Source organism: Dermacentor andersoni, chromosome 8 (genome assembly GCF_023375885.2).
Source record: "Dermacentor andersoni chromosome 8, qqDerAnde1_hic_scaffold, whole genome shotgun sequence".
Lineage (NCBI taxonomy): Eukaryota > Metazoa > Arthropoda > Arachnida > Ixodida > Ixodidae > Dermacentor > Dermacentor andersoni.
In genome coordinates this window covers 102,833,732-102,977,910 of record NC_092821.1, presented here as the reverse complement: position 1 = coordinate 102,977,910, position 144,179 = coordinate 102,833,732, and the positions used below count along the sequence as shown (strand labels likewise).

The 144,179-nt window shown below is 45.0% G+C and overlaps 1 protein-coding gene across 1 annotated transcript; it reads right to left on the bottom strand.

The window, feature by feature from the left end:
- Nucleotides 1-94,459: 94,459 nt before the first annotated feature.
- Nucleotides 94,460-143,771, bottom strand: LOC129384353 (uncharacterized). Its single transcript, XM_055069725.1, has 8 exons — nucleotides 143,642-143,771; nucleotides 135,831-135,919; nucleotides 115,619-115,710; nucleotides 114,363-114,514; nucleotides 109,473-109,496; nucleotides 101,700-101,773; nucleotides 98,764-98,865; nucleotides 94,460-95,519 (listed from the first exon to the last, which is right to left on the bottom strand). Exons 2-8 carry the CDS (start codon nucleotides 135,886-135,888, stop codon nucleotides 95,335-95,337), a joined length of 687 nt encoding a protein of 228 aa, XP_054925700.1. The 5' UTR covers nucleotides 135,889-135,919; nucleotides 143,642-143,771; the 3' UTR covers nucleotides 94,460-95,334.
- Between the last annotated feature and the right edge of the window lie 408 nt (nucleotides 143,772-144,179).

The window sequence follows — 144,179 nt, the reverse complement described above, 5'->3', positions numbered from 1 at the left end:
GGTGGCATCAACGAATATGGCGTGAACGCAGCTCGAAATTTTCATGCTGCATTGTGAAAACAAAATTTGCACAGGGCCCCAAAAACAATAATGGAGGAAGGAAGAAGCTGTTGCTAATGGCACCTAGGAGAAGGAGGAGACAAAGGAGAGGAAAGACAGGGAGGTTAGCCAGTGTAAGTACCGGCTGGCTACCCTGTGCCGGGGAAAGGGGTAAAGGGAATAAAAGGAGAAAGAAGAAGAAGAGGAAGAAAATGGAAAAAAAGAAAATTCACACAGTAACGCGAAACTACGCGCTACAACGTTCAAAGGCGGTCGCACAATTCGTGTGTCCTTAAAAACTTCAACAAAGCCCTTAAGGCCTTGAGTGCCGAAGGCCGTCTGGACCAATGTCCCAGAGCTTTTTCCTCTGTAAAGGGGCGATTGTCCAGTTTTGCGAGAGCAGTAACGAGCACCTTTCTTCGCACTTTGTAACGGGGACAGTTACAAAGGAGCTGTTCAATCGTCTCCTCGCAGCCGCAGGTGTCACAAGTAGGGCTGTCGGCCATTCCAATGTGGAATGAATAGGAGTTCGCGAATGCCACACCGAACCACAGGCCCAGAAGTGTTGCTTCCGCTCGTGGCAACCCTGGTGGTAGGCGGAGTTGCAGACGTGGATCCAATCTGTGGAGACGTGCGCCCACCACCTACGTCCCACGTCAAAATGCTTCAAGGGTAACCGCTGACACACAAACTGGAGACGGCACCCAAACATCATCGATGGCTTCCGGGAGCGAAAGCGCTCATGAGAACGTCCAGCACCCCTCTGCACTGGCACACCAGCTCTATGATGCTTCCAGCTTCATTGCTTCAGTCGTTGAAAACGCCATGCTCCGTCGCCCACTGGGCCGGAGTTTCACGGCCAAGAGGATGGCTGTGTTACGTGCGCATGTACCATGGACATCAGTGCTTTTTGTGACGCTCGGTAAGAACACATGAAACATTCCATTACAGAAAAGCATTTTGATGGGGCTGCTAGGGCATGACTTTTTTTATGAGATAGCAATTCTACTTGTACAAGCAGGAGTACAGGATCTTTTAGAACGCTAAACGATATATTGACCGCACGAACACCTAAAATGTTCATTACATGCTCATGAGTGCACGCCAGTGAGGCCCGAATGTAGGAATGGCTGTGTATATATAGGAGCAGCTACGATATTTTGGTGCTTGTATCCTGAACTGTCTCTCGTCGGTAGCCAGGCAGTACGTCAGCGACAAAGGCTACAACCTCATTTATGCTGTTGTCTGAGATATCACTGGAAACTGCATCGCAAACTTTTGTCGACGCGGCATTGCAAGTGGCAGATATGAAAGCGCGCTGTCTGAAAGCAGCTTTCTTTGATCCGAATGCTCCCAAACTTTCCGGGCGGCGACGTGCAATTTTGTCCCCCCGAGTGACTTAGTCACTGCTCCAATGATTTTTCGAAAGCTCCAGGAGAATACACACCATACCACATTCGCCCGCTTCGAATCCCTAGTCAACCACATCAATAGCACCGGATGCTTGGGTGCGCCGGTGGACACAGGAGCTTAACATACGTAGCTACGTCAACGGCACGCATCTCACATCACTGAACCTTTGACTTATCCTGCTCTGCGTTGCCTTGGGGAAAGTGTGCTATCTGGAGGCGTCATTTGCATGCAAATTCATATTCCTAGACAGTTTGCCAATGAAGTTGTGGTCCTCGAGAAATAGACAGTGGCGAATATTCTGTGCGCTTGCTGCTTGTTCTTAGGAGGAGTGCAGCAGACTTTTGAAGATGGTCAAGCTGCGCGCACCTATAATATTATTCATCATGGTCATAATTTATTTTCCCTCAAAGACCCCTTTCCGCGTATGAGGGGGGGAAATGTCATCAATAAACACCATGGTTATTATTTTACAATCGTTAAGATATATTATTAGCGTCATTATCATCACGCCTGGTTACGCCCACTGCAGGGCGAAGGCCTCTCCCATACTTCTCCAACAACCCCAGTCATGTACTAATTGTGGCCATGTCGTCCCTGTAAACTTCTTAATCTCATCCACCCCCCTAACTTTCTGCCACCTCCTGCTGCGCTTCCCTTCCCTTGGAATCCAGTCCGTAACCCTTAATGACAATCGGTTATCTTCCCTCCTCATTACATGTCCTGCCCATGCCCATTTCTTTTTCTTGATTTCAACTAAGTTGTCATTAACTCGCATTGATTCCCTCACCCAATCTGCTTCTTTCTTATCCCTTAACGTTGCACCCATCATTCTTCTTTCCATAGCTCGTTGCGTCTTCCTCAGTTTGAGTAGAACTCTTTTCGTAAGCCTCCAGGTTTCTGCCCCGTACGTGAGTACTGGTAAAACACAGCTGCTATACACTTTTCTCTTGAGCAATAATGGCAACCTTCTGTTCATGCTCTGAAAATGCCGGCCAATCGCACCCCAGTCCATTCATATTCTTCTGATTATTTTAGTCTCATGATCTGGATCCGCGGTCACTACCTGTCCTAAGTAGATGTATTCCCTTACCACTTCCAGTGCCTCGCTACCTATCTTAAACTGCTGTTCTCTTCCGAGACTGTTAAACATTACTTTAGTTTTCTGCAGAGTAATTTTTAGACCAGCCCTTCTGCTTTGCCTCTCTAAGTCATTGACCATGCATTGCAATTGGTCTACTGAGTTACTAAGCAAGGCAATATAATCAGCTAATCGCACGTTACTAAAGTATTCTTCAATAACTCTTATCGCTAATTCTTTCCGATCCAGGTCTCAGAATACCTCCTGTAAACATGCTGTGAATAGCATTCGAAAGATCGTATCTCCCTGCCTGACGCCTTTCTTTATTCGAATTTTGTTTCTTTCTTTATGCAGGACTACGGTGGCTGTGGAGCCGCTATAGATATATTTCAGTATTTTTACATACGGCTCGTCTATACCGTGATTCTGTAATGCCTACATGACTGCTGAGGTTTCGACTGAATCAAACGCTTTCTCGTAATCAATGAAAGATATATTGTAAGGGTTGGCTATATTCCGCACATTTCTCTATCGCCTGATTGGTAGTGTGAATATGATCTATTGTTGAGTAGCCTCATATATACAACGGTAAAAAAAAATTTGTATACATGATAGAAGACGATGGTCGAGAAAAAAACACACAAACAAAACAATTAGAAGGTACAAACTGCCAGAAGAACTGGCAGCAAAACCAGCCGTATAGCTTAGCGGTAAAAAAGCTAGAAGTTAGAATAACAGCGCTGTAGTGGAAGGTCAGGAGTTTAAAAACATGACAAAAAGTGCCTAAATTTATCTGCATCAATTTAATTTATTATATCGTTGGTTAGCACGTTCCATAGTACAATAACAGTAGGTAAGAAAAATTTGTAAAAGGCATTAGATGTACCATGCAAACGTTGTAGACTCAGGTTGTTAAACAGATAGTGAGAAGTGCGGTTGGGTGGATGTAGAATAGTGTTTCTGAGGTGTGAAAAATTAGACTAGTAATAATAATATGAAAATCATTATATTTATATTATAATGTATAAGAGGGAAAGTTGTGAAATACTCCTACGAAGTGTTAGACTACGTATGCTGAGGGATGATTTGATTCCACTTATAAGCTAGTCATACTTTGAAGATATAAAACGTGCCGCGTGATTCTGCAGTGCTTCAAGCGAGTTAATAAGGTAAGCATGGTGAGGATTCCAAATTGAAGACGCCTACTCAAGTTTAGTTCTCAAGTTCATCGCTTGGGGTTCTTTACTGTGCATTAATGCAAGGTACAAGGATGTTTTTACACAAATGAAGTGTTCCCCCAATACACGTGCGTATCCGTGAGAATAACTCAATATTTGCAACTTGGTGGCATCAAATGAAATCGAGAGCAATTGTACCCTGTACAATAACTCTCACCAAAGGGGTGGTTTCCGCAACAACAATAATCGAAATACAGTGCGAGAAATCCGATGCTCTATTCTTGCACAATAAAATGCCTGTTAAGTGTGATAAAAGCGAAAAGCTTCGCACGCTGAAAATTCCCCAGGTTTGAATGAAATATTTTGGATTTGTAATTTTTCTATGCCCTATTAACGCGCGGAATTCTTTGTATTTTGTAGTGAATGAATTTCACCATCCGAAAACTCTTAAAGTTTTCGCTTAGCGCGAGACGCGGTTTTCTGTATCGCAAGTTTCGTGAAATTTATTCAAGGTTCTATATATTGTCTGTTGTCACCGAACCTTGCGTAGAGATTGTATGCGTAACATAAGTTGCAGCCGCAGATCCTATTTCGACGATCGTTGCTGTACTAAACTCTATTGTTGTGGTTGAGCGTTAGCTGTTTCTTGGGCAGAGGTTCGTTCAAAAAAAGGTTAGTTTCACGACCTGCAGCTGTGCGACCGCCTCTATCTTTCTCTTAACAACAACATGGCAATATGCACACCCAGTTACAATCTAATATCTGTTGAAATCATTCAGAGCAGTAGTAATGCATCAAATAAAGCAGTATTTCTCCTGCTAGGTGCTTTTTGCGTCTACTTACCCGAACCCCAGTTTCCATAATTGAGCAGTAAGCACTGGCTTGTAACATCGAAAACGGTAAATCTTTCCCGTAGGTCAGGCTCGTTTGCTTTGTACACAGAATTATCTGCAACATTGAACACAGAAACTTTATGACTGATGAACGTCGCAATTTTTTAGTTGCGCACGACCATCAAATGGATGATAGCGGTATTCTTAAAGCTGCGCGAGCAATAGGGCTCATAATTTAATAGTTTATATTCTTCGTAATCTTCTGCATCGTAAAGCTACAATTGTTCACGAAGTTGAAACAGTTACACTTGCTACAAAGCCGAAAACATACCTTTGGCACCTCCACTCAAGCGTGTTGATCACGCACATTTTCCCCTTTAAAATGCAGTCTGCCTTATCCAAGTACGCAAAGTGTTCTAAGTGAACGAATAATTACTTCGCAGCAAGAAGAATAACCGGGATTTATGGCTTGCACTGATTACCTGAATATCTTCAGCGCTACAAAAGTAAGAAAGATCCTGAAAGCGCATATTCTATAATTTTGGAAGGAACGTGGTCGATACCGTAGGCATAGTTGAATTGGACACTGTTGGACTATTGGGCTAGAAATCAGACGCTAAGCTTTATTAAAAAGTAGGAATGTATTATTGAAATAAGATTTTCAGTACAAATTAAATATTTCCTGCGACACGAGGATTTACTTTCGAAAATACACATGCATACTTATATACATACATTATTTATTTAAATAAATTTGGGGTTTTCTGGTGCCAAAAACACTTACTGATTCTGAGGCACGCTGTAGTGGAGGACTCTGAAAATTTCGACCACCCGGGGTTCTGTAACTTGCACCTAAATCTAAGAACACGTGTGTTTTCGCATTTCGCCCCCATCGAAATGCGGACGCCGTGGCCGGGATTCCATCCCGCGACCTCGTGCTCAGCAGCCCAACACCATAGCCACTGAGCAACCACGACGGGCGCCACACACACACACACACACACACACACGCACACACACACACACACACACACACACACACACACACACACACACGCACACGCACACGCACGCACGCACGCACGCACGCGCACACACACACACACACACACACACACACACACACACACACACACACACACACACACACCCGAGATGTACAAATGCTTTGTGTGGAATCACGCTATCATGCGCGATTTAACAATGGATGTGGCTACGGTTCCTTATCTGACTACGGCGCCCACACCACCGTTGTAGCTGTGGTGTAGGGATCCGTTATGCATTTATTTATTTATTTATTTATTTAAGATACCTCACAGGCCCTTTGACAGGGCATTCAGTAAGGCGGTAACACAAGTGCAAAGTGTGTCGATAGAATACAAACATACGGCTCAAATTTGCAATTAGCACAAAGAAACGGAGGAATCGATGATAACGTGGTGTGACGGCAATGTAAGGTTGGGCAGGAAGGAGGATATCATGAAGAAAAATATTTGCTGGCATTATACACATGGAAAAGTGCACACACGAACCGCAAAGTACACAATTGTAATTACGACAGTCAAAAGAAAAGAAACTGCAACCAAAGGTAGACAAATAGGCGGATTCTTTGCGCCGAAACATGGCATTGTTTGAGAGATGCACAAGGGTAGAGCATGATAAAAATTGCAGTCCGTATTTGCGTGCAGAGTAAAACATTTTGCCATATAATAAACGCAGTCGGGGAGAAAGTGGGATAATGATAAAAAAAAGCTGCAATACAGGTGCAGTGGTACAAAAATGAAATGGTAATCCTTAAGCGGTAAAAATAACAAATAAATACATGGGTGGGCAACAGGACATGGCACTGAGCGTGCCTGCTCAGTGCTCAATATGCTCAATAGTTTCGAGTAAGTCAGTAGGATTGGAATGTGTGTAAGCTGCATATACGCGAAATTGTAGCGATCTCTTAGTTGGAAAGTCTAACCATATCTGTATCTCTATAAAAACATGTGTGCTATTTAGCACTTCTCTCGAGCAAACACAGGGCGCATGAATCTGGTAATATATTATGTGGAGACGGTGCTTGATGCGTCTTAATGGTTCCGTGCTCACATGCCCACTAAGCTGACCACAGCAAGCAAATATGCGTGCATAATTAAATTAACAGACGTTGTCGCGCTGTGGTTACCGTGTGACATGGTATTTCAGTAGTCGCAAGTAATGGGGCACGCTTCTCCGTGGAACATTTTCAATTTTTACTTACTGAGTGCAGGCGCTCTGTATCTTTATTTTTGGCATAAATGCCAGTTTCTCTTCTTAAGGACACGCACAACGGACAAGTACCTCACTTTTTTTATAGCTTATGGAAAAATTTAGATCTTGGGACACGTGCTAGTGATTTCAAATCTACATTTATGTTGACGAAGGTGCGTCTTCTCCATTCCGGAAGTGTAACTTGGTGACCTCAATTTTTGCGTTAGATGGATTTGTATGATTGAAAGTAATGCAACAAAAATTATGAAAACTGGGACAAAAAAACACGAAAACCAAGACAAGAAGGAGCGTCGACCTTGTCTGACTTATTTGGTTTAGCCTTCTTTCTAGAAGTCATACGAGTATACTTTGACTCACTTCAGGAGATCAAAATTTATCATTCAATTTTTTTGAGGGTGACTTCTTGCTCCTTCTAATTTAATTACAGTCAACACTGAAGAAATTATTTCGGTAAAATGTTCCAGTTTCCCGCTTTCCATTGGTGAGCGCGTGGCCTTCTGAGAAGCATTTTACAGAACGCACGACACACACTTATTGTAAAAACAAGGGCACGGCGCACGGATAGGGTGATGATGAAAATCATTGTATATTGCCGCATTCTGACACCGTGTATTGAGCAGACAAATATATTGCTACGGAACAGCCGCCACAGTGCGGCTGCACTAAGGAGGACGAAGACGACGTGTGTGCCGGTTTTGATATAGCGTCGCCATTTTGGCCTCCGTGAGCTTACCTGTAAATAAATTGTAAATAGTATTCGGCTTCAGCTTCACGTAACATTAATTTGGTGGAGGTGGACGTTCCCCGTACCCGTCATGGAGCTTCGCAGCGGTCGCAACGGCGACAATGCAACTTCGGCTCCTGCTGGCGGCACTCCATCTGCGCAAGCGTCTCCGCCTGCAGCCCCGACCTACGTCGCCATTTCCCCACCTTGGGATCCTGGTGTTTTCAACGGAATCGGCAGTCCTGATGTTGACGACTGGCTCCGCTTATACGAACGTGTCAGCACCAGTCACAGGTGGGATCCGACTGTTATGCTTGCCAACGTACTTTTCTACCTCGACGGAGCTCCATTGGCGTGGTTCCAGACTCATGAAGAGGAGATCTCGAGCTGGGATCTCTTCAAAGACAAGCTACGCGACCTTTTTGGCAATCCGTTTGGTCGACAAGTCAACGCCAAGAAAGCCCTTGCCACACGTGTGCAGACGTCGACCGAGTCCTACGTGTCGTACATTCTCGACGTGTTGGCCCTTTGTGCCAAGGCTGACCCGAACATGACTGAGGAGGATAAGGTTAATCACGTCCTGAAAGGCATTGCTGACGACGCCTTCAATTTACTGGTGTTTACGAACGTCACCAGCATTGTTACCATCCTCAAGGAGTGCCGCCGTCTCGAGCATGCTAAAAGTCGCCGGGTATCCCAGCACATCACGCGACTTCCCAACACAGCTGCTACGTCATCCTGTGACGACCTCTTCCACCAGCCGTCGCGATGTGACAACTTGACTCGTATCATTCGTCGTGAGGTCGAAGCAGCACAACCGGCGGACCCTTCATTCCCGCTACCTGAACATTCTCCGGTGACAATCTCCTTGATCCAGGCCGTCGTTCGTCAAGAGTCGTCCAACGTCGGCGTGCAATCCATTCGTCCCGTACGCTCGGAACCTTTGTCTCCACGCACGTCGCCACCGCGCTCTTCTTACTCCTCTTATGGACAGCGCAACCCCTCGGAATGGCGAACCGTAGACGACAAGCCGATTTGTTTTAACTGCCGACGCATTGGACATGTCGCTCGCCACTGCCGCAGCCGCTGGACTTCTCCGACGCGCTATTATCCTGATTACCCCCCTCGCCCCTTTAGCGCATCCTTTTCCTTCGCCCCTTCTATGCGCGCTCCATCATCTGACCCTGCGACACCTTTGCCACGTCCCCGCTACTCCCGCTCGCCTTCTCCCTCCCGCCGCCAATCTCGTTCGCCCCCGTCACGCCGTGCTCCTTCTCCGACCTACTCGCCGCACCCCCGACCGGAAAACTAGACAGTGCAGCTTCTGGAGGTGAAGCTGCATTGACGACATTGGCACAAAATCCTCGCTGCACCTTACCCACGCACAAGAATCTTTTGGACGTTCTCGTCGACAATGTTCCTGTGTGCGCGTTGATTGACACCGGGGCGCATGTGTTCATTATGAGTGATGCTCTTCGCCGTCGGCTCAAGAAAATTCTGACGCCTGTCCCGAACCGAGTTGTACAAGTCGCCGACGGAGGGACTGTCGCTATTGTTGGCATGTGTTCTGCCCGACTCACCATTGCTGAGAGACACACCGTCGTTCTCTTCACCGTCATCGAGCATTGCCCTCACGAACTCATTTTCGGTCTGGATTTTCTTGCCCATCATTCTGCCCTCATTGACTGCTCCGCCGGCTCACTTGGCCTTGACTTGCCTCTCCTTGCCGACCCTGTGGACCCGCCTCCAAGCCATCTGAGCTGCATAGATTTTATTCGCCTACCACCTCACTCTGTGACCCACGTCGACTTGTTGTCCTCTCCAGCTGTACCTGACGGCAATTACGTGGCCGCACCAATTCCGGCCGTTATGCTAACACATGGTGTTACCGTGCCGCACACTGTGCTGAAAATTACTGGCAACCGCACCTGCCTTCCACTTGTCAATTTCGCGCTAACCGCTCAAGTTCTGCCTCAGGGGATCTCCTTGGCTATAATTTGCGTTTTGCAGGATGATGAGGTTGAGTCATTCACAGTGGAAGATCGTTACAGCTCAGCCCATACCGTGACGTCATCGCACAGTACTGATGTCGACATTAAGAAGATGGTCTCCTCTGACCTTACACCTGCTCAAGCTGAAGCTCTTTGCCGCGTTCTTGAAGGCTATCGCGACATTTTTGACTTTGACAACAGACCCTTAGGTCAAACGTCCGTCGTGACCCATCGCATAAATACTGGCGATGCGAACCCTATTCACCGACGTCCATACCGTGTTTCTGCGTCAGAACGAGCTGTTATCCAACAGGAAGTCACAAAGATGCTTGCAAAGGACCTTATCGAGCCTTCCTGTAGTCCCTGGGCATCTCCCGTCATACTTGTCAAAAAGAAGGATGGAACGTGGCGCTTTTGTGTAGATTATCGCCACATGAACAAGATCACAAAAAAGGACGTGTAGCCTTTGCCACGTATTGATGACGCTCTAGACTGCCTGTACGGTGCCACCTATTTTTCTTCTATCGACTTACGGTCCGGCTACTGGCAGATATCCGTCGATGACATGGACCGAGAGAAGACTGCATTTGTTTGATGCCTTTCGGTCTCTGTAACGCGCCCGCCACCTTCGAACGAATGATGGACTCTTTGCTTCAGGGGTTCAAGTGGTCCACCTGTTTGTGCTATCTGGACGACGTCATAGTTTATTCGCCCACATTCGACACGCATCTAGACCGTCTTTCGGCGATTCTTGACGTGTTCCGCCGAGCCGGCCTCCAGTTGAACTCGTCAAAATGTCATTCCGCTCGCCGCCAAATCGCCGTCCTTGGACACCTCGTAGACGCCAGATGCGTGCGACCCGATCCGGACAAAATTCCCGCGGTTACGAATTTTCCTGTTCCAAAGTCTACCAAGGACGTTCGTAGTTTCGTAGGGCTGTGCTCTTATTTCCGACGCTTTGTGAAGGATTTTGCGACCATCGCACGTCCCCTTACCGACCTCTTGAAGAAAGACGCCCATTTTTCTTGGGGTCCTGACCATGCCTCACCTTTCTCGCAGCTGACTACTCTCCTTACCACGCCTCCGATTCTGGCCAACTTTGACCCGTCTGCCTCAACGGAAGTTCGAACTGATGCCAGTGGTCACGGCATAGGAGGAGTGTTAGCACAGCGCCAGCGTGGGCATTGATCGCCTTATAGCCTACGCCAGCGGACTTCTATCACCCGCCGAGCGCAATTATATCACAGAGCACGAGTGCCTCGCTCTTGTGTGGGCTGTTGCGAAATTTCGTCCATACTTGTACGGACGCCCCTTCTGTGTCATCACTGATCACCACGCGCTCTGCTGGCTATCCTTGCTCAAGGACCCCACGGGACGACTCGCTCGCTGGGCGTTACGCCTGCAAGAATATACCTTCTCCGTGGTATATAAGACGGGGCGCTTGCACCAGGATGCCGATTGTTTGTCCCGCTACCCCGTCAACAAACCGGCTGATGCGGATGCCATCGCTTGCGTTTTCTCTGTGTCCCAGTTGCTTCAAATCGGCAACGAGCAACGACGCGATCCTTCATTACGCGTCCTCATCGACCGTCTGGAGTCAACTCCTGGCGACGCCTCTCTCCGGATGTTTCTCCTTAACGAGGGGACATTATACCGCCGTAATCTCGATCCACGGGGCCTTGACCTTCTGCTCGTCATTCCATCGCACCTGCGTTCGACTGTCCTCCAGCAACTTCACGATGCTCCCTTAGCTGGACACTTGGGCGTCTCACGCACATACGACCGTGTACGCCGTCGATTCTTTTGGCCGGGTCTCGCCCGCTCCGTGCGGCGCTACGTTGCCGCTTGTGAGCTCTGTCAGCGCCGGAAGAAGCCCTCCACACCTCCAGCTGGATATCTCCAGCCGATTGACATCCCACCCGAATCCTTTTTCCGTGTTCGCCTAGACCTTCTTGGACCATTTCCTCTCTCGGGCTCCGGAAATAAATGGGTCGCCGTCGCTACCGATTATGCTACGCGGTACGCAATCACCAGAGCCCTCCCGACAAGTTGCGCTACTGACGTTGCTGACTTTCTGCTCTATGACATCATTTTAGTGCACGGTGCTCCGCGCCAATTACTCACTGACCGTGGCCGCAGCTTTCTGTCGGCAGTCGTCGAGGACATACTCCGCTCCTGCTCGACAAAGCACAAGTTCAGCACGTATTACCACCCCCAGACCAACGGCCTCACGGAGCGCCTCAATCGAACCATCACCGACATGCTTTCCAAGTACGTTGCGACCGACCACCACGACTGGGATCTTCACTTACCATATGTGACGTTCGCGTATATTTCATCGCGTCACGACACCACCGGCTATTCACCGTTCTATCTCCTATATGGCCGAGAACCCGTGTTGCCCTTGGACACTTTGCTGCCCTCGGCCACACGTTCCGCCACTGAATACGCCCGCGACGCGATCGCACACGCCGACCACGCGCGCCAGCTCGCCCGCACCCGTCTAGAGGCCTCACAGGAGCATCAGAGATGCCTCTATGATTGCCATCATAGGGACGTGCACTTTTCTCCGGGTTCTCTGGTGCTTCTCTGGTCACCCGTTCGCCGTGTGGGCCTTGCCGAAAAGCTGCTGTCGCGTTACACAGGCCCTTACCGTGTGGTACGCCAAGTGACCGATGTCACGTATGAAATCATCCCCGCCGATCTCTCAGCGTCATCATCAGCTGCAAGTGACATCGTTCACGTGGCAAGACTAAAACCCTACCACACATCTTTCACCGCGGATGTGTAGATTAAGCACCGGGACGGTGCTGCTACAGCCGGGGGTGATGCTACGGAACAGCCGCCACAGTGCGGCTGCACTGAGGAGGACGAAGACGACGTGTGTGCCGGTTTTGATATAGCGTCGCCATTGTGGCCTCCGTGAGCTTACCTGTAAATAAATTGTAAATAGTATTCGGCTTCAGCTTCACGTAACAATATTATTCAAAGCAGCTCTAATATCAGGCGGGACGGCCAAAAAAATACAAAGGGCTGCCTTCGATCAAGCCTTGTGTAAATTAACATAGGCTGACTGATTGGTCGATTTCAAGTTAACAGTACGGTTACGTTTCCCACCCCGTTTTCACCCTGAGCTGTTAAGGAAGACGCTGCAATGATTGGCAGCAACTAGAGGTTGACTCGCCTTCCATGTTTTACTAGTCTCGAATGACACGTGTGGGGCTTAGTATAAAAAAACAAAAGATATTTCGTCCCGCTCATTCCATGTTTTCAGATTACTTCAACGTTTATTCAAAATAAGGGAAGGATAACGTAATTAACCACCCCACCGAGAGGAACTTTTTTCCTGAGGTTTATATATCAGCCGCATAGATGGGTGCAATGATCGCTACAGATATACCTTACCCGTCTCTGTAAAATTATTAATTTATAATGCCTTATTCGTGTCTCACATACATTATGGGCACCTTGTATGGGGCACCACAACTGAATGTAACTTGAGTAAATTATTTCGTATGCAGAAGAAAATAATACGTGTCATTGCTAATGTACCATTTGCCGCCCATACTGAAAACCTGTTCAAGAAATACAACATTGCGACAGCCCATAAGATCTATGACTGCAGATTATTACGCGAGTATTACTTTAATACCAAACGTAACAATACTTTACTTGTAGAACTTGCAAATCTATCCGTCAATTCATACCGTTATTCAACTCGTACACCTGAAGTCTGGAAGGTTCCGCGCTCTAGAACTAACTATGGTTGTCAAACGTTGTGTAACAACCTTCCAAGATTACTGAATTTATACGACAGAGCAGGCTTCAATTTACAGGATTTATCACTGTCAGAATTTAAAACTCTATTGCTTTCACTTCTTCAGAGCACGTTTGTTAATGATTAATAATGTGTGTTATGTTCCTCTTTTTTGTCTATGTTACCAAGTGTATATCATTTATTTATTTCAATGCCGCAGTGTGTTTTGCATTGTTATTGTGGAAATATTTCACTGTTCTTTCATATATTGTATAACTGCAATGTTTTATGGCCACTAGATAAATGCAATTTATATGGTGCTTGATGTGTTACCCCATGCAGCCATATTGTACCTAAGGGGGTGAGGTTACCTCAAGCCGCGTCTGTGCGGCTTTTTTCCCTCATCCACCTCCATTTACCACTCCTCTGTACATGTGTGTGTGTAAATGGAAATCAATAAATCAAATCAAATCAAATCAAATCAATGTTCGGGCTTGTAACTTTGTGATGCCATCTGGACACGTACGTAAAAAATGGCGGTGTATCCATCCTTCACAGATGCTCGGCGACTTTATTGCTATTAGCGATGCATGTTGTGCTTCCTGAAGAATTATTTGTTGGATTAGTTGGTTTTCCATAGCAGAACAGGCAATTTTTTTCTTGCTGCAATATGCTCTCTCTTGTTTTCGTTATTTAAAGAACTGGCATGGAAACCGGGCACCTCGTCTTTCTCGCTCAAGAGCCATTTTTTTTCGCAGGAATTCCCAGTGCCTTCCACTGTGCCGCGCCAGTTCAGCAAGCCACACTGGTCTCATAAACCAGCGTGGCACTGGACATTGGGCACTGGCTTTATCAGTAGGGTAGGGAAGCGTGAACGAGTGATCCGTTGCAGTACTCGCCTCATATATAACTCGTTTCGGTGGCGGCAGTATCTTGTATCGCCATATTCATTCAATTTTAAACGCACTACCGCTGTGACTAAGCCTGGGATGGTTTCTGCTCATATTTATTTTGTGCTCCATTGCTTTCAGCAGCCATGTGCAGCAACCAGTGTGCGTAATAGTCCTAAAGCAGTGATTGCGGTAGAACAGGTGCTCTCCAAGTAAATGGTAGCATAAAACATTGGGGATGTGTTTTTAGCGACTCCGCTTCTGTCCGATATATTGAGAGGTCGTTGATGCAGAAACAAAGTTAGGCTCGTATTCGCTCGCAGTCATAAGATCACGCAGCAAACATGGGTAAATAAATAACTGTTACGCGACATATTACCACCTATACAGGTCTGTATTCGCCACGTGTCCACTCAAGTATTAGATCGCCACGCCAACCCCTCTTCGTGCAGAAGGCTTGAGCTTACCCACCATGGTTGCTCAGTGGCTATGGTGTTGGGTTGCTGAGCACGAGGTCGCGGGATCGTATCCCGGCCACGGCGGCCGCATTTCGATGGGGGCGAAATGCGAAAACACCCGTGTACTTAGATTTAAGTGCGCGTTAAAGAACCCCAGGTGGTCGAAATTCCCGGAGTCCTCCACTACGGCGTGCCTCATAATCAGAAAGTGATTTTGGTACGTAAAACCCCGCAATTTAATTTAATTAAGGCTTGAGCTGCATGGAAGATTTCAGCCGAAGGCTATAGCCGAAAAGGCACACTTTCTGTGTTAGTACTAATTATGTTTCTTTGTTCGGAACTCCTATATCTAACTTGAATGTGCAACTGATCTCTATCACGCTGTATATAATGCGGTATTTTAAATTTGTAACCATGTTGCGCCTAACGCGACAGCATTAAACACTCCAGCTAAACTTTGGCGGCCGCAACAAATTTTGAGCGGCCTGATCATGCGCAACTTCTTACAGGGCTTATGTGTTCACTCTTGGACTTGCTTCGCATGCATTGCCGTCGCAATGTGCTTGAAATTCACCTATTTATTATGTTAACTATATAAATTAGCGCGTTACGCAGTATTCGTTGTAGTTGTGTTTATACACATATTTATTTTGTGTGCAAGCTCATTTATTCTCAGCTTTTTTTATCATAGTTTCCTACTTGACTACGTATGTGTGCACCGGAAAAAAAAACAACTCTGTCTTCGGTGCTTTCCCTTTCAGTGTCTATAACCAAATGTCAAGCATATAAATAACCTCTATTGATGATGCTTCACACAGGCTACTTCTTGAAGCCTTTCTTTTTTTAAAATTATAACTTCAATGATTGCTGTCATTTTAGGTACAACTTAAATTTTCTAGACAGCCAAACAAGGCATCACTAACTGTTACCTACAATCTGGTGTTTAGAAAGAAAATATTAATTATTTTATAGTGGGATATTATAGCAGTTCTGCTGTCCTGCAAGAGAGGGTCATAATACAAGCGACTATTACATTGGCTGGCGTGATTTGCATGGTGGTTTGTAGATTTTAGGTGGTAAATACTTACCGTCTGATTGAAGGTTGAGAACAATGACCACATGTCCGTATTCAGCAAGCACCTCAAACTCAACATCACCTTGTCTTTGAGGTTCCAAAGTTCTGCCAGTAAATACACATATAACATTGTTGTACAATGATTGCAACGAATATGTCTTGGTGAAAAATTGCACGTATTAAATTTGTCATGCAACAAAGGGTCTGTCGAATGGCTTTTCTAGCAACTAAAACGACCGCCTGGACACTGAGAGTATTCTTGAAGGGTTTCTTTATCACGTATTTTTTGTGTCAGCGACCTCAGACGAAAGAGATGCAAGTGGACAAATATATCCGTATTCTAATATCACTACGTTCCCACTGAACTTTTCTAACGTGTGGTCAAAGTTATGTCCCGCCTCCTTGAACATAACGTCAAACAGTGACACAATCAGTCTTTACTTTTGATTTGAATGGAGCGTATTGTCGCCTATCTTTCCAACGAAGCTTTCCTCGTTAGCCTAAGCTACATGGAGGGAATGTTCACAACGAACGCTATAGATGGGCGGAGACTCGTTGGCATGTCGCCTGGCCATCTTCACGCTGGTGTCAAGTAATGTGCGTGGTATATTCAGAGAGTCTGAATCTGGTGTATTGGGTTACGTACATTTATGATTGTCCCTATATTACCTTCATAACATTATTGGTCGTTGTCAGCGAAATACACAACGGGGGCTAAGCTAGAATGGGCTCCCTGCTTACTTGCAAATGGAGTGAAATGAGGTTATTATATTTTTCTACCTCCCGAATAAACAAAGGATAATTTACGAATGCAGTACATACATATCAGAAATCGGGCCCAAAATTCTTGTTTCGGAGTCGGAGACGGTACCACACGGCTACCGCCGCATACAAGGTGGTGGCATTTTGACGGGCTATTTCATACGTTCTAAGATAGGTTCAAGTACCTTACCAGAGTTTTCTTTTAAGAGTGAACAGAATGACAAGACGAATATTTTTTCATTCTTCTAGGAAAGTACAGCACATCTATTTCTCAGAAACGCGGAGCCTCTTGTTACCAGCTAACACGCACTTCTTTTGAAAAGTGTTGGTGCACGTAGCGTAGCTGCAATTTACTAACGGCATGTATCTTCCGTGCTAGCAGAATGCAACGCAAGGCCGGTATAGTTGCTGTTGGTGCCGGCAATAAAGTGATCGCAGCACCTCTTTTCAGGTGAGCATTCGCACAATCCTATCGGTGATACCATAGGGCGTAGTGCCGTAGGAAGTGAACCTGCACCCTTTTACTATCTGATTACCAAAATGCGCCGCTGTTCCCACCTGCAAGCAGCGCGAAGTGAGTGTCATGTTTTGCTCTTGCATCATGGTAGAAATCTTATGCCCGCGTCACCAACTATTTCGATCTACTTTGTTTGCGTCGATGTCTTAAAACAGTACGCAAGAGAAAAACGAGCACGCACGCCTCAGGCCGCTTGGGTCCCACCGGCTCGACGCGCGTCGGCGTCACATACCACATGGATTCGTGTGAAGTGGGCACATCAGAACTTCCTTCCGTAATTCCCCGCTCGAAGAATCTTCTCACACAGTTCGTATAACAACAGCCCAAGCATAAGTTTGCCGAACCCACAAAAACGACAACGCGCCTCTCAGGCCGCTGAGGCCCCACAAGCTCTGCGCGTGTCGGCCTCTCCTGTGAAGTGATGTTAAAGAGAATGGAACAGATAAGTGCAGTTCCATACCTCTCTCTCACAGGAGGACACCTCAACAGCACTGCACAGGGAAAGGGGTGTGGGGAGGAAAAGATGAAGGGAAAGGAAAGGAGAAGGTGGCAAAAAAATGCGCGGCTCAAAGACGTGCTCTTACTTGCGTCGCATTGCAAAAGTGAAGTAGCGTCTAAAGCGCAGTGTTGACGATAGATGAGTGGGCTACAGGAAAAATAGCGCGTTGTTTGTGTCGCAAGGCAGTCACAAATGTGCACTCCATACTCAAAGCACACAAGTCTGTGCACTCCATACTGAAAGCAAAATGTTCAGCCATGATTCGCATAACCCTTCGGATTACGCAGACACCGACTACACTTGAGTCTACCAAGTTTGACAGCGAAGCTGTATACGTCTACTGTCCAAGCAAATTTTCGTGGCGTTGTAAGCAAAAAACTCCCCATACGTTGGCCAATTCTGAAGCTAGAGCAATGCCGGGCCGACCCGCGGCTTAGGTGAAACAGGCGTTAAGCACTCTTCATACGTGGGCCGATTCCGAAGATTGTGCAATGCCGGGCCGACATGCGGCGGGGGCGAAGCAGGCGTTAAGCACTTGCCATAAGTAGGCCGATCCCGTAGCTTGTTCAATGCCGAGCCGACCCCCGGCGCAGGTGAAGCAGGCCTTAAGAACTCAACATATGCGGGTTAATCCAGAAGATAGTGCGATACCGGCCCCACCCGTGGTGGAGGTGATTCAGGCGTTAAGCACTCCCCATACGTTGGCCGATACCGAAGATAGTGCAATGCCGAGCCGATACACGGAGGAAGTGAAGCAGGTGTTAGCACTCTGCATACGTGCGCCGATACCGAAGATGTTGCAATACCGGCCTGACTCACGGCGGAGTTGAAGCAGATGTTAAGCAGTCCCCATACGTGGGCCGATTCCGAAGATATGCAATGCCGGGCCGACCCGCGGCGGAGGTGAAGCCACGATCAAACACTCCCCAAACTTGGACCGATCCGGAAGATCGTGCGACGCTGGGCCGACCCGCCGCGGAGGTGCTGTTCGCCGTTAAGAGACCCACATTCCCAGCTTTGCTAGTCATCGTTCTTCAAAAAATGGAAGGGCACTGAGTTTCTGATTTTGGATTGTTACTATGGTTTTTCGCATCTTGATCTATCGGAAGCGTAAGAACGAGGATATTCTGAATTTCTTAGTTTAGCAATTGTCTAAAACTATCAAAAATTTTTTTTCCTACTCTTCATGTGTACCCAGTGGCAGGAAAAACGTGCATGAACTTGCGGCATGCTCTTTGCCTCAACATGAATTTGCTTATACCTGTAACCTGTGGACGTGGAATGATTAGCAGGAGAATTACAACATCATAGCTTCCGCTCATGAAAAGATTTAAGCTTGTTTATCACAAAAACAAATGCGGTAATAGTATCAGATAGACTTAGCGCATGAAATTCAGAAATCAAAGTTGAATATGCCCTGATATTGCACAAGCCACTAATTATCTCTATGATTATCGGAAAACCTGTAAATCGTCCTTATGTGTAGATAACCCTAACTTTTGGTTCTCTGAAGGGTCCACACATTACATTTTTGCAGGTGCCTAGCTTTAGGCCTTCGACGAGGAGTAATCGGTGCCCCAAGAAATCTATGTCAAACTAATAAGTCATGATTAGGTGGTGCTGATTAAAATGAGATTCGGTTCAGTTCAGCTATCCGATTCAAAGCAAGGTCTCTACGTGTATTTTGTAGGAACACTGCAATACAATAACAATTTTTAAACGACCAAAACACTTATAAATAATTCTTCACAAGTTTACTTTATGGCTTACTTTAGCGTCAGTCACCTTTATATGCAGATGATTCCAAGTATTTTGTATAAAAATACTGTAGTGTAACAAGACACGACAAAAAAGTGAGCATCGCTGACGCGTATATATCAATTTGCTTTGACTTGTCCTAGAAAGGAAATGAGCCTACAACAACAAGAAGGTGACTAAAATTTACTCACTCATCTGTGGCTGAGGAACGAGACCCTCTGAAAATAAAAAAAAAATAGCGGTCAATACCAATTTTTTCGATATTCTGCTTAAATTCCTGACAAATTCAACTATTTTTATTACATATACCCTCTCTTTGGTAAAAGTTCTATTGATAAAAACTACCATGCATGATAAAATACCATGCACAATATCACCCCATAAAAAAGGGCTGCGTAGTGCAGCAACAGGAACGAAGCATGCTTGTTTTTATTGGTCATTACATCCGCCAACGTAGATTATTATTGGTGTGGAAACATTACCAATGCAAATGAGACCAAGATCAATAAAATAAACAATAAATATTCAAATAACAACAATTTTATAGATGTTCTTTATCACAGTAAAAAACATATAGAAACTCGTCTGGGAGTTGTCTAAGTATACGCAACATTGTGCCACTTGCTCATCTCCATGCAGCCAGGCGTCTTTAGCAGTGTTATGAAACTGCGCGACAAGTACAAACATTTATCCACCTTGAAAAGGCGTTTATTAGTCACTGGCGTTCGGGACTAACCGTTAGCGCAGGGCACAGACTCTCAGTACGAGCGGCATTCACGAGCGAAAGCGCTGAAGAGGTTGACCCACTAGAAAGCGTTGAAGACAACGACCCAATATATCTTTCCAATTTTTCTCTTCAATTACCCCCGGGAATGAAAAGGGAGCCACCCGGCGACCTAAGAGCTTGTCACTATGAGTGGGCCATAGTAGGTCTTCAGGCGGTCGACGTTGACATTGTCTCGTCCACGACAGCTTAGGTCGTAAGCCGGTTGAACGGGCTCGATTATGTAGTTCACCGGAGATGTGCGTTTGACGACGTGGTAGGAGCCTTCATACTTGGGCTGTAGTTTCGATGGGAGCGCTGGTGCAGTGGAAGGAACCGAGAGCTACACAAGCGCTCCGGGGGTCGGAACGTGGGCCCAGAAATAGTGTCACTTCGAACGCTCTTCTGGCACTCTTTGTCATTTCAAGTAAAGACCCGCACGAGATCGTGACACTCTTTGGCATGTCTGGCTGTGTCATAAATAGGCGCCCACTCAGATGAATCTAGATTGTACGGAATAATTGCATCTAATGTGTGCGACGGATGCCGGCTGTACAATAAAAAAATCGAAAAGCCAGTGGTGCTGTGAGTGGAGGTACCGTAGGCGTAGGTTGCGAAGGGCAGAACAACATCCCAATTTGTTTGGTCGGAAGCTACGTACAGCGAGAGCATGCCGCTAAGCTTACGGTTAAAGCGTTCTGTGAGACCGTTGGTCTGCGGATGGTAGACAGTAGTTGTGCAGTGCATAAAGTGACACTCTTTGAAGATGGCGTCGACGACTTCCGTCAAGAAGATGCTTCCAAGATCCCTCAGCAACTCCTGTGGTGGACCATGATGCAATATGAATCGGCAAAGCAGAAATGAGGCAACATCACGCGCTGTAGCCGCTGGTAGAGTGGCAGTTTCGGCGCATCGCGTGACGTGGTCAACAGCCACGATAACCCGGCGGTTACGAGCAGATGTCAGGGGAAGTGGCCCATAAAAGCGATGCCGACGGGCAGGAACGGCTAGGAAAGGCAATTAAATGGTTTCACGCTGGCTGGCGAGAGACGCGGTGAACGGCGGGTAGTTGCGTTCGGGTATAGTGCCTAGAATATACTGGCTAGTGTGCCGTCCGCGGCCTCCCTGGTGGCACCGGATGCAATGAATGCCGGCGGGTGCCGCTAGAGGCGCTGCAGTGCACGTGGGTGCCGCGGCACCATCTTCGCACCGTCTTCGCAACCCGCTATTTCCACCGCATCGGCAAGCGGGCTGCTGCGCTTTTTTTTTAGAGCGCAGCTCTTTGGCGTCCGTTCCTGGGTTTCGCGTCGTCGTCGGCGTTGTCGTCGGCCTCGTAACCAGCTCCACCCCCCTTTCATCCCCCCAGCGCTAGCAGCGACCGACTGATACCGCTGGATGCCGCTGACGCCGCTAGAGAGTCAAGATAACGTGACTGCATAGAACACCGTCGCCGCCATGCAGAAAGAGGAGGAAAGGGTCCCCCCCCCCTGTTCTTGTGTGGCGGATAGGGTGCTCTTCAGTTGCCGACGCGCCGGTTATTTCACGTAGGCCCCGGCACGTCGACGAATACGTGACCACCTTCCCACGGCTAGACCTGGTTCTTAGCGCTGCGGAAGCGAGGGTATCATATTGTTTGTGTCGGCATCGGCGGCGTTGTCCCTGAAACCAACTCCGCAGCTGGGGTTGACTCACTATCGGCGTCAGCGGCATCAGTCAGTCGCTGCTATCTCTTCCCTCCTCCCTTTATCGTGTTGTCCGCTTGCTGCGCGCGCTTCTGCCCCCATCGTTTGCCGCTGGGTGTACACGCCGCCCCCCTCCCCCCTCTTCCTGCGAGTCTCCGGTTGTCAAAGCGCCGGCTCGAACTTAATTCCTTTCTTCGCTCCTCCTCCAATGCAACCCCTGTGCGGTGGCAATCAGAGAGCCAGATCGGTGGCGGCGGATGTGTATATGTGCACCGCCCGAGCCGAAATTGCCGCTGCCGTTCGCCCTGTGCGGTGGCAATCAGAGAGCCAGATCGGTGACGGCGGATCTGTATATGTGCACCGCCCGAGCCGAAATTGCCGCTGCCGTTCGCCACTGCGAAATTATCTGCCAGTTCTTTCTGAGCCATGAGCGAGACGACCGATGGGACTTTAATGTTGACATAAAGACAAACAGCAATTTCCTAACACTTATGCGGGAGAACATCCCGTTCCTCTCGCTCGTAACGCGTCCCACGGCTGTGACAACCTCGCGAGGCACTTGTATAGATCTCGTCTTTGAGAATCAAGCATTGGTGTACCAAGTCGAACATATATCAGTCTATTTCTCCGACCACAAAGCTTCCTTCATGACTGTCAAGAACTGTTAGTGGAGTCTTTGTTAAAGGAATACGTGTGAAAAATAAAAAAAAAAATTCTGTGATAGCGCATACATGTGTTGCTCGATTTCTTTGCCTCAATCTATCGAAAAGGTGAAACAGCTTATTTGCTGCGCTCAACTTTCGCATTAGGAAGTAACGTAATCGTCGGTAATTTTTTATTAAGCCGTAGCAGCAGCACGGTTTAAATGTGGGCAGCTGATTACTGATTAGGGTTTGTTTTGATTACAGCAGGCTTCTTTAACGCTTTTTGCTTGCGTGAAAAGCTTGTGCTACCTCAGCTCGGCTTCGAGCGGGGAACCTCAAGTGTTTCTATGCTGGCGAAGAGAAAACGTAATTTTTAAGGCAGAAGCCTTAAATCTCCATGTTTCAAGGTCGTGTTGTGAGGTACAGAACATATCACACGATCCAAGGAAGGCCAGGAGCGAACCAAAGCTTGTCCAGCCGTGTATAAGAGATGAATAATGATTAGCAAATTTAATTATGATTAATGATTAGATAAAGGAGGATTTTTTAGAGCGGATAAAGGAGGATCAGGGTGGATTACACTAGGCTTCACAAGTCGTTCACCTTCGTGTCTCTTAGGCTATAGGTAAGGACACTTGTTTTTTATTCTAGCGATGATGGCAGCGTAATTTTTTTAAGGGTAAGCTTTGGATTGCATTTTTTTATTCTAATAAAGCAAAAGAATTTTAAGGTTACGTTACCGTTCTAATAATGTTATATTAATGCATGACCATTAAAGGCCGTTGTAACCAATCATATTTTGAAATGACTCGAATTTGGCTGTTCCTTCTTTTTATTTTATTTGCTGCTGTTTCTGCCTGTTTATCTTAATGTTGTCCTCATAGGTTTGAATGTTTTTGATTGTTTGTAAACCATGTACCCATATCCCCTCATAACGCCCATTTGGCCCCGAGGGTATGATAATGAGTAAATAAATTAGCCTGTAAAATGAACTGTAGTGTTCTGTGTACTATACATTTTTTTATACTAGGTAAATACGTGCAGATTTATTTTTATTTCTCATATACATGAACAAAAATAATAAACAGATCTTTTATTTGAGCGTAACAAATATTTTGTAATTCAAGCGTAACAACAGTCAAACGCAGGCACAAGGCAGCACTAGATATGAGATAATATGCACATATATCAAAAAGATAGATCTAGCGGCAGTGACGCCGTTAAGGAGCTTATGCCGTTGCCTTTGCGCGTCCCTCTCTTTGTTGATGCCTTTTACAAAAACCGAAACCTCAAGAAAACAGAACTTTACAACTGCTGTCAAAGCCTACTTTTCATGCTCTTGGTACCCTAGTTGTGGAAAGGCCAGTTTCTGGAGCTGACCTGAAAAAACAGCTAGACTCGCTACATGTAACTTGTTTTTGCTAAATAAGGCAGTAAAAGCATCTTCCATGACCTTCACAGCGTGAAGGTTATGGAAGGGAAGGTCATGGTCATGAATCTCGTGGACAACGCCGTTCACGGTGATAGAGAACGCACGCTGGACTAAACTGTTTTTAAATGTTTTTCACAAACCACAGCAGTTGGTGCCAGCCTTCTGTCCGTTCTCCTGGTCATTCCTGCCCATTCTGCTACCCCGTCGTATCAGATGGTGGAGTGAACAAGGATACGCGCCCTTTGTTCGAGCGGTAACCGCTTCTATACAACGCCACAAAGCAGGTCCTCTCCTTGCACTCTAACTTCGGCATTTTTTCACCGGCGCCGCATAGTTCTCGTAATGACAAGCACACAAACACAGCAGCCACGCACTCACTCTTTGACAACACCAAGAACAAACACGGAACGCTGTAATAAGACAGAAAACGCAAACATAGAAACCGACGCAACCACTGCGAAACTGATGTGCGAAGCAGACGAGACGCGCAGTCTGCACCCACCCGTATGGCAGCGACCTCTGCCGGCCACCGTGGACATTCATTGCAGGCGGCGCTACGCTCCTCCATTGAAAAGAGCGGGTGCACGGTACACTAGCCAGTATATTCTAGGCACTATAGTTCGGGCGCAATGTCGGCGACAGAGCCGACGGCTGGTCGCAATATGGACGGTTGGACTGGCTTTTCACGGATGGTGCAGCGCTAGGCGGCTGCACACGATTACAAAAACGTGCGATGTAACCGGTGTAGCCGCACGCAAAGCATATTGGCCGGTTCTCGGGAGTACGCCAGCGGCCGCCGGGGCAACTCCCATCCGTGTCGAAGGTCGCGTAGTACTGGGCGGCTGCTGACATGACTGCAGGGCGCGCGGCAGTCGGGGTCTAGGCACGAAGTCCGCAGAATGGAGAGGTATACTTGAAGAGAGTGGCTGGGTTCGGGCGACAACTTCAGTTTAGCTAAATGGTGCAGCCGCAAGAAGACGTTGACTCTGGTCTGACAAGGTCGGCGATTTCGCACTCGATCGCCCGACGGAGCAAAGGCATAAAATTCGATGCCGGCTGTTATAGATGCGGTGGCTGAGCAGAGGATATCTAGGAGAACTGGATTGCAACTTCCTCGCGAACGAATGTTTTCATTTGAGCAAGCAACGCCGACTGGTCGGAGATGGTAGCTAAACCAGCAAGGAGGTCTTCGCGCGAGGAAGAGTGACGTTTCAACGAGCGCTGCCGCATAACGCCTCGTACCTTTGGCATAGAGCGATGATGTCTGTCACGCACTTAGGGTTCTTGACTAGTAACATGTTGCAAGCATCGCCCTCTATCTGTTTTAAGACAGTTGTGGTTTTCTTGGGCTCCGACGTCGCCGCATTGACTTTCTCACAGATGTCCAGTATATCACTTACCTGTATATAGCGGGTAAATGATTCACCCGGCTGCTGTACACGTTATCGCAAACGCTATTCCGCTCGCATCTTGCGCACAGCAGGGGAACCAAACGCAGCTAATAAATATGTCTTGAATGATGACCATGTCAGAAAGTCGGTCTCATGCTTGTTGTACCACAGACTGACGACAGCCACCAGATATAAGATCACGAGTTGCTCAGTTTGGCGGAATCGTCCCGTTTGCTGTGGGCACGTACCCTTTGATATGTCGTCAGCCAGTCCTCAATATGGGTGTCGTCCACGCCGCTGAAATTGGCAGGGTCTCTGTGGCAAAGCACACCAGAGCACAGCACCGACGGAAGGTGCCTGCTGGGATGAAGTAGGAGCCGTTTGCTGGGATGCGTCTTCGGCACGCTTGACCGTAGGGTACGGGATCGAAGTTCCACGCTTGACGTTCTAGGCCGAAGCAACCTACCTACACCACTTGCAAAAGCGCTGATTGGTCACCGGCGTTTGGGACCGAACGTTTGCGCAGGGCAACACCTTAATACGTGCGGCATTCACGTGCAAAAGCCCTAAAAAGGACGACCCACTAGAAAGCGCTGGAGAGGACGACCCATTATATCGTGCCATTCGTTCTCTACAATCCTATTGGAAGTTATCAACCTTATAGGATTAGATCCCACCCTTATCAACCCTTATCGGTTTTTATTAACCTCACCAGATCCGACCTGAGCCTTATCGACCCTTATCGGTCGGCGTCAACCTTACCGCAATTGATCAGATGCTTATGAACCTTACTATGCATGATCTCACCCTTCTCAACTCTTATAGGTCTTTATCAATCTTGTCAGACCTAGTCTGCTCCTTACTAATCCTTATCGGTACGTTAAGCTCCTCAGAATAGCTCCGACCATTATAAACCATTATTGGTTTTGTCACCGTATTCATCCCTGATCACTCCTTATCCTTATGAAGTCATATCACAAGAAGCCAACAAACATTGACACCAAGGACAACATAGGGGAAATTACTTGTGCCTAATAAATATATGAAGAAATGATAAATTGATGGAAATTAAAGTGGATGAAAAAACAACTTGTCGCAGGTGGGAACCGAACCCACAACCTTCGCATTTCGCGTGCGATGCTCTACCAATTGGGCTACCGCGGCGCTGTTTACCCATCCACTTTCTTGGGTATTTATGTGTGCTAGTAGAACCCTGGGAGTGTTAGCCAGCGCCACCACTCACTGACTTTGGCGGCAGACGTGGAACGTCTTTTTTTGCCGCAGGCGTCACGAGACCGTGATCTTTTGGGTGAAGGCAACTGGTCAATGAACCCACATATGCTAGCTGAAGGCATCAATGTTGCCGGATTTGAGACCCTCGTTATGTAATTAATGAGAAGAGAGGGGGTTAAGCGAGGGGCCCGATTTTGATTAGTCATATCATAAGAAGCCAACAAACATGGACACCAAAGACAACATAGGGGAAATTACTTGTGCTTAATAAATGGAATGTAGAAACGATAAGTTAATGGAAATTAAAGTGGATGAAAAAACAACTTGCCGCAGGTGGGAACCGAACCCACAACCTTCGCATTTCGCGTGCGATGCTCTACCAATTGAGCTACCGGAGCGCTGTTTCCCCATCCACTTTCTTGGGTATTTATGTGTCCTAGTAGAACCTTGGGAGTGTTAGCCAGCGCCACCACTCACTGACCTTGGCGGCATACGTGGAACGTCTTTTTTTTGCCGCAGGCGTCACGAGACCGTGATCTTTTGGGTGAAGGCAACTGGTCAATGAACCCACATATGCTAGCTGAAGGCATCAATGTTGCAGGATTCGAGACGCTCGGAAACAGCGCCGCGGTAGCTCAATTGCTAGAGCATCGCACGCGAAATACGAAGGTTGTGGGTTCGGTTCCCACCTGCGGCAAGTTGTTTTTTCATCCACTTTAATTTCCATTATTTTATCATTTCTTCATTTCATTTATTAAACACAAGTAATTTCCCCTATGTTGTCCTTGGTGTCAATGTTTGTTTGTTTCTTATGATATGACTAATAAAAATCGGGCACCTCGGTTAACCCCCTTTCTTCTCATTAATTACATAACGAGGGTCTCGAATCCGGCAACATTGATGCCTTCAGCTAGCATATGTGGGTTTATTGACCAGTTGCCTTCACCCAAAAGATCACGGTCTCGTGACGCCTGCGGCAAAAAAGACGTTCCACGTCTGCCGCCAAGGTCAGTGAGTGGTGGCGCTGGCTAACACTCCCAGGGTTCTACTAGGACACATAAATACCGAAGAAAGTGGATGGCGAAACAGCGCCGCGGTAGCTCAATTGGTAGAGCATCGCACGCGAAATGCGTAGGTTGTGGGTTCGGTTCCCACCTGCGGCAAGTTGTTTTTTCATCCACTTTAATTTCCAATAATTTATCATTTCTTCATTTCATTTATTAAGCACAAGTAATTTCCCCTATGTTTTTCTTGGTGTCAATGTTTGTTAGCTTCTTATGATATGACTAATAAAAATCGGGCCCCTCGGTTAACCCCCTTTCTTCTCAATACTTATCCTTATGAACTCATTCACTTCTTATCTGTGTTGCACGACATGATTCGCATTAGCCCTCAGAGACTGGTGGTATATCAGTCGTATAATTGTATAACTATAATTGTATAATTGTATAAAGCATTTATTATTCAGCAGCGTTCGTCCTTGCGTAATGGAACCAGCGCAGCACAAACACAACCAGCAAAGTTTCCAGTGCGAACCAGCGAACTACAGCGAGAACCAGCGCCTGTACAGCACAAACCAGTGCGCCCCAGCGTCATGGCAGTGGAACCAGCGTCTCTTCCAGTGTGACCCAGCTCTTATCCAGCGTTCTTACTGGTGTCCCAGTGAGTGCCAGCGTACCCAGTGTGACCCAGCGCCAAAGAGCGCGCTGGTTTCAAACTGGAAGACGCTGGTTTTTGCAATAGGGTAATTATGCAAAAAAAGTGAGGACTGCAGACAGGACAGAAGAAAAGACAAGTTTACAGCACGAACGTTGACTACCATCTTTTTTGCGTTATACATGAGATAATTTCCCCAATATCGGTCCTATGTACATGTCCCAAAGAATATTTTGTGTGAAAATAACTCGAAGTATTTTAAAACATTCTACAATTTTTATGTTTACATCGTCATAAACGAGGACCCGCCGCGGTTGCTCAGTGGCTATGGTGTTGGGCTGCTGAGCACGAGGTCGCGGGATCGAATCCCGGCCACGGCGGCCGCATTTCGATGGGGGCGAAATGCGAAAACACCCGTGTACTTAGATTTAGGTGCACGTTAAAGAACCCCAGGTGGTCGAAATTTCCGGAGTCCTCCACTACGGCGTGCCTCATAATCAGAAAGTGGTTTTGGCACGTAAAACCCCATATATTATTATTATAAACGAGGTTGATGGAACTGATTATTTGCTTACATTTGGGCCTAGAGGTTACTGCTTTTGTTTTGTTTATGTTGATTTGTAGACAGTTTTGTTTCCACCATACATGAAGAATAATATACTGAGCAGTGTTAGCTTTATTCTGAAGGCTACTAGAGTCAGGTAATGAAAAAAATATACTAGCATCGTCTGCGTACATTACGTATTTCGCATCTTTATATATATTTACTAAGTCATTTATACAAATACAATAAACAGGAATGGGCCAAGAATACTACCCTCAGGAACGCCTCTGGTAATATGTTTCAAATTTGAGCGGCTCTTGTTTATTTCAGCATATTGATAGCGATTATCAAGATAAGATTTTAGAAGGCTTACACAGTGTCCTCGACTACCGTAGATTTCAAGTTTATCAACAAAAACAGAGTGAAGGATGCGATCAAATGCTTCAGTAAAGTCAATATAGATACCAAGGACAATGTTCTTAATTTGAAATTGTGATAAAATAAATTCCTTTTGAAAGGGTAGTGCTAATTTCGTAGAGCGTCGTTTCCTAAATCCAAACTGGGATGGAGAAATTAGGCTTTGCTTGTCAAAAAACTTTGAAACCTGCATTAGTATTTGTTTTTCTAGCCCTTTCGAAAAAACAGGTAATACAGAAATGGGTCGGTTTTTTAGTATCATTAACGTCACCTTTTTTAAACAATACCGACACTTTGGCTATTCAACTCTGTTGAGGAAAGATAGCGCTTGACAAAGAAAAAATAAAAATATAAGTAATGTACGGGGATATGATATGAAGCACGTGCTTGAAAGGACGAAGCTGCATGCCTTCTGCATCGCAACTTGAACTATTATTTAGTGAAAGGAAACCTGATGTCACCTCGTGCTCAGAAAAGGGGTTAAGAAAGAGTGAAGATGAATTTCATGTTTGGCGAAAATTCACTAATTTCAGACGACGCACTATTACCAGAAAAGTTTGCAAGGTAATCATCAAAAACATTTGCAAGAGCACTTTCCGATACTTCGTTTCCACGAAGATATAGAGTTTGTATTGTCGGAGCGACTTTCGACGATTTAAGATATCATTTGGCTTTTTCCGTAAGATATCAGGTATGTTCAAACAACCCTCAAATTCTGCATGGAAATAGGACGCCCTATGAAATTCTAGTTCCTTATTTAGCTTATTTCTATATGAATTGCATTGCATTCATGCACATGGATCCTTAGTCTTGAGGAACTTGCGACAGAGCACATTTTCATAATGAATTCGTTTTAGCAATTCGGCGGTTATCCACGGCTTCCGCAATTTTTTACCAAACCTGAGCTTTTTTACAGGAAAATGGTTCTTATATATTCGAGATAATATATAAGAGGCTTGCACGTTGATTTCTCGTGTACTAGAGTACGAAGATTATTTTAGTTACGTAGAGTTACTCAGTCTCATCGTACTCTGCATTACACTGGTACTAACTTCTTACAGAGATTCCCCTGTTTGAGAATCCTACACTATTTTCACTTGCTTGTTGTGTTTCGTTTTATGATTCTTTTAACTCTCCCACCCTTACTATATTTGATGTATGATGAAGGCAATATTTTCAATGCTGACATATTTCTATTGTTTGGTTTTTATCGAAGCATTGATTTTCGATGGTATGTGTCGTAATTTCTTGTCGTGTTCCTTTCAGGCTTCCAGATCTTCGTAACGTGGCTTGGAGGCAGCTATCGTGCGATTCAGTGTCATGTTCTTGCTCCCCGTATTCGATGCTCGTCATTGTATGCGTACTTAGAATTTCGTTTATGTAGGTTCTAGTGATTGCTGATCAATCTTTAGTTCATTAGGAATTGTTCCAAGGGTTTGGGTCATTCTTTATGTGCTTTTAATTCAAGTTGCTTTGTATTTATAATATATTTTGCTCTAACTTTGTTTAAGCATTACTTTAAGTGTTGCTTTGGGATATTTTCATTTCATGTGCACTTGGCACAAAAGCCCGGCCTGGCCGATTGTCAAGACGCACCCGTCTCTTAGCGGGACGTCATTCCCATTTTGGCTGCAAACATTGGTGCTGTGTACAAAGGCTGTATTCCGAATTCCTTCTCGTGAACATGTTCCTTGTCATGTGATTTGATCGAGGATGTGTGTCAGCGGCTATAGGCAAGAGTACTTGGTACTCTTGCCCTGAGTCGCACTACACATCGACGCTTAGACTAATCTGGAACCTGCGAAACTGAGTCCTAGATTATCGTAAACTTTTTCCAACTACTTTGATACCAGCTTTCTGATAACGTATCAAAAGCATTTAAAAATTAGATGCACTCGCAAATCGATTATTTGTGTATTTCCTAATCATGTTGCGCGACTAGCTTTTCGAACACGTTTTGAAGAGCTGTTCTTGATCATCTGACAGAAGTATTTAAGCCGGACATTAGCAGACATATACGACGTTTCAACAACGAAGCTTTTTGCGCGCATTTGTAAGCCGCTTTTATCCTCTCGGATAAACGCAATAAAAACGTTGCGTAACCTTTTTGTTCTACCTGCCTATTGAAGTATGCTATGTTTTGGAATTTAATGTGTGAACTTGAGTCTAAAACCGTTTTGTTTAAAAATATCATGAGCATGTGGCATAGGGCGCTATAACGTAAAACTATTCCAAACTTTTCTATTCCAGTTCTGCAATCAGCCCACCGCGATTGATCAAAAACTTTTTTTGACCACCCCCTGTTCCCCTGTCGGTCACGCGACGTCACGAAAACCGCGATAGCTCCCCATCTAATATGACGTGTACACACTGTTATGCATAGTTTGACCAAAAAAAGAAAAATGGATATTTCTGATTCGACGCCTTTTTCCCATTAGCCCTCGATTAGTGGTCAAAAGCTTTCTCGCTGAAACCACTTCACCTGCCTCTCACGCGACGTCACAAAACCGCAAAAACTTACCACGTCAAAGTGACGCGTACGCGTCAAAGATGCATTAATATTCCGAACAAAACTGCATTTTCTTCTGAATAGCCGCAGGCTGCCCCGTTCCGAAAGGAATAAAAGATGGCTGCCGCTGATCGCTCCGGCACTGGCTACACGCCCCTACTGGAGAGCATGGCTTTATTTGTATGTTATAAAACCTTTTGCGTGGCCGTGCAACGTTTTTGTGAACTTTCGGCATGTTTACGACCTCATTCTGTCAACTTTTCTTTGCTGAGGATCCGTTTAAGCGTCATTCTTAAGCTTCCGTTGCATGCCGCCGCGATTGTTGTCGAGCCACCGCAAGCTAAGTAAAAGAAAGCGGACCAATCGCAGACGACGGCACCACCCCCTTCATCCGGTTATCGATATTCAATGCAGTGGTTCTGCCCCATCGAATCCCTCGCCACTTGAGCATGCTCCTCGCCTCTTGTGAGCCAATTAGATAAGACAAGCCGCTCAGTGCAGGCAATGTTATTCGTGTTTCAAGCAAACAGAAGTGACCTCCTATGAACGAGGGAAGCATTTGATTGGTTTTTTTAGACAACCCTGCGGGTGACCGCCCGATGCTTGAGTCGGCGGTTACGCAAATTTGACGCCAGGAGATTGGAATAAAAACAACTTGGAATAGTTTTACGTTATACGGCCCAGACATTCAGGCTCGAAGGGTTCGACAAGCACACAAAAATCATCTACGCACCTAAAAAGGCGTATGGAATCACCGGCCAAATCATTCTCCCCTTTATAGCTAACGCAACGAAGAAAAATGTTACATAGAACTGGGGCTACTTTTTCCACCCATACACTCTTTTGAATGAATGTTTGGTTTTCCCAAACAACGTATGTATGGTTAGGTTAGAAAGACAGGAGCTCTACAAAATATCCTGTGTTGATTCCCGATTAACTTTGAAATACACACTCATTATTTTCCTCCTCCATACATTCCTGAACGTACTGCAGGAACGTGTTGCAGGAACGTGTTGCAGGAACGTGTTGCAGGAACGTGTTATGTGGGAGGGCCAAGAACTAATCTTCTAGGTCCAAGTTGAAACAGGGACACACTCTTGGGTTATGCTTCACTAGGAACTTAGCCATCTCCCCCAGATAATGAAGCAGGAACGGGTCTGCCGCTTTAAGCTTAGGCAGATTTTTGTTAATGTACGTAGTGGTACGAGTACCAAGTGCGTAGGAGTTTACGTACGTAGGTACGAGTACCAAGTGTGGTACTCGTACACAATAGCACTGAATGGGACTTCGGGTTTGTACGTCTTCTCTACGAAGGAAATTCGAATAAAAGGTAGCTCAGCGTATTTTACCGTACTTGCTGGCCCTTCTAAATTGAACTTCAACAGCAAAGCCAATACCTTCTGTTTTCAATGAGTGGGGTTGTTTTTAGCCGGCCAAAAATTCTTGGTGAAAATATTGCGGGCCTTTCAGCATTACGTTCTTCAGACAAAACTACAAAGAACCTCTCTTTTTAAGGAGGCGTTCTTTGCAGTTTTAACTTATCTGTATCTTAGCCGCGTTGACAAAAAAGTGAGGGACGACTTGACAGGAGATTTTGCACGCATTTTTAGGTACGTACTTGATTTTCTTGGGCTTGTCGAATCCCTCGAGCCTGAAAGGATGCCACATGTTTCTGACGTTTTTGAACAAAACGGTTCCGTACTCAAATTGACGCATGAAGTTCCAAATTCTAGCATACTGCAACACTTAGATTTAAAGTTGACCTTTGAACAAGACCAACGTTGTTGGAAGTACTCCCCTAACAGCGAGAAGCCCCTGTTGAAGTCTTCCAGGTTATGTCACTCAAAACTTCTGAAAAATGAGATAATTGCCAGTTACATACGTATGGCAGTCACGAAGTCTTTTCGTCATCAGATGAGTAGTTGTCTCGAAGGTACATCGATGCAGGAGGGCCGGTTTCAACGAATCGGTCCTCGTTTCATGCAAAGGTAAAATCCTGAGGAAATTAAAGCCCTCCAAACGCTAGTTGGATCAGCATAGTAGTCCGGTTTAAAGGAGTTAAAAAGTAGCGGTGATGCCCTACGTTCATTGTCTCTAATACAAATTAAAAAATAGAGGCCTTATATGGTGTCAAGGTTTTGTTTGCCGCTCCTAGTAAATGTGGTAAGGTGGGAGCAGCTGTCCAAAGAAAGGAGAAGGAATAGAAAAGGGGCTGTAAAATAAACCATAGAAAGAAGCCCGTCCCCTGTAAGATTGCAGTTGGCTACCGTATCGCTTTGTCCTGCGACCTTACGTACATTACCCAAACAGGTCGATGCAGTAATGCGATGCTATCTGAGCCGCAGACTTGTTTAGACAAGAAATATACAAACCTGGCGTAGCACTGTTTCAAATCCGACTGTAAATTTGTTCTTTGACGACATAAAAATCTTGGTTCTGCGCGTTATTAGCAGTGAAATAGAAGTGGCGGAAGCATTTCACATAATGAGAAAAGGTAGTGGCTCTGTTAGCCTTCCGTAGCCTTATCTTCGAAGAAAATGGGCTTGTTGAACAGGGGTGAACAACATGCTTAATCTCACTCGCAAGCAAGAGGCAAATGTTGGGAATGACAAGTGCTTTTATTGACATTAAGCATACCCACACCCTTAACGTATAGTTTCAAAAAGCAACCGTGTTTTTTCCATAAACGCAGCTCTCTCTCAGCGCCTTGTGTGAACCATCCTCTTTTATGTATTTGTGTCGTTAGCGCTGTTTTTAAACAAATATAGAGTTCTAAAGGCAATGCATGCAATTCCTATAGTAGTCGGAATAATTTTCAAAGAAAGGAGTCACACTTACATTCTTGGCTGCTCCTTGTAACATTGTAATGAACGCATAGCTCCGCTCTCGGTATCTTTAATGTATTTTGACTTCAAGCATGTGCATATAGATTTAAAGGTATAAGGCAGCGCATCTTTAATTAGCATTAGTGCGTAAACCGTTTTGTTTTGTCGAACAAACTGCCAAGAAAGATGAAAAAACTTTAGAACAGGTACACAGGTGCGAATGATTTGGCACCTAGTACTACAGCTCTAGCCCCATTCACGTGCTAGCCTCTGTACTTTGTCATCCTGGCCCTAGCGCGAGCCTCGTGCTGTCCCCGTTCCTATGACTCATAGTATACCAATCTTCACTGCTGCAGTGTCCTAGTAATAAAGGTCGAAGAAGATGCCGTTTAATGTTAGAGCACTCCAGAACCATGAACATGGGTTTCTTTGGCAGCAATGAAGACGACTTCCGTATTGAATAAAGCGCTAAATTTCGTGGTGGAGTATTCAGAGCTTAAGATAATTATTTCCACAAGCGGGCAATAACCTCTTGCCAAAAATATTACAGTACAACAAAATATACTTAGCATAAAACAAACCACTGGCCTCAAGATACTTTTGCTTACCTGTATCTACTTTTCATTCTGGGGTGATGGCGCGTAAATAATAATTTCTACTCGTTACAAATGCCGTGACCTGAACGGACCATTGATTTATACTGATATGAACCATGTGTTCTACATTACGGCAACCACGACTACTTTGACATGACATGACTTTCGCAATGAAGACGGCCTCACTAGATGGCAATGATCTAATTTTCAACCAATGGCAAGAAAAAGTCTGAAGCAGAGGTTGGAAGCAGATGTATATTGTGCATGACTCAGTTGTAGCTGAAAGAGCCATATTCACGCGCAGGAATCGCCGAGAATAATCTATCATTCACTTTTGTTGGAATTAGGTCTCTATTTTCTTCCCGACTCCGCTTCTAGTGTAGACTAATATTTTAAGGTTGCATTTTTTCTTAACAATATACGCGAAATTCCGCTTACAAAACGTCTTTATTCAGTACCTTGCCTCCTTGCTTTTTAAGCAAAAAGTTTCGGGATCAAATTGAGTAGTAGTGGCATATATAACTGACTTGGACAAAAGTATCTATGTTAAGTGGCATTTACTTCTTTAAAGGCGGAAGGTGCATTTCTTGTGAGTTGGACCTACAGCACTAAAATGAGCGGCTATAAGTGTACCACAACTACATAGATACGCCGCTAAATGCTTGCGCATTGTAAGCGCAGTGGTGGGTCATTACTGCATCAGCATTACCGGCTGTTCACTCGATAAATTTTCGTCCAGCACTGAACATTTGTCCAGCACTGGTGCAGCACTGGATATAGCAAATGGTACAACACGCCAGCACGTGAGTTGGACATTCCTTACACGTCATTCCCGGAAAGGGGTTAGCACCAGAATTTAGGAACAATGGTTGTAGGTAAAAACAAGTCGCATTTTCTTCCTGTAGCAATCTGTTCGCTGCGCCTAAAATAAATTTACCATAGCCTACGATAATGTGGGGCAATCTCACCCCTGCTGCTGATTATAGGGTGTGCCCGAAGAACTTCGCAAAACGAGAGTTTGCTTCAGCTTGTCTATCAGAACAGCGGCATGTGCCTCACGCTTTCAGAGTTCTTCATGACAGGCGGTGGCCACCGCGAGCCGTGCTTAGACAACTCACTCTCAGAGCACACAACTGGAGTGCCAGTTGCGTCTAAGTCAGATTTGAGCTATACAAATTGGTCACAAATTTCATTCTAAGAAATAAATGCTGTAGTATGGTCATTATAATGTACGTCGTTTTGACTTTCCTTGCTACGGTCACTTTGTGGCAAGAATGTTTACCTTGAGTGATGTACAAGAGTGTGCTCTTCGATTTCTAGAAGCTCTTCAAGTAAACTAGCGACATATCGAAGTAAACTTTCAGCTAAAAGGAAATTCAGCTTACAACTTTCCCGCACAATTAGGGTCATGCAATTCGCGACCACGAATAGCTCAATATCAAATTTTGCATCAGCCATTTTGTAAAAGAAATGCTGTGCATGGCTGGTGCAACTGGCTTTAGTAGAACGGCCACCTAAAGAGTAGGGGCTTTTACGTTTTTAAGGTAACTGCAGCCGCGCTGTGTACCAGTGTGGCGCATGCGTTTTTTGTTGTCTCGAAGCAATAAAACAAGTATTGCTGCTGATGTTGGTGCGCACTGTGCTGGAGAACCAAACTGATAGCTCGCACAAGAGCTCATTGTCATCGTCACTATGGGATTAACTTGGCGTTTGTCTAGTTTTCCTGATTTGTGGTGTTTATAATTTCCAAGTGCTCAGTGGTGTCTGTGCTCTCATTTAAACAGGCAGATGACTGGACTGGTCCAATAAATAGGTTACCTGCAAAACATCGTTGAAATGTGCTGGTTTTTCTTGAGGTTCTTCTACTTCAGGTGGCTTTGGCTGCTCTGGTTCCTTTTTATCACCTGCTGTAGAAAATACATGTGTTCAAAAAATGCATGCTTGACTGGTAATTAAACAAGGCAAATTATTTACACGAAACGAGGAGCGAATGTGATAATGAATAGACGTGAGAAATATGAAGCTGGAGCCAATGGTTTGCTAAGGTTATTTGACTTGCGTCCTTTGGTTAGATTATGGTATTGTGAAGAGGTTTAGTGGCTGCGAACTGAGAGCGGCTAACACGGATGTTATGCAGAAGCAAGAGTCCCAGCACGAGCGGCGAACCACGTGCTAGTTAAATAAGTGATGATGATTGGCTAACGTTCATCGTCTTCACTACAATTATCGCGGGAACAAAGAGGAATCGTCTTGTAGACAGGTGTTAAGAGTTTACCACGGTGAACGGGTCGTAGTAGGTCTTCAGGCGCAGTCCATGGACAATATCGTCACCGGCAACGCAAGTCCGAAGACATGAGTGGTACGATGACGTAATTAGCAGGAGGTGTGAGCCCGATAATGCGGTAGGGCCTCCTCACTTGGGCAGAAGTTCCGAAAAGAATCCACGCGTACTGGCAGGAACAGACAGCCACACAAGCGTACCAGTAAAGGAAGTGGGCGCGCCTGAGTGGTCGGTGAGGCTGATCTTCTGGCGTTCCTAGTCGCATGAAGTTAACACCCGTGCGAGTTTGTGCCACTTCTGAACACGTCTCAGCGCGGCAGAAGCGGACGTACGCTCGGATGCATCAGGCCTGTACGGGAGTATTGTGTCCAAAGTGTGCGACGGATGGTGGCCGTGCAATAGGAAAAATGGCTAAAAACCAGTGGTGCTTTGCGTCGCGATGTTGCATGCGTAGGTGACAAAGGGTAGAATCACGTCCCAATATGCGTGGTGAAACGCGACATACATTGCAAGCATGCCGCTAACCTTACGGTTGAAGCGTTCAGTCAGCCGGTTGGTTTCACAGTGAAAGGTGGTAGTTATCCGATGAACAACGCGACAGGGATTGAGGATGGAGGATGGCCTCAACGATTTCTGACAAAAGGGCGCAACCGTTCCTGGAGTTGACCGTGGTAGAGGATGAAAAACTTAAAGAGAACGACGTAACGTCGCACGTTGCAGCTGCCTGGAGGGTAGTGATTTTGGCATATGGCGTGAGATAATTAACTACACGATGGCCTAGCTGTTACCGGTGGTTATTAGGCAAGAGGCCCATACAAATCAATTCTCATGCCCACAAATGGCCGCGCAGGGCAAAGTACAAGCTGTGGAGCACAACTGGGTTGCACAAAATTTTCGGCATTGGCAGTCGGGGCAAGAGCGAACAAACTTTAGGACGTAGCTGGACATCCCTCGCCAGTAGTGCCACTGTCGAAGACATTGGCGAGTTTTGAGTATTGCTGAGTTCCCCCACTGCGGATCAGCATTGAACGTTGCGCAAATATTGGAGTGCACGCTTTGAGGTGTTACCAATGTCCACTGGCGGCCGTCTGAGAAATAATTACATCGGCGAAGCAGGTCATCGCGAATGGCCAAATGGTGAGCTTGACGACGCTACGTGCGAGTTGTCAGTTTATTTGACGAATAGGAGTGAAATTCTATAAAGGAGACGATTCAGTGGTCCCTGCGGTGCTCAGAATCGATTGTTCTAATGTTAATAGATGAAACGGTAGACTGAAACACTGAGGAATATGAAATGTTGTAGGGCAAGGGAGAGCGTGACAGGGCGTCGGCGTCAGAATGCTAGAGTCCATGTGGGTACACGACGCGGATTTCAAACTCTTGTAGCCGAAGTTACAAGTGAGCAAAACTGCCTGAGGTAGCTCTCAATAATGAGAGCCAACAGAGTGCATGATGATCTTTCACATCTAATCAGCGCTCATAAATATATGGACGGAACTTAGTAATGACCTAGATGATGGTAAAATATTCTTTCTTCGTCGCTGTATTTAGTCTCGGCTTTTCACGGTGTTCGACTTAAGTATGCAAAGACGTATTCACCAAATGCGGCGCTGCGTTGCACAAGGATTGCGCCGAGGCCGAAACCACTGGCGCCCGTGCGTACTTTGTAGGCGCCTTTCGGTCGTAGTGACGCAATATTGGGGGTGAAGTAAGAAGATGGGCGCAGAGTCATGAAAGTGTCCTCGTACTGCGATGACCATGACGAGAGAGTACCATTGCTTCCGAGGACCTTCGTCAGAGGTTATATGATGGCGGCTCTATTTTGGACGAAACATCTGAAGTAGGTGCAGATTCCAACGAAACTACGTAATTCTTTTATCGACGTTGATTTAAGCAATTCCGTAACGGTGCGACGTCTGATCGGATCGGGGAGGATGTCGTCCTCGGATATAACATGACCGACTATTCTAAGGTGTCTTGCTAGAAAGCGGCATTTTCTTAAGTGTAGCTTTAGGCCGGCATTCGTTAAGCATGCAAGTTGTAAGCCGTTGAAGGTGCATGGTGAAGTCCGAGATAGCGCAGGCACGTCTGCCACTTCAAGCCAAGCAGAACTGTGTCCATGATGCGCTCAAATTTTGCCGGCCCAATACAAATTGCCAATGCCATTACATTAAGTTCGTTTAAAGCATCAGGCGTAACAAATTTTCTCTTGCGCCAGTCGATTTTTGCAGCTGGCACTGGCCAATATGCGACCGAAAACCTAAGGAAGACAAAAATCGCGCATCTTGCCGACAGTCGATGGCGTCATCTATTGGCTGTAGGGCATCGACATCATTGCGAGTGATCTTATGAAGGCGTCATTATTCTGCACAGAAGCTAGCAGAGTTTCGAGGATTGCAACAGCAGAACTTATAGAACACGGATACAGAAGGAACGACTAGATTAGGGCACAACTTCACTAGTAAAGATCGACGGCCAATATCTCAGCAACCTTCGATTTGTCGATGACATCGTTTTATTCAGAAACAATGCATACGAGTTACAACAAATGATTGAGGACCTAAACAAAGAGCGCATAAGAATGGGCTTCAAGATTATTACGCTGAAGACAATGATGAATAGCCGTGCAAGGGAACAAGAGTTCAGGATAGCCAGTCAGACTCTAGAGCCTGTGAAGGAGTACGTTTACTTAGGTCAACTAGTCGTAGGGAACCCTGATTATGAGAAGCAAATTCATAGAAGAATAAGACTGGGTGGCATCGCATACGGCAGAAATTGTCAGCTCCTCACTGGAAGCTTACCATTATCACTGAAAAGGCAGGTGTACAATATGTGTATTTTACCAGTGCTTACATATGGGGCAGAGACTTGGAGACTGACAAAGAAGCTTGAGAACAAATAAAGCACCTCGCAAGGAGTGATGGAACGGAGATTGCTAGGCACACATTTAAAAGACAGAAAGAGAGCGGTTTGGACCAGAGTGCAATCGGGTATAGACGATATTGTGATTGACATCAAGAGAAAAAAAATGGAGCTTGGCAGGTCATGTAATGCACCGGCTAGATAACCGTTGGACCATTACAGAATGGGTTACAGAATGGGTTCCAAAAGAAGGGAAGCGCCGTCGAGGACGGCAGAAGACTAGTTGGAGTGATGAAATTAGGAAATTCGCTGGCGCTAGTTGGAAACAGTTGGCGCGGACAGGGGTAATTGGAAATCGCAGAGAGAAATCTTCGTCCTGCAGTGGACATAAAACAGGCTGATGATGATGATGATGATGATGATGATGATGATGATGATGATGAATTCTCGACTGCGGGACGTCATGGTAGAGAAACCATTAAATTTCTGAAAGAGATTGTCACTTGTAAACCCCGTACCTTCCAGTGAGCATAAGTTTCAGTTTGACGGATTATTCCTACTGTAGATGAGTGAACAATACCAAGCGCGAGAGCTTTAATTCAGATCGACAAACCTGTCGCCGAGCTCTACGTCTCTCTGAACACCGAGCAAGAGGCTACACTTAGCTCCGATCGCGTCATATGTGGAGCGACAACGGTGCCCTCCGCAATCGCCACAGATGCATTATTGAGTCAAATAGTTTTTAGTCGACACAATCATACCGCAGCGAGGCGTGCTGCTATTAAGGTTGGAAGAAATAAGACCAATGATATTAGGGCAAAACTGACTAACTGATTAAAGGACTCGTACCCCCGATGGCCTTGTAAGAAAACGCGTCGCCCGGTTCAATGGTACAAAGACTATCATTAGCAACATTAGTTTGTGCCCCGCTAAGCAAGAAAAAATGAAATGGCTTATCTCTGTCGCAATGCAGATGCTACAAGCACTCAGACAAGTAAAGTGTACAGTGTATACATTCATGGGAATCACGCATACAACGTACAGAAACGCGGCATCTAGTCTAGTGATTCAAAAAAGAAACCGCGTGGCCTTCTGAATGACTTATACCCGGTAAGCAATGGCTCATACTCCCCGCAAGCAAGTGAGAATTGCAGTGGCTCATACTCCCTTAGGGCTGAGAGTACAATTGTTCACCAAAGCGACGCGAACAGTGCATAAATTCATTTAAATCACCCATGCGACACAAAAACAGCATACGTATCAATCGCCTGCTCAAAGGATTCAATGAAAGCCGAACAGAAACGCCATTGGCGGGAGTCTGACCCCGCTATACCAGCGCGCGAAGCCATAGCTAAGCGTCGAAAACAAGCCGAAGACGAACAGCGAAATCAGCAAGACGACGATGTGAAACGGCACATTACCAGGGGGGCTATAACGTAAAACTATTCGAAAGTTTTCTATCCCAATTCTGCAATGAGGCCTCCGCGAATGGTCAAAAGCTTTTCTGGACCACCCCCACTTCACTGTGTGTCACGCGCCGTCACGAAAACCGCGATAGCTCCGCATCTGATATGACATGCACACATTGATTACGCATGGTTTACCGAACTAAAGAAGATAGTTATTTCCGATTCGACGCCTTTTCGTCATTAGCCCTTGGCTATTGGTCATAATTTTCTGGCTGCGCCCACTTCAAGTGACTATCACGCGACGTCACAAAACCACAAAAACTGACCGCGTCTGAGTGACGTGTACGCGGTAAAGATGCATTAATATTCTGAAGAAAACCATTTTTTTTTTCTGAATAGCCACTGGCTGCTCCGTTCCGAAAGGTTAAAATATGGCTGCCGCCGATCGCTCAGGCACTGGCTACTCGCACTTACCGGAGGGCATGGGTTTCTTTGCGTCGAATAAAACTTTTTGCGTGGCGTAACGTTTCCGAGCGCTTTCGGCACGCTTACGTCCTCGTTCTGCCAACTCTTCTGTGCTGAGGATCCGTTTTAGCGTCATACTTAAGCATCCGATGCATGCCACCGCGATTGTCGACGAGTCCCGGGTCCCTGCAAGCTATGTAAGGGAAAGCGGACCAATCGCGGACGCCGGCACCACCTTCTTCATCCGGTTATTGGTTTTCAGTGCAGTGGCTCAGTACCATCAAATCCCTCTCCACATGAGCATGCTCTCGCCTCTTGTGAGCCAATTAGATCAGAGAAGCCGCTTAGCGTGGACAATGTCATTCGTTTTTCAAGCAAACAAAGGGACCTCTTATGAACGAGGAGATCGTTTGATTGGTCTGTTGAGAAACCCCTGCGGGTGACCGCCCAATGGTTGCGTCGGCGGTTGCGCAAATTTGACGTCAAGAGATTGGAATAAAAACATATTGGAATAGTTTTACAATATAGGGCCCCAGGTGTGCCTGAGGCTTCCGCCTTCGCGTGTTAGAGGAGTTTAACATGCTTACGAACTTTTTTATTACTTGTTTTCGTTACATATTGATACAAGTGGCCTTACATGTCGCGGTTACGCATGTCACGCTATATGCAGTGCTACAAGCCACCCCAATTATGGCAGAAATGAAATACATCTGACGTGAAAAATGTTGGTGCATTTATACTTTGGAGATGATTGGCGAAATTATAGTGACTAGCAATCAGTGAGGTGGTGTAATATGTGAGAATGCGGTTTATATGTTCACAGAACATCTAAGAAGAGTGGCGCATGCCAAGTCGTTCATGTCAGGTGAGCAAAGTAGGCATCGGAGAGGTTCATTGAAGAGTGACACAGACCCAGCGACACACGTCAAGTACCCTAAAAATTTAATCGCAAGAAACACGTAAGGCAAATAACTGGATACGGGTGGAGCAAATGTTTAGGTGTTGTATTGATGTCTCGGAAAGGCAACCATGGTAAACAAGTAAACCAGGTGCGTCCACAAGTTCATGAACAGTTGATAAATTAGGACCAATTAGAGGCGGCTTAGCTAGCACTCATAATAAACGAAATATCTATTAATGTAGTTTTACGTAGAATCACACCGAGACTTGAGTTCAATAGCCCCAAAGAGAAAGCTAGCTTCAAGAAGACATGTTGTATAATGGAACATACCTGTTTCATCAATAGTGTAATTAGGCAATTAGCAGAATGTTGCCAACCATTCTACGTAGCTTTCGTATATAACAAAACCTACGTAGCTTACGTTATAACAAAACGGCGTTTGATTTGGAGAAGATTGTGGAGGGGCGTGGCAATGGTGCGGATTGTGTGCTGGACGCAGAAAGCAAGAGTCAGTATGCTAAACAATTGTTTTGTCTGAACTGAGTCAGGTTCACCTGGTTTTCTGGTTGGATGCCATTTTGAAAACCAAGATAACCGAGCATTTATTCTGTTCAAGCTAAGCTGTATTTCGAGATAATTTAAACGCCACCTTAAGAAAGGGCGCACGAGAACATTGTCAGGCATTGCAAATAATCGTATAGAATCAAAGAATACGCGGCGGAGCTATATAGATTAGATTGTCAGGTTTTACGAATTAAGCCTCCAAGAACAGGGTCAATCACTCCATCTTTTGTGGCGGGGTTGCTTCATAGACAGAAAGGTATAGCACTGAATCCGCAAAAGGCATTCAGGGTAGTCATGATGCCCTTTCCTTTGTTGGCTACAGGCACTAAAGTTTCGTCGTAAGCGATAAGTTGGCGAAGTCTGGAGGATCATTACTCTCATTTAAAGAACAACGAGCTACGTTGATGCCAAACAGCATACATTAACATTCGCGGGTGATGTCATTTATTGCTTGGTGAAGCACGCCAAATTGCACTTACTCATTTTTTCTTGTGCGCTAAAATGACGAGTGGTGACCACTAAGGGGCGGAGCGACATACGACGTCCCTTTTTAGAATGTTGGCCCCGCGTTTATCGGTTACCCTTTTCTCAGTTAAGGAGGAGAGGTTGGCATGGTGTTGCGCGAGTAATTTGCCAGACATGCTGACAGTAAAGAGCAAAACGAAAGCTCGTTTAATATTGGATAAATGACCCCAAGAAGGACTACGCGCTCCATGAGAGAGTGTACCAGCTCTTGAGGCTGTGACACATGAAATCTGAAGCTTATTCTAGCTGCAAGAGCGTCTAGATTGACAATGGCATCAGTCCATGTAAAAGATTGTTCTAATCCCCATGGTCATCGTGCAAGTCCGCCAGTGTTAAAGCAAATACATCTACATAGAAAATATAGCACCCGTAATGAGTGCTAAGTACATCACAGTTGAGAATGCAAGCTCATATGAGAGCAAGCAAAACTCAGAGCCAGGGAGCTACACGCTGACGTTGTAGGATCCAAGCAGCATTATTGGTGTTCCGCAGCCAGATCTAGTAAGTAGGTGTAATGAAATGCGTCAATGACTTCTATCCTGTGACAGATTCTGTAATTACAAGGTCATAAAGGATGGGGTTTTACGTGCCAAAACCACTTTCTGATTATGAGGCACGCCGTAATGGAGGACTCAAGACATTCGGACCACCTGATGTTTTTTACCGTGCACTTAAATCTATGTACACGGGTGTTTCCGCGTTTCGCCCCCATCAAAATGTGGCCGCCGTGTCTTCGCAAGCTCTATTGCAGCGGTTCATTTCCTGCTTCCTGGATTCCGTCGAAATTACCTGCACAGAAATTTTCCCTTTTAAACTTCTATTCCGCACGTTTATTTCCTACATAAGTATTTCTGGTTTTCCGGCTCATATGAAGTGTATTTCTTGTAATAAAAAAAAACAATAATTGTCAATTTGTTCTAGCAGTTACACTTTTTTGATCTTGTAAAGTTTTTTTTCTTTATCACTTGACCGCTCTCATAAACGTAGCGCTAAGTGATTGAAACGCGATACTCTGAGCGCGTGGCGGCTAGCCCTTCTTGCGCCGCTGGTCACCGCTGGGCTGGATTACAAACGCACTTACTGTCATTTGGTACAAAAAGAAGTATACAATGTAACTCCAACATGACTGTCGCAATAAATTTGACTTGAAGAAAAAATACGTCAGATCGGTGCCCCCAGCGCCCACCGTTGCCACAAAAAGATCCAACAGCCACGTGGTCCCAGCATCTCGTTTCATTACGATTTCTGCGACAACGTTCTAATAGATTGCAACGCCGGCACTACCCGCCGCAGTGCAGAGTGCCCCCGAGAGTCAATGAAGAAGAATGGTGTTACATGCTGAAACAAAAGCTAGCTAGTTGGCGGCGAGTGACAAATTGTCCGCTGAGCCATATCACCACGATGTACTACAAAATAATGTACGAAATGTCGCGTTCAGTGGTGAGGTTCATATATTCTTGATACGAACGTTAACCACAGCTATATGCTGGGCTCCGAATGAACACAACCTTATACATGCGCTTCCACTGTCTTTTTACGAAAGGTCCCTGGCAGTCTGTGGGTCTTGCAGCAGGAGGACCATTTATTCCACTGCTGGGTCCACTTACAGCAAGACAACTACTGTTTCGATGGCTAGGTCATATTCATCATTATGCGCAAGTAGCTACCATAACCACATGATTGGCCCTACCACGAGCTCCAAATCTTGGTCGTCGCCAGATGTGGCCGGCCTGTCGGAGGAGTAGCTGCAATTTCACCCTTGATACGAGGTTCCGAGGTATGTGCTCCCTCAAAATGTACTGCGACCTAAGTACTGCGACCACTTCGGTCCATTCCGAAGCAGAGCCACCGCCCTGCAGGTTTTCAATATAATAGCTATCAGTTACTCAGCTCCATCAACCGCATCCCAGCTTGTGCCTTTCGACATCTAGGGCTGGTTAGTCGTTCTGGAGGCCTCATCACCATGCAGTAATTCAAGTTTGAGGCTCGGAAGCACGTCCTGCCGCTACACGTTGCATTAGACATGCCCTCCCAGTCACTAAGGGAAATGCCATAAGATCATGTTCAAGCTGACTGAAGTCTTGGCCCACTTCGGTATTGATTACTCGGTATCGTGTCTGTGAAACGCGCTATGAACTGCCTCAAGCCGCTACAGCCTTGCCCATTTATCTTCTTATTCCTCCATTCCCGCATTAATGCCAATGACCCCTCCAGACGCTGCCGTCGAAGTCCAGCCGTAACAGCAGGCCACTCAAACCGCACCGAATGCTCTACCACTTCATACAAAACTTCAGTACGCTACTCGCAAAGCGCAAGCTCTTCTCGCTCAGCAACGTCTCCTGCAGTGCGAGGCATTGTTTCCAAATGCACCAGCTGGAGCGGCCGCCGTGACAGAGTCGTTTCCGCATCTCCGCAACCGACCGCTCAGATGCAGGTTTCCGCTTCCGTTGCCTTAGCTACCAACTGCACAGGCGCAACCTATGCGCAAGATAGCTGGAAAGAGATTAACATGCCGCTACTCCCTTGTACACGCGGTTACTTTGATTGCCTTAATATTCGCCGAACATTTTGCGGTTTGAAAAGCCTTGATGTAACTCGCGATGCCAGCGTACCCCTTAATTGGGAAAAATGATGAGAACAAATCCTTTCAGACGTCATCGTCTCATACAGATGTACCGTGCGTTATCGCAAGGCGTTCGTAAATACTCAGCTGTACACTTTCAGTCTTAACGTTCTTCTCAGCTGCAATCTCATCCAACTCGGCGAAAATTGCCACTTCAGTCAGCTTCGCGTCTAGACATACCAAGATTGTACTCCATCGCGCAGCGCTATGTACGCTATGTACATCACTATGTACCTGCCAAGCAGGTTTATCTTTTTTTAGGGTTTCTATTAGCAGATATAAGTGCTGGAATGGCGCCCACACTTAGGCACGTTTATTTGTAGAAATGTGGTTTAATCTTGGATACTTAATGTTATGTTAGAACGCGAAATGAATTTTTTTACTAGATTAACCTGTTAACCACTTTTATCTAAATTGAACACCTTTTTACTGAATGGTGGCGATATAAACTGATATGCTTGCTTACCACACTGGTCCTTTCCTACGCATTTTCCATCCGCTCTTCTGTATAGAGGATGTTTGCATACACACCTTGCATCACTTCTCTTTTTACAAACCCACTTGTCTTGTTGCTCAACACCGTCGCAATACGCTTGCGGAATGAAAGAATTACTTTGGCAGAAACTTGGTTCTTGATCATCCGGACATGCTGAATGTTGAAAAAGAAAGAAATATTTAGTAACCAGTAAACAGTTTTCAACACTGCAACGGGAAGAAGAGCTAGCCTTGTAAAATCGGACAATCTTCGACATAAAAATATTTATGTGATCAAATTTTGTCAAGCTGCATTCAGTTTAAATCATTGTAAGTTCGAAATGTACCCAAGAGACCCAGGTCAAAGGTGCTGCACATAACGAGAAATGATATCACTTACTGCCTGTAAGCGCTAGATTACGCTACATCCAGTAGAACTGTGATGTAATCAGCTTGCTGGAAGTACGTGTACAACTTTTATTGCAGTCTGGTAACACTTGGCTTAAGCAACATTTAAAAATCAACGTTAAACGGAAGTATTCTCTTGTGATCCCTCGAGAAAGTCAACATAATCAATTATGCCACTAGCTTGCTTGCTTTGTAAAATAAATGCGAACAAATGACTTGAATAGCAATAATAATTGTGCCACTTTCACAGACGTATTTATTGTAGCCAGTTTTTTTAATCCATCTTAACAGTTTCTTTCTATCTTCCGTGGGGTACACTCCGTAACGCAATCATTAGTGTTCTCGTGATGCATTCCTTCGGTTTTTCCTACGCTTTCAATAGTATACAATATATTGCACTTCTAGCTTAGCGTTCTGCGATGTGGCCAGATTTATTTAGTTACTAAAATGAGTATTTGCGTTTCGTTACCTATTTTTCATTGATCCATATGAAAGTAGAGTAATGCCGGCAAGCCTGCAACTTCCCTAAGAGAAATTATATGCCAGGCGGTAGGGCGTCTAACATAAGTTTTTTGTTGCTACAGCAATGTACTGAGTAGGCCCTAGACACATGCACCGAATGATAGAAGAAGAACCTTACAACTCCTATGCTCCTGCAGTTTATCGTTTAATGATTTAGACGTGCGTTGCAATACACATCATGATTTCATAATATAGTTGAAGCGTTTCAAATTTTGTCGTCCTTCTCTCTGGCTGAAAGCGCTTTGAGAGGGTCTATGAAGTAGTACCGCCGTTACGATAGGCTCAGCGTGTCGTGTCCACTATTTACGGTATCAGTATATGAGCGATACACCTATACCGTAAATTTCAGAGACGGCTGCTGTGAATCGCGCCCACGCGTCACCCACGCTGTCTCTCGCTGTGTCCTGACTAGAGTGGCAGTCGCGTGCCACTTCGCTCCGTTTGCAACATGTTGAACGAGACAGGTAGTCCGCGCCAACCATTATATCGCGAAATGAAAACAAGTATAGATTTCACATTAGGGAGTATCGTAATCGTCGGTACATTACTTATTCCAGAAAGAAACGGCACGACCTGGGCGAACACGAAAACAGTGTGATGTTTCGCAGCGTCTTCGCAGCGTTCAACTACGGGAAAAGGACTGGGGAATGAGAGCGGACCTCGAAGACGGGGGTGCAGTTTAACACAGCGTCCCAAAGCGCAAGCTGTAACGAGGCGAAATGGACAAACTGACACGCTCCCGGTCATCACGCAAGAAAGTCAATAGTTGCAGTGGCCAAATGGAAGCTAGAGGGCACACAAGTGTTATAACTCGGGCTATGAGAACGCGACGTATATGTTCAAGTCGTGTCAAAGAACTGGAATCTAATCAAACGGCTTGATAACGAAGTGCTTGGGGCGTCCGACATCCCTTATTACACAAGTCACTTTATTCTAAAGGCGACACAGCTCACAGCTCACACAAGAACAGGGAAAGAGTTATTTGTTCCTTATGCAGGTCATTCCGTTCTTGTGACGTTCGTTGTAGAGGTGCTCGACTGCAGTTTGCGTCAGCGCGACAGAACCATGCGTACGTTTCGAACATCGCACTGCTGTGCCTGCGGTGTCATGAGTATGCGAAAATGTCGGTCGACAGCGGCACCGCTATTGCAACTCAATAATACTGGCACAACCCTACATGTTATCACTCACAGCTACTGCAGTCACTCTGGTAATCTTTGTACTCTTATGACAAATACTTCGTCTTATGACTAACGAGACAATCCGACAGTCTTCGAGATTCGCTTCCGTAGCTGCGAAAGCCTCTTAGCTCAATATCTCCCATGCTAAGCCCTTAAAGAGCGCAAGTGCGGCGTTGCAGGTCATATTTCGCAAGTACGCACTTTTTGAGAGCCGAAAAAGCGACAGCGTTGATGCCAACCTTCATTTGAAAAAAAAAAATTAATCGCCTTACGTGAGTGTGATCGTGTAAGTGTGATGTCGTTGTGATACTTGCAGTGGCCACAATCGACGTCGAAAAAGGTTTAATGAAGAGCGAAAGATGCCCATTGGCCCCTGCGATATATACCCAGTGGCACACACCAAGCCGCCCCATAGATACATACCATGAGGCGTGTATTTTATACAATTGTTACACGTTGACTGCGATATGTTTTTGCTCTTCCCTTATTTACGTGATCACGTACGCGGCAATGTTACCTGGCACAGCAAAACACCCCTGGAATATAAATGCTGGTGCCCCACGCCTCAGGTTAACGCGGTAAGCTCTGTCGGTGGGGTGCATTTGCGACGCAATTTCTACTAGTTCCCTACTTTATATGTTGCCTGGTGCCGTGAATGTCGCCTGCCTCGTACAAGTGGCGACCTTTCTGAAAAGCAAACACATGATACATGTACTTTCTAGTACGTCAGGCCTTAAAAGCCGCAGTGCAAATTCAATGGAATCTCTGTGAGAGCCTTTGTCCCGTTGTCTGCATCGCATGCCAGTGTTCCGATTTGAACCATTCTCGGCCCTGTTCATCAGCACGTCGCTGACGCGCCGATGGCGTCTTCCGATGGCAGCCCGGTGCCTATAGGACGATGCGTTTCATGCGAAGTCGCAAGAAAGCCGTTGACGCGTAAACAAAGCCCCTTTCGTGGTAGTGGGCCGCAAGTTCGCGAAGCGATATATGGACACCTACTTTGAATTCGGTTGCACACGTTGCAAGCGCTTGTGGTTTCTGGTGGATTCACTCAGTGCTCCGGTGCGTGCAATGCAGTGACTCGGGGGAATGCTGTTTCACTTTCGTGCTATGTCTGATTCGCAGAAAAGACAGATCAATCAATTTTTTTTTCTACACCCGCACCTTATGTAATGGTCCTCGTTGTGTCTTTAGGGCAGAACTTATATAGGAAATGATCACTTATGCACATATGCATCGATTAATCCTGTCAGGAAAGAAATACAAATCTTTAGCAGCCCCTCCTAGTAAAGCAATAGAGGCAAGTACGCACAGTACAAAAAAACAATATGCGGTATTCCATATAGCGGTTGCCATGAATGTTCTATCTTCCGCGCACTACTTACATGATGTGATGGGTGCTACCAGGCACGCAGAAGTTATAAGTAGCAGCAACACTCTCATATTTATTATGATTGATAAATAAGTTCTGAAAAAGATGGGTTGTAGTTAAACAAGGGATTAGAATGTGGTAGCATAGAGTACCATAATTTATTATATCCAGATTAAAACTTTGGTCGCAGCTTCATAGAAATGGTGAAATAACTTGTGTATGAGAAAAATAAATTTTAAACTATTCTCCTCGTATAGCAATTTCGTGCTAGTAAGCCGAGAATATCACTCACTTTAGGTTCACCTCAACATTCCTTATATATCAGCCACATTGCGTTTGCGCATACCTGAACTGCAAAAAAATTCACCGACGATTACGACACTCCCTAATGCGAAATTTGAGCACAGCTCTATACGTGTTTTCATTTCATGACTTGTTGGCTGGCGCGGACAATCTGTCTTTTACGGCACGTTGCGACTGGAGGCAAGTGGGGCCAGTCAAGTAACACAAGCAAAACTATAGCGCGGAACAGAGTCCCTAATCGTAGGAAACCTGGTCTGCGGATCAAGCGCGTCGGCTTTTATACGTGACTCCCCGACGGTTCCAGCGTAATTGCTTGTGCCCGCGATGTTTCCAGAAAGTACTGCACAATTCGAGTCGCGTATGCAATTGGAAGACAAAAATGGCAGTGGCTTAGCTCAGCTATGCCAGGATATACGTAGCGTAAAGGTACGGTTATGCTTGGTTAATCTCTTGCTTGCTAACCTTAGCTTGTGCGGCTATGGCCTTGTTCAGAAATATTTCCAAACGGATAGTTCACAAAGTCCGAGAGGAAGAGTGTAGACGCACTCGCACTTTCACCGAGTTCCATAGCATGTTCAATGCACCGACGAGTCTTGGGATCGTCTGTGACACTCTCTTGATTCTGCCCCTGTTGTTGGGAGGCCATAGCACGGCGTTGAGCTTCTTAGCGACGTCTTTTCGCTAGGCGTGCTTCGCGTTGCTCCGGTCTCTCGACCGCACGTTTTGCCTTGGCACGCTCGTTCATTCGACGCTCGACGGTCAACTGCCAAGCGACAACCCCAGGGTATGAAGTATTTAGGTTGTCCAGTCTAGCGCCGACTGGCAGCGGCTCGGCTCTCCTTAACCTCCATGTCGAGCGCGCTGCATCAACCGTCTCTCTCGCGCATTTATACGCATGGTGCGCCCACCTCGCGCATGCGCAGTGCCGCGCGGTGCCGCAGTCGTAAATGCAGCAGCGGGCGCAGACGGCGCCGGCCCGTCTGCGGTAACTGCGACGTCACACTTCTCGAATGCGCCGCAGTCGGCGGCGGCCAGGAGCGCGCGCTGGCTGAGGCCGCGGCGGCCTTGGCGACGCAGCTGTGCCTCTCCTGACGGCACGTGGCTCTCGCGAATACGCAGTACGGCAAACGCAGAAGCACGCGAAGCACGGCTCCAACCCGCGTAGTGTAGCTTTACACTACAAAAAGCTTCAACCAGATGGTAAGCACCATCTGGTTGAAGGGACGCGGGGGCAATCACACACATTACTGTTGGCTCACAAAGGGTAATGCGATGCGCGACTGTGCCAAGAAACCTTTTCGCGATACTGCGAGCACAGTCGATAAATTCCACCACCTTTTAGGATGACGATCATAATCATGACCGTTCGTATTGGCATACCTCTTGAATGAGGGTGGCAACAATTAGTCACTTTGCCGAATGGGTGTACTCAGCAATTATTTACTTGCATAGCCACTTAGGAAGTTGCCTAAGTCTCCATGATCTTTAATCTCTACAATGAAAGCTTTTTTCTCTGTATGGTACGAAACATTATTCTGGACCTTTGCGCCCAAACACAAAATATAATTGTCAGGAAAAACTTTTTCTACCTAAGGTCTCACCCGCTAGGGAGACTCGCTGGGCCGACTGTGTCAAGGACTGTGCCAAGGGAACGTCACCACCGCTAACATAGCATGGCGCAGCTAGGATCGCAGAACTTGAGCGCGGAAACTCTTTACTAAGGAGCGCCTTTGAGCGTGTGAAAGCAGATGTAGACGATCTAAAATAAGCCGCCACATCGTCGCATTCGCAGTCGGCTCCCCCAACGGGGACGGTGGATACGGCCACTGAGGTCCCGTCGGAGACGCCTGTAGCCGAGCGCCCCGCTAAGAAGAGAGCCCTCTCAAAGCCCCTACGAGATGAGGGGCAGAAAGTACTGAATTCTGAGTTTAAGGAATGTAAGACCGACATGAAAGAGTTTCAGACCGAATTGAGGAACACGCTTAAGTGCTTTGGCGAGGCGTTCTCCCCTATGAGCGTGAGGGTCGGAGCACTCGAATCCGCCGTCGGCATTGGACCGTCGGGTTCGGCGGTTAGAGATGCGCCGCAGGGGAAAATACATTGAAATTATAAGTCGTTGAGGGCCGACCTAGTAACATCGTAATTTGGCAGTGAAACTACTGTGGATGGCATCGTAAGAAAGCGGCCCTTTCTCAATTCATTAGATCTCTTCCTAACAAGCCACACATTATCCTACTGCAAGAAGCGTTGACGGACTCACTCACCCTATCGCGCTATAGGTCTCATTATCCTTTCGGGCAGGATAAAAGGGGCCTCTGCACCCTTTTCTCGAAGAAGTTCACCACCATAGTTCACGATCTTTCTTTGAACCATCATACAACTGAACGCTTTTTAATCGAGGTCATACCAAGCGGGCAGCTTAAGAACAGTCTCTTCTTCCGCAATATCTACCCAACGTTAGTAGACTAGATTCAGTTTTAAAACACGGCGCCGTTGCGCGGAACCGCCACCCGCCCGCGCCTTCGTGGCGCTGCAGTCGCGCCCGGCTTCACTTCCTCACTAGCCGGCTAGCGGGCGGGCTGGACTAAGCACGCGGTGCAGCGTTGGTGTATTCTGTGGTTAGTTGTTGACAGCGAATTTCAGCAAGCATGTCATCCGTAGAACTGTAGCCTTCGCCGAGTTTCTTAAGAATATCAGCAGACGATGCCGAAGTGCTGCGTACCTGGCTGCATAGGCCGTTATCGGAACGATGTCAACAGTTCGGCGCACCACTTTTTCTGTGTTTCCAGCAATGCGACGCTCCGCTCGGCGTGAAACAGACCGATTCCTTGTGCCGACCGGGAACTCTCTGCGAAATCAACGGCACGCGCTCGTGCTGCTGCTTCCACGTTCGTCGTCGTTTTCCACAGCTGGCTATGTGGCCGTTCATCTTTCCAGCGTAGAATTTCACTTCACTTCTGTCGTTGTAATGGGGAGGCCGCGTTTACGGGGGTATGAGCCATTGCTTAAGGGAATATGAGCCACTGATGGTCTTACGTAACGGAAATATTTAATTTTGAAGAAATTTAATTTCGAAGAATCACAAGCGGCAAATCGCAGGCGAAGGCTGCTAACCACGCCGCCGAGCAAACTCGAGACATCGAACGCAAGCGACAACTGCGGACTGCGGGCATGCCGTCAATGACGTCGTTCTCTCTCGCAGCGGATTGTTTGTGTAACCTCATAACTGAGAAATACTTTAATGAACCCTCGGGATTAACCCAGTGATAAACACAGGCGCTGCACGTTTCAGCTTCGCTGATAAGGCATCTTCACGAAATGAAAAATCCGACTTCTTTTCTTTTTTTTTTGTGGCTTGTGTGTACAAAGACCGACCTCATCTTTCTTTTTGTAGCGCGTCTTTGGCATGCTGAGAAGCTTCGGTGGGGATGAAGATCATCCTATAATCACGCACTTTGGCCAGATATTCAGGCTCGTGAGCCTAAATTGCGCGCAACGTTAAGACGACAGGAAGAAAGACACGACATTTAGAAACGCAGCATTTGCGCTTCGCTGTTTGTATTTCTTCCTTTCGTGCAGTTTACCCTTCTTTCTGTATTTACGAACTGGCGCGATAAATCTTATTGCTGTAGGTGGATACCGCTTTCTCGTGGTATCACTAATTCGGACAAGGGAGAACGCCAGCGAGCGTAAACTGCCCGTCCGCACGAGCTTAAGGCTGTGACGAGGCGTCTGCAGTGGAGCCCGACGGAACAGCGCTTCCCTCTGGCGGCTGTCACAGAAGTGGCGACAGCGGCTGTAGGCGCGTGGGCGGGAACCTTTACAACTGAAGCTAATCTAGTAGCGTTGTATCTACCGTACTCCTAGGGACATGTGACAACGCCTCACGTCGCTATACCAAGGCTGTAGGAAAGGTGGGCGGAGCTCCATTCATAGTTGCCGGAGACTTTAATGCCCCGCATGAGGAGTCGGGATATCACCACACTAACGCAATGGGTAGAGACCTATGGCTGGCGGCTTCGGACAACAACTTCACTTTAATAACTGATCCCTCATTCCCGACCAGAATCAGCACTTCATGCTCCACAGACAATGCTCTGGAACTCACCTTTGTGGCCAACTCGGGGTCGGTTACCTGGCAGAACCGTAATGAAATTCTCGGTAGCGATCGCTAAATTCTCGCCACCTCGATGGAAGTACAGAGCAGGCTCCCGAGGTAATTCCAATTCACGGATTAAGACCTTTTCCGCAAAGTCAGGAAGCAAGGTGCTGAGGACCACCAGTCACTGGAATCTTTCGGCCGCTGGGTAGCGCAATTAAAGAGCACGTGGCTGCGGCCACCAAGTTACTCATCTTAAGGTCGACAGGATGGACAGTAGCGCATTTGCTCGAAGTTAAAAACGCCTTCTAGTCAAGTGAAAGGGAGAAAAGCTCAATAGTAGGCTCAGCAAAAAGATTCCTGAGCTGAATCACGAGATTGAGGGACACTGTCAGACGCTCTGTAGGCAACAGTGGGACGAGATTTGTAGCTCAGGTGATAGCCAGACGCGAACGGGGGCAAGTGGAACTTACTCAGGCACCTTCTCAATGAATCGAGCACGAAATCCAACCACATGGGGGCAATCGACAAAATCCTTCATGTGGTCAAAGCGGAAAACTTAAACCAGGAAATACTCGAAATCCTTGCGCAAAGATATCTCCCGGTGGATCTCTCATATGACGCCGACTATCCTCCTTAAGAAGATTCCCACGTGGGCTCTTTAGACGAACCTTTCAGCATGGATGAAGTCAGGGAGGCCCTCATGGGACGGAATGGGCACTCGGCCGCGGGCCCGGACGGGATCTTTAATAACCTCCCTCGTAATCTGGACAATGATTCCATGCAAACGCTCGCGGACGAGATTACCAAGGTCGGGGAAAAGGGCGCGGTCACGGAATCGTGTAAATTGGGACGCCCTCTGGGTCTGTCTCAGGCCCATATCGCTTACATCTTGTATAGGCAAGGTGGCCGAACACAATTAACACCCCCATTTCTAAACACAGTGAAGAACACGTCTCTTTCCGCACATCAGGATTGGCTGCCGGCCGGTACTCTCGACCCAGGACACCATGAAGTTGATCAAACATCAGATTATCGACGTTTAGACGAGAGATGTCAGGGCAATCCTGGTACTTGACATGGAGAAAGCCTTTGAGGATCTCTCGCACATACATATTCGTAAATCCATCTCTAGTTTTGGATTGGGGCGTAGGTCCACACATTCATCAGCTCCTTCCTCAAAAGCAGAAGGGCCACGATTATTAGAGGGGATCTCAAATCAGAAACCCTCGTTATTGACTCCAAAGGTACGCCACAAGGTTCTGTATTTCACTCCTTTTATTAAACATTGCTCTCTGTGGACTCTCCAAGAGGCTCCCGCTAGTCGAGGGCATACACATACTCTTTACGCAGACATCGCCGTCTTGTATCGGGTGGCAGCAAGGGTAGAGTAGATAAGGTACTCCAATAGGATGTGTGCTACACCGAAGCGTTCCTTAGCGAAATCGCACTACAACTATTCCCAAGTAACTCGGAACCTTTGCTGTAGAGACGCAAGAGAAGGGTTGTCAAACCTGAGGGCTGAGTCCCCCTCTCCAACGTCAAGTGAAAGCTTCGCACCACCTCTGGTCATATCATTCCTAGGGAAGAGGTCATCAGAGCCCCTGGCATGCTTATGGAGGCAAACGGCACTAGTGGGCAGACCATCAACAAGATCCCAGCTAAAACAGAAAGCGTAGTTCGGCTTATCTCTAGGGTCTCCAACTATCCAGGTGGCCTAAGGGAGCAGAGTTCAGGTTGTTCCAGGTTTTTTCAATGAGCCACATTACCTACGATACTGCCATATAGTGCTGGCAGAGTCATAAAAGAGCTAAGCTCAATCTCGTTATCCACAATAGCATGAAAAGAGCGCTAGTGGTCTATTTGTGTACTGGCATGGACCGGCTCATGCAACTGGTTCTTCACGACACGTTGGAAGATATAATCGAGGCCCACCATATGGCTGAGATGGTTAGGCTCTGCTGCTCGGCCACAGGCAGGAGCATCATGGCCGTCCAAGGGTGTATTCAAGCTCTCGGAGATGAAAGCAACCGTAATCTCAATAATAAGGAGAAGCCTTACATTATGGTCTCGCCTTTTCACCGCAAAGTGCACCCGCTGCACAATGCGGGGAGGCGATCAGTTCACTCACTCAGAACTGATCAGTTCAGAACTGATCAGTTCAGTATCAGTGCGCCAGTTCTTCTCACTCCGGAAGATTACGAATGCCTTCATCACTACCGGCAAGAGCTACTGAATGACATGCAGGAATGTGATTAGGGTGTAGACTTTAAAGCAAAGAAATTGGGACCAGAACAGTATTCCCCGATTGAAAAGCAAGAACAGGTTACTGGATGCGCTAGCTGTAGTGACAATGCCGTGCAGCGCGCATTTGAAGGAACTATTGAGCAATGAGCGCCGGGCGACTGACACTGCGAGTGGCGCAAACACCTCATTAGATGATGAAAGAGAGAGAGAAGAGGGCGCACAAGGATTGGAGGCACGAGCTACTAATCCCACGTCAATTGAGGAGGAGCAGCAATCGGACAGTCTGGATGCTCTAGGGGCGGATAATATATGCGACAGTGAGCAAGTTCGGCCAGTCACAGAAAGTTATTTCGTGAAAGAGGCTTCTGTGGCCACGATAATCCGGCGTGGTGATCCGGAGCGCCGTGCGAGCCAGGGCACACGTTACCTTTCATGGGCTCACGTTACCTCTCGTTACCTCTACATGGGCACACGTTACCTCTCGTGGAACCACCATTTATCCGTCGAGTCTGTCCAGGCTTGGCGACAGTCCAACGGTACTATCAAGTGCGAGGATGAAGCTGTTTACTGATGACAATGATATCGGCATCGGTTGAGCTGCGGCATCGATTTCATCATCACCGAAAATTTCGGCAGCAGGGGGCTCATTCAGATGCAACCTTCCAGTGGTTTTTGCAGAAAATCCTCAAATCGTATGCAGCATAGTAGGCGACGCAATTCAGGCGGGTGAAGCCACAGCAAATTTCGTAGGTGCATCGATTGTAGATATTGCAGCGTTAGGTGTTCTACCCATGTTTAAAACGTATGTGTGATCAGGAGGTCTGATGGTAGCAGCCGAAGTGCTCTCGGTGGCTCTCGGCAACCGCATGCGTGTCCTGCGCTGTTGGGGAGGCGAGCGAGCGTGGCTTGTTGCGATACGCCAGGTCATCAATAGCACGGTTTTCACTTTCGGTCAAGGAGGCAAGCGAATATGGTGTGTTGTGATTACCCGAGCTGCATGCTTCTTTATTATTTGCCGACGCTGGCTGTTGCGGTGTCAAAGCAATTTCTTTTGTTACGGCGTCACGGGCAGTCGCGAGTGCAGCTGACGCAGGCGATAAAGGAGGAGATACTCCAACATCAGCGCCCAACTATGAACGCTCCAGAGGGCACGCAATCGTACGCCGACAAGGACCGTCACATCAGTCACTTTCATGGCCAAGGATACCAGAACGGCCATACGACGCTGGGGTGCACTGTGAATGGTGCAATGTGACTGGAACCGCATCGAAGACGCGTTGGAAGACGCGATAGCCAAATGCCACATCATGACCAGACACTCGCAGGTAATTGTGGACCGCGTTTATGGTCCTCATTTCTATCCGAAGGAAGTGGGTGCCCGTGAGCATGCCACGTCGTCCGCTCATAAGACCAGCGTGGACAGACAGTACATTGCCTCATGGTTATAGTGCTTGCGCGAGGCCTTCCTTGGAAGAAATGGCGGCAAGAACTGCGGGTCGATTGGAACGACAGGAAAACACTCGCCACTGATGGCAAGGCAGCCAGCATGTAAAGTTAGAGTAATGGAAGCCACGCCCTTGACAGTGTCTTGGAAGTTGAAACCTCCCTTGTGCTGAACGCATGTGACCTCATAGAGGCCCACTATTGAGACGGTCGCATCGACGACGTTGCAGGTGCCATGGCGCGAGAGGTGCACATCCCTGACGTGAAACTCGCCGGGATATCAGCAAAAACTCCGGGTAACAAATCAAAGCTTCACATGTGGTGTCTCTGGCCCCCGATCCTTTATACAGGACCGCATTACACATGCTAGTTACTACGCAAACAAGTTACAAAAATATTGCTTCCAATTTCTTCCTTATGTTTGTTTACTATATCACTAAAGCTGTAACTTCTAGTAAGCTGAAATGTTTTACCTTGCGAGGGGGGATACGCAGAGACCCTGAACTTACATAGAGGAACTAGAACTAGATATCCGCCACCACACAAAGACCTCACAAAGGAGGAAGCGACCAGCTGGCGCAGACTACAAGCAAACTCCTTCCCCAACTACACCTACTCAATAAGATGTTTCCGACACAATACAGGGCCACCTGCCCTTGGTGCGGTGCCAAACCTACACTCTACCACATCCCCTGGGAGTGCGAACGCAACAAAGCATTCCACAAACACGAACACCCGAGTGCGGAGCAATGGGAGAGTCGGCTCACCAGCAGCGAGCTCACGGCCCAAAGGGCCTTAGTACAGCACGCGAGCGATGCAGCACAACTCACTGGAGCCTTGGAATAGGGGCCCACCCTTGCTGAAGAGAAGTCTCAAGTCGCCAGCGCCAAGATGAAGACGACGGAGACCTCGTAACCGCGAAACTCTTGAAAGACTCAAAAGTTTTCACTCACTCACTCACTCACCTCTGCAGTAATGACGTTCAAAAAGAAGATTCAGGGCACTATGTCCTTCCTTGTAATCTTTTGGCGGTGATCACTGAACGCCAGCTGCACCCAAGCCCGCGGGACGCGTTTCGCATCACCTCGAGAGATGCCGCCTCGCAGCGTGGCGCTTCCTTCAGGCGTTTCTTACGCCGCGGTGGCTTAACGGTTACACCGTCGCGCTGCTGAGCACGAGGCCGCGGGATCAAATACCGGCCGCGGTGACCACAGTTCGATTGACGCCAAATGCAATAGCCCCGGTATGCCGTACATTGGGGCCCCCAGCTCGTTAAAGGTCCCCTTGTGGTCAAACGTAATCCACAGTACCTCATTACGGCGTGCCTCATAATCAAAATCGTATGTTTTGTACATAAACACCAGAATTCAATTTATTAGTGACCTAGCTAGGCAGAACGCCCTGTCTCCTTGACGTATTTTGCTGAGTGTCGTGCGACGTTCATCCAATGTTCTTCTTTTAGCTGGAAAGCGTCCATAGTGAAGTGTGATGTGGTCGGGTGTGCCGTTGCGAACCTACACTACATTCACTTTAAGATCGTCGCTAATATTATCTCAAACCAATCTGCTTTGCTGGTTGCCCTTTCATGCTTTTATTCCGCTCTCGATTATGGGAGAGCCAATTTTTTCACCAATATTGATACAAGGCGGAAAGATCTGTAAATAACGCACGCAGGTTCTTGCCGCCCCCCCCCCTCCACGAGGACAACGGCGTTTTGGAGAAAAATGCAACGAAATGTTGGCACGTGTTTTCGCCGCACGCACTCGCATCGCAGGTGGCCGCTGTCAGCGTGTACAAGAGGAAGAAGAAGTGAAGCGAAGCTCGAGAGAAGAGGAAGGCATTCCTGATCTGTTTAGAACACGACAGTCTTTGTTATTTACCCCCAGGACACGAGTTAGCCTACAATTAATAGTGGCGTCTGAACTCCCTTAACTGTTCGTTATAATTCTTGTGGAGGTGCGGGGTAATGATTTCTATCCCAATTTGAGTTGGAGAAAAGATCCCGGAGCCACGCCACTTCAGACCAACGAGCTCACGCCTGTCCCCCAGTGCACGAGCCGTTGCCTACGTGGTGAGCCGCCTGAGTTTCCTGTTTTGCCGGAGCAAACTATAGTAGCAGCAGCAGACAATACTGAAATGAAACCCCAGACAGCCTCAAGCCGCGTCGTCGTTGATAAGCGGTGGACGTCCGAGCCTTTTCACGGCGAGACCTTCGAAGAAGCCGAGGACTGATTGGAAGGCTTCGAGCGCGTGGCGGACTACAATGTATGGGACGAAAACCGGAAGCTCCGCAACGTTTACTTCGCGTTGCAAGACTGTGTGCGAACGTGGTTTGAAAACCATGAAGCTGTCCTCCGTTCATGGGATGACTTCCGACGGGATTTGTTGGCTACGTATCCGAGCACAGACCGCAAGAAAAGAGCTGAAGCCGTTTTGCAAGTAAGAAGCCAAAGAAACACTGAAAGCGTGGCAATGCATCTCGAAGATATGTCCCGCTTATTCCGCCGGGCCGATCCGAGCATGAGCAAGGACAAGAAGCTTCGGCACCCGATGCGCGGTGTGAAATAGGAGCTTTTTGCCGGTTTGATTCGCAGCCCTCCAGGCACCGTGGCCGAATTCCGCTCCGAGGCAACAACTGTGGACAGGACCCTTCAACAGCCAGCGAGACTCCACAACCGCGATAAGAACGTCGCCTCTATGGATGCGATGTTGGCAATGTTCGGGAACAGCGTCGAGGTCTTCCGAAAACTCGTAAGATCTGTGGTTCGAGAAGAGCTTCAGAGGCAACAGCTGAACAAGGGCCCTACAGCGGTCTCTTCGTTACCAGAAATGGTTTGCGAAGTAGACAAGCAGTCCGCGAACAAAAAGAAATGATAGGGTTTTAATAACCAAAACCACTTTCTGACTATGAGGCACGCCGTGGTGGAGGACTCCGGAAATTTCGACCACGTGGGGCTCTTTAACGTCCACCCAAATCTAAGAACACGGGTGTTTTCGCATTTCGTCCCCATCTAAATGTGGCCGCCGTGGCCGACATTCAATCCCGCGACCTTGTGCTCAGCTGCCCAACACCATAGCCACTGTGCAACCACGGCGGGTCACTCCGTGAACAGCACCCGTAAGCACAGCTGCAAGCGTCGTGACCGGTAGGGCCGACTGTATCGTACGCCGAGGTACTCAGAGGATCCCCAGGACGTACTTTCGTCACGACAACTAGGCATGTACCTGAACATCTGTTCTTGCCGTCTCCGCCTGAGACGAGATTCCGGAGGGCTGACGTTTGGCGCACTCCCAATAGAATCCTACTGTGATACCACTGCGGCGAAGTTGGTCATCTCTACAGTATGTGCGAATATCGAAGAGCAGGACTTCGGGAGTTTTCCGTAAACGCTCCTTGCCCAAGAAACGGTGAACGCCCTTTTGAAATCTAGGAGTATTTGATAACGCGCTAAAGCCCGCAGACTTCACAGCAACATCAACCTCGGTCAACAGTGCGACTGAGCTATCAATCGCCGAGCCCGTGTCTATCCTCAAGCTCCCCAAGGCGACGTTCCCAAAGCTCAAGTCGGGAAAACCAATACCGGTGACCTGTGGAGGTGAGGCCACTGTCGACTCAAGAACACAGCCTCCAACGCTGATTATAAAATATAATGACGGACGCGAGAGCTGTTGCGGAAAGAGTGACGTCGCTTCCGATTGTTGTGTATTTATAGACGGCTGCGAAATAACTCCTTTAGTAGACATACCGTTATGAGTAAAGTACTCGCTAGAAGACTGCAAAAAGTGCAGACTGCTTGGAGAGGACCGCAAATTCGAACCGCTGGAGGATACCTTTTCCACCCGGTGGCCAGGTTCACTTCTAGAATTGGAAAACGCGGCTTTACGTACATCGCCAGTTTCATTGCCCTGTCAGAATGCTCAAGGGATTTAAGTATTGGAATGGATTTTTTGCAGGCGAATGGCGCAGTAATCAACTTACAGGAATCCTGTGTGTCATTCTCAACGGACCATGCCATCGTGACGTTCGAGTGTGAAGAATAATTTGATACGCTTCAGATTATAGACGACATCACGATACCCCAAAGATCCAGCATAGCTGTGACCGTAAGAAGCACCGTATTCAGTGACTACGAAGGAATAGCAGACAGTGACACTGGGCTCTTACTCAAAAAAGGGATCTGTACGGCAAGGGGCCTTGTTAGGCTGCATGACGGGTGTTCAAATATTTTCCTGACTAATTTTGGAAAGGTAGTCCAACATGTTGCGAAAGGAACCGTCATTGCCCGCCTTAGTGATTATGAACAGATTACGAATTTGAGCCCTTCCGATGCTGCACTACTGGATTCTGACAACGTAGACTCCATACTCGCTCCGTCAACACCGAAGCAGCAGGATCACCGAGCCAGAAGCACCAAACAGAGAACCTTGTACGAGAATTCGCCTCGTGTTTCTCAACGACATCGAAAGTCCAGAGAAAATCCACCGCCAAACACTGTATCCTTGTTGACGAAGCTGTTACTTAGTGTCACCGAAGGAGAGAGAGATCATCCGCAAAGAAGTCGAAGAAAAGCTTAGAGACGACGCAATTCAACCATCGACCAGCCCGTGGGCTTCGCCTGTGATGGTGGTAAAGAAAAAGGATCACACCTTGCGCTTCTGCATTGATTATCAAAAGCTAAACTTTGTCACAAAGAGGGATGTCTATCCACTTCCGAGGATCAATGACACCGTCGTTAGACTACGGGATGTGAAATTCTTTTCCTCTCTCGACCTCAAAAGCGGATAGAAGTGGACGAACGGGATCGTGAGAAGACAGCATTCGTCACACCAGACGGACTATATGAATTCCGTTCGGCCTCTGTTCCGCACGCGGCACCTTTCAGCGGATGATGGACACTGTGCTCTCCGAGTTAAAATGGCACTCCTGTCTGGTTTATCTTGACGATGTCGGGATTTTTTCTAACACCTTTGCTCAGCATGTGGAACGACTGAGGACTGTGCTCACAGCTATTTGTTCAGCAGGGCTATCGATAAAGTGACAAAAATGTCACCTCGGCTTCCATGAGCTCCTTTTCCTCGGCCATGTGATTACCTCCAAGGACATCCGTCCTGACCCTGAGAAGACCGCAGCAGTAGAAAAGTTTTCTAGTCCAGGCAATAAAAAGACCATTAGTCGATTCCTAGGACCTTCTGCCTACTGCAGGCGTTTCGTCAAAATTTTCTCGAACATTGCCGAGCCATTAACGCGATTAACGAAACAACAAATGTCTTTAGTCTGGCAAAGTGAACAAAAAGATGCATTCAATAAGCTAGAATGGCGATTTCAAAACCACCTCGTGTTTGCGCACTTTGACGAGGAAGCGGAAACAGGCATCCACACAGACGCCAGCAATTTAGGACTCGGTGCCATCCTCGTTCGATGGCAAAACGGAGAGGAAAAATTGATTGCAACGCTAGCCGCACTCCTTCGAGGGGTGAAACCAACTATTCAGCTACAGAAAAAGAATGCCTCGCAGTAATGTTGGCCTTAGGAAAATTCTGACCACGCTTATACGGTAGACCATTCCAAGCAATCAGCGAATTGTGCTGGCTTGCAAATCTGAAATATCCTTCTGAACGACTTCCTAGATGGAGTCTGATGCTCCAGGAATACGACATAACGGTCGTGTACAAGTCAGGTCGCAAGCACAGTGACGCTGATTGTCTGTCACTTGTGCCGGTCGAATCTGCTGCTGTGAAAGATGAGCACGGCTTTCCTTTTCTTGGAGCCGTGACCACATCTGAGATGACCAAACACCAAGAGTCTGACGCCGAGTTGCTCCTACTCATCAGGCACCTCGAAGGACACCCGGTCCGTGTTCCGCGAGTTTTCTACCGGGGTTGTCATCGTATGTGAAGAAAAATCGCGTCCTGTACAAAGAAATCTTGAGCACAGCACAGATAAATTTCTGCTCGTCGTTCCTTCAGCTTTACAATCCAAAATCTTCGAAGCCTGTCGCGATGACTCGTCGGCAGGACACCTCGGAGTGAGCAGAATGTTCGCCAAATGCATGCTAAGTGCTACTGGCCGAAGCTATTGAATTCAGTACAGCATTATGTACGAACCTGTCGGGGTATCCAAAGACGCAGAACTCCTCCATTAAAGCCCACGGGCCTCCTTTAACCAATAAAACCCCCAGCAGCCCCTTTTGAACAAGTAGGAATGGACTTCGTCAGCCCTTTTCCGACATCGTCATCAGGTAAACGATGGATTGTAGTAGCGACGGATTACCTAAGCCGATATGCCGAGACATTCTCTCTAATCAGTGCAACGGCTGTTGAAGTGGCTGAATTATTTATCACCAAGGTAGTATTACGCCACTGTGCACCTCCAATTATTATGAAGTACAGATGAAATTCGTTCACAGCCTAGTTGACGCAATCCATTATGAAACTGACTCATACCAGCCACAGGAAAACAACCGCCGATCCCCCTCAAAGGAATGGGCTAACAGAGCGATTGGGCACTATGCTGCTCCATATTTTGCAAATTACGTAGACTTAGAGCACCGTACAAAGGACAAGATACTACCCTATGCATCATTCGCCTACAATACCGGATTGCAAGAGACTGCTCAAGTAATGCCATTCCATCTTGTTTTTGGTCGAACAGTTACCACACCCTTGGATGCCATGCTACCTGTCAATGCCAGTAGAGACCGGAGCCCTGATGTCAGCGACTTTACACAGAGGGCCGCAGAAGCACGTCAGCTGGCGCGACATCGCATTCACCAAAGGCAGCGCATCGACGCGGACCGATACAATTTGCGGCGGAGAGATGTCGGGTATGCACAAGGCGACAGCGTATGGGTGTGCACTCCCGTAGGGACGCGCGGCCTGTCGGTAAAGTTTTTGCGCCGTTATTTCGGCCCTGACAGAGTGCTTCGCCGCATCAGATGTTGAACTACGAAGTTACGCCAGAAGCACAAGAGAGGTGACCACGATACCGGCGTTTCAAAAAAACTGTAGGTGTAGTCAGACTGAAGCCATATATGACAGGTAGTGAATATTCTACAAAGATCTATTCTTTGTCATATACCACTTTAGTATGGACAACAGCTTCTGAACAATTTCGTCGCTTTACGCATCGGGACGATGCGTTTGGAGGGGGGATAATGATGCAAAGCAGAACCATGTTTAAACAACGCGCGCAGCTTAGTGCGCCCCCCGCCCCAGAGGACAACGGCGTATTGGAGAAAAAGACGACGAAATCATGGCACGTGTTCTCGCCGCACGCACTCGCATTGCAGGTGGCCGTTGTCGGCTTGTACAACAAGAAGAAGAGGTTAAATGACGTTCCACCGAAGATGAAGAAGGCATTCCTGATCTACTGTTTAGAACGCGGCAGTCTTGCTTTATTTACCCCAGGGTACAAGATAGCCCACAATAAATAGTTGCGTCTGAACTTCCTTAACTGTTCGTTACAATATTCTTTATGTATTGTTACGATGGCGCGCCTGTATTTAAATGATGAATCGATGAAAAGAGGAGAACGGTAGCCGCACCGACATCGAGTAGCTTCAAAGACAACCCACTTCGTCGTCCTCTTCTTCCGTTCTAGAAACTCATTCGAAGTGGGTACGCCTGACACTCTCACCGGCTTTAAATCGTAAGTTTCAATATATGACATACAATAATTCATTTGGAAGGTAATTAGTGAACGCTAGTTATTTCGTTGGATATCTGTTTCGATTTTTGGTGCAAGTAATGTTTGCCTCTCTCAATAATCCCACTCAAGGACTAGAATTGCAGTACCTGCAACAGGTGATTTTTAAAAATCCCATAAAACTGAAAAATGATCACCCCGTATACTAGCCGTCGTCTGCTGGGCGGCAGGTGACCAGGAGAAGCACAGACGACAGATGTGCCTGCTGGTGATATGGGTTGTTGTCTTCAAAAATTTTGTCAATTGAGACAAAATTTAACTGAACGAAAATTTTTGAATCACAAGCCAAGAGGTCGCGGCGTATATTCAGCTACCTGACATATCATTATCTGGAGGGCCTTAATGCGTAAATTAGAACTGAATATCACAAGAAATTGATTTCTTGCCAATTTCGCCGGTATTTTTATCAAAAACTATATTTATTATGATTGCAAATTGTTTTAGGCTACACTATAGCAACAGACAAAACGTGAGAAACATTGTGGTAGCTGAAAAAATAAGGCAGTTTATGGAAAAAAGCTCTGAAAACGTTACTTTAATTCCTTTTTTACTGAGCCAAATAAACACGGAACATCCTAAAATTCATTCAATTACGACGTCATATGAAAGAATACCACTATGATGGTCTAAAATAAAACTTGTGTTGCACCTTGTTTCAGACCTGATTAAAAAAATTGGCTGAAGGCTTAGCTTGGTTAAGCCTGGAAGATTGCGAAAGCAATACCCTTGGATGCGCCTTGGTTCGGCTGATGGTGTGGACATGGTTGCCCTTTCATAAACTTATGGCTATACATCATCCGACATAGCGCAAGGCAGCGCGCCGACCACTGCGAGGAGCCGAGCTGTAGCCCCATTTATCCTCCTAGCGTGACGTCACACCAGCGAGCGCCCTCTCTCGGTAGCGCCGCAGCAGCGGCGCGCAAGGCTTTGCATCCACCATTGATGCCGTGAGCTGGGGCCCCGTCTCTCGGTCTGGCGTGACATCACACCAGCGAGCGCCCTCTATCGGTAGCGCCGCAGCAGCGGCGCGCAACGCTTCGCCTCCACCATCGATGCCGTGAGCTGGGGCCCCGTCTCTCGGTCTGGCGTGACGTCACACGGTCACATGACGCGCATCTGCGTAAGGAGGCGCCTCGACCACCGATGGGCCGAAAGTGCGAGCAGTATTGCTTTCGCAATAATAAAATATGTACCTCCAACCAACTTCTGCTTCCTTGCGGAAATCTCTATAAGCGCTCACGTGATCAAACAATTTTTGCAGCGAAAATACTTTGGTGAAACCTTATTAACAGAATAGCCATTTGGCCCATTTTTTTTTTTCAAGAACATCACCGATGGGGACTTTTGGTGTCTGGGACTTTTGGCATGGAATGACCCTATATGAGGCCCTTGCCACTGAGTACAGAAGTTCAGGCTTACTTATCGTATCTGGAATAATAAAACAAGAAATTGGTAGGTGTCATAGAAACAACGCCCGCACTCTACATTTAACTCATGCTGCAGCATTCACAACCACTAAGCCTTGGTGTCCTATATTTAGAACACGTAGATTGTGGCATGCTGTGGGCTATGCGCAAATTAAGGGCAAAGTTTTCTGATATAAATACGCCCCGGAACATATCAGAAACAACAAATAAAATTATCATTCCTATCGAGACAGTAGGTATTGAGCAGAATATCAAAATTCGTGGATACTGCTGTTGTCGTCTTTCTTGCCTTCCGCCATGTCATTTTCACCACTAGGGCTTTCTGAGGAAGACAAGGACGAATAAACTGTCACCTTTGCTAGCGGATTTGCATGGATAGTAGCTCAAATTATTTTTGGAGATAGCTAAGCGTTTCCGTCTCAATTTAAAACGATTTCTCTTCGTGTCCCTTTTATGGCACTTCAGGGCCGAAAGGGTTAATTTTCTGTCATTACCTGGGGCTGCTGACTATCTATAAATGACCTTATCATTGTCAGTGTTCAACATTTAGCCACGTCTTTTGTGCATCTTGTTCTTTTTTAAACTCCTAAACTTATTTCATTGTCGATTATTTCTGGTTAATAAGTTTTGGAATGTCATTAGTGTACACAAACTGAAATGTAGCTTTTAAAAGAGGCCCTGGATTTAAACATTCCTCTACTATTGCTCGAAACATTATAGCGACATCGGCTTGCTATCTTTTTCGGACGCTCAATACGCCACTTTTCTTTGCACTCGTAATTTTATGTCCATCAAAATTTAGCTTATGCCGGTAGATACAAATCGTATCGGTAATCTCAGTTGACAAACTGGGATTTGTTTTTAGCCGGCACTGATCGCAATATGCAAAATGTCGTAAGATCAAACAAGTGTTCTCATGTTTTTTCAAAATTCTTCAATAAGCACTTGTAGTTTGTGCGTTAGCTGTTATGCGCTTACTGGAGAGAGCTCCATGGAATTTTAGATTACAAATTTGATCTTCGAACCCTTCAATCAGCCGTTACATGTTACTAAATTTTAATGTGAAAGGTTTTCTTAGCCTTCTCGCATGTGTTCGACGCTTGGTTACAGTTGAACTCGACAAGAAAATTGCTTCTCTGTTTGCTCTCCTTCTCGCCCTCAGGTGTGCTGCTCTCTCATTCGTTTATTCAGGCCAAAATTGGCGATCCTTGTTTCAGCCCAATTTCCCATGATGCCAATTGTTACAATACCCGATTACAACTTCGCTGGCTTACTGGAACATTACGTATTAAAGCGCCGCTCTTAGGCGCTCGTTCCTGCGTTTCCCGTCGATGTCATTCTTCGCCCTACCCGGGTGAAAGAGCACAGCGAAGGACTAAGAGCGAACGTGCGAAAGATATAAGACGGTGATAGCGTAGCATTTGAGAGCAGGAAAGCGCAGGCCGAGGGTGCACCGCTACAGTGAGGCGAAAACCAAGGAGAAGGGTATGGCGAAAGCGTGAGTAGAAAAGCGTAGTGCCACGCAATACGGGCTCTGCGGCAGCGACCTCTATGAGATGGCGCCAGAGTAGCGCGCCGCCTTCTGTATGCGGCGAGAGCGTCCACCAATTTCATATATGGAAGCAAAGCGCTGCATGAACGAAGGTCTGTCTACGGCAGTTGCTGTAAATCGCACCCACGCATCACTCACACGATGCGTCTCGTGATCTCACGGTTAGAAAGGCAGCCACGACAGATTTCAATTTGTTTGCCATGTTCTGATATCCTGTGTCGATGGCCATTTTCAGTTTTCAATGATTATGACCGCTAGCGCCACTCTGCGCCTAACGCTGTAAGTGTACTTTGCCGTGTCTCCTTTCACCTCACTGAATAAACGCATTATTTGCCTGGTCCCCAGCCAGAGCAGTCCGGCTCATATCTTGCGGTGCTTCGCGCCCCAGCCGTTAGGCCTCACGCCATAGGCCTCTCGTACGGCCGCCCATTGAATCAATACCACAAAATCGTGACGAGGTAAACCGTTTGTTCTGCGTGCTGCTTGCCTCTGCATTTCTACTATTGCTCCTATACAGCTTCCGGCATGCCAAGACGCTAAAACTACATCTACTTCTGCTCCGTCAACCCCAACTTCCCCGTCTTCATTTCCGGTGCACCGCATGGCGTTCGCACCGCCCATGTCGCCTTTCCTTGCATTACCCCGTACTCCTACTGATTCGTGGTTGACTTGGACACGTTCTTTTTCCACGTTTCTTCATGCTACCGGATGCTAGCCACTACGATACGAGAGGACGAAACCCATTTTACTCAGTTATTTAGGCTGTGAGGGTCAGCATCTCTACTACGACCTGGCATCGCAAACGGAGTTGACAGCTGCAACAATTGAAGATATTCTTCGCATCTTCGACCGACATTTTGAGGAAGGTACAACTACCCTCATACATCGCATTATATTGAGGGACCGAATACAGCGACCCAGGGAAACCTTCCAGGACTTCATCACCGTATTTCAAGGCTAGCGCCTGAATATGCATTCGGCGCTTGGCACGATGAGTCCCTTCGTGACCAAATCTTGCAAGGCGTCGCATCATAAAGAATACGAGACAGGTTACTCTACACAGGACCGTCGCTCACGCTTAAGAAGGCCGCGGAAATCAGACGAAGCGAGGAGCAAGTCCTCAAGGAAGTTGAAATATTAAACGGCTCGCCTGTTCATCATGTCTCGATGCAGAGCCTACGTGGCGCCCAGCCCGAACTTGGCGAAGCCAGTCGAGACATTGCTACAGTCCATCGCTACCGATGTGGTTCACTTCACCCTATCGCATCCGATCCAGGCTGTCCACCCAAGCACGTTACCTGACCTGCGCTTGGAAATGTGGGCATAATGTGACAGTTTGCCGTGCGAGGAACCAAGCTCATCGCCAGTACCCTGCTTAGCAGAGCTTGTTTCCTTTACTGCTGAGACAGAATCAGCCACTTCAGTCTCATCTCTGCATACAATTCAAGCACCGGATTCCCGTCCGACAATAATTTCCGCCGAAGTCCTCATTGCGAAGTCCTCAAGGGTCTTCCCTTGTCTCCTTCGAGTCTTCGACTATAGAAATATCCGCAGCAAGAAAATTTTGCATTCTGGGCATTTCTCCGTGCTCGCCATGTACCGCAACAAGGCTGCATTAGTGACATTTCACGTCACAAACCAAGCCAATTCTCTTCTGGGCCTAGACGTCACTCAAGCTTTGGGCTTTGACATTCAATTGCCTTCACTCACATGTGAACAAATATTAGGAGTACCTGCTGATCCAAGCGTTCAGCTTGCGTCTCTACCACACAACGCTCCAACAGGCTTCGACCATCTGTTCTTAGGGCAATCGGAACTTGTAAATGGCTTCATCCACGACCTTAGTCTTCGAGCTACTGTGCAACCAGTCTCAGCGAAACCATGTCCTCTACCTCTGGTTATACGTGAGCAAGTCTCCACTGAACTGCAATGGTTGCAATCAGCTGATATGATGGAACGGGTGTCAACGTCCGAGTGGATTTCTCCGCTTGTCGGGCTTCAGAAGAAAACGAATTTTATTCGACTCTGCGACGTGTCATGGAATCCAACAAGGCTATCGTGATCAACGCCTTTTCAGAGCGAAGGCTGACGATCTTTTCCATCGACTTGCTGGTGCTTCTGCCTTCAGTAAATTGGACATACATATGCATATAATCAAGGTTTATTGTTTATGAAAAGTCGTAAGCATTCTATATTTTTCATTCACGACGGTCTCATTCGCTTTAAGCGTGTGTGTTCGGATTCACATCTACGCCTTCCGCTTTTCAAAAGATAATGTCATCTGTTTTAAAAGACTGTCTAGGTACTTTGTGCCACCTTGATGATGTTCTTCTGTGGGGTCACACTAAACGTGACCAAGAAAGAAACTTGCAAACTGTCTTCTTCAGAATAAGTAATGCAGGCATGCAGCGTAAGCACAAGTGCATATGCAGTGTCCCAGAATTAGCCTTCCTAGGAGATCAAGTTTCTGCAAACGGCATTTCGCCGATGCACAGGAAAATCCGGGAAATTGTATAGGGACCACAGCCTAATGGCAAAAAGTTCTACATTCATTTCTTTGCATCAAAGGATATTATGTAAAACTTATTCCGTACTATGCTGACTTGGTGGAACTGCTAAGGAAACTTCTAAGGCAATGCCAAGCTTTTGTCTGGGATCGGGACACTGAATACAGCGTTCAAGCGAATAAAGGCGTACTTGCATCACGTCCGGTGGTAGGCATGTTTCAAAGTGATCTTCCTATTGTTGTAACTGTCGATGTTACTGACGTTGGCGTAGAAGCCGTCCTTCAGCAAAAATGTGGAAATGAGTTCTTTACAGTGGCGTTTGCATCTCTAACGTTATCTTCCACAGAACGACGCTACTCCGTGGGCGAACGGCCGCATTGGCATGTGTTTTTGCTTTTGAACATTAGGATATTTACTTGTGGGGTACACAGTTCACACTACAAACTAATACCCAAGCTCTTTTTACATTACTGTCTTCATAAGGTTCTGGACAGCGTCGATTAACAATTTAAAGGTGGAGTGCACGATTTCTTTTTCACAATTTCACCTGTTATTACAGCAAGGGGGACCTAATTGTCAGAGCTAATGCATTGTCGAACCAACCTGTTCCTCCCGTATCTGAACCAGCACGAGATGAGGAAATAGTGTTTTTGGTTATGGCCTGCATCACAAAGGAAGAGCTCAAAGCTGCTGTACAGGCTGATCCAGTTGGCCAAGCGTTAAAGGAAACAATAGTGAAAGGATCGAGAAATGCTGCGCATCTTCCCCCTTACAGGTACATGCTTCCGTACACTCTCAATTATCCTGCATGGATAGTCTCCTTCTCCGCGGCGAACGCATCGTTCCTCCTGCATGCTTGCGTCACAAACTCCTGTGTACTGATCTTGAGGATCATTTAGGCATTACTAAAAGAAATGTCAGAATGAGAGGCACCTACTGGTGGCCTCACATGTATGGACAAGCTGAGGAACATGTGGTAAACTGCTTTGTGTGTTAACAACCAGATAAATCGGCCAAACCTTCTTCTACTTCACTAGAACTTATCGAATGGCAGTTAAGTTCATGGGAAACACAAGCCATTGACACAATAGGTCCTCTTGATCGAGTTCCACAGTATGCGCGTTTTGCTTTAGTTATTCTTGTCTATTATTCTAAGTGACCCGTAGTTACTTTTATGCCTTCAGTCACATCTGAAGCCATCATGCGCAGTCTTATTTCCATATTCAGCAGAGAAATATTTCCTGATTCCATAGTGTCCGACAATGGACCACAGTTTGTTCCTGCAGAATTTCAGAACTTCCTGAAGGAGAGAGCCATTAAGCATTTCTTCTCTTCCCTTTACTACCCACAGTCCAATAGCCAGGTAGAAAGATTCAACTATGTCCTCAAAGAATTCATATACATTGTTTATTTAGAACAATGAGATCTCAGGTTTGCAGACTTAAAATACTTGGCAATTTACAGGTTTACGCCACATATGACTGTGGGGGTGTCACCAACTATGCTGCTTCACAGTCGTCAATCGTGGACTCAATTTGAAGTCGCACATATGTCTCCGATTCATCCTAATCGTCGACGACCGGGTTCATCCTTTGCAGAACAATCTTCTGAACTTCCCTCAAACACTCCTTCCTGAAGGCACTCAGGACACCGACGCACATTTCGGTTCATTCGCGAAGAATAAGCCCACACTCCACAACCACAATCAGTTCTCCGTAGGTCTAAACGTCACAGTCAAAACCGGTACAGTTTTAGGATTATGTTTTCAAGTAGCTTTACTGCCTTGATTTATTTTCTACACAGGTCTCAGCCCTCCCATGCGAATTCGGCTCTTACGCAAAAATTTTTTTTCCTTACACGTTGGCTAGGTAAAGAGTATACAAGTAGTATCCTTCAACGGACGAAGTTCTGGCAGCGTAAACGTCCTCTACGCACATTGTTCAATGCATGATGGCAACAATGATGCCTAGACTTAGGCTCAGAGCAATTGAGCCACCCATCCGCGTTGTCCAAGTAGCTACATGGATAATTGCATTGTCTGTTCCTTTCTTGTATTGATTGAAATATTATCATGTCTTCGTTATCCATGGAAAACGGGTGCTTTCGCAAACATCAATACAATTGTGTCCATGAGTCTATATTCAGTTTGATTGTATTCATATTTATTAATAATAATAATAATAATAATAATAATTATTATTATTATTATTATTATCTTTATTTACATATACTGCCATCTTGCATAGCAAGAAATTACAGGAGTGAGTGCATACATATGTCAATCAATTGAAGAATACATTTGAGTGGCAAAAAGAAAACAGATAATATAAAAAAACAATATCAGGAAGAGCTAGTTGAATAATGAACATAATTAGGTAATAGGCTGGCAAGGTAGGTAATAGGTAATAAAAGGTAATGGGTAATAATAGGTAATGCTTTCCTTCTTGAAAAAGAATGGGGACAACCAAAGGTGTCACAGGTACACGTACCTGAATTTTCTACTGTATAAGGACGCCATCCACGATTCATTGTACAACTGCTTATAAATCTATGTTCTTCTGTAAGTCATGGCTCTTGATTTTCAGGGGAAAGTGATGTAATATCCTGTTTCCAAACACAGTTTTGGTTTCGAATGATTATGTGCGCAAGTGCCACTGCGTGCCCAACGCTGTAAGTGTACCCTGCCGTGTGTACGCTCAATGACAAAAAATGCGCATTCTTTGTCTGGTTCCCAATTAGATGAGTCCGGCTCTTGCGGCACTTCGCGTCCCGACCGTCCGGCCTCACGTCGTAAGTCTCACGTAGGCCGCCCCGTCGAAGCAATACCACACATGTGCCACACGAGACAGGTTGGCCGCGCCAGCCAATATATCGCCGAATAAAAGCACGTATAGAGCTGCGGTCCAATTTCAAAATTAGGAATATCCTATATCCACGGTGATTTTTTTTTAGTTGGCAGCATAGATTTCGTCTACAACATTTTCGTTAAATGCTATTATTAGCCTTTACATAAAACTTGATTTCCTATTTAGACTAATCGCCAGTGTTTGCTAGCGTCTCACATGATTTTGTTAGGACATGAGACACCGTATAACACCACACATAACCATACTTTTCTAAATCTACTGATCCTTCTCTAGAACATTAGAGGAAGATGCACAGATTCGAACCTTTTCTTGCAACGCCTGGCGTCCCTCTGTGACTCTGTTTCTTCACAAGGGTGGTTTGGTGGGCGAGCTCGTTATATATCTTGTTCGTGGGGAGCGCGAAACAAAACAGAGAAAAAAAAAAAACACAAACAAAGCAAATACAATAAAGTGAGGGCCTCTGCTTTCTGGATATTAATGACGCCCCTAGCTGTGTTTGCCCAATTATAAGGTTGTCTTTAAACAGCTGCGCCCTGGTTGGAAAATTTTATCGTGCGTGACATTTGTGTCGTATATTCTGACCTCTAAAAACATAAAGCAGGTGCTTTATTAAACTGGAAAGTAATATCGATATTGCCATGTGGCCAACTTTACTTATTGTCGAGTCCAGTTGTTACAGTTATAACAATATTTAAGTGCACCAGATTTCATTGACCACTGTCAGCACCTCGTCCTTCAAAAATTTTAATGCTACCGTGAGAAAGCTTGTGTAGCATGTGTGTTAACAAGGCTAATTGTACACTGATTTTTCTTCGTTGCATCATCCATCTAGGTGCTGCCGTCTCAGTAAAATGAACACGCAATTGAATACGCTCGATCCTGCACACCAACGCTTTCGCGTTTCAGTTGTTTCGTTATCGCGTAATGCTGCTCTGGTTTTGGTGGTTCTCGAAACTTCCACAAACAGCAAGCAGCATAGAATTCTATTTCCATATGAGGTCGCGGCACACCAGAACGGTCCACGTCACTGGACTATAAGCAGCTGTAGCAGAGAATCTGTCGTTCTGTCTTTGCTGGGTTTCTCCATGGCCCCGCGTTTGCGTTTTCTGCAATAAACATTGCCGCCGTCTGGCGGGCGTCGTTTTACTCACTGGCCTAGCAAAAGGCGGTGATGGCTTACACAAAGTCGCCACTCCCCTGTTTGATGGCGGGTGATTTGAATTGCGATAAAAGGTACTGGAACTCATTCAGACACAATTTTCTAATAAATGAAGTATTTTATTGGCATGAAGCAAGTGTTGCGGCGTTTTTGGGATGGTGATTAAACACTCAACGTCGACTTGATATTTGCATTTAGTGTCCCTTTAAAGATTCGCACTCGGTTTCGGCAAGCTTAGAATATCTTTTCGCTGTTGTAACTCTGGCCGTAGTCTAAAGGTTTTTTAAATAAACGTAAAGGACGGTTTTCCATGTCATTTGCACGGCAGGCTCGATTTACTGGTGCTTATACCACCTTCAACTCCGAGAAATTTTCCGAAAGAGGGGCTGCTGCAGCGGATAACGCGCAATGGATTCCCAAACCATTGACAACTCCAGAATATGTTACTTGTGCTGGTAACGCTGTGCAGACAAAGCAACAAAACTCTGGTTCGCGCAAGCTCTTTTGCTTTGCGTTTTGCTCAAGTGACTCGCTTTTAGTGTAGAATAGAGTTGTTTCATCGAAGACGAAAGATCCCTTGCTGCCGATTACCTGATTGTGATCAGCCTCAAGGATTGCATGACGAAGACGCGGAAATCGTTGCTCCGTGTATGCAGATGTGCGGCATGTCTAGCGAGCCGCTGAATTATTTTCTAAACACAAAGAGCATTTAAAGCTATCCGGGGATCACCCATATTACGAAAATCCTATCACAAATAGCCGCTGGGTTCATTTCTGTGAGTTCCTTCGAATACTACCACATTACAGGCCAAAAATACACTGTTGAATTACAAAGCTTATATATCATGCTCATTTACCAAGTGCAGTGATCGATCATATAAGCAACGTCATCAGCGTCATACAGGCGGCTAACATAGACATAGCGTAGGGATTTCAAGTCGGCTAGCCTCGAAACGCGTCAGAACTGTGCAGATGGCTGACGCAAATATTTTATAACGATTGGGGTTTGATGTTTCGTGGTGGAATTTGGTTCGCCAAGCGCGAGCGCGCAATTTTATGTTTTAGTTCCCACGCTAAGCAATCAGATATTAATTTTTTTTCAAATAACAATAGATATTCACAGGCGCTGGTTGCACTGTTCGAGCGGAAACCGATACAGCCAAAATAGTTCACAGCACGTACACCTTTGACGCAGATGTAGGTCGCTTGTTTATGCACCCAAAACAAAATTTAAGCAAGCTGTAGTGATGGCTGCACCGAAAGCCTATGCGGTAGTTTTGCGACGACCGTGTTTAAACTGACATCACATAAATTTTGCAATGAAGGAGCTAAACAGCTTGAAATGATATTATTTCATGCATTTTCCTGCACCTTGGTGCTTCCGCAGAACTGGTTCACCACTTTCAGTGTCCCAGTGCGTCAGGTGGCCGAATAATTAGCCCTCGCCCTGTGGTAGGCTAGCCCTCCAGTCAACTGAGATGCTAGTCCCGGTAAAGACGTTGGTCCTGGGTTCGAGTCCCGAACCAGGACGAATGTTTCCACAACTGCGAGGTTTTCATTCCTGACAAAGATGTATAGGTTTCCTTAGTAGATTCGGATTGAAGTTCGGATGGATGCCAATTTGTCATTTCGTGTACTTTCCTCCACGTTGCCGTCTTCCACAGAACTGGTCTGCCATCTCCAAATCGTTCCGCGGCACGCGACAGCAGGACAATCAGACAGTCCCGCGCTGGCAAGGAGAAGCCAAGGAGGAGGAAAAGTTCGCCCTGCTCTTTTTCCATTTCGCCCTACGAAAGGTATTTAAAAAGGAAATAGAGTTGTAAAATTTGCAGAAATGTATGTGAGGTCACTAAATATTTAATAGCAATGGTTCCGTGAGCATGTGGTTGTTAGTTACTAATGTTTGGGGACAGATGTGAATGCCTTTCCGAGAGACAAAAATTATTCATGCACGTCACTCGCAAGGCGTCCATTACAGTTGCCGTTACCAACGTTCATGAAGCCTCCAGCTCGCGTTTTGCCGACGCCACCCCAGCTACGGGAAACGCCGGGCTCCGTCGACGTCGCGGCTGCTGTGACGCGGCTCTCAAAAGTTCGGAGTTGGAAGACCAGCTCTGAGCCATCCGGGTAGCCGAAGATGGAATATGCCGCCCGAGTCCAAGGACTTCGAGCCGCCACCTGATGCCAGCACAACCAAAACTGCCGGACTATTCTTTTTAATAGAGTTTGTTTTCTTCTTATTTATACACGTCATGGAGATTTTCAGTTGCGCCCTTTATTTTTCTTCCGAGTCAGCCAAAGTCAAAATTAAATATTGATCATTAAAGTTTGTAAAAATGACTTGCGAAAGAAATTACTAAAGCACTTATGTCCTAATTGTAGGTTCATGTACATTGTAGAAACATTATAATACGCCGGCGAGAAGTTAATGCCCTTATACTGGGGATTTCAAAAACATCACAATTTGCAATACCAATTGCACCTGCTCACCTACGCACCTATGCCTTCATTGTAGGCGCATGTTCATTGTAGAAACATTATGATAGGCCTGCGAGAATTTAATGACCTTCTAGTGAGAATTTTGAAAACATCCTAATTTGCAACGCCAATTGCGGCGCTTGGAACTTATTAAGGAAAAATGAGCCTTACCTCCGAAAGCCCTACAACAACACAGGTGCCTCTATACATATATGTCAACGCCGCTGAGAAAGGTCACTGCATGCTAGCCGACCATTGTATCTGCCGAACTTCCCACAATGTAAAATCTGTGCCTCTGCGAAAATGAAATATCCGCGTCTGTAGTAACTCACAAAAATACGTAGTAACATGAAAATGGGCAAGAGCATGGTTGCTGCTTTTTTTCATTCCTTTGAATCTGGTATTACTAGAGCAAAGTGAATGTTAGACAAAGAACCAGTAAGAAGTGAAACGTGCCGCATTAATGCGGTGTTACAAAACGGTGTTGGGTGATGATAGGCAGTTTTAAACTTTTGTGCACGTGAAGATAAATATTTTGCACGAATAGCAGTTTGACAAAAGTTTATGGAATAGAAAAAATTTCGAACAATGCGTTCGAAGTTTTCAATCGGTTCGGACGTAGCTCATTTTGGCATACGGAGTAGCTGGTGAATGAGTGAGATTGCATGTGGCGAACTTGCAATATTCAGGTTTGCTCTTAAACCAGCATTTCCGCGCTTGTTACTGCTTCTTAGGACATAGAATATGCGAAGAAGACAACAACGTGGTTCAGCTGAAACATAACGTAAGGTTCTTCCTCGCGCAATCTATTCTCCATAATTTGTCAATACGTCATGACGCAGTGCATATGCAATGTAATGTAATGTAATGCAAGTATATAGGTGTTTTGGAATTCGCTGCCACTGAAATGCGACTGCCGCTGGTGGCACTGAACACGTGACTTCGATCTGAGCCGCCTAGCACCACAGCCACTGAACTGCTGCGACAGGTACTGTGGCATTATGCTAAAGTGAGCGATTCAAACACCAGGAGTGATTATTTTTGGAAGTTGCAGATTTGCTAAAAAGCCACAACGATCAAGATCTGCCCTAACGTCGGTCGGGAGCCAGTGAGCTACTTAGAACCAGTGCCTAGCAACTGCACGAAAACTTCAGCAGGAGTAAAGCGTTCTAGGCGGAGCCATCACAACCAATAGCAGAGAATAGTATCCCACCTTTTTACAGCGAAGCTGTATATCTCTACCGTCCAAGGAAATTTTCGTGTCGTTGGTATGGTAAGCCAAAAAACTCCCCATACGTTTGCCGTTCCTGGAGATAGTGCAATACCTGGCTGACCCGCGGCCGAAGTGAAGCAGCCGAAAAGCCCTCCCCATACGTGGGCCAATCCCGAAGATAGTGCAATGCCGGCCCGACCCGTGGTGAAGGTGAAGCAGGCGTTAAGTACTCCCCATACGTGGACCGATCCGAAAGATAGCGCGATTCCGGGCCGGGCCGAACCGCAGCGGACATGAAGGAGGCGTGAAGCACTCGCCATACCTGGGCCGATCCCGAAGATAATGCAATGCCGGCGCGACCCGCGGCGGAGATGAAGCAGGCATTGAGCAATCCCCATACGTGGGCCTATACCGAAGATAGTGCAATACCGGCCTGACCCGTGGTGAAAGTGAAGCAAGCGTTAGCACTCCCCATACGTGGGGCGGTCCGGAAGATTGTGAAATTCCGGTCCAACCCGCAGCGAAGGTGCAGATCGCCATTATGGTGCTCACATACATAGCTTCGCTGGTCACACTTCTTCGCACAGCTTTTTTTTTCACGTGTCCTGCCTTCTGTGGATGGTCTTTTGCACGTTCTGGGCACGCCTCTCTCCACATTAAATTTGATGCACTAGCATACGCTGCATACGCTCGAATGTTTATTTATTGCCGGATTACACAGCCGGTGATGCTTTTTTCATGTTAATTGCCTCAGACATTTTTACGTTGTCCTCCATAAAATGAAGCGGTTATTTTCTGTCATGTGCTCACAACTTCCACAATATATAAGTATACTATGCCCTTTTGCTGCATTTACCTGCCCAAAATTGACCATTAGCATTCGCTGGGAAAGGATTTATTGTGCGAGTTCACTGCATTAATGAATAGTTTGGGAAAAGAGTTTAGTTTGCTTAAGAAGAAATCCTGAAATATAAACAATCACTATTTTTCATTGTATTTTTATCCTTGATCAGAATTTTCTATTTCGGCAACAGAGACTGCAAGGAACCGCCACTTCTTTTTCTAGAAATAACAATGAATGTGCTTACACTGTTAACATTCATCTCATGCAAATGTACTGGTTTATGACACTGACATGACAAATGTGAATGGCCTTCCATAGAAATAGTAACATTTCTCTGAGCGTTGCGGTACTGCATGAATGCCACAGATTCACCTTCTGTGTCAAGAACAATCGGAGCAAAACGTTGATGTGATACTCCATTTAGCATTTATAGCAATGGAAGTAATTAAGGGTTATGCACATTTAGAATTGCCAATATCATCATAGGATAGCCATTACCATCAAGGCGCTTAAGTCAATGCTTTCTGCTTATTTCGGCAACATCGAAACTGGCTACCCGCACCCGCCGTGGTGCTTAATGTCTATGGTGTTGGGCTGTTAAGAACGTGGTCGCGGTATCGAATCCCGGCCATAATGGTAGCATTTCAATCGGATCGAAAATCAAACATCGCTTGTGCACTATGGCATGCCTCAGAAATAGATCGTGGTTTTGCACCTAAAGCAGGTATTGTATTTTTTTAACTTGATACCCGCCATATACGCAGGTAAGAATTCTGCAATGAACAGTTAGTTAGCAGTAAAAGCATAAAACCTGCAAGATGCACAAATGCTTTTTCATGCGTTACTAAATTCTCGCATGACCCTGAAATATCGCCGGCCTTCTATTTACAATTATACATTTCAATTCAATTCAATTCTTTATTCAACGTCTTGAGGATGTTGGGTGCGTCGACAAAAAACCAGAAGAAACGCTTGACAGAGGTCGACGCACCCTACAATGACCTGGCAACACTACCACAGTGTATCATGTAGCATGTGTAAAGCATTCACAATAGTAACATTGGCACAAATGAAACGGCATTTGAACTTTACAGGCAAAACAAAAACAAGCACAAATCGCTATGACAAATGTTTCAGCGGTACATAAGTATACATCAATTCAGAGCGCGTTATTTACCGTCTGTGGAAGAATGTAGCAAAGCATTTGGCGACCTTAATTCGTGCGCGTTTGTGGCATGAACTACGTGAAGCCAGTGGGCGTAGCATACTTAAGTTCCTTGCATTTCAAAATTGCGAAGTCTAACATAAATGTATTATTCTGTCTTATACTTGTTTTCTACCGCCTTAACAGTAAATTTTCATACAGTTGGGTAAGGGGGGTGATGCCAAGTGACGCAAAGATCGGTGTGGTATGCTCATATCTCGAAGCATTGACAATATTTCGAACAATTCTCTTCTGAGGCATGTGCAGCCGTTTGATATTAGTAAGTGACGCGCTGCCCCAGACCTAAATACAGTAATTAACTACAGAAGAAAATAGTGCATTGTACAGCATTTCCTTACCACGCTTCGGTAGGAAATATCGCAGTCGGGACACTGAGTTGCAACTGAACTTCTAATGTTCTGTAGTGGTAATAGTAAACGTACTAAAGAATTGGAAAATATTCTCACTGATGTAAAATGACCGGCCTATTCAAGCGACACAATTGTGTTACCAAGCAGGGAAAGTTGTTAAGAACAGTGATAGTGAAAACAAAGGCGTTTTTCAACTTTTCACCAACATTTCTGTCTAAGACGAGTGGAAAGCGTAGTTCTACGAATGTGAACAAAAACTGCTCATCTGCGCATCTGAAAGTGCACTGGTACAGTGAAGCTTTGTGACTAGAAGAGTTCGAAATGTTTCTGTGTGTGTATTTTTTTCCGTGGAACGTCTTTCACTTCAACTTGCGTAGGTGGTAACTTGCTGAAATCGCAGGTAACGAACAATTATAAAAATAATATTGCTTATATCCTTAAGACCACGCTACACCTTTGCTATCATTGCGTGTAAATTAGAAAACGTTACTCGATTGTTTATGAGTCGGGTAAACATACACGAGAGACAAATTGTGCGAAATTTAGTGATGTTTAGGGCGTTCCGTGAGCTGTAGATAGTAAGTACATTTGTCGATACGAGCGCAAGTGGTCGTGTTTCAGAAAATTCCAACTTGCGATAGTACGTATAACACATCCAACACAAACGCATGTCTATGATGATTTATCAGATATTAAAAATTCCATTTATCGAAGAAACTCCACGCTTTCTCAGCTATGGCACCCTTGCAATCAATATTTAGGGTTCTGAAATAGCAAAGCATGATGGCAGTCAGATGGCCACACAAAGGAATAAAAATCATCTTGAGCACGACATATCGTGTTTTTCTCTATTGGAAGCGCAACTGCAGGAGCTGATGCGTTTGGAGTTTGCGCCGTCCAACAGTCATAATTAGAGATAGATTCATTTATCCAGTTTCCCTACAACAAGGGGGCGAATATGCTTGACTTGCCGTCGCAGTGTCGCAGCAATATCGCGCAGTGTGGTCGAACTGAACTTGCGCGCCTGTCAGTGGTGATCACTGGAAGGCGCGCTCTGTAGCATCAGCTTTGTTTCGGCCATGCGCTCAGCTGCTCGCATTTAATTTACGCCGATAGTTCGCAGACGTACATACATGTATACGCACATACATACATACATACATACATACATACATACATACATACATACATACATACATACATACATACATACATACATACATACATACATAAATACATACACACACACACACACATACATACATACATACATACATACATACATACATACATACATACATATTTTTTGCCGTAGAAGACAGAAGTTTTCGCATCACCATGTGTTGCCGCCAATCCCTCGCTGGGGGTCGTTGCTGGAGATTCGCGGGTGGCACATACCTGTGTGCGCGCAGGGTTCTCGCCGCTCTTGCGTTGAAGTGATAGACCACACGGCCTTTTGCATCTAGTGCGGCTTTAAAGATTCTTGCTCGTGTTCCACAAGCTTAGAATACCACTTCGCATCTTTAGCTGTGGCAGTTGCATAAAGTTGTTCGACTAAACGCAAATGACTGTTTTCGTCGGGGCTTGGCAAGGCGTGCTCGATTTATGGTGCCTATACCACCTTCACCTCAGAAAGAGTTTCTGAACGAGGAGCTGCAGCAGTGGACAACGCGCAATGGTTTCCCAAGTTGTTGACAACTCCAGAATCTGTTGATTGTGCTCGAAACGCTGTCCAGAGAGAGATAGCTACGAAATTCAGATTCACGGTAGCTCTTTCGGTTGGTTTCTCGCTTGTAGCTTACAATCGAGGTGTTTCGTCGAAGCCGAAAAAGCCTTTCTGCCGATTACATTATTTTGATCGTTCGCAAGGATTCCAGTGGCGATGTCGCGGAAATTATTGCTCTGTGCGTGAAAACGTGCGGCCTGTCTCGAGAGCCGTCTGAGTCTCTTCTAAAGACAAACTTCATTTCAAGCTAGCCGGGGAATAAGAAACTGTTTGTGCAAAGCGAGGATGCGAACTGTGCAAACACTTGTTCGCGGCGTATTTCCACCGGTAGAGGTGAAATACGTGACTGTCTTGGACCTCTTTAAGCAATTCCGCCGCATAATTTGTGCAGAAGTGCATCGCCTACCATGCCGCGATATATAGACCGTAACGTGTCGTGGTTTTAGGAGGTAAAAATAAAATAGAATGAACCGAAAATTATTTAATAGACCTGGCCTGAGGGTCTTGTTTGCTACATTGTACGTCCGTTGCCATAAAGTACGCTGCCTAAGTTGCTTATAATTGTTCCTAAATTGGTGTCGGTTGTATAGGGCGCAATGGCGTTCGAAAAATTGAATGTCGTATTGGAACTCGTTGCCCGCCAATTACGACATCGAAGGTCGCGCTACACCTATGTTTGCGGCATTCTTCTTCTAGATATTTTTATTGCAATGAGGCCTATGGAATTTTGATAAGGCGCTTATATCACTTCCTAAAGAAAAGCCTCAAAGCAGACTGAGATGCTTTGTGCAGTAATGGTTGTACTGTCCGTTGTAACGTCAGCGCTTATTGGATGGGAGTGATTCATCTAAGAAATGTCCGCGAGTCACATTTGGAGGTGTACGTGAGGCTACACATATAACAGCTGGTATTGTCCCGTCAGTTGACACGTCGCACTAGGCATTGTGCTCTATTGCGATCAGTCATAAATGTATTCGCACGCCTGAAGGGTCTAAAGGTCGGGTCAGCCAATGTGACACCCTCAATAGGGTTGGGAACTTTTTGATCGCAGACTCTTCCCACATATTTCTCTGTGCACTGGCGTATGTGGTAAGTTACCGACAACGACTTTCCTCCCAAAATGTCAAAGCGGCTTCATGGAACTACTAGCCATATTATAAAAGAACACCTGCATAGCTAAGTACGCATTCTACGTCACAGAATTTTGATTGCAGCGGTTGAACTTCAACCTATCAATTTCATAATGAGCAAAAGTGAGAGCTGGCCAAGTGGCGATCGTTTCACTAATGAATTACATTCGGAGAGTCATACAACATTTATCGCTTCGTGAGTCTTCGTCAGTCTCGTTAGTGTCATTGACGGCGGCGAAAAAACAATAAAAGAACAATGGTTCACTATTGGGCGCGTATTTATAATTGACTCGTATTTACGTAGCGCTACAAAAAATGTGGATCGAGATAAGGAGGCCGCATTGTATCTTTCTGTACTGTTTGCGTTGGGTATATCACGCACTTTTCTGAAGCTATTCATATTTGTCTTTAAGTTTTTATCTATGTTTGTATCTAACCGTGTTCATGTCTACCTTGGTCAATGATGGAATGCGCAGTATATTGTGCTGTGTGCTGCGGTAACGCAGTTCCTTGCCGGCCAAGGCACTAACTTCGGTCAGTGAGCGTGCATCAATTTGTACAATGACACCACTTTTCAACGAACATCTTTGACGTCGACATGTGTCACTGTAGGACCGTAACTTGGTAGGCAAAGCTGTTCGAAGAAACCCTTTGAAGCCTACGTCCAGCACTGAGTAGGGGCGACTGGATCTATTATGGTCTTTATTGAAACTCTGATACCAACTTAGGTCACTGTCTATATACCAGTAGGAGTGTGTCGCTTTTGAATGAACATCTATGTCGCCAACTTGGATAATTAAGTATTTGCTAGAGGGAATGTGGCGCTCAGCAACGACAAATACGATGCCTGAATGTTCTTCGATGCTGAGTGGAATCTAACCATCGCCTAAAAAGTTCCCCAAGATCAGCAACCAGACAAATTTGCATGCTGGGCCACAAATGAACTGTGTATGTACTGCTTCTGAATGAACGGCTTTCACAGCAAAGCTTTGCTGGTTGGACCACAAAGTTATTGCGCATGCGCCTCCACTCTTTAGTGACCATCTCGCCAACATGGGTCCCGCAGTGTGTGCCACTGACTAGGTGGCAAGCCAGGGAGCAATGCTCAGCATTCGCAGGCATCGTCTCACCTCGGTTCTCGTGTCGGAGACCACGCGCTTACTTCTCGTCGGTGCCACTAGATGGCACAGCGCCTTTTAAAAAAAGTGCGAGAGAAGAGCTCATTTGTATTCACGCGTTTCTGAGCATGCGCATGTACCAGCGCGCCGTTCATTTCGGAGGCTACACGAAATAGCGCAGAGTGTACTTCGGGCAGCACGAAAGAGGTGTTCCGCTGCAGTACGCGCTTCATACATAACTTGTTTCGACAGTGACAATACGTTGTGTGTCTTTACTCATTTATTGCTGACCCAATGCCGTCGACAGTCGCCGTAAGATGGGTTCTGGCGCACTTTATTATTCGCAAGACATTTTAGCCCTGCGTAATGATGTCTTAAGTCATCAGTTAGCGGACGTCTTGATTATGTACGTCTTTTTTAATTTTCATAGGTATATTTCATTGGCTTACTCTCGAAGTCGTATTCACCTCCCCTGAAGCCGTCGACATCATGTGTGGGATCCTGAATTTTGATAGATGGTACAAAGTGCAGAGAAACCTTCGTCGATGCATGCTGATCATAAAAAGAACACATGTATCATAACTTCAAACCTATTGTATGGGCTTGTCGTGCTAACTAATGCAATCACCTTATAATTTTAACTCCGAATATTTAATACTCGGAAATAGCTCTACGTGTTTTTGCCACTTTTACTTACTTCAATATGAATTGTAAATCAGGGAGCGCACGGTAAATTTTTACGGTGCCTCTTTCCATTCGCTTGCAGATATAACAAATCACGCCGTCTGTGGTTGGCACGCAGTGCAAAATTGGAAAAGCCAAATCATTTTGAATAATTCACATGAATTAGATACCTATAAAGCTAGGCACTAGACGCAGATTGCTAATGCAGTGACTATTCTCGCGCGTCACTATCTTACTTGAAGACAAGGTGCTGAAGTTCAGCCGTAATACTGTCTCCCTAACACTAACCGTGCCCTCTAGTTACGCACACTCGATTAAGCCATCATTGACCACTAAGTAGCTTATGTTGCTTGCCGCCTCAGAACACGTCCGCATATTCAGCTTACGATGCTGCGTTTATTGTCTTAATCTCTTTCCTAAAACGTATGCGTCAGAAATGAATAGAGAAAGATGTTGTGTACTATCTTATTCTTAAGTCAACATGTAATATTTCAAAAGCCTGTCGCGGCTACAATATCAAGCAATGGTTGTTGCATATTGCAGTTAGGTTCGCTTGGTACGAAAGCCTTACATTGGTTTGAAAAAATACATATATATTCTCACATTTATTGCCTACTTTAGGATTATTCATTCTCATGCATGACGTACGAAATGTGTTATTGAAGGTGAGATAATTTTATTTCTACTAGTTGCTCTCACAGATAGATAGATCGGTAACCTTTGTTTTCTGTCTAAACGCATATGATAGCAGGGGCACGAAAAGCCGTGGGGGGTTCTTTGACTGACATTTTCCAAAAGTATTTAGTTCGAAAGTGTGGCGTTAGCTTGACAAAGACGCTACCACATTTAATACAATAACGTTAGGGAGAGATTTGGCACAACGTTCTAATACAATAAAGGAAGTCGTAGTATACCTTCATATGAAAATGCTATTGGTTAATATATCTCATGACTGTTCAAAAACACTATTTCTGTACTTTATAATGACGCAATTAAAGTATGCACGGCTATACAAACGCAGAAACAAAGAAGAAGGCGTGTCAACCAGACTTGACACCATACAAGAGAAGGCCGACTTAAGTTATAGGTGTCGCATGTAATATATATATATATATATGTGTGTGTGTGTGTGTGTGTGTGTGTGTGTGTGTGGGTGCGTGTGTGGGTGTGTGTGTATTATGGTATGAATATTATGCAGTATTCTATCATTCGATAATACTTTGCCTTGCATATTAATTATTTTCTTTGTTTCATTCAGATAGTTGACAGTTTTTTTCATACCTCCAGCCAGCTTGAGTATGTCAGGTACCAGGGGGCCCGATACTACTACTGGTCGAAATGGTGTTAGAGCTAGCTTAGGATTCTGTCCAGTAAACACCGCCAAAGCCTATGCGGAGCATGGAAACAGGCAAATCCGCCATCACACAAATAGAAATGAAAGCGGAAGCGCCGACGATGTTTTTCAGTCAGGACAGCAGGCGCAAGATAGACGGCACTGGCCGGTGGAAGAAAATTAGAGGAGAACGCGAAGTGAAGAACATAATAAAAACCACAACAACAACGCCGACAAAGCCAAGAAAGCAACAATATACGAAATTTTGCTCGCATGCGGGAGCAGCGGAAGAACACAAGCAGCATCAGGACGGGACTGCGCAAGACAACAAGACAAAACGAAGATCTTCATCTTCCGGAACATGTATCTTCATCCTGAACATGTATCGGGTTAACCAGCTCAGGTTAACCGAGGCGTTCAAAAGAAAAACAGAAGTCAAACATGGTATAAGACACTAATTCAGATTTTGTCCTGACATTCTGGTCAAGTCACCCAGCCAATGGTTGAGAAAGAGTACAAAACCAGTAAGTCCGTTTACTCGTCAGCAGTTATCACTGAACTGTGAGCTTCCGTTCCATGAAAGTCACCCTAAAAATTACTGCTCTCGCCAACGGCAGAAAAAAATATCACGTGTGTCTCTGTCCACTTCCACAATGGGATGCTATGTGCGCCCCCGATAACAGCGGAAACTTGTATGTCTTCCCTTGTGGAATATGGTTATAAAGATTCCAGTCGGGCGCACACCGTACACTTACCTAAAGCCACTACAGTGTTATTACAGTATGAATTATATGGACAATCCAGGCTCATTTCTGCCATCAGCGTAGCCTTACGGTGGCGAATAAAGTCCAAGAGCGATAACATCGTTTGCACGCACCATATGCTCTATGTGCGAGGATAAGCCGACGAAGACGGCTAGTCTCGCGCGCGCAAGGGTGGAAAGCGAGGAGGAAACCCACCATATTCTATGGCGCGCAGGACACCGGGGAAGGGAGAGATCTACACCGACCACTGCCGCTTATGGCATGGCCACGGGCGGTCTCGCGAGCACTATCTTGTGAGGGATCTGCGATGAGTAAGGGCCTAGGTGCCCCATAGGCTCATAGCTTCATGTGAATTATGTTATAGACGCTCAGTTCGCGCTGCAGCGAGAGCCAGCAACAAGCCCATTTCGCTCGACGCTGCTGCCGCTGTTCCTCACGCCAGCGTTTCGACAGCGAGTGTCCGTGCTTATCGAGTGAGATGTGTGAATGTTTCCCTTTGTCCGCGCTACTCCATTCGTGTTAAACAAATTCATGTTGAATTCCAATGGCGGAGTCGGAGCAGCCGACGCACTCCGCGAGCGAGCACTCGACTCTGGCGTAGAGCAACGCTTCCAAATCCGCCAGTGGAACACAACCTGCGCCGCCGGAGCAAGGCGGAAGCGGAACTTCTATCGCCGAGTTACCCAGAATGCCTTGCGTGTTGTCGTTTCCTTCCGCTGTTTGCTCCCAGCACCGCCACGCCAGTCACTTCTCTCTTCAGCGCCGTTCACCTGTTGTTTTTTGAAAAGTGCGAAATGGATATTTCGGCAAGCGTGCAGCGGCTTTTGCTTCCTCTGGTGAGCACACAGGATGCGGACAAACATGGTAGGTGTCTTCGCAACTTTGAACACTGTGCTGTAAGTTCAATGCAACGCACGTGTTGCGTGGAGCAACCGTTTAGAAATCGTTTTATATTAAGTTACACATCGCGATCAGGAAAACACATCTGTCGCGGATACATAAAGCTTTTAGTCACGTATGATTTACGAAATGGGTTGCAGATATCTCTGAAACGCGCTGCCGATATGTGCCTACTGAGATATCCCCCCCCATCTTCTGTTCAAAGCGAGAGCATCGTGCATGTTATTAGTTTAAATACGAGTAGTGGTATAAGCTCCATGTCGCCGAGAACCCGGTGCCGGAGACTTCCGATTCATTCGGGAGCGAAAGTTCCCGGGTATATATACGTATGTATATATATATATATATATATATATATATATATATATATATATATACATATATACGGCATATATATGTCCATATATTCGTTTTCGCGGGTTTCCGTTTGTACTCCTGTAGATGACCAGCATGTGTCCGCAACCGCTAAACTGCCATGTATATATACCTTTCCTACTAGGTAAACGTTTCCTGCTACAGCACTTCACGTGCCCGGGCCCGGCCGGGCCGTCTAAAGCGTATTTTGGAGAGCCCGGGCCAGACTTGAGCCCGCTCATTGAAGGGCCTAACTCCGGCCTTCGAGCACATGCGAACGTTATGCACTGCATGGTCGAAAGCATTCTGTGCGAAGCTGAAGTAACAAGTCGTAGTTTTGCATATGTTGTCGTTATGCAGGCGTCGCCGCTGTCCCAGACGTCGGGCTCGTCATGATGCAGTCCTCGTCTTTCTAATGTCGTCTTTACAGAGTCGTCATATAATTGTAGTCATGCCGTCACCATCACACCATCGTCACCGTACAGACGTCGCCACGCAGTTGTCATTTCATAGCTTCGTAATACAAACCTTGTAACGCTGTCTTCGTCAGGCAGTCGTCGAGCTGTTATCGCGAAACCATTGTCGTCGTACACGTAGTCAACACATTGTCAACATGCCGGCATCGTTTTATCATTATCACTCCTTCGTCTCTTCATTGTGACTAAGCTGTTGTCATTCACTCGTCATTGTGACGCCATTGTCATGACGTCTTTGTCTTGCAGTCGTTGTCATGCATGCGTTTTCATGCCTTCATCGCCTAACCATCGGGGTCACGCCCCCCGTCGTTTTTTTTCATTTTCATTACCCTATTCTTGTAATATCGTCCTCGCCACGCCATCCCCGTAACGCCGTCGTCGTCATGCTGTTGTCGTCACACAGTCGTCTTCTTACAAATCATCATCAACCCCATCATCGTCATGCGGTCACAGTCATACCATTATCCTCAAGCTAACGACGCCACGCTGTCATCGTGACACTACCACCATCAACTCAGAATTGCCATTTCAATGTCTATTCATGTCATCCTTGTCACACTACGAAATTTTACGCTTAGGAATCCGGACAGTGCTCGAGCACCAGAGAAGAGCCAAGTACTTTAAGCTAGAACACTTGATAAGATACTTCAGACCAAAATTTGAAGGAGGAAGCCATGGCTTCAAACGCCCTAAAGCAATAGCTCAAGATGACGACCAAGAAAGCCTTGCCTGTTCCTCCAAGAACTCCTAAATATTCGTGGTAAATTCTCGCAACTGTCCTGTGACCATTTTTTTATTAGTCTAAGCGTAGTTCAACTAGTACAATATAGGAGCATATCTAACCTGAACACGAACGTAAACTTTCTTTCGTTCCGCATCCCCACATTGATGTTTATTCTTCGAGCACGTAAACTCAGTGTATAGTATATCCGAACTCATTTTGATACCCTTTCACCTTTACGCATCCCTCTTGCTATGTCATCATCATCCCTCATCACACCTTTACGTCCCCATTCCCCCTACCCCTGTGCAGAGTAACAGGCTAAAGCGCCTTAGCTCGAGCCGACCTCTCTGCCTTCTTTCAATTAAATTATCTCGCTCTTTTGATACCCAGCGGTGATAGTTACGGAAGCTTCGCATACAGGGAGGGCATTGAACTCTTGCGTTACACAAAGTTGTTTTCGATATCCAGCACTTCCAAAGAATGGCCACTTCATATAATAGACATACGCACGTGACCATCAGGTTACGTCTAATAACTTCTGCGTACTTATGTGTGCTTCTTGTGTGTGACGTATCATTCTTTTGAACTGTAGTGCTTCTAATGCGCTGTGCCGGCTGATTATGGCAATGGGTCACTCTGCTTGTTCGGTCCTAAATAAGTTCGTACTTTGACTCCTTCCATGAAAGTATGGCTTGAAGATTTTAACCATAAAAGTATGAGCATCGAAAAGCATTGATAAAGCCTTTGCAACACACAACTCATTACCATGTCATTCTTTCATTAGTGACGGAGTATTCCATGTCGGTAATGCAAGCGGTGAGAGAAGTCTACCTAGCCATAGCTGTGTTGTGTGCCATTCAATGGGTATTACAGCTCTACCATCTCTGACACTTTGAACTGACGAAGTTGTCGAGTAGAATTCCGCATGTTTGAATAATAATTATTTTTACAACAGGCTTTCTTCGAAGAAAATCGAATTCACTAAGTTTATTAGGGTAACTTTCAGCTCTTTGACGCTTTTCTTTAGTGCTGTCATTCATTCGACGCTCCTTATGCGGCTTGTGTTCCCAGCCACATTCGTCTACAATTCAAGAGAGTCCTACCTGGTCAGCATTATATGTGCAAGCTCTTGGTTGAAACAGCAGAGTCTACGGAATGCCAGTACGAACTGTATCATATCCGTAGCAGGGAGAGTAGTATTGCGATCTAGCTATTAGCCCCGAGAATGAACTTCAGGGGCACTGGGAGCGCTGCTCGCATTGCGCCGGGCATGGACTCGTGCCTGACGGTCTGCAGCAGCTCGGGCTTAGTTCGGGCAGTGTCCGGGCGCCTTCCACAGTTTTTCGTTTGTTCGCTCTCGGTCCCTCTGGTTGTATACTTATGGCGGTTGTCCATATTTTTGCGGCAATATATGCTGCGAAATATATTTTCGTTCGCGAAAATTTATTTCAACAGCTTATTTCTTAGACGACAAAACAGTTGGCAAAGGCCATGCTACAGTGCCAGCAGAAGGAGCGCAGACCAGCCAACTGGGGGTTTCTTATGCGCGGATCGACAACCGCATAAACATACCATATAAAGATCGTAATAATAATAATAATAATAATAATAATAATAATAATAATAATAATAATACGTAGGAAGACGCAGACGAAAAGCTATATACAAGTACATTTACAAATAAGTACGCCGCACTTGGGCAAGAGGCAACAGCCTGCGCTAGCCTCTAATCGTTGTCGTCGTCGTCACACTGCTCGCCTCTTCGTAATTGTAAACACTGTTCCGTAGCAATATAATAATAATAAACTTTTTTATTATTTCTAGTGAACATCTTACATTCATCAGCCCTGCGAAGGCCCCATTGGGCTTGACTGGCAAAGCATGACAGGCAGCGTGCAAACTGTTACAGAATCCCCAGTCGGAAAAAAAAGGAAAAACAAAAGAAATGCAGAAATGGAATAAATGTGTATACATACACCGATATGCACATTACACGTCTCTATTATACATGTACGTTTATGCACACAGACGGCTTATAGAAGCACATCTGGCGCGTACAATTATCCCCATGCCACACGATTAGTTTGCTTCGCGCAATAAAAAATGAGTACGTAATTATAAACAACAAAATGACTAGACACAGAACTGCTCCAATGAAACATTTGCAGAAACAAACTTTCTCACCACATTTTTATCCAAAGCCACTCTATAGCTAGGCGTAATAAAGAAGGAGGTAAGCAAGGTCTATTTTGTTATGCTCTATAACCGCTGAAATCCGCGCGTTTCAGTTCTTTCTTGAGCTTTTAATTTGATGTGGACTGCAGTAAGTTACAAGGTAGATAATTAAACAACGCCGCAACACAGTATTCGCACATTCTTCTTGCGTTATTTTATTGAACAACGAGGTATCTGAAAACGCCATTTTGGTCTAAGGCAACAAGGAGTTACATATAGTACATATAACGATTCTCGCAGAAATGTCTCAGGCCTATTGTACGCAGTAAAACCGAATAAAAATCTGGAATTGATAATACCTAAAAAATGTTGGTGCTGCATTCAAGACAGAAGTCATAGCCTATAACTTTTAAAAGGGAGCCCATTAGTGAGTTATTTCTTTTTTTTTCCAACGAAGGGCGCAATGACCGTAGGCGTCAGTCAATTAATAATTAATTAATTAATCAATTATAGATAATTAAATGTGCTTCTTGGTTTCAATTCGAAGTTGTACTGAACTGATAGGTTTTGCGAAAAATGCGTGCGTCGCTAAACCGACAGTCGATTGCTACCGTTGCTGGAGGGTTGTGCCATATTGTCGATAAAGGCTACTGAGGGCCACCACGAAACATTTCATCACATGCAATTGAGTGGCTCTCGATCTCAACCACGAAAGATTTGTTTCGGGTATTTGCTACTATGGCATTTCTGAATTAACTATGTAAATACTCTACATGACATGGCGTCGTGTTAACAGCCATGATCAATTCGTTTTATGGGGGCCTGTTTTAGAGAGCGGTGAAAATAGCAGCGAAATTTTACATACGAAATGCGTGCCTAACTTTCTTTAATTAATAACGTAGCCATATTTGACTAGAACAATCGACCAATATAATAAGAATCATTATGTCATCTTCGCTGGGAAGTGTTTTTCTAACACCGACAACACGTTGACACGAAATACAAGGATTTTTCTTCCATTTAAAATGCTATGTCTATCATAGCTAAATACTAAGAGAATGGTAATTGTTTAGCAAAGCTTCATAGACAATTTGGCGTGTTGAATTTGCAGACATTGTTTTTACGCAAAATGTATGGAGAGACGCGGGGCATATATGCATTGCAGAACCTGTAGACTTCTTCAACGCTACATAGCTTGCGATATACAAGCCGCAAATTTTGTCGACTCAAGCTTTATTGAAAAAGGAACTGTGGTTCAGGCATGGTGGCAGAAAGAAGCCGACATATGGTTTAATAAGTACGGCTCGAGCTACCCATACCCCAAGCATACACGAAGGGAACGAGCGCACGCGGCAACCGAGTGAACTGGAGGGAGCGGCGTCCTGGCCGTGACGTCACTCACGAGAGGGCGCCACTCCAAGTTCTCGCCACTAACAGGAACGCCACGTCGAGGTGTAGCTGTTCCGTGTACTTTTTTTTTTTTTTTTTTTACGCGAGGGAGCGCCTGCATAACTTCGTATCACATCGCGCCATCGGCATGCGCCGCGTTCTCGTGAGACAGTAAAGGAAAGTGCGGCTCGTGTCTTGTACACCGCGTAAACAACGCCCCGCAAACTAGATCGGGGCAATAGACTTCGCAAAGCGATGTGTGCCGGTGGTGCGTGCGAAGGCCGTGTGCAGCCGAGCTGCACGCGCGCCCTATGGGCCAGCATACTCTCATTTCGCGATAGCAACACCTGCACAAATGTCGTTGCAGAAAGTACGTTTGTCGTTATGTTCTGGCTGATAATAGGCTGCTGCAGAAAGAATGAGGTAAAGTACCTCGAAAAGCACAGTTCGCGATGCGAGAAGAATAAATAGTAGTAAAATAAATAGAAAAAAAAAAACAGGCTAAGAACGATGTGCCGCGACCCAGCGTTCAAGGCATCTGTCCATGTGCCGCTAAAGGAATTATGTATGCGCTTGAAAGTCGTGATAGTTGATAAGGTTGTTTTATTTTGAACAAGGGCATGGTGTTAATGGGTTTATTCATCCTCCTGTCCTTTATTGTTACGGCTGTCTTCGTGACGATCGTATTGCAGGCACGGACCGTCGCTTTCCGTCATATCGTACATGTCATCAGGGCAAATTGATTTGAGGGCTTTATAACACTCAGTGTCAGTGCTAACATGGCTTCCGGATAATCCCCAAAGCAGGCACTTTTGCTGTCCTGAAAGCAGCAGTAAACGATACTCAAAAGGATACGAAACTTCAATGGCCGCTGAGAGAGTTAAACAGGGCTACGAAATAAACTGCTGACAAGATTTTATGGGCTATCTAGACGAAAACCAATTGAAGTGACTGATTTTATTAGACCGGTGTGGTCTTCTACATTTGTACATTATTTAAATTGATCATATTGTCGGGCAAATTTGGCACATGTAAGAAATAAATTCATCCAGCCAAACCGAGTACCAAGACTTAGAGCTATAGTCTCCATAAAAAGTTGTATGTAGAATGAAATCCTTATAGCTTAAAAAACGGTTCCCTTTTGAACAAATTTTGCCCTTTCAATGTGGCAAAAAACAACGACGAACAAATCACACAGTGCATGTAACCACATTAAAAAAATATATTTGTTGCTGATGCGTTGGTACCCGGATATTCCACTCGTAACAAAAGCCGCAGCCGGTGACAATCTATTGAAGTAGTTGAAAAGTGCATTTGGCAGCGATAAGACTGTTATACGCTTAAAATCATACCCCGAAGCAATTTCATTGATTTGATAAGGAGCCCAATTCCTCTCTTCTGAAATGCACCTCGACTTCAAGCCAATGCTAAGCCCATGCATTCTAAAGTATAGATAACATCAGAATACTACCAGTTTACTTGTGCATTTAGCATGTATTTATAAGACTCAGCATATTAGACTTTCTAGCGTCATCATCATCATGATCATCGTCATCATCAGCAGCAGCAGCCTCTTGTATGTCCACTGCCCAAAAGACGAAGGCCTCTCCCTGGGATCTTACGGTATAATGAATCTTGTAACTATAACTACATACACTTGTCAGTATTAATGTGACTATAAAAGAGCCATTTCTTTTACAAAGGAGAACATTATCAAAAGGTTTCGCAGAGTTTTGTACAAAAACATTCTCTCGTTGTTTGTGACAGCCTTGTCAATTCTTGTGAATTTTTCCTGCAGATATAGTTCATAATTTTGGAAATAATATTCGTTCTAATAGAGTGGGACTTTAGTTCTAAACTGTCTTAGAACACTTGCGCTGTGTCCTAATAGAATTTCGTCCACAGATTCATAGCTTAGCTGTTTGTGTTCGCGTTTCATAAAATTAAACGCGACCCCGTGAAAGGTGTGACGGATATTGCTGACGATAGCAAATGTTTAGAATGACAGTTGCGACTTGCATTATCATAATATAGGGGGCTATACAGGGACACGGCGTAAACAAAGTTCTGTTGCAGCTGTGATTTACAATGCACGACAAGCACACAACTACAAATGGGTACCAGTCACCTTGAAGAAAGTTTCTATTCTGTTTGTCGTATAAAGTTGTTGATCGCGTAAAAAATATCGGTAATTTTCTTCAGCTTTCGTTTATTCTTGGTCGCAAACTGTGCGTTTTCCTAAGTACAACATTGCATCACTTTACCTAGGTAATATTAGAGGTACTTACAGACCCAGATAGGGAATTCATCAATCGCGTGACCTACAGCCACAAATAAGTGAGGTTGGCCAAATCAGTGGCCTAAAGGTTGGACAATGATGTCACTTGGTGTTGCACATATGCTGCGACATTATGAGAAAAAGTAGACTGTGCTGCAGTCAGAGACAGGCTGTTACATGTACGCATATTGCTTGTGTAAAGCTTTTGTTTTGTTGGTGACAAACCTTGTGCAGGAGGTGGCAAATCTACATATCCAACAAATCCGGGAAGCAGAAAAAGGAACCAGCTCTGATTTTTTTACCTTTCTAGCATGTGTGCAACGTACGCCGCCGATTCATTTATGCGTTGCACTCCGTAGACACAAAAGAACCTCAATTACCCCCTATTTAAAGGCATGAAAGACCGGTTCAATGCACTAGAACGCTGTACTACACGGAATCATTTAAGAAACGTGCTGCAGTATTGGTTGTTCACCTCAGTCAGCAAGATGCAATGCGCGAGTAATATATAATCCGTGAAAATCTGGGGTGGTATTCAGAAAGCTTTTCCTTCGTCAATCATATTTGGCATTGGTTTGCTAGTTTTTATAACATAAAATTCTGCATAAAGGATGTATAGAAAATGCCGTTAACAACAGTTGTAGGGTTAACGATTTTTGCAAAAGCTGTCCCTTACACCGTGAGAATAGTTTCGACTATTCGTCAGGCATCACAACTATAGCAGTCGTCCTCGATGACAACGAACCCGTATGCTGATTCTGACCAAGTGCATTGCTTGTATATCGAGGGTGTACCATTCTAAAATATGAAAAAGCAAGCAAAGCGCAGCACTTGATTGAACAAACGCAAGAACGATTTCCGCATTCACGATATCTTAAAATTTAATTTGTTTGTGAGGACAAATTTCTGCCGATTGTAATACCGGATTTATTACTAGAACAAAACGTCGAAGAATGGCGAGGAGCGCTAGAAACACAAAGATTTGTGAATTCGGTCTCTGGTGTTCGGTGGTCTTGTACGCATTCTTCTATTAAAGAGCGGCCGAGTTTCTTACCGACACAGTCCCCACTGCAACTATTCTTGAGCAACCCCCAAATGCATATGATCGTCGTGAAACAAATACTGTGTTGTTCATTACAAACTTATAGTGCTTTCAAGAGCCACGAAGACATATTTCCACATCTAACATTATTTGAAGGCCCGAAAGATTGCACGAGCTGCCAGGCCTGTCAAAGCCTACCATCAGCTCTCTGTTCAGCGCTGTCGAGTACGATGCAGAACTATTGTGAGAACATCATCCCGGCACATAAGAGCAACCATTGGCAGATAAGCTACAGTTTAGCAATTATTCGTGTGCTCTGCGTAGTTCTCTTTTTCCGTCAAACTCGCGCTTCTCAGTCCTTGTTGCAGTTGCGGAAAAGACAGTCTATGGGAGCCCACGTTGGGCTAGAGGCTATCTGCCTCGTGGGTGGAAACCTCCCTACTCCACTAGCGTACTGCATGGATGACACGGGGGAGTGGAACTTGTGGCTTCGCTAAATGAGTATCTGAGAATGGAAATCAATCCCTCGAAATCCCTTCTAATTGCAAATTGGGTTCCCGCCAAGAGCACAATTAGGTTCCACGAGGAAAAGACGTTAGTGTAAATGAAGTAGCAAAATATGGGTCACGCCGTCCAATACATAGTAAAATGGAGGCTGTTCACTAGATTATACATTTTCTGGGTGATTTTTGGTCTTTCAAAGATTCACTACAACTGTGCTTGTAGGATACACAAAACTCTTACCATCACTTGATTGACCATATGTGACAAGCAGGCAATCTTGAGCAACCTTCGCCACAACGTAGGAGTGAGGAAGCTCTTCTGGTGCATCTTCCGTTGGCAAAACTACCAATAACATGCAATAAAATATTTGCTAGAGTCCACAAGTATCTTCAATTTATACAGAATAAAATAATCTGTATCAATGATATAAATTCAGCACGTACAAAACTTCACTGCTTAGTTGTGCAAGATGTCTCTACTAATGTGTAATTGTCTAAAACACTATTCAAACAACGAGATTATTTAATTCTGCTGTGAGAAATATTCGGCACACGTTTCGGTGCCATATACTAAGCATGTGCGCCATGCTTAGTATATGGCACACCATGCATATGCATGCTTAGTATATGGCACACGTTGCGGTGCCATATACTAAGCATGTGCGCCAAAGTTTATTCTGCTTTGAGTCATTGTCCCCTTAGTAACACGTGCTGAACAAAATAGTTTTCGCCGAAAGCAATGGTTATGATATAAAACGTAAAGTGTTTACTGAGATTTTGATGGCTGTCTGATTTCAACACAGGAAGATTCAGGTTTTCGGCCACTCTCTGACAATCGCTTTTTGCTGCTGTATGTGAATGTTGTTTATTGCGGAATCTAGGAAATATATGCAATGATGACAAAAAGTTGTGTTACTTCCCCCAAGCAACCTGACAATAATAATATAGCGGGTGTCCTTATAGAATTACTGTGAGTTGGGCAAGTTTGTATACATTCATTGCAACGAATCGTTATTTTTCTGCACAGCTCATCGTCCTCTTTGTGCAATAGTTACAATGCCCTAATAGAGTTCCTCGGCATATGCGCAAGAACGTCTAGGTAATCTTAAACTCCGCGCTTCAGTGTAATTGGTTGTTGTGTGCTAGCCATGAAGTGGCATATTTTAGAATCAGCACGTGGTTCGGCAAACATAAATAAATAACCGCGAACACTCTCTATGCACGTTCTAACCACGACAAGGCATAAACGGTACGAACTTGCACAATTTCACGAATGGCATACCTTTGCTAAAAATAATGCTATTTTGGCCAAACAAACAATTGCTTAACACTGTAATATAGAGAAGTGATGCGCATCGAAGCAATTTTGCAGGAGGAAGCAATGTAACTTATTTGCCACATGTCACAATAAAACTGTAGTATGGCCGTCGCCAATTCCGAGCTGTACGCATAGCGAATTCTACCACAAGCTTTCTGGCACTAATGTGGTCAGCTGTCAGACACGTTCCCCAGATTCCATTTCAACTTCCTTTGCTTAAAACATCCTTGAACGTTGTATTTTGAGCAGCACTTCAGCATTAATGTCGTTTCCTTTTAAATATTAGGCGCAAACAGAGGTGCTCTCTGTATTAGGCACAAACAGAGGTGCTCTCTGAGCAACACAAACTGGTGCTCTTTGACGAATAGAGAGTACCAGTTTATAGTTGGGAAGAAAAAAAAATGTTTTTGGGGCTAAATCAACGTGGCAGTGAAAGTAGTACGCTGTAGAACCGTCACGAACTTGCGTGCGAAAAATTCACGCGAAATCAAATGGAGTGCACAGCGTCATTATAATGGTGTAGAATCCAGCAGCCCTCATTCGATAAATTTGATCCCGCGAGGTGCACACCGTCTTTCAGACGCTTCCAGGCCTCAGAGTGTCAAGCCTGACTACAAGTTCGACTTACACGTATGGTTTGGTGATGCACGATTCCACAACATGATCAGCATTACTTGCATAATTGCTTTGCTCTCCCGCAAAATTATTAACCTTTTCTGTACTTCATTTTCGCACTCCTTCTGTTGCGACTTCACCTCGATAGCATATTCGTAACTCTAAGCGTCGTCGCTGGCTATGACTATACGCAAGAACTCATAGCTGTAACTTCAAGTTTTCATCTCAGTGCAGCATTCTCTATGTCGAAATTTTCGTTCAGAAGTCCAGAATTGTGGCACCATCTTGGCGCGAGCCTTTTGTATTTCCATTATTTCTGTCAGAACACTAGGTGAGCAGAGGATACTTTTGAACCATGTTCTAGGAACACCATTCTAACTGCCATTTGGTGTTCTCTGAGAGCAGTAGAACCCGCACGAATGATATATTTACTTACGCACAAGAAGGAAAGGGAAGAAGGCAGAGGTGTGCTTGGAATCATCTTTTGCGGGTTAGGCTTGCTGCGACATAGAGAAGAAGGCTTCGCTCTTTTCAAACACTGTTGCGAGAACTACCGCTGAAATGCAGCACTGTCAATTATGAAAAAAACTATGGGATTTCCCACGCCAACGCCACGAACTGATTATGAGGCACGCCGCAGTGGGGGACTCCGGAAGCATGGACAACCTGGGGTTCTTTACCGTGCATCTATGTCTAAATACACGAGCATTTTCGCATTTACCCAGACCGAAATACGGCCGCTGTGGCCGGGGTTCAATTGTGCGACCTAGTGCTTAGCAGCCAAACACATTAGCCAAAAAGCAACCACGGTGGGTACAGCATTGCCACTTTCCATCCTGGTATATTTGACGGAGGTTGCTGCGCTCATGAAAATGCTATTGATCGAACACATGACTTCAGGAATAGAACTCCATGCAGCGGTACTATTATTATTTATTACCTTCTGGAATATGGATCTTACGGTTAGATCATTATATGAGGCATCGCTTATTATTTTTAGAAGTTAACGTTGTAAAGCAAACATCATATATATGTTGCGTTGGCCCAGAGAACTGCAAAGTTTGTGTCATTCGTATAAGTGATCAAGAAAGCGGGAATATGTAAAATTTTCGTCACACCGCGCCTAACATAGGAACCTCCTATGGAATATTTCGAACCGTAGGACATTTTAAACTGAGTGCATCTTTCAAAGGCATTTTTTTCTGTGTTCATGAAGCAAGAGATTAACGAAAACTATTTCTTACTTCCTACTATCCTCTTCAGATCGACACTCGTAAACCCATCCACCTCAACAGCTTGGAAGTCAACCCAGCCTTCTCTGGAACAAAAACGAAGGCATTTAAAGGTAAACCACAGCTGCGCGCATTTTATTAGGCACTGTAGAAGTTACGCTTCTTTCTTAGCAACGCATTACGTGCAGATTTGGAAACCACGAACTCTACGATTGACAATGCAACCTTTAATATTTTATTTCTAGCTATTTATGTTCCATATATATACATATATATATATATATATATATATATATATATATATATATATTTATATATGATATGCTGCAGGAGCCTCCAAATCCTGAAGCGTTAAAGAGGAGAGTGTGCTTCTTATGTTTAAAGCAATTCAAAAGTCGCAAATGTGAGCTGTTGCCATAGGTTTCTTCAAACGCAACAACTCCTAGAAAACCCTCATAATCAAATCAAGCAGTAAAATTACATGAAAGTAAACATATATAGCACCTAGTAAAAATACAATACAATAATGCAGAAATTTAAGAACACGTAGCAGTATGCAAGATGCAGACATACATTGTAAGTGCAGCAAATGTGAACCGCATGAGCAGATGAACATTATTCATAAAAAAACGAAAGAAATTTAAACGTTATTACCATCAAGCAAAGAAAAACCGCGGTAATAGGAAAGTGCACTGTTCTTGGTCAAACTTATACACGAACGACACGCGCAATTGCTTGATACTTTTGTCGGTCTTGCGACAGAAAAAACGACAACGCACACATAAACTGCCATCTTACCATGTTTTCATAGCTTTGCCTATAAGAAAAGCCTAAGCGAATGGAAAAATAAATAATGGCGTTTTACGTGCCAAACCTACGACATCATTATGAGGAAGCCGTAGTGGAGGAATCCAAACCACCCGGGGTTCATTACCGCACACCTATATCTAAGCACACGGCTGTTTTCGCATTTCGCCCTCTTCACAGCAGCTGTGGCCGGGATTCAATCCCGAGACCTCGTGTTTAACAGCCCAACACCTCAGCCACTAAGCAACCATGGCGGGTCCTATGCGCCAATTACACAGTAGTCTAGAAATGCACGAAAGTGCTCACATGTGTTAGCCCACGGTCTTCCAAACCGAGCGGCTACTGTGCAATGTGAGTCTGACATGGTTTGCCTCTATTTTACGTACGGAAATGGTGCGACGGTACTCCTCACACCTGCCACGCGCTAACATTGAATTTGTTTCATCCTTGGAAGACAATTGCCAGTCGCATACAATAGTGGGCGGCTGTGGTTATTCTTGGCGCCAATCATTTCCAGCTTTTGTAGGCAAGTGCCAAGTAGCGCCCCAAGCGGCCTCGGCCCGAAGCTAACGGGTTTCAATAGAACGAGCGAGTTTTTTGCGAATAATTAAACTGGAGGTGAATTATTGAAAAAAAAACAGGTGACATGTTCTAGAAGACTATCCCCACGAGTCAAATGCAGTGACTACATGTGGAAATCTAGAATTTTGTTCCTAGAGCAGTTAAAGATTCAGCAATGGAAGCCTACGGGAACGATGAAAATTTGTACTTAATTTTTGAGACAAAAACTGCATCTGTTATAAAACTACGGCTACTATCGTATTAGACTCTAGAGCGTATGTAGCCTAGAGACTCAGCTTACGATTTATGCCTATCTCGTCTCTCTAGGTATGGCATAACACTGTTTTTAAAAGGAATTTCTGAAACACTGTCGTGCAAATTCACGTGGTATCTGTAAAACCCCTAGCTTATCACTTGCGAACACGTTGGGAGCCCTGGACGAGGAGTTTAGTCGCTGACATATAAAGGTACGACTCATGCTGGCAGCGGAGCCGCCTACCAAATGGACGAAGTGCGAAACACAAGATTTAGTTTGTAGTTTCAGGAGTGCTCCTCAAATATTATTTTTTCTATTCTTACTTCCTAAAACCGGACAATTGGTTGCTTATTGGTAATATATCGACGTAATTATCAGATTTTATTCTTCGAACAACCTAACAATAAGCATGCACCTGTTCGTGTTACGCAAAAAAATAAAATAAAAAAACTATCGTGTCGTGTAGCATGTACGTTCTCAGAAATTGTGGACATGCACCTTTATCATTCCTTGGAAACTTTACGGCAATGCACATGCGTAACTGAATGGGCAAAATTTTAGACAATTTAATTTCTATATATCGGCCGGTTATCAAGAAGTTTCATTTGACTGCGCTGAAAGGGTAGTTCTTTGTAACAACACATCCATTTGTGGCACATAGAACATTGGTGGCGTGTTAAAGCCGTGTTTCCCTCACGAATGGGCGGCTATGTCACAAAAAGGGGCAAATGGTCTTGCACTCTTCTGCAGAGGGCATGTTGACTTGAAGAAGCGCCAAATATAACAGTAAAGCAATTTATGACAGCTGAGGTGTGAACGGTAACTGCAAAGCGAGTATTATTCAGTCTGTTTGCACGCGCGTATTTTTGTAAGGCAGCAGGGAAAGAGAGTGATTGTATATACGTGTGCACGCCTTGAGCGTGCGTGCGCGTGTACTTTTGCATAGGCGCGCATGCTTGTGTATCCGTATTTAAATATGCGGGCGCGTGAGTGCGTGTTTCAGTGCGCCAGCATACGCCTGTTAGTGTACGGGTGCAGTTCCGTGCGCATGCGCGTGTGCATTTTTTGCGTGTGTGCACGCGTGTGCTCGTTTAAATGTGAATTCCGGCGAACATGTTTCGTATTTATTTATTTATTTATTTCATGTATCCTCAGGGCCATTGGCATTGGAGAGCGGAGTGGTTACAGGCATACAAAACAAGAAAAAACGGAAATGTGGTACAAGGAATAGGAGTATTGCAATAAAAAGTTAACAGTTGTCTCTACTCATACAATATCAGCTAAGGCGTTCTTGAAAAGCTGGTAATCTTTGATGGTGGCTATCAGTGCGGGAAAGTGGTTCCACTCTGCGGCTGTACGAGGTATAAATGACTGAAAGAAAGCGTTAGTTCTGCAAAATGGGGGAACGACCTTGTAGGCGTGATGTAATATGATAGGTGACGTGGGAGAGGGATTAATTCGCTACGCAAGTGTGGATGATGAAACATGTTATGAAACAGACAGATACGAAACACTTTGCGACGTGAGGCTAGGGATGATAGATTAAGGCTTGATTTCACTGAAGATATGCTAGCGCTCCTGTTATAGTTGGAAAGAATGAAGCGAACCGAGTGATTTTAGACCATTTCTAGCGAATGTATTAGGTTTTCAAGATGAGGGTCCCAGATCGATGCGGTGTACTCTATCTTCGTACGTACTAACATTTTGTACAACAGCTGTTTGAGGGATGAGGGCGCTTTAGAAAAGTTGCGGCGGATGTAGCCAAGCATACGATTAGCATTGTTAATTATATATGTGATATGTACAGACCAAGTGAGAGTGGAAGGGATGTGTACACCAAGGTATTTGTACAAGCCTACCGATTCTAAGAGGGCATGATCAAAGCAATAAGTGGGAATACTGTGGCAAGTTCTGGATACGCGAAGGGATTTACATTTTGTGATGTTAAGTTCCATTAGCCATGTTTTACACCACAGTGAAATAGCGTTTAGGTCAGACTGAAGAGCGGTTACATGGTCACTGCTTGTTATTTCTCGGAAATCACGCTGTCATCCGCAAATAAATACATGCGAGAGGAAACAGAAGAAGGCAAATCGTTGATGTAAATTAGAAAAACAAGAGGCCCGAGGACGGAGCCTCTTGTTAAACAAGAGGCTCCGTCAACAGGGTTTGAGTGAGAGTTAAGATTATTAGATGACACGTATTGCGAACGGTTATTAAGGAAACGCTCAAACCAAGCAAGAAGTTTGGGGTCTATGTTCATGAGCTGTAGTTTGTGAAGTAGCAGTTTGCGACACACTTCATCGAAAGCTTTCGAATAGTCAAGCAAAATGCAATCTGCCATTGAACGAGTATCAAGAATTAGGTGTAGCTTATGTATGAAGGAAGCCAGCTGCGTTTCCCGAGAATATGTTTTTCGAAAGCCATGCTGTGATCTTGAAAAAGATGTGTTTGACTTAAGAATGTTAGCAAGCTGTGAATATAGTATATGTTCTAATACTTTGCGTGGTATACTGGTTAGTGAAATTGGCCGATAATTGAGAGGAGAATGTTTGTCACCTGATTTATAAAGTGGAATCACCTTACCGACTTTCCAATCAAGTGGCAGGTATCATGTGTCAAGCGATTGTTGAAACAGTTTTGCTAGTAAAATAGATGAATGAGCAACAATGCTGTGCAAAATTTTCACGGAAATTAGGTCATGGCCAGGAGCAGAGGAGAGGCGCAACGATTTAATCACGGTTTCGACGCCACATGGTTCAATTGTAATTCGAAACATAGCCTGGTAATCATAATAAGGTTCAGTGGGTGGAGAAACAGTGCAGGTTACAGAAAAGTTTCGGATAAATGTTTCATTGAGGATGGACGCGATATGATCGTAGGGTAAGGCATCCCCAGGGTTATCTACAAGAGTTATGGCGTCGTGATTTTTTTGGTTAATAACGCGCCAGATTTAAGTGAAAAAAGAGTAAAAAGTGGTCGCTCATTCCTGGAACGTGAGTGATGTTGGAAAGTAGGTCGGGCTGTGAAGCTAGAACGAGGTCAAGGGTATTAGCAACAGAGTCTATGGTTCTAGTCGGTTCAGTTGCAAGCTGTTCGAGAGAAAAAAGTGAGCACATTTCTAAAAATTCTTCAGCTAGCGTGGAAGGTGGGTGTATCATGGGGACAGTGTTAGACCAGGTTATGTTTGGCATATTAAAATCAGCAAGCAAAAGTAATGGGCAGTTTGGGTAGCGGGATGAAACGATATTAACAACATCGTGTAATTCATTTACGAAGTTCTGTGTATAGGTGAGGGCCGATAACAGAGCCCAATAATAACTTTTTTATGATTTAGGGCGACGCATAGCAGTGTGGCGTCGATGGCATCGGGCTGGACGGGCATTCGGGTTCACCAGGAGGCAAGGATGTGGTCGACAGCAGGAAAAGCGGCAGGAACACCTGTAATGCGCAAAACCGCGGAGCGTGAGACATGTTGACAGTGATAGTCCCGCGCCCACTGAAGAAACTGTCGCGCTGGCGGCTTCTTATATCAACTGTGGTTGGTGACGTCATCGTGGACTTGGATAATGCGCAGAAGACGGAGGTGACCAGCGGAGCAGTACGGAAGGCGTGGTGCGGTTGATAGCAGTGCGGCGTCGATGGCATCGGGCTGGACGGGCATTCGGGTTCACCAGAAGGCAAGGATGTGGTTGACAGCAGGAAAAGCGGCAGGAACACCTGTAATGCGCGAAAGCGCGGAGCGTGAGGCATGTTGACCGTGGTGGTGCCACGCCCTGTTTCTGTGTGGTTGTGCGTGCGCGTGCGAGCGGGAGTGCGCGTGTGTGTGCGTCAGCGAGCATTTCCCCCCTTACACCTGCTCTCGGAGATGAATGGGATATAGTGTTTATTTAAACAATAATGAATGGCATTTCAGTCCGAGCATAATCTCTTTCCGAAAGGGAAATCAACGCAAAAAAAGTTATTCAGCGATTACGCTTCTAGTTAATACGATTTTTGAGCGCAGCTCTTGCCTTACTTCAACAACAGGCAATTGCATACATAACCCGCAGTGCCGAACGGAGGCGGTTCTGCGTTTCGGATTGGGGAGGACACACCGCAAGCGGCCGCTATCCAGCCGATGCTCCGACAACGCGCCTTCGCGTAATCTCATAGTGGGTCACCACCACGGGGAGGGGGGGGGGGGGGGGGGGTGAGATTAGTCGAGGACGCGTGGTGGTTGTCGCATGGTGGTTTAGTGTGTGTGTTTAATGGTTTAAAATTGTCGCGTGGTGGTTTAATGTCGAGGACAGTTTTGCATGGGCGGAGTCTGCAGGTGCCATTTGAAGCGTCGTCGAAGCAAGGAGGCCTTTCTATTATATCTGCCTACTTCGTTTTCATGCGTTCATGGTTGTATACATTCTTGTAGCAAAGCTCAATTCACCAACGAACAGCCGTATTATCTTTGGTGGCGACGAATGTTTGCCACTTGCAGTGAGCAGCAGTCGGTGGAACCAAGCTGTGTGGCTATACACTGCCCCAGTGATCCAGAATTCGTCTATCCGCCACAATGACAGGCTAGACATTACTCATAGAACAGAATAGAGGGGCGAGGACCATGACGCCGAGAACCACATATAAAGCACAATGAGCAGCCAACGAGGATGACAAACCGTAGTTGCTCTTAGAGTGATGCAGCGGTGCCTCCGCGCTCACCTCCGCGTCTCCCATTGCTGGCTCTATCACTTGAACCCTGAATTGAGGTTGGCACTGGCTCCTATTGGTCAACCTACTTGAGCTGCGCAAATGAAGGACGTTGGACTTTTGAGGCGCATTGTCGCATCCCTTATATTAATATGTGTGCCAAAGCTGTGCATGTATGCCACTGACTTTTCAATATTTCTAAACAATCATAGTCTTATCATACAGTTTATAGTCCTGTCGAAAAGAGATATTTTAGCTGTTCTTAGCCTTTGTTCTGTATGGTTGACACTGGCAAAATTTTCAGCATTATTCTGATGTCATAACGTCAACTTCTATATATACAGCCTCCTTAAAAGACAATTTCTTATGTAAAAATTTGGAGGACGTTAAAACTGCCACTTTAATAGTGGAATGCGACAGCATTCAAAGATCCCTGGCTGTTGCTCACGCTTCCCGATAACTGGAGCGTATGTAACCGTAATGTTTACCGTAATGTTTGCCCCGGGCGGCTATCCACGAAGGCGAGCTTTGTGGTGGATCCACGCCTCTTGCGTGGGCCGCGATGTGGCGGAGGCGTGCGTCAAATGGAGTAAATGCAAGGAACCGAGCGCGCCACTCCGTGGCCCTCGAAAGTGCGTGAAAGGGTTTCTTTAAGTTTTCGCTTAACATAATTACATTTTCTTGAATAGTAAAATTACAATCCGACAGCTCTCATGTCTGTAGACTGTGTGCAAGTCACAGTTTACGATTTTTCTTTGTATTTTAGCCTGAGAAATCGAATTAATTCAGTCAATTTCTTGCATCATATGGAAGGACTTGGTGTATGTTGTTCGAAAATAGTTTTGCTGATGTGACGTCCGATGCCGGATTTTCTGCGTCACGGGCTTCTTAACGCTCTTGCGTTAACCAATTACTTGTGCTTTTACATATCGGGTACGTGTGCTTCTAGCGTCTTTAATGCCCTCTTGCAGGATACAGTACAGTTTAAAAAGCTTGAACAATCGCGAAGCTCATGCAGCTCTAAATCCGATGCTTCTGCTACTGTCGTCACCTAAGGTGTGACGTCAGAGTTGTCTATACCCACTGACTCCACCCTCAGTCTATTGAAGAGCTGTACATCGTCCTCTCGCCGGCGAAATTTTATTGCATACCAGGATGGCATAAAATGAGACCAGTGCTGACCTGCGCTCTTTTCGTCTTGACACAGCCATGCCACGCCTGAAAAAATTGCTAAGTGATGAATGCACCCTAAATATGTATTGAGATGCGGTGTTAAAATGTTGAAAATGTGGATGAAACGTTGACATTCCGGCACGGCTCTTACAACAATTTACATTGTTCATGCATCACGTTTTTCCCTCAACTGACTCAGGAAGACATCAATTTTATCGACGTAAACTAGACATTCTATTGCCTTCTAGTTGTTTATCTTCAGAGCAGTAGGGGAAGAATCTTGAAAAAGTAAAGACATTACTTACTCTTTTACCATCCGCTCTCCCATTCTGAAAAATGGAAAATATTACATTTTAATGACGCGTTTTTATTAGCACACCATAAAAAATTATGGAGGGAACAACCCATGCTGGTATTTCCAATTCAGATACAAATCGCACGAAATCCAAACAAATATGCAATAAGTGTCTACCAACCAACTCTACCAGACAAGCAAAGTGTAAGAAAAATCATTAGCGACACACGCATAGATGTTATCAAACATGACACCTTAACTGATGGGAGCATACATTGTAGGCTCACTTATAGAGATAAAACGTAGCGTGTTATTGTCTGTATTTCTTGGTGGCAGGCAGGAAGAAAACGGAGTTAAGAAACGTCTCTACGCTCAAAGGCGGCACTTCGATGACTTTGTCCGTATCGTTTATTGCGTATAGGCGTCAATTTTGAATCAATTTTGAATCTATCCACACTTTGAAGTTTTCCCAAGGTTCTCAAGCGGGGACTGTTTACGTATGTATCCGACAGTAGTCTTTGCCTATTGAGTCCTATGTCCTAAAGTCCTAAAGTGGTCCTAGAAAAGCCCTAATGGTGAAACAAGAAATGAAATTGACATCATACTTTCTGCTGATCCCAGCATAGTGCAGGATGTAGAAGTGATAGGTATGGTAAAGTGCAGTTATCATAGGTTAGTGAGGGCTAGGATTACCCTTAATTTGAAGAGAGAAAGAGCAAAATTGGTCAAGAAGAAAGAGGTCAATCTTGGGGGAGTAAGAGTAAAAGCAGACAAATTCAAGCTGGTACCTATATATGCAGCCTTAGAACAGAGAGATGATGATGACATAGAGCTAATTATTGAAACTGTAGCTAGGTTGGCTTCAGAGGCAGCAATAGAAGTAGGAGGCCAGGCACCAATGCAACCAGTAGGCAAAATCTCCCAAGTAACAAAGGACCTAATAAAGAGAAGACAAAAGATGAAGGTGTCCAACTCAGGAGATAAGATAGAATACGCGCAACTGTCAAAAGTGATCAACAATGCGAAAATAACTGATATTCGGTACTATACCATGAGAAAGACTGAAGAAGCCGTAAGAAATGGACACAGCCTGAAATCAGTGAGAAAGAAACTTGACATAGGGCAAACGAAGCTGTATGCACTAAAAGATAAGCAGGGTAATATCATCAGCAATCTCCAAGGTATAGTAAAAGCAGCGGAAGAATTCTATATTGACCTGTACAGTGCCAAGAGGAGTCAGGATACCTCAATTACAAGAAGTAATGAACAGGATACAGAAACTCCTCCTGTAACTAGCGATGAGGTCAGAAGAGTCCTGCCAGACATGAAACGAAGAAAAGAGGCAGGAGATGGAATAAGAGACAATTTAATCAAAGATGGAGGAGATATATTGCTTGCGAAACTGGCGGCTCTTTATACGAAGCGTCTATCGACTGCAAGGATCCCAGAAAACTGGAAGAATGCAAACATTATACTATTCCACAAAAAGGGAGACGGTAAAGAATTGAAAAATTATATGCCCATTAGCTTACTCCCAGGAATATATAAAATATTTACCAAATTAATCTACAATATAATAAGGGCAACACTGCACTTTAGTCAACCAAGGCAACGTGCTGGCTTCAGGAAGGGATACTCTACAATGGATCACAGCCATGCCACCCGTCAGGTTATCGAGAAACCCGCAGAGTACAATAATCCTCTCTATATGGCTTTCATAGATTAAAAAAATGCACTTGGTTAAGTAGAAATACCAGCAGTCATAGAGGCATTACGTAATCAACGAGTACAGAACACTTACTTAAATACCTTGGAAAAATTCTGCGGAGGTTGTACAGCTAACATAATTGTATATAAAGAAAGCAGGAAGATACGTATAAAGAGGGGGGTCAGACAGGGAGATACAATTTCTCCAGTGCTATTCACTGCGTGCTCAGAAACAGTATTCAAGCTATTAAACTGGAAAGGCTTAGGAGTAAAGATCGACGGCGAATATCTCAGCAACCTTCGGTTTGCCGATAACATTGTGCGATTCAGCAACAATACAGACAAATTACAACAAATGATTGACGACATTAACAAAGAAAGTGTAAGAGTGGCGTTGAAGATTAATATGCACAAGATAAATATAATGATAAATAGCTGGGCAAAGGAACAAGAGTTCAAGACCACCAGTCGGCCTCTAGATTTTTGAAGGAGTACGTTTACCTAGGTCAATCACACATAACCCTGATCATGAGAAGGAAATTCACAGAAGAATGAAAATGGCTTGTGTTGCATACGGCAGACATTGCCAGCTCCTGACTGGGAGCTTACCATTATCATTGAAAAGGAAGGTGTACAATGAGTGCATTTTACCAGGGCTGACTATGGGGCAGAGACTTGGACACTGACAAAGAAGGTGGAGAATAAGCGAAGGACCGCGCAACGAGCGATGGAACGAAGATTGCTAGGCACAACGTTGAGAGACAGAAAGATATTGGTTTGCATCAGAGAGCAAACGGGTATAGATGATATCCTAATTTACATCAAGAGGAAAAAATGGAGCTGGGCAGGAAATGTAATGCGCCAATTAGATAACCGTTGGACGATTAGGGTTACAGAAAGGTACCAAGAGAAGGAAAACGCAATCGAGGACGACAAAAGACTAAGTGGAGCGACGAAATTAGGAAATTCGTGGGCGCTAGTTCGAATCGGTTGGCGCAGGACAGGAGTAATTGGAGATCGCAGGGAGAGGCTTCATCCTGCAGTGGACATAAAACCGGCTGATCATGATGATCATAAAGATGCATATGTCTCTCATGACATGGTAGGTGCATATGCAAGAAAGAGCAAACCGAAATTTGCTGGGGTGCATTTGCGGACTCAATTAAATGTGATACTCATAAACCCACCATTCTTTTGTCTTTTAGGAATGAAATGTTGTGGCCAAGATGGCTCCACTATTGGCTCTCATGAACAGTGAAGTAGGGAGATTATTTCAGAAAATTGTCTTGCAGCAGTGATTCATTATTACTTGTCGCTAAACGGGACCGTTTTTCTCACTGCTATCTTCATATAGGCTGAGTATCCAAATTTCAGAGATGCAATTGACGCCATGTTCGTGGTTTTTCCTATTGATACCCGCATATATTGATCTGAAAGGGGTCACAAGAAAGTTCGATATATAGGTAATTCAAAATATCAAATTAAAGTTTTATACAAAACTTGTCAAGAGGATTTTATCGCAGTTTGTGATACAGAATGATTCATTATTGTGGGTTTGATATATCCAGTTTGTACTGTGCATACATTATTTACCCTACCGCATATTAAATAGTGACACTCAAAGATAATCATATCACTTTAAACTGCCGCTCATGAGGCTGCAATGCTAATTTTGCTTATACGCTGAAAGTTGTTACATGCCTTCTAAGGAGTGTACTACCGAAAATATTTTCCAAGTTAGTTCATTATTCGCGGAGATTGTGGAAGTGCTGCACTAATTTTACCATCCTGCACCAAAACATACAGTTGAAGTGAAGTTGCTAAATTTAGCTGCATGTGGGTGTTCAGTGGCAACTACAAAGCCATCGCTGTATGATTATTAGCCTTGGAATACAAGCCTGAGCAATTACTTAAGCTTCGACATATTTGGTGTGCTTTCGGTGGAGAGAGAGCGAGTGAGTAACCTTTATAGTAAAGAGCACACAACTGCAGGTAACTCTTCTGCTCTGCAATGGGTGGTCCCCTCAGTTCAGCAGTCCAGTGACCTTAGCTGCCCTTCTCGCTCAATTGACCAAGTTGAGCTGGGCGGTCGAGTCTGAGCTGGACAGTGCTTGCTCCCATTGCCGTTTGGTAGGGTGTGTTATGGGTGTGACCTGTGGTATGCTTGCACAAGCCCATACTATGTGGTAAAGCGTTGCGCATTGGTCGCAGTGTGGGTATTTATAGGAATACAGCTTTTGGCGGAGCATTGTAGCATGGCCGCAGGGAAATAAAATTCTGTGCTAAACAATGTACTCAAAATGTTTCCCTGGTTTGCACACACGCCAAATACACAACGTACTACATAAGTAGGTTTGCTATGAAACTACTGATATCACTGATGTAGGGATGAATTAATTTTCACAAAGTAATTTTAGAAATCTTAGCAGATTTCTTTTCTTTTCAGAAAATGCTATGCAAGGTCTGTGTATCAATAATGGCTGTTATCAATTATTTCTCGGTGACTTCCACAACACACACATAGGCAGCTTAGTAACTGAATAACAGTTTGATAATTAAACTTAAAGATTAGTTGAACAACAAAAGGAAAGCGCATGAGCCTAGCAACATAAAATTCGTGCCATTAATGTAAAGCACTTTGCGATTATTTCGTTTAGGTGACATATACTTAATTCGATAATTTTTAGAACATAGTATATTTAATAAACAATAAAGCTATTGCTAGGATCTGAAGATTACTCTTTCATGCGGGTGCACCTTGGCAAAGGAGTCTTCTTAATCTTCTTGCACACATCTGCATGGTGTTCTGTACTCATGAAACACATGATTATACCACACTCCCATATTCCTGGTATGCCCCGTATCACCCTTACGGCCCGGCATCGCCCATGTGCCCCGCATCATCCATGTGCTGCCGTATCACCCGTAAGACACATACCTGATGTCCCACAACATCGTATCTACGCGTGCTAAATATATATATATATATATATATATATATATATATATATATATATATATATAATGGGAATTTTAGTAGTTTGTTGTGAGTGATCACTCGGGGTTTATGCCAGTCTTAGTGAAACTACCTTTCATAGTTATACACTGCACTGTCTCTGCATGGGAATACTCGGCCTTTTCAGGCTCTGGCTTGAGAACTTTGGGATGAAAATTGATGTGAGATTTCACTTACGAGACCTTCACCCACGTGTAGCAGTGCAGCGTCCTCTCACATCCGTTGTTATGTCTTGCTTGGAACCTAGACTTCACACATTCGCATCTAAGATTATTCCAATCGTCTAGGTTAATCATTTGTAGATGAATGTCCTGATAAGTTTGAAGAAACTTGGGAAAGAGAAATAAACATTGAAATGAAATGTAGTGACACATAATAACTCTGGGAGTACTCAAAGCTATTCACGACCACGTGTAATTAATCCTACTTAGATATTTGTGATAATTGAAATCTGATCCAAGTGGCGAAATTAGGTGCGTTTACGATTACAAACGGGCACACTTAGTGGAACAGGAACAGGAACTTGGTGGAACGGAACAGGAAATCTCTCATAAAGACGGACGCCCGCGGTGCGCTCTTGTAAAGGTTACAGTGAACTCTCGTCACCAAATACAGCGAGAGAATGATTGAATGCACCATTTAGTAAGTCACTGCTGACGTCTTTCACACTGCCAGCGAGAATGCCGTCGTCCTCCGTGGCGCCGTTCGGAAGTGCTCACCAGCAGAGTGTTGTGATTTGTGGATGTGTAGAATGTTTGTTCGAACACGGCTCTATCCGCAATAACGATTGCAGTGATTCCAAATGGTTTAGCTCACTGCAGTTTGAACCTGCTGAAGAAGTAAAAAAAGATAAAAGAAAGCCATAGGTTCATGTTACCACACCGAACATAATGCTAGGAGCGTTATATTCGGATTGGAAAACTTGAAAATGGAATTGAGGTATTCTCGTGGAAATATAGTATTGCCACAAATTAAACTATATTGAAGCAATAAGAAGTCATGCCATATTAGGCCCTTGCATTCCTAAGGGCCTAATATTGCATTCCTTGCATTCTTCTTGCTTTTTCTTTCTTACTTGCTTTTTGTTGTCTTTTCTTTTGTACATTCATGTTGGATGTAACCCACACCTGCTTGGGCCACCACATTGGCCTGCAGTATTTTTAAATAAATAAATAAATAAAAGGATGTGTTCTTCGTATTGAGAAAAATGTAGCATAATTTGGTGTTCACAGGTGCGGGTAATAACTAATGTGCAGTCGGGGGGTGCTGCAGGAAAAATACATATGTAAAATACGCGCGCTTGCCCCTGAAGACAAACAATAGTTTGATGCTCACTGCACCAGTGAGCTCAGTTTATTGTACTTCTCATGCTCGCGAATAATGATATAGTATGCAAACCTTAGCAGAACGAAATAATATTCGCGAATACTCACCGGCAAAACATCTTGTAAAGGTACCCGTGGAATTAAAGATTCTCCGTCAGGTTCTTGCTGCACGGTAGGGGTTTTGTGCTTCTGGTCACCGGCTGGACCCCATTATTCCATGCATGAAAGTCATGAGTTCACAGTTAGCTATAATAAACTTTACAGAAATTAATAATTTGAAGGAGTTGAGATAAATTACCTAAAATGTTCGTTAAAAGGAGAACGCTTAGTTCTCGCGTATAATTTTAAGTAGTCTTCTTTTCTATATTTAAGCTACTATCATTACGTGGTGGAGAGTTCTTGTATCATGAGGTGAAGAATGTCCCTTACACAAACATTTATTCAACGCTTGTATGCATAAAGTCACGTGAGCCAATGGTCCAAATCGGCGGACTCATCACTCTATGTAGGTATTTACCAGCTGAGACTGCCTTAATGGAAATTAAAGTGGATGAAAAAACAAGTTTTTTCATTCACTTTAATTTCCATTAATTTATCGTTTCTTCATTCATTTTATTAAGCACATGTAACTTCCCCTATGTCGTCCTTGGTGTCAATGTTTGTTGGCTTCTCATGATATAACTAATAAAAATTGGGCCCCTCGGTTAACCCCCTTTCTTCTCGTTTATTACATAACGAGGGTCTCGAATCCGGCAACATTGATGCCTTCAGGTAGCATATGACGGTTTATTGACCAGTTGCCTTCACCCAAAAAGATCGCGCTCTTGTGACGGCTGCGGCAACAAGGACGTTCCACGTCCGCCGCCAAGGTCTATGAGTGGTGGCGCTGGCTAACATTCCCAGGGTTTACTACTACACATAAAATACCCAAGAAAGTGGATGAGGAAACAGCGCCGCGGTAGCTCAAATGGTAGAGCATCGCACACGAAATGCGAAGGTTGTGGATTCGGTTACCACCCGCGGCAAGTTGTTTTTTCGTCCACTTTAATTTCCATTAATTTACCGTTTCTTCATTCCATTTATTAAGCACAATTAATTTCCCCTATGTTGTCCATGGTGTCAATGTTTGTTGGCTTCTCATGATATAACTCTACGGTAGTATTATATAAATATCGCAGATTGAGTTGTAACTTCAAACATCGTTCACCAACCAATATTTGGCGCATTAAATGTAGCCGTAAAAATCTGAATTTCTTCTCGAGGGATCATGTTTTTACGAAGCGCCTTTGAGACTTTTACCAAAAATCTAAAAATCTGAATTTCTTCTCGAGAGTTCATGTTTTTATGAAGCGCCTTTGAGACTTATACCAAAACAGCTCATGATTATCTTTTCTGTGCGATTCAATCGTCTCGGCACAAGGCCTACCTGGATACATCATCTTTTTATGAAGACCTTCTCTAAGTGAACTCTGGTACATCATTCCATTACCTCTTCTAAATATGTTGTTTCCTCCTTATCGACCGTCATAGCATTAGTGACATTCCTAGAGAAAAATTAACTGGAGTGAAACACTTCAACGAAGCATAAGCTGAATTATATCATGCTTGTGACCTTGCAAACGGTGGTGAATAAAATTGACATGAAGAGCAACAATACTTTGATTCCTTAAGGCACATCCTAAATAGCTGGACGCAGGACATATTTCAGGCCACTTTCCCGTAGCCTCGCTTGTGTAGCTGCGTATTGTGAATATTTACATAGTGCTACAATAACCTTTAGCAAAGGCACAATTGGATTCCCGCAGAACGTACTCACATGAACAGGAAGGGACGACGGGACGCACCATGCAGGGAACTGAATGCTTATTATTGATTTCCTGCACTTCTGATAGCGCAAGACAGCCAATGCTTGTTTTAGTAGTTTTTTTTTTCTTGTCATGCCGTTTATCCGTCTCTTAGCGTGATATATCGTTTTCCGTAAGTAGCCCTTTTATTCTTCTGGTATCAGTATCGACGGTGTAAATTTTTCGCGAGGTTTCTCGCTTTTCTCAATGGCTCTGGATTCTAAAATTTCGCGCGTCAGCTTGCATTTGCATTTGCTAAAACAGTGATGTGAAACTGAACGGTGCTATGTTGCTGGCGATAATGAAAAGCGAAATGCCCAGCGGGGATTCTTTCTAAAGATTCCGCATGCGCTCTTCTACTATTTTGGGAAAAAATAAAGGCAAGCTGACAGGCGAAATTTTACAAGTTATCGACATTGACAGAAGGGGGCAGTCATGCGTGAGTACACCACCTATACTACGAACAGAAAATAGAAAAGGGCTTCTTGTGCAAAGAAGATATTTCACCCTAAGAGACGGATAATCGGCATTATAAAAGAAAAAAAAATGAAGGAAGCATTGGCTGTCTAGTGTTATAAAAAGTGTAGGAAAGCAATAATAAACATTCACTTGCTAGTCCAGTGCATGTGGTCGTCCCTTTCTGTACTTGTGATTACGTTCCGCTTGTTGTGGTACGTGCAACCAACGAGCTCATGCAAAAACTGTTTTGAAGTAGTAAATGCGTCAGTATTATTATTACAATTAGTACAGTAATTAGGAGCAGGTCTCACTATCATGAGACCTTCTCTAATGAAATTGAAAATAGTGAAAAGTGCTGATTGTGACTACGGAACTTCCTCTTCTGCGCTGTACTGCTTAACAATAAAGTAACAGACTAATCACCATGAATCGCCGCAGGTGGAAAACGATCCTGCAACCTTCTCATGCGAAGGTTGTGGGATCGTTCTTTACACGCGGGAAGTTGTTTTTCATCCACTTTAATTTCCATTAATTTATCGCTTCTTTATTTCATTTATTAAGCGCAAGTAATTTCCCCTATCTTGTCCTTGGTGTCAGTGTTTGTTGCCTTCTTATGATACGACTAATAAAAATCGGGCCCCTTTGTTAACCCCCTTTCTTCTCGTTTATGACGTGAGTCTACACGGTGACTTGTTTAGCATGGAATCAATATTGCGCCACAAAGTCTTTGCATGGTCGAATCATATTATGTATGGGGCGTACACTGCTACGGCAGTCCTCTTTCGCCCCTTCGTACGAGCACTCTGCGCCATCTAGCGTCGCCGCTACCAAGCTTGTATGCGGCCTCGGACTTTCATGGGGCACGCCGGTACGTGCGAACGCTGGGAAATGCGCCACGTGGCAACCGCGCTCCTCTCTCCTACATTTTTTCTGAGACATCGCATGGCGTTGCCGAGAAGCCCACTATTAGCCTCCGAGACGAGAAGCGTGATGGGCCGGTTCCTCCAAAGGCTGAGAATTGTTCCCTCATTGCCACGCACCTGGTGGCGCATACTTTGTGAGCCAGGCAGTCGAGAGCTTCATTGAAGAGCGGCACATGCCGTTTATCTATTGCGCAGCTCGCAAAAACATTGGCGCGAAAGACTTTTATTGAAAATCGACACACATGTAGTGCATTTGTTAAGCAGCCTGCTAAAGCATCGAGTTGCTGTCTTTTGGAACCCTTGTGACGTGGTTTGATTCTGCTGAGCATCGAACAAATTTAGGGCGTCATTCGTCATTGTAGAGCGACAAATTAGCAATGGCACATACATAGCTGCGTAGGTTGTCATCAAGGACGCTCATTGAAGTATGGCACACACCTACTGTCACATACTTAGTGACCGAAGTCGGCAGCAAAGCAGTTCATTGACGAGTACCACAGACGAAGGGTGACATCCCCGGTGTTCCAAGCCATCGCAAAAGAGTTTATCTAAACAGTAGTACCAACGAAGTCCCTAATATGCAGCGACCCATTTGCCGCGACCCAAAGAGGTTCACTGGAGAGCGGTACTATGTACACATTGCTACATACTCAGTCACCCTAGTTGGACTTACGATTGGTCTGGAACCCTTCTTCCCTGAAAACAGCAGCCTAATGCACTAAAGATTTGACCATGGACGACCCAGTGACCCAGATGTGCCGGCCAAGTTTTAAAAACGCACATATAAAAACAGATAAACAGACAGTTCGCCCTCCAGAAAACTCCCGAAATACCTATGGATTCTAACGCTATGAACGAGCCTATACGAAATTTTACAATGGTGGTTACGACTCATTAGCGGCACTTTTTGGTTGCTCACCCATCCCAACTATAGACTACAACCTTGCCTCAAGGCACACCGCAGAGCGTAGGCCTCAAGCTGCTGAATGTCGCTCTCTATAGACTTCATTGGTTTGTGTTGCATGGTGCATGACCGTTCACTTGCAATTTGCTTCAGTTCTGGACTTTATGAGCGGGTTCACTATGTTTTCATTTGGTGATTCCAGCGAGTGCTCGTCAGCCTAATCTGCCTTCGACAAAAAATCCTCGACGCAATGTATGTGGTCCATGATGCTTTATGCTCCTCGGTGATCACTAAATGTGGCAAACATTCACGCCACATTCCGCATTTAGCGAACACAGAGTCGAGCGCTTTCGCGCATTTGGAGGCACCATGTCGCCGATACAGCCCCTCAGTGACGGCCCTTTCCTCCTTCCCAGGAGCTCTTAGCATAATGTTATTACCTGTTGTTTAGCAATGGTAGGAACGACATCGTTTACATACAGTAGTTCTTACCCGCCGCCATCCTAAGCAATTACTATTTCATGTACACGCATACTAGATTAACATACATTGAAGTGACCGCCGCAAGTTCTCCACATGGAGAGCCTATGTTCTGAGACTTCCAGGAGCGGGACCCTAAGTGTTCTAGGCGGACGCTCCTGCAGGTTGATGCCAGAATATAAACAATGTTTGTGAGGCTATCTCTTAAGTTTATCTTTTCCTTACCCATGAGGAATTTACGTAGTGATCTGTGCATTGCAACTTCTACGTAATATAGCCTTCGAGGTTATCGTATAGATGAATTTTGGAACTTTATGATGAACTTCTTGCTATCACTAATCTTCCTGGATAAGATTATTGTATTCTAATAGGTGCACTGAACAGTTCCGAGGGTAACGTCTGTTCGTAACCGAGGAGGCAGGTGACGCAGAGCAGGAACAGCTGGTTGCCCGAACGGCTCACACTCGTGCCAAGGACTGGCCATCCGGCTGGCCCGCTGGTTGCACAGCAGGTGTGGAAGAGACGATCTGGCTGGCCTTGTTCTTGTGCTTTTCTTCTTCATTCCAGTATATATATTCGCTAAAAATGAACAAATTTGATTCTACGGTATGGAAGAAATACGCCTCATTTAAATCAGGAATACTGCGAATTTTTACATGAAAGAAATCGCTGTACTTTTTTATCCCTAAAATGACTGCAATTTATATCAGTCCGAGTAATGCCTACCGTATCCTTCGTCGTGAATATATCGAACGTGCTCATTGACCTGATTGGGTCTGGATTCTTGCGATGTTCTGAAGTGTATAAATTAAAGACATGCTATTTTCTGCGCGCGATACGGGATTTTCATGGACGACATTATTACAACTGTATGCCCAAAAGAAAGAAATGCAATTTTTCTATGGCCACCCTCTCACTCTTACCCGGCGTGCTCTAACACCTAAAGTTATACAAATTATGATAATTAGAGTGGGAGGAATATTTTATTCTGATTTTTTTCTACGGTGCGGACATTCCTCATTTTAGAGCTGAGAATGTACCGCGCTCTTTTCGTAAATTTGGGCATAATTATAACAGCGACCGGTCATTTTTGAGATAGACTACTAAAAAGCCTAATCAAGACAATGAGAAGAAAGGGCGTAAACTAAGGGGCCCGATTTCTTTGTTAATCATATCTGAGAAGCCAACATTACTATAATTGAGCTACCAAGTCACGGGAGCTCAATTGGTGAGAGCATCACACGCGTAATGCGGGGACGTGGGATCGTTCCCCATCTGCGGCAAGTTGTTTTCTCATCCACTTTTTTTACAATTAATTTATTATTTCTTTTTTTGAACTAGCAAGTGCAAGAAATTTCCCCTATGTTTTCTTTGGTGTCTTTGATGGCTTCTCATGATATGATTATTGAAAGAAATCGGGCCTCCCAGTTAACCCCCCTTTCATCTCGTTCTTTTATAACGAGGGTCTCAAATCCGGCAACACTGACGCCTTCAGGTTGCACCTGCCGGTTCATTCACCTGTCGCCTTCCCTCAGCAAGATCACGCACTCGTGACCCCTGCGGCAGAAAGGATGTTCCACACCGTTCGCCAAGTCTGTGAGTGGTGGCAAATCTTACTTGATTGGTCGATAACTCCGACAAACCTATTTAGTACACAATTACCACACAAATGAGGCGTGATCAACTACACAACAATGTATCCTTATTTTTTTCAAGAGCTATATTATAGCAACATTCTAAAGCGAAGTCATTCGATGCCCCATTACTCAGAAATCCGTCGATGTTGGTGTGACCAAAAGATGCTACCGAAAATGACCGACAAGTAAAACACGTCAAAGTAAAACCCGTCAAATTTCTCAGGGAAGTTCCTCTGAACAAAGTAAATAAATGGCTTTGAAAGGGAAATTATGTGCATTTCGGTCAGTGTGGGAATCGAGCCCGGGCCTCCGGTGGGCGAGTCGAGCACGATTCTCGGGTGCTATGTCGGCTCCACTGTTCTGCCTGGCTAAAGGTGCCAACTTGCACGTGGGTCATTAGGCATGTGATGGCACAACCAATGGATAAAAGGTGGTATTCGTCATGAATGCATAAAATGGGCGCGTCGATGACATTCCGAAGTCTACAAGTGGTAAACGCTTTTGCATTCCCAAACGTAAGTAGTCTTTGATGTCTGTGGCGAATTCTTGCGACAAATATATTAAAACTGATGTTTCCGTTAATAAGAATTTATATATTACAAGTTATTTAGGTGACCTACAAAGGGGGAATATTAGTTATAACTTGAACGCTCGTTTCCTCTATTGGGGAAAGAATGGAAGCGAAAAAACATGTTGACGGTCCATTTAACCCTGTGCAAAATTCAACACTCCTATATATACAATATATTATCCATATGCATGGACACCCACATTGGGCTTATTATTTCATAAACCATAACATTTTTTTCCTTTGCGAGCCTACAGTACCTAACCATTTTTATAAAACATGGGCAACGACATGGCTAAGATGCTATTTTGCAATCTACATACAAGTGGGTACGCAGTACGAAAAAGCTACTCATAGCCGGTACTTCTGTTGTCATGCAAAATGTGTTGTATCGGGAAAAGAAATGCCTAATAGGAAATTATACATCACGGATTCGATTCGCATGTTTGAATTTGCTCACTGCACAGGGGGCATCGTACATACAGATGGGTTGTAATACCGCAGGTAGGCATTTCTTTCATCGATTCCTTATAAAACACTGTTTTCAAATAATGTGTACCAGTGCTTAGCGACAGCGTTTACAATAGAACTCGTGTCCGGAATCAGTAACACATAGATGTCATAAATTTAAATGATATTTCCTACAATCCCTTCATAATGAAATAGTATAGGCAAGAATATTGTTACCAAAGGGTGAAAGGAGAGAGAGAAGAAGAAGAAGATCGCGAGACGCTGGCGGCTGCGTATTGTTAATAGTCAGCCATTTTAAACGAATTGACTCTCCTTGTATATACATTGTAAATACAGTTTTATACTCACAACAATCCCGTAACATATCGATGGAAGGGGCGGGGTACCACGGCTGGAAATGGAGCTCCGTCGTGGACGTCGCATCACCGTCCTCACCGTGAATGACGGTACGCTACGTGACGATCGTACGCTACGTCACTGTCCCCTTCGGTTGTGGTTGTGCAACCCAAGGATCCCGGAACTTTCTGCGGGACTGATGGCGCCGACGTTGAAGAGCGGGTGGCTATGTACGAACGTGTGAGTGGAATGTACAGATGGGACCCTACGCTTATGCAAGGGAACTTGTTGTTCTACCTAAGACGCACAGCAAACGTGTGGTTCGAAAACCATGAAGAGGAGCTGACCAGCTGGGACAAATGCAAAGAGAAATAAACAAAGCTGTTTGGCAAACCAGCCGGCCGTAAAATTGCCGCAAAGCAGGAACTGGCTTCTCGTTCCCAATCCCCCACAGAGTCCGATGTTTCGTATATCCACGACGTGCTCGCGCTTTGTGGTAAAGCCGATCACGACATGACAGATGCTGGATGGTAGGGCATGTGCTCACGGGGAATTGCTGACGACACCTCTAATCTGCTCATGTGCAAAAGCTGCTCCACAGCTAAAGCTACCATCAAAGAGTGCCGACGATTCGAGCAGGCCAAAAGGCGACGCGTCCTGCACCCATTAAAAGACTTCCAAATACTGCTGCAACGTCGATGTGTGAAGTTCAGCCCGCACAGCAGCATGCGTCACCATCAGAGGATGTTGTTCGAATCGTTCGACGTGAAGTCGACGCGATGACTCCCGCAGCTTTCTGTTCGCGTTTACTTGATGCTACCCCTTGTTCAGTTGCCCTTATATGAGCCATCGTTCGACAGGAACTTGAAATCTTTGGCCTACATTCAGTCTGTGCTGTCACCAACCCTAGAGCCAATGAACGCCCTTCTACTATTTTCGCTCCACCGCGACGCTTCTCCCCGCGTTATCGTGACCCGACTGAGTGGAGAACCGCGGACTACCAGCCGATATGTTACACCTGCCGCCGCATTGGCCATGTCGCCAGATGCTGTTGCAACTCGTGGCCCTCAAGACCTCGCAGGCCGACCAACCTGAGACGTGTTAATGGAAATGCCCGCAATGTTTCGCCCACCGCGGACAGTGGGGACGGCGGTGACAACTATGCTGGGAACACGTGGTACAATCGCTCACCATCGTTACGTGGACACCAGTCTCGTTCACTGCCAACACGTCGCCCATCTTCCCATTCACCACAGCCACGTCGCCTTTCATCGCACGTGGCTTTTGGCCGCACCCTTCCGAAAACTAAGAAATGCAGCCCTCGGAGGTGGTGCTGCATTGCACACTACTGCAGCAAATCCTCTGTCCGTGCTCACAAAGAGAAGTGTAATTGACGTTAAAATAGACGGCTTACCTGTAGAAGCACTCGTCGACACTGGAGCCCACGTGTCTGTGATGAGTGCAAGCGTACAAAGACGTTTAAAGAAGGTCCTCATCCGAGCAGCTGCCCGAGTGCTTCGTGTGGCCGATGGCGGCGTGCTGGTTGTACTTGGAATGTGTACGGCGAGTATATGTACAGCTGGCCGCCATACTTCTGTTCTCTTTACTGTGATCGACAACAGCCCCCACGCCATTATCCTGGGATTGGATTTTTTCTCCCATCATTCCACTCTCATCCACTGCGCAACCGGCGTTCTTCAGTTGGAACTGCCTCAAGTCGCCGATGCTCCGAGCACCGCTCCGTCGGACTTGTGTTCACTTCAAGGTGTGCATCTGTCAGCTGAGGCAGTCACTTACGTCACCTTGACCGCACAACCACAGATTCCCGACGGTGAATATGTCCTTCGCCCCATCATCGACGTGCTTTTAAACTGGAACGTTGCTCTTCCATATACGCTGTTGGCGATTACTGTTAACCGCGTCGTTCTGCCGCTTCTAAATTTCAGCCTGTGCTCTCAAGTGCTTCCAGCCGGCATGTTCTAGGCCAAAGTTTCTAATACTTCTGACTTTGACATTGAAATTCTGAATGCCGAGAGCGGTTTCTTAGCACCCGTTGCGGCTCACAGATGTGCTTCCCTAACGGATGATTTGGCGAAGATGATTGCACCTGACTTCACCTCTGCACAGGCCATGGCCATACGTCACCTCCTCGAATGGTACTTTGACATTTTTGATTTCGGCGACAAGCCTTTAGGACAAACATCTGTTCACCACAGTATCAACACTGGAGACACGAATCCTATTCGTCTGCGTCCCTATCGTGAATCGCCTGCTGAACATCGAGTATTCCAATCAGAAGTGGACAAAATGTTCCGCAAAGGGGTCATCGAACAATCAGCCAGCCCTTTAGCTTTGCCTGTCGTACTTGTGAAAAAAGAAAGATGGTACCTGGAGTTTTTGTGTCGATTATTGCCATTTAAACAAGACCACCAGAAAAGACGTATACCCACTACAACGCATCAATGACGCCTTGGACTGCATGCGCGGAGCTAAATAGTTCTTGTCCACCGATCTTCGATCCGGAAACTGGCAGATTTCCATTGATAAATTCGACCACGAGAAGCCGGCCTTCATCACGCCGGATGGCTTATATCAGTTCAAAGTCATGCCCTTGGTCCTATGCAATGCTACTGCGACATTTTTACGTATAATGGACTCTCTTCTGCAAGGGTCAAATGGACCACCTGTCTCTGTTACCTTGATGACGTTATTGTTTTTTTTCTCCCCCGTTCGGCAGCCACCTTACTCGTCTCGCTGCCATTATTGCGGTCTTCCGAAAAGCCGGCCTTCAACTGAACTCCACGAAGTGTCATTTCGGGCGCGATCAGACTACTGTTTTGGGACAGCTCGTTGACGCATCCGGTGTCCAACCACAACCGGAAAAATTTCGTGCCGTACGCAGTTTCCCTGTGCCACTTTCTGCTTCTGACGTGCGCTGCTTCGTCGGCCTGTGTTCCTACTTTCGCCGTTTCGTCAAAAACTTCGCCGACGTTGTTCGGCCTTTGACAGATCTTCTAAAGGAGAACACGCCGTTCTCATGGGGCCCTGAGCAAGCTCACGCGCTCGCATCTCTCATCAGGTTCCTGACTACTCCTCCCAGACTACCCCTCCCATACTTGCCTGAACCGATCGCTCACAGAGATGCTGTCCATGTACGTTTTCAACGATCACCGCGACTGGGACGCCACGCTGGCCTACGTGACATTCGAGCATAACTCGCCCGACATGACATCGCGGGATATTCATTCTTTTATTTTTTGTATGGTCGTCACGCCACTTTGCCCTTTGACACCACCCCACCTTGTGTGGCCCGTGTTGCTACTGAGTACGCTCGTGAAGTCATCTATCGCGCTGACATGGCGCGTCGTCACCCGATCTCGCTTATTCGCCTCGCAGCATCTGCACAAATAGCGTTACGATCGATCCTATCGCGATGTTCCGTTCGCCCCGGCTACTTGGGTGCTGCTTTGGTCACCAACTCGTCGGGTTTGCCTGTCCCAGAAGCTTCTCTCTCACTACACAGGGCCTTATCAAGTCCTACGTCAAGTTAACGACGTCAATTACGAGGTCACGCTGTTACAGTTTCCTTACCCTCCTGTCCGCCGCCTGTTGACGTCGTGCATGTTTCGCTGCTGAAACCATACTTTGCTCGCAGTTATTCGCCTACCATTCGCCTATACGGTGCTACCCGGAGGTCCAGTTATGGAAATGGGAAAGAAGACAGAGAGGACGAAGAAGATCGCGAGACGCTGGCTGCTGCGTGTTGTTACTAGTCACCCATTTTAACCCAATTGACTCTCCTTGTATATACATTGTAAATGCAGTTTTATACTCCCAACATCCCCGTAACAATATGTTGTGATGTTCTATAATATCATGCCTTTATTGTCTTCAATTTTATGTAATTCCCCCCACTGTAATGCCTATTTAAGGCGCTTGGCTACTCTGGTAAATAAATAAATAAATTATTATTGGTTCTACTGCCATCCTATTTGTTAAAATATATTCTTGAATAGAATAGAATAGACATGGTTACATGCGTGTATTCATGACTCGGAGTTTACACCGCCAGGTTACGTCAGCGTGCGAAATGATCGCCATAATCAAAGAGGTGGTGGTGTTGCATTGCTTTTTCGCTCGGATTTCAAATTCAAAGTCCTCTTCTCTCCGCTAGACACAGAATCAGTCTGCTGTAGACTTTACTACGGTAAACAATTCTTAAACAAATGCGTCTTCTATCGTCCCCCTAATAGTTCTTGGAAACTGTTGACAACCTCGACCATCTTTTACTGCAAGAGAATTTAGCTTCCTCAAATTTCGTCTTACTGGGTGATATTAATGTTCCCGGAATTGACTGGACGTCTCTCTCACTGTTTGATCATGGTAATGCATTAAAAAGGAAATTTGTTGAATTCTCGTTATCTCTTGGCTTAAAGCAGGTCGTTCACAATCCCACGCATGGTGACGCAGTACTGGATTTGATTTTTCTCACGACTGACTTTTGCCAAGACGGGTTACACGTACGAACCAGCCACAATCCATAACCAAAGTTTTACGCTTGTTCTATCAAAATTTATTCTATCATGTTCACTTGCCGAAACTGCTCAAGTCTAACCCCCGTAAATTCTGGTCTTTCATATCTCCTGCCTCTTCTTCTTCCACATCTTTTAAAATCAACAACAGTGTTGTTCACGATCCATTAAAGATTTCAGAAGCGTTTAATACATATTTTCACTCAGTATTCGCCTCTGATAGTTCCAGTCGTTCAACATTTGCAACTAACGATTCATATGCAATTGATGATATGAACACTAGCCTAGAATGTGTTTTGAATCTCATACTAAACTGAGATACTAAAAAACCAGCCGGCCCTAATGGAATTCCGAATTCCTTTTTAGTATGATTCTCGCTATGAACATCTAAATATCGGTTCATTATATGTCAGAAGCCCCTTAATAGTGGCGTTGTGCCTTCTTCCCGGAAAAGAGCTAAAGTACTGCCTTTATATAAATCTGGTGACAGGCAGCTTTTATCTAACTATAGGCCTATTTCTTTAAGTGCAACCTGATGTAAAATACTAGAACACATAATCTATAAGCATATAATACTGTTCCTCGAAAATAATAACCTATTGAACAGCTTTAAGCACGGCTTCAGGCGTGGTTTTAGCACTGTAACACAACTTACAGAGTTCACTCATGACCTTTCCCATAACATCGACTTAGGTAATCAGATTGACACCATTTTCATTGACTTTAGCAAAGCTTTTGACACTGTACTACATTATGAATTGCTTTTGAAACTCCACAATATTCTAAATAACCCTCAGTTAGTGTCTTGGATTTCCAGTTTCCTTTCTTTGCGTTCCCAATTCGTATGCTATGATTCTGCGGATTCGTCTGTAGTCGACGTCACCTCAGGAGTCCCACAGGGATCCGTACTTGGCCCTCTACTATTTTTATTGTTAATTAACGACCTTCAGACAAAGTTACTTCAGAAATACGCCTCTATGCAGATGATTGTGTTATGTACAGCCCAGTTGACTCACTCGCTGATCATCAGCGCCTTAAAGATTCGTTTGTTTCATTTCGTGACTTGTGTGCTACTTAGAAAATGAGTATAAATTTTGATAAAACTCTTATGTCTTTTACTAACAGACACATGCCCGTATATTATGATTATATATGCAACGGTGTACCACTAACACGAGTTTTTCAATACGAATATTTAGGCGTTATTTTTACACCCACCTTGTCTTGGTCTAAACATATATATTACCTTTGTAGTAAAGCGTTAAAGAAACTTGGTTACATCCGCCGGACGTTGTCTCCTGCTCCGAGGGACGCTAAATTAGTAGCATACAAAACACTGATTCGCCCAATTTTAGAATATGCTTCCTCCGTGTGGACCCCGTATAAACAATGGGAAATTAATTGCATTGAGTCGGTCCAGAGGAAGGCTATTCATTTTGTTTAATGTCACTTCGACCAAGACTTTTCACCGTCAGCTGCTCTTACGCAATTAAGCCTCCAGTTTCTTTCTAGACGGCGGCACATAGAATCTCTGAAGACTTCCTATTCTTATAAGAACTCTCTTTGTCACCTATCAGATCCCTCCCTTTTAATGCCTGCTTGCCCGACTTCAACTAGAGCTTATCATGCCTCTAATATCAGACCACTCTATCCACGCACTAACACTTTCAAATACAGTTTTTCCCCCTGCATGATTGAACAACGGGATTGCTACCTGCCCAAGTTCGTTTGTTACCCATTTCTCAATTTTTAAATGCTATCGCTGATGTATAGTTCCTTCACATTTTTAGGTTTCTATGTTCTTGTTTCTGCATATCATAATCGGTTTTCCTCGCATGTACACCCACGCCTGCCATAGCCCTAACGGGCTGCAGTGTGTGTAAATAAATAAATAAATAAATGAATAACTAAATAAATAAATAAATAAAATATTTGAAGCGCATTTTGCTGTGTGTACAATCCCTGCAGAGGAGACAAATGCTGCGGTGACGTGTATTGGTTCTTAATTTTGCAGTCGAGAAACTATTCGAAGAATGAACAATGCAAGAAAGCCAGGCGCATTCAAACTATAGGACGACAATTGCGATACTGTGACGACATTTAGGAAGAGTAAGCAGTGGTTAGCCAATTTTTTTATCTCTTTAGTTACTGCACCCGTATAAATGGATGAGTTTCATCGAAACTTTTTTATGGGATGCATTTCCGCTGCAATTCTTCTCCTAGCAACGCTATGCGTAGTCTGAAATGACTACTTAACGCTCACATCTTGGCAAACATCCGCTAATTGGGGAGTGCGGAAAAATAAAACGTCTACTGGAGGTATTGCTGTAGCTAGCCTCCAGTGCGCTTAGGACTTCCTCAGTGAAATAATGCTAAATTTGCTTTTTGGTCGGCTCGGCAACATTTTTTTAACTACAGCAGCAGTGAAGACACATAAGCTCCTCTAGAGTTGTCTAATTTTCCAATATGACGTCTGCGCCGTTTGAGCGACGTCTCCAACAACGATAGATGTTTTTGCGTGGGTGTTATTTTGCTTATTGTGTTGAACAGATATTAAGAGGTACTTCAGTGTTCTCACCATGGTTGCTTATATCTATAGGTGTTTCAGCAGCACACTGAAAAACTGTTGGGAGCGATCCTCCTGGACGTATGGGGTTTTCACATCCAATAGAGCACACAGTTACGTCCGACCGACTTTCGACTGAAGGTTCACCGACAGTCTAAACTCTTACTTTCCGCAGAATGGATCTGCTAGTGTCTTCTTTTGTTACTCTGCAATACTGTGCATCGCTCCACATTACTGTACATCAGTGTAGAGGAGCTGAAGAATGCTCGTGGAGGCTCCAGCGCCAGTTGAATGCGCACAAGACTACCTCGTTTGCACAAAAAAGCGGACCGAACGCAATAAACAGGTATGAAAGTGCTTCTGCTTGCTTGCCTGAGCTGACAATCATTCCTTCGTCAGTCTAAAGATTGTAGTAAAAACAAATCATTTCCCTGATGCAATCAGTAAGCAAAAATGGTCACAGTAGGAAATTCACCATTTACAGATATGAGAATCAATGACTTTAGCGCATAGCAAGGGCATCAATTTGGGTAGAATTAACGCTAACAAACATTAAAAGCATTTTTTGCGTGATATGACACACCAACGATAGGATGGGGGACTCAGGTGCATGCTTTGTACTTTTCAAATCGAAAACTTTTTCGTTTGAACGCCTGACAAATCAAACGCGGCAATACATTACAAGGTACTAACTCACTTTTTAAATATTTTATGTGCTTTATGAACATTCAAACAATCAAATTACTTTTCATATATTTTTAAGTGTCTTTGCTTTATGCTTAAACTGTCCCTGGCTTAAAGGAAGACCGCCAGCTCGCTTACCTAATTGGCCTTTGGGTACACATGTTATATCCCTTCTGTGGAGAGACCCACTACGGCGGCTCCTTGTGCCGCTTCCCTTGCAATTCAACATGTCCTGTTGCTCGATAACATCGCAATATGGTTCCGGAATAAAATCATTAGAGTGACAGAAACTTGATTGTTTATTTTAGGTCCACATTAAGTAGGGGCGTCAAGTGATACCATACTGTGCATGATTAAAAATCAAGTGCAGTTCTTCGCCCTTTAATTTATTATTTCTTGTGTTCAGTTACATCAACGTATATATTTAAAAATGGACGCAGAACCCATCTAGCATGAATGTCGATGAAGTGCGAATAACATTCAAGCAATATGGCGGCATGCCGTATAGCTGAAGACACGTGTAGCTAAAATCCAAGGTGGTCATTTTTGGACTTCCGATGCTTAGGATACATGCGACGTAAGCTTTCTCCGCTATCGGCCCACTTTGGCAGTGCACTTGTTTTCCAAGATCGCCTATAGTATGACGACGACTGTATCACGACGGCTAAGTTGTGACGATTGGACTCAGGCTTACAGCCGCAAAGGCGTTATTATGGCGATGGCACGAGCTCAATGGGTTGATCCCGAGCGTAGACGTGGATTCCGTGAGGACGACGGTACCATCACAATCTGCTGACTACGCTGCAATTACAATGACGGCAGGACGACGACGACATCAAAACGACAGTTTTACAACGGATGCGTGATAACACCTCAGGGGCTGTGACGCATCGACAACGGTGGCCTGACAATGGCGACGTAAGTACGATTGAATCACATTACGATCGTTATAGCCTACTGAATACACATTAGTCCATTAGTAGTCTACAATACGTCTTAGCAATATTGGGAAGTTCTCTTGCAAATCATTGTAAACATTTACGAGACGTCTTCAAGGCATCTTGGCAAGATATTAGAGACTTAGTGAAGGCATGTTATCAAAACCTTTTGAAGGTCACAAAGCGTCTTGAAAGTATCGTGAAGACCAGCTTATCCAACGCCAAATTTGGGATATCACACGTTTTGCAAGACGTCTTCTAAACGTGGTTTTCTTAACAATGTTTTTATGTGCTGTAAACCTGTTGTAGAAAACCAAGGTATTACTTTTTCAAGACTTTTTTATCTAATGCAGTCCTAAATGTTACATCAGCTTCTACACACGCAAAGTAAAAGTTTTTAAGTGGTATAAAGTTTTATTTCTATTCTTTTGACACATTCAACTGCCAGTACTTTAAAACTTACAATAAGAAAACACCTGTCAGGTATGTCGATTCATAACAGCAACAGAGTACAGGGTAAAACGAGCATGAAGGCGATCGTATGTGAATATACAGCTGAAAGAATCGAATGAGCTGAATAGCTTGCTGGCTAACAAAATGGCACTTCGCTTTAGTGATGTGGCAGGTACCGGCGTATCTGCACGTGTGATTGAGTCCATATGATAATTTTTTTCAACACCGATTTCCATATTGCATAAGAAATGAGAGCAGTTCACTGCATTAAATCATTCACTGCAGTTTACTGCAGAAAAATATATTTTTCTATTTTCTTTTTAGCACACATACACGGTTGAGAAACGCAAAACACAGTTATCATTACTTAGATTACAATAATCGGGAGTCTCATAGTACTGGGAATTACACCTAGAAAGCAAGACAACTCTGAACGTTCTTGCATTCTTGAATAAGTTGTTGCCATTCTAAAAACACTAATATCCACGGCCCAATTATTACACCTCACCGCAGTGCGGATGCTTAAAACGAGTTAAGTAAAATATATGCCGTGGTACACATTTGACTTATACTTAATAAAAAAACGAAGGTGTTTCGTCCATACCAATAAAGTGAGCCACTGCACAAGCAAAACTTTGCGGAAGGAGATTGGAAAAAGATATAATGCACAAAGAAAGGAAAGAAGAAGTAAAAATGACACAGCAGGTGATTCTGACAATGCTCATACACAACGAATAGAGTGCGAAAAGCATAATGCACATACCAATGGAAGCAAATCTGCCAAAATAACATCAATAACTTTATTTAATTTTATCACTATTTGGGAACCTTTTTTGAGTATGCAAAGAAGAAAATAGTTTATCATGTAATTTTATACGTAAGTTATTAACAAGGAGAAAGGCACAAGTTATTAGAGAACATAAAAATCCAGAGTAGATGTAAGCATGATATGGCCACCCGCAAAACAGATTCGTTGGAGGTGGTACTAGTTGCAAAAATCCCTGTAGTGCATGTTCATAACAGCACATCCCTCCACACTACAGCACGCCATACTGTACACTGGTCCGCATGGGCACAGTTGTTTCCTGTCACATTGACGCGCAGCAATTGGGTCCATGTGGCGTCTTTTGCTGCAAACAGTGCAGCAAAGCAAGTTCAGCGTCTGTCGCGACTTGTTCTTGTCTCTTTGAAGTGATTGTCTTAAAATTTGCGGCTTTAGGTAGGGGTCTGCGGTGCGCTGGACGTGCCGGCTTGGTCACACAGCCTGGCGCTTTCTCTTGAGGTGGAGCGAGACCCTTTCGACGGAAGTCATGGACCGCTGGCGTTGAAAAGACCACAGGCTACTCCCTGTCTCAGCGCCTAAAGATGACAATGAACTGTATGGTGACCTGTATCTCGCTTTTGATCGTCGCGAATGAAAATGACCAATTAAGCTTCAACGTACCAGAAGCTACAGCTTGAATGGTATTATGAACAAACATTAGGAAGAAATCTGAAGCAATATTTTCGTGACTTGTATGGGAAGTTATTAGCATATGTAATGTGGTCCGGCAAAGCGTCGGGGGCCAGAGACGCATTTTATTAGGTTTAAACTGGCTGTGCGGAAGATTTCCTTTAGTTCTCGCTACGATGCCAGATGCTCTCGCTGTATTCTTGTATTGAGTGCCCGGATAATGGCTCTGACCTCTTGGCCTCTGACTCAAGGTCGCTTGAAGGTCGCCGACAACGGGAGTTAAAAGCATTTAATGATGAAAACAGCACAGTCCTTAGTGTGATAGCAAAAGAAAGAAGGAAAGGTGGTGTGACAATGAAAAAAACTGTAAAAACGAAGCGCTTGAACCTTTTAAGTATGTGTTTATTGGATTACACAATGTGTGGCATAAATTATGGAACAATTCACGAGTTGGTACACACAGCCTAAGAAAAAAAATCTAGTGGTGTCGTCAAAGAACTTGACTTGAAAAGATAATGACAGTGAAAATATTTTTAGTCTAAGGTGCATAAGACGCAAAATCTGAACGTGACGTCGATTGTTTCAATGCACAAACACCTCCTTACACCTTACGAAGTCTGCACTTAAAGAAAAAAAAAAACACTTGAACAAGCAAGAAGCATGATGACAGTGAATACATACATATTCTATAAAGTACAACAGGTATGATCTTTCTAAAAATTAGTTCAAGACCTAATATATCTTCAAGGGAAGCACTACGAGAAATATGACTATTTAAAATATTCCCTAGACGCTAAAACTCAGTCATGTCATTGCAATTCAGATGGTCTGCTTCTTGGGGTATCAACTGTCCAATGAAATATTGTTTAGCTCAATTGAGCTGGCTAGAAATGGCATGCACTGCGCATATGCGATGGTATCGGAAGACCCAATATCTATTTACTTACCCAGGCATGGTCCAGCCAGCTTAGAATTCGGAGGGACTTTTGGAGCAGGAAAACTGTCGTTCTGGTGCAGTTTAACAGCAGCCACAATAGCATTTTTGGAGCAGTTTTGGAGCAGATAAATTACTTCTTTCGGAACGCTTGATGCAGTACAGCAGTCATCTGCCGCCATTTGACGAAGCTTGCTGAGCAGCACCTAATGACTGCACAGTAATGTGCAATCATTAGGTGCTGCTCAATAGTTAAGCAAGACGCAAAGCCAACAGCAACCTTCCCACGGATGGTATACTGTACATGGTTTGTAGCAAATAATTTTATGACGGAGTTGCGAAGTGAAATATTTGAATGTTAATAAATCGACTTTTGTAGTTGAGTACGTAGGTGCATAATCCTACTGAAAACATTGCATTGCCGTGAAAGTGCGAAAATACGGCACTTTGACTAGTCCGCCCAAATGGCACTTGAGTGGGTGAATTCATGAGCAAGTCGAATAGCAGCAAAATGGCGCTGTTGAACCACAAATGCTTACCTTGTCCACAGCGATCGAGATTTGCAGATGTGATAATATCAGACTCCAGCAACACTACATGAGTTTTTTTTCTTGCATGAATCCTTGGAAGGCACACGAATGCAGGAACACATCTTTCCATTGTAACATTACTATAAAGAAATGGAGGGCCTCCTGTTGCCTGCTAAATGGAAAAATCCCTGGGAATGTTCCTAATACTTGACATATTCAAAAGAATTCAGTGCGACCCCACTCTTTGAAGGAATGGCTCAGAATTCGCCAATCCAAGATCTCGTTATTTAGTTTTTAATAATTCAGTAGCACAATAAATTTAGTTAAAGGATTCAATGCCATTTATTAGTGCAGAATGAAAATAATTATATCGTGAAACTTTCCTGCCGATCGATTACAATGCGTGCATTGAATGACCGTAATGGTTTTTTTTGCAACTTAGTCAGCGAGTCCTTTTTTTGTTCTTAGTGAGCGAGTCCTTCTAATTTGAGCTGATCATTCCTTACTATGCTTACATATGAGCATAAGTAGAACAGTTTTGGTGTAGAAAAATAAGATAGGAACACCCGCACTACCCCCCCAATTCAGTCATAAAACATTTCACTTACATGCCGCGATCTGCAATATTTCGGATGTATATAGTACAATTATCAGCCGCAGTACCATATTACTCGGTCCTTTCTTCCACCAATATATTCTGGGGAGAAACAATAACAAAGTCCTTCAGTGCATAACACTGCACGGCGTTCGAAGAGCTCAGCAGTTCTTTTGTCCTAGTAGGATAACGGTAGAGCGACAGCCCTAAAATTCACTATTCAGTGGTAATCAATGAAAAATTTGTTATGCAAGAAGATGCGATGTTTTGGAAATTACCTAAATTAGGTAATTACCTAATTACCAAAATTACCTGAAGCTTCTTCGTCCTGTAAATGCAAGCAAGGGAAGCAATATACTACGCATGTGTCAATTAAAAGCGAGATCACAGTGGTATTACTATTAAATAAAATACAGCTTGTTTTTTACTTTAAGTCGGTGTAAAGCTAGATGAATATGAGCTAGAATTATATGACAATATATTTGATATTACGAGCTATTAGTCGAATGCATAGCCCAATGTTCTTCGTGATTATTATGCTTCTTTTTGTTCATAGATTGCATGTCCCGACGTCGCGCACTATTGCTTTTGAAACACATTTTAGTCAAAGCTGGGCGGGACTACAAATTTAGGTAACAAATAGGAACACTAAATGCTTTTATTTATATGTACAAGCATGCGTAAGCGTTTAAAATAATAATAATCACATCATGCTTTATTTCATCAAACTAGTACGAATTCAAAAACAAGTCACCCCAAGCCATGAAGGCTTGTCGGGCTGTACCCACCAGTTAGCGACACGTAAACATAAGAAAGCAAGGTTAGCAAGCTATAAACTGAAGGAAGCCACAAAACAAAAGCAAATTACAGCACCAAAGGGGGCTACAACACCAAAGTGCACAAAAGAAAAGCGAGCTATGAGCAAAAGCAAGCTACAGAAGATACACACCAATCCAGACCAAACGAAAGGAATCAAAATATGGCACGGGTTAAATAACGAATATTTGGTTCTGAGGTGCAGTGTGAGTGCCATTTTGATGTGGCCAAGCCCATTTCAGGGGATAAAGAAATAAAAAGGTTAGCAACATAATATTTTCTGGTACAACTACCAATGCTGGTATAACACCACGGGCTAGTGAACGTATGATAGTGTCTCAGTGGTCTGACAGGAGAAAAAGGAAAAAGAAAATCACAGTTCCAAAACTGTTTCACAAACACAGTTTGAAAAAAAAATAATGCGATAAATGAAGGCAACTGCAAAAAAGAAAATAGATTATTATTAGAGGGATGGTCTGATTCTATGCAACATTTCGCAGAACCGATTTCAGGATAGAATTCAATCTTGAGCGCCAAGTGAACGAATAGTGATAAGATATAGTAATTCTATATCTGAGACAGCTGTACACAAGTGCGTGAACAATGATTTTCCGGACAGAATACGGGAACAGGTATGTAGAGTTATACACAAGATAAGATATTGACACGTGTGCTTGTTTATCTTTATCGAGTGACCACGTTTCACCGCCTAGGAAATGTTATCGCACAGCCCAGGACGCACCTGCATGTATGAGAAGTTTCTGAAATGTTATCGATGGTTCCATCCGCTGTCTGTCACCGAACCTTCTGTAATCTGATTGCATGTATGCGTGACGCACATAGTGTAGAACTTTGTGGAAGACACGCGGGTCCCAGCGCTTACTCTGGAACATTGCAGCACTAATAATAATATTACTAATAATATTTTATTCATGACTTGCGTATAATACAATGGAAGAATCGGGTCTGCCAAAGCCGCAGTGGGCTTGAACGGCAGCACCTGGCAGACAGCGTCAGGAGCCATGAGTAACACGTTGTCAGTTTGCAGATAACAGTGAAAAAAACAAGAAAAACACACGACAGGCTTCCGATCCCGCGTTAATGTGTCTAAGAGCCTTTCTGAGACCACATTTCGTCTTCGCGTCTTGTATGCTTTGGGGAAGTAAATTAAGCATTTCGGGGACATACTGGTTACGAAGTCTTCGACAGTATCTAGTCTTACAGCGGGGTGTAACAAAGATTCTTTGGTCTAAGGCAACGAATAGGCACATGAGGGATTTTATAATGGCTTATCCAAACATGCTTTCAGACAACAACTTCTAGCAGCAAGGAATTGAAATCAGGTAAACACAAAGTTTGAACACATCAAATTTAGAGGAGACATCATATGCAACATGCTTCAGAAAACCACGAAGGATGGAATTGACCCGCTTTACCCAACCTTGAGTGTCATGACCATATGTAGATGTCCCATACCGGATTACACTATAGCATAAGGCATTTACTACAAGCTTTCGGACAGACAATGACATGTAAAATTTAGTATTTTACAAAACACAAGACAATGTGCTAAGTTTTTGACAAATATGTGAGAAATGAGGATTCCAGGATGAATCACTGTCAGGAAAAACGCCAAGATATTAAATTGAACGAACACAGCAGCTGACTACTCAGTTATAAGTTACAAATCGCAGCCCAGTTGAGGAGGGTTAAGACTGCATAGGAAGGTCCTCAAATTCGGACTGCTGGAGGACACTTAATAATGCACACTGGAATCTGCGCCGCAATAATTACAGTTCAACACTGAACTTGCCTTGCCACCTTCGTTATCCTTCAACAGTGTTCACGAGACGTTATTCTCAGCCTTTCGTACCGAACCAACACGGCGCAATCACCAACCTGAAGCCGAAGTCGATAACGTTCAAGCTATACTGCCGGAGAGCTGTCGTAGTCACTACGCCTTGAGGGTGCTCAAAGATCAAGTGAGCATCTCACCCCTCTCCAGCATTGTCATTTAAGTCGGAACCAAAACACCTGCAGACGTACAAGCTGTCATTGAGGGTGAGCAACCTCTACTACTTGACCGCGAATTTTGTGTCGCAATAGAGATGGCTCTACTGCACGGAGTACAAACGAAAGTGTTGCTTACAAACTTCAGCCAGGAGTTCAAGCACATCAACAAAGGAACGACGATTGCATACATCGAGGAAACTCTGGAAACCAGCAATGCGTTTGTCCTCTCGTGTTCCGCCGCATCTACCCCGGCGACCGTAGTTCCTGAACCAGACTGCGATATATATCCAAGCCTCCCCATGATTAAGCAGTAACAGCTCAAAAGCCTGCGTCGACGATACAAAGATACACATCATCGAGAATTTGACGAACACCAGTCGTAAATCATCGCATAATAACCGAAAGTTCGCTCGACTACTCCGCCAAAGCCCTTACTCAGTTTTGAAGCGAAAACGTGAAGCTATAAGACAACAAGCTGACGCATTCCCGCGTGACGACATCATCCAGGCGTCTAACAGCCCGTGGGCATATCATGTTGTCGCATTGAAGAAAAAGGACGGAAGCCTACGTTTTTGCGTAGATTATCGTCGACTGAACAAGATCACTAAGGACGCATACCCCCTCCCATGGATACATGACGCATTAGATCAGCTCTGCAGTGCTAAATATTTATCGTGAATGAATGTCAAGTCTGGCTACTGGCACATAGAAGTCGTCGAAAGACATCGCGAAGAGACCACCTTCATCACGCCAGACGCCATCTACCAGTTCAAGGTCATGCCATTCGGATTGTGCTCGGTGCCTGCAATGTTCCAGTGCGTCATGGACACTGTGTTAGCAGGGCTGAAGTGGCAGACCAGTCTTGTTTACTTGGATGACATTGTCGTCTTCGCCGGAAATTTTGACGATCACCTTAGGCGGCTTGCGACAATACTAGAGGCCATCAGTTCATCAGGGCTCACTCTGAAGCCGGAAAAGTGCCGCTTCGCTTACAATGAGCTTCTGTTACTGGACCACGTCATCAGTAAATCAGGAGTCTGCCCCGATCCACAGAAGACAGTCGCCATCGCAAGTTCCACCAGTCCATCGACAAGAAGGCAGTGCGTAGATTCCTTGGCCTTTGGGCCTACTACAGGCGCTTTGTCAAGAACTTTTCGCGCATCGCTGAGTCACTGACACATCTAACTGAATGGGATGTCGAGTTAAAGTGGAAAATGCCGCAGGGCAACACATTTGAATAACTGAAACGATGCATGCAGTCACCACTGATATTTGCCCACTTCGATGAGTACGCCGACACAGAAATCCATACTGGCGCTAGTAGCCTAGGCCTCGGTGCCATTGTAGTCAATTTTATTCGGTGAGTGAGCTTTTCACATCGCACAAAACTTACACATATTAGCCACGTTATGATTCATGGTACATATAAATAGCAGAAATGAGCTGTGGTTCATGCATTGTTGGACTGTTCGTCTCAACAATTGATTTGCGAAACCAGAAACTCCAGGAAAACGTATGAGCAGCAGGACAATATCTAAGAGAGACCGTAGCACGATAACCAGATTTCCTGCAGTATTGCTAATTGACCTAGCTTTCATCTGAGACTGTTTATTTTCAAGTACTTCTGCCATCAAACTAAGTATTTGCGTGCCCTGACATGCAAATAAATAGGAAACGCTTGATATTTGCGTTTTGTTAGCGACAGCGCAATGCCTACGCCCGAGCGTTCTGATGAAATGTACACTTGTCTTAGGCAATGTTATAGCTTTAGCATTAGAAGTGCAGAAATGAAAAAAAAAAGCTTGTGTGGGTGGAGCGTTGGAAGCCGTTCAAGTAGCAGAGGTAGAGAGAGGATGGCAGAGCTTAGAACGGTCTAAATGTTTGTATATACTGTTACGGAACGGTTGATACATGATTGCACGCGAGGTTGCTGCATTGCCGTTCGAGACTCTCCTTCCGTCGCCTACAGAATACGCCAGCGACGTCGTTGGTCAAGCCCATGCAACTCGTCAACTTGCCCTCGACCAACTCAGAGCTTCACAAGACTCCCAAAAGTCGCGTTACGACAGCCGACAGAGAAGTGTGCACTTTGTGCTTGGCTCTCTTGTCCTCCTATGGTCCCCATGCTGCCGCGTTGGCCTGTCAGAGAAGGTGCTCCTGCGCTGCACCGGGCCCTATGAGGTTCTCCATCAAGTCAATGACGGCAATCATGATATTATACCCCTGGGCTTTGCTCTTCGACCTCCTCGCTACCAACTGATGTAGTGCACCTCTTCGACGAGGGAAGGGCAGTTGATGGTATTATCTCCCTATATATATATATATATATATATATATATATATATATATATATATATATATATATATATATATATAAATATACACATGCGGAGAGAGAGAAGAGAGAGAGAATACCCTTCGTTCAGCGAAGAGACAGGATGTCTGTCGAGTGAACTGCTGCACAACACTTTGAAATGATGTGGTCAACGCATTATAAATCGTGAATCCGGGACGTCATAGAGGGACGACGTAATGTTGATGCATTGCCATCAATTATTGCTTAAGCACCAGTAACTATGTCAGCAAAATAGCATATCGTACAATACATGTTATTGGCGACATTATTAATAGGTTACTAACTGAATATGTTGATTATCTATAAACGAATTTATCATCGTCAGTGTTCACCATTTCGTCACGTCTCCTCTGCATTTACTTTTAGACTGTTTCTTCTGAATGTGCTAAATTATTTCATTGTCGCTTACTTCTGTTGAATAAATTTCGGAATGCCACTAGAATATCCAAGTTGGAAGGTAGCGTTGAAAAGCATCCGAGTAAATAAAACATCCCGATACTATTGCTCGAACGATTATAGTGATATCGGCTTGCTATCTTTTTCAGTAGCTTTATGTTCTTCGAAATTCAGCAGAATTGAATCAACGCTAATGATGTTTCTTGGCTCAGTAGACAAGCTAAAATTTATTCGTAACCGGCAATGATTACAATATTATCAAGTTTCGTAAGACCACACAACCGTACTCATACACACTCATATATACACAAGCGTACTCACAAGCGTACTCCTATAAGAAATTGTAATTAGGGCGTTCTATGTTGCGTGATGACTGCTGAGAGCTCCATGTGAACGCATCTCAAAATTTCGATGTTCAAGACCTATGAAATAGCGTCCCATTTTAATAAATTTAACGTGAAAGATTTTGTTAGCCATTTCGCACGTGTTCGGCGATTCTGATTGCAATCGCACTCGGCAAGAAATTTTTCTTTTGTTTGCTCTCTCTTTCTCTCGCTCTCTCGTGTGCGCCTTTCTGATTCGTTTGTTCGTTCATGGTTAACCCACAATCATTATTTCTGCAGAATTTTTCATCTATTCCAGTCGTTACAAAACCCTAATACAAGCTGGTTGGCTTAGTGGAAAATAAAGTTTTAAAGCGCAACTCTTAGGCACCCGTTCCTGCATTTCGCGTCGTTGTCGAGAGACGAAGCACAGCGGAGGCTGAAAGAATGAACGGGGAGTGCAGCAGGGGAAGACGGCGATAGTGAAGCGAGCGGATGGAGGAAAGTGTAGACGGGAGGTGCAGTGGAGCCATGAGGTTTAAAGCGGAGGAGGAGAGTATGGCGAAACCGTGATTAAAAAATTCAGAACCCTTTCACACTGTTAAGAGGGAAGTCGAGCAAAGCTGGTGCTATGATTGGTTTTGCTATGTCTACGAACCTCGACGTCGCACACGGGAAACGTTCCGATGGTGGGACCTCATGGCGACGACATGCATTTTGCACGGCGTGGTATGCGTCGCGGTTGCGTCTCGCCTCCATGTCCCGATCATCATCGGTGGTATTCGGTCGACGGTGACACTCGCACCAATGTTTTTGCTCACGTCGGCACTAGGCATGTGAGAGTCGCTCTTCTTTGGGAGGAGGTTCGCCAGCACTCGATGTTGTCGGACTGCGTACAGCCGCATGGGCGGCCTCACATGCCAACGTTCATTGTATTCCAGTTGGTCTTCTTCCGATCGAATAACACACGTCCTGCCCATGCAGAGTCCAAAGTGCAACTGATAAACCTAGCAAGGCGATCTCTGCGTCATAAGGCAGTGACACAAAACAATTTATAGATGGAGAGAATGGCGTTTTATAATAGCGCGGCTACGCTGATCACGGCGTGCGCTCTAGTACACCGCACAGCTTGCCACAGAAGTGCGTGTGCCACGCTATGGCGTAATGTCCTTAGAGAGACTGCGTTTGTGGCGAGGAGTGCACAAGACTTGGGGAATGGGTGTCGGTGGCAGAGAGGAGTATAAATTGCTGGTCTCTGTCCACGGAGACGAGATCCGCCAGACCTTAGCCATAAGCAGTTTCGCTGTAGAAACGTAGTGCCGCGCTAGACGGGCTCAGACGAGATTGCACCGGAGTAGCTCGCCGTCGTCTTTTCTCCTACGGCACACGGCGAGCGCACCCACCAATACTACACATACAAAGAAAGCGCTGCATGAGTGGAGGCCTGTCTGTGGCAGCTGCTGTAAATTGCGCCCACGCGTTGCCCACATGCAGCCTATCGCGATCTCCTGATTAGCACGGCAGTGGCGCCACACTGCTCTACGTTTGCCATGTGCCACACGAGACAGATTGCCCCGGCCTGCCTATATATCGCGAAATGAAAGCACGTATATAGCTGCGGTCTGATTTCGCATTGTGGAGGATCGTAATCGTCGGTTGTTTGTTTTTGCTAAATTATCAGCACATATTTCGTGAACTACATTCTTGTGAGTTGTAGTTATTAGCATTTACATCTAACATGGTTTGAAGTGTAAACCAATCCTTAGTAATTGCTAGGAACCCCTGTGATTTCCCTAAGGCTTGCGGCACCGCATGACACGGCACACAATTATTTATGAAGTGCATAGAAAGCGAAGAACAACTTTACTAAATATACGGTATCTTTTGTTGTAAAGAAGAAAAAGATGCAGAGTTTCAAACCTTGTCAGTGGCTCTGTTGCTTCACAACGGCGGTTTGATGGGCGAGTTCAGTATGTATATGGACGTGGGCAGCGCGAAATGACAGAGAAAAAAAGGAAAGAAAGTACAGATCCTACGTAGACTATAAACTGGGGGCCTCTGCTGTTGGTTATAATGACGTCCCTGGCTGTGTTCGCATACTTATAAGGTTGCCTTCAAACACCTGCTCTCTGCTTGGGAACTTTTATAGCGTCAAACTTTTGTTTCCTACGCTCTGACCTCTGAAAACGTTTTGTCTTTTTACAGCAGCTGGCTTAATAAATGGAATAACACTATATATATAGCCATGTGGCCGGCTTGAATAATTGCTGAGTCCAATTGTCCCAGTTATTATATAAATATCTGTGCTCTAGATTTCATCGACCAAGATCAGTAGCTCGTCCTTCAAAGATATTTATTTATTTATTTATTTATTTACACATACTGCAGCCCCTGCTGGGGCTATAGCATGAAAGGATAATATACTATAATACAAGAAAGAAATACAATAGGCAACAAA

What these genes read in the sequence shown, in the direction of transcription:
- LOC129384353 (XM_055069725.1), bottom strand. Translation starts at nt 135,888, where the DNA reads ATGGTACTGCGGCTGATAATTGTACTATATACATCCGAAATATTGCAG. An exon ending in GGAGAGCGGATGGTAAAAGA is followed by an intron (nt 101,774 to 109,472) that starts GTAAGTAATGTC and finishes TTTTTGTTCCAG; the next exon opens with AGAAGGCTGGGTTGACTTCC. An exon ending in ATATGGTCAATCAAGTGATG is followed by an intron (nt 95,520 to 98,763) that starts GTAAGAGTTTTG and finishes TGCTGCTTTCAG; the next exon opens with GACAGCAAAAGTGCCTGCTT.